This window comes from Hibiscus syriacus, unplaced genomic scaffold (assembly GCF_006381635.1).
Source record: "Hibiscus syriacus cultivar Baekdansim isolate YM2019G1 unplaced genomic scaffold, ASM638163v2 tig00012275_pilon, whole genome shotgun sequence".
Classification (NCBI taxonomy): Eukaryota; Viridiplantae; Streptophyta; class Magnoliopsida; order Malvales; family Malvaceae; genus Hibiscus; species Hibiscus syriacus.
Window position 1 is genome coordinate 9,805 of NW_024062268.1, and position 144,179 is coordinate 153,983.

The 144,179-nt window shown below is 34.2% G+C and overlaps 6 protein-coding genes and 6 pseudogenes across 6 annotated transcripts; 7 read left to right on the forward strand and 5 right to left on the reverse strand.

Annotated features, from left to right (window-relative positions):
• Nucleotides 1–8,985: 8,985 nt before the first annotated feature.
• On the reverse strand, nt 8,986–11,278 carry LOC120205128 (annotated as a pseudogene).
• Nucleotides 11,279–18,014: 6,736 nt separating this feature from the next.
• LOC120205129 (snakin-2-like) lies at nt 18,015–29,206 on the forward strand. The gene is made up of 4 exons (XM_039205052.1): nt 18,015–18,278; nt 28,568–28,660; nt 28,763–28,805; nt 28,920–29,206. The coding sequence occupies exons 1-4, from the start codon at nt 18,015–18,017 to the stop codon at nt 29,099–29,101; spliced, it is 582 nt and encodes a 193-aa protein (XP_039060983.1). The 3' UTR covers nt 29,102–29,206.
• Nucleotides 29,207–39,439: 10,233 nt separating this feature from the next.
• Nucleotides 39,440–40,316, forward strand: LOC120205130 (annotated as a pseudogene).
• Nucleotides 40,317–43,462: 3,146 nt separating this feature from the next.
• LOC120205131 lies at nt 43,463–45,888 on the forward strand. The gene is made up of 4 exons (XM_039205053.1): nt 43,463–43,529; nt 44,812–45,080; nt 45,179–45,236; nt 45,785–45,888. Exons 1-4 carry the CDS (start codon nt 43,463–43,465, stop codon nt 45,886–45,888), a joined length of 498 nt encoding a protein of 165 aa, XP_039060984.1.
• Nucleotides 45,889–46,027: 139 nt separating this feature from the next.
• Nucleotides 46,028–46,732, forward strand: LOC120205132. Its single transcript, XM_039205055.1, has 3 exons — nt 46,028–46,202; nt 46,280–46,577; nt 46,669–46,732. The coding sequence occupies exons 1-3, from the start codon at nt 46,103–46,105 to the stop codon at nt 46,730–46,732; spliced, it is 462 nt and encodes a 153-aa protein (XP_039060986.1). The 5' UTR covers nt 46,028–46,102.
• Nucleotides 46,733–46,773: 41 nt separating this feature from the next.
• Nucleotides 46,774–48,797, forward strand: LOC120205133. Its single transcript, XM_039205056.1, has 6 exons — nt 46,774–46,873; nt 46,965–47,019; nt 47,100–47,190; nt 47,289–47,624; nt 47,699–47,911; nt 48,232–48,797. Exons 1-6 carry the CDS (start codon nt 46,789–46,791, stop codon nt 48,664–48,666), a joined length of 1,215 nt encoding a protein of 404 aa, XP_039060987.1. The 5' UTR covers nt 46,774–46,788; the 3' UTR covers nt 48,667–48,797.
• Nucleotides 48,798–49,048: 251 nt separating this feature from the next.
• LOC120205138 (AP-2 complex subunit sigma) lies at nt 49,049–50,947 on the reverse strand. Its single transcript, XM_039205059.1, has 6 exons — nt 50,813–50,947; nt 50,597–50,695; nt 50,423–50,473; nt 49,988–50,161; nt 49,611–49,670; nt 49,049–49,303 (listed from the first exon to the last, which is right to left on the reverse strand). Exons 1-6 carry the CDS (start codon nt 50,813–50,815, stop codon nt 49,262–49,264), a joined length of 429 nt encoding a protein of 142 aa, XP_039060990.1. The 5' UTR covers nt 50,816–50,947; the 3' UTR covers nt 49,049–49,261.
• Nucleotides 50,948–55,490: 4,543 nt separating this feature from the next.
• LOC120205139 lies at nt 55,491–57,388 on the reverse strand (annotated as a pseudogene).
• Nucleotides 57,389–64,520: 7,132 nt separating this feature from the next.
• On the forward strand, nt 64,521–65,486 carry LOC120205134 (HVA22-like protein i). Its single transcript, XM_039205057.1, has 5 exons — nt 64,521–64,651; nt 64,743–64,841; nt 64,940–64,996; nt 65,076–65,139; nt 65,280–65,486. The coding sequence occupies exons 1-5, from the start codon at nt 64,620–64,622 to the stop codon at nt 65,484–65,486; spliced, it is 459 nt and encodes a 152-aa protein (XP_039060988.1). The 5' UTR covers nt 64,521–64,619.
• A 42,031-nt stretch (nt 65,487–107,517) lies between these two features.
• Nucleotides 107,518–112,553, reverse strand: LOC120205140 (annotated as a pseudogene).
• A 10,712-nt stretch (nt 112,554–123,265) lies between these two features.
• LOC120205135 lies at nt 123,266–123,661 on the reverse strand (annotated as a pseudogene).
• Nucleotides 123,662–128,107: 4,446 nt separating this feature from the next.
• On the forward strand, nt 128,108–136,627 carry LOC120205136 (annotated as a pseudogene).
• Nucleotides 136,628–144,179: the final 7,552 nt, after the last annotated feature.

Sequence of the window (144,179 nt, forward strand, 5' to 3'; positions counted from 1 at the left end):
CGAAATGGTAAGAATCAAAAGATTAGTACGAACAATATATCTAAACATCAAATATGTTTTTAATCATGCGTTTGAAACTTAAGAGCTTTTAGTGCATAATTGTGCTAAGATCAAGAATTGCATGACATTAGCGTTAAAGGAATTAAAAATAGGTGCTTAAAGGCATTTGAAACTTATGGTAATTTAACGTTAATGCATAGTAATACACGAGATTAAATGCATGAGATTAGTGTATATACATAAAACAATTAACTTGATCGCAGTTCATTAAAATGCATGGTTATAAACTATTAATGCATTGATATAAAGTTATTGTATGAAAATAAATGTTCGATTCCTTTGTAGTAGGAGGAAGCATAAAAACATTTATTGTTCAAAGGAGAAATATGTTATCATTAAATATTTTTATTGAACGATATTTATAAAAAAAATTGTGAGAATTGTTGTTTACAGTCTGGCAAGTGAATTACATTCAAGTATGCAGTTATGAAAGAATTGCATGTAAGAATTGCAATTTCTGTTGGAAGTATGTTACATTTCCACAGTGCAATGTGTTAATACGGTATGATATATTCAATTGCAAGGTACATTATAAATATTTTATGATAGAACCGTTTTATTTATAGCTTTTAATGATTTTCATAATGGCCATGAAAACATTGGTTTTAATATTTTTTTATTGAATTGAAGAACAATTTTAATGGTTAGATTAGTGAAAGATTAATAACCATTTATAATGGTTAAAGGCCAAATGGTTATGGAAAAGATTTATTAAAAGCTTATAAATATTTTGGGTTAAAAACATTGGAACGGTCGAATGGCAAAAGTTTTAATTTGCATGTATGATAGTAGATATGTGGAGAAGAGTAACTATTTATTTTCATGTGAGGTAAGATTATTCAGTTCTGAATAGTAAGTTAAAAATAAATGTCAACTCTCTTTTCATACTAATAATTTCTTTTGAGAAATTTATAAAGATAACAGAAAGATAACAAAACGTTACAATTTTGGAGAATCATGAAGATGATGATGTTGGACGAGAAGATTCTTCAAACCGAAATAGTTGTTAAATTCGGGTTTGATTTTCGCAAGCTACTGAAGATAAGGAACCAAAATCTTAAAGATATGGATCTCATTACTATCAGTAAATTATTTTTTTACTGTTAGTAAAATATTTTTGTGACTAACCATATATATTCTTCATTTGAATTCAGAAGATTAAAAACAGATGATGGTTCAGATGAAGTGATTGTCATGATAGATTTTGGGGTCCTAATGCAAAGGCTGAAGTAGCATGCATGGTGAGGGTGAACAAGTCTATTTGGAAATTATGATTCTACCTGCGAGGTTAGATTATTTAGACTTGTTGTCTGTTAATTCATGTTTTTTTTTAAATACATGAATTATATTGCATGAGCCTTTAAGATCGTCTTTAAAACTTAGTGGATACTATGAAATGAGATAAAACCACTAGTAAAGACTAAGGTAGTACTACTAAGGCTAAGGTGGTAGTTTGAGTCCAAAAATATATATGCTTAATAAGATACTATTGTGAGTAAAAGTATCAAGCATAATTCTTTAAAGAGATCTTATTTAAAGAAAGAGGAAATTCACAAATAATATATATTGGAAAGTAGTGTGATGAGTATGAAAGTGCATGTCTAGGATTGGTTCTGTGAAGACTTGGTACTTAAGTGTACCTAGTGCACCACATCTCTTTCATAGAAACCTACCTGGTGTATTGTTCATTACCATGCTCACTATTCCAATTTATAAAATACTATGACAAGATAAAAACTCTTAAAACTTAGTTCATAAGTTAAAAGAGTATAGATTAATTTGGTTGAGTGGAATACCAAATTTAGTCATAGTAAATAAAATATGTGACGATCTCTTTAAGGCTAATATGTTGAATGTCATGAATGAAAATATGATATACACTATTGCTACTAAGAGTGTGTTGTAGCTATTAAATCTCTTTAAGTGGTTTTCCTAAGTAGAGGGAAAAAAGAGATTAACTATTTCAGAATTTGTGCTAAATCTCTTATTTTAAACTTGAGATCATTTTTCCTGATGTTAGGAAAAAAATCGAAATTCATTTTGAATGAGAAAAAGTTATAAAGAATTTCATAATGGTTTATGTATTTTTGATTTGTAACTTCTCAAAACTTTGAGAATATAATTATGTGTAAACAAAACTTAAGTTTGTTAAAATATAGTTTTATGGCTAAAACTCATAACAAACTTTACTCTAGTATGATTGAGTATTTGTTTACACGTTTTACAAGACACTTATGGATATCCTAAAATGTTAGAAATATAGGGGTGTCTTAAAATGTCATAAACTAAAATAGAAAATATTCTATCCACTTATTCTAGTATTTCTGCTAGGTCTTATCAAGAAATTGATTTCGAGCCTAGAGGAAGTAAAAGGCTATTTGGACCAAATTTTATCACTTCCTTTATTTCTGAGATAAATGATTTAGACTCTCTTTCTAATCATATAGCTTAAATATTATATGAGGATCCTAAAAAGGCTATAAGATCTATCGATACTAGTTCTAGAAAAGCGCTATTAATGATGAACTAGAATCGGTAATGTCTAATCATACATGGGAATTAGTTGACTTGCCTAAAGGATTTAAACCAATCTGTAACAAATAAATCTTCCGGAAGAAAATGAGACCAGATGGTTTGATCCAGTGATACAATACAAGGCTAGTTGTCAAAGGGTTCACTCAAAAGTTTGTTTTAGACTACTTTGATTCTTACTCTCCCGTTATAAACATCTCAATGATCCGTGCATTATTTGCACTAGCCTCCATTCATAAGTTGCAAGTACATCAAATGGATGTTAAGACTACATTTCTGAATGGAGATCTAGATGAGAAGACCTATATGGGAACAATGGTACAAGAAATTTCATAAAAATATACTTAGTTTTGGTTTTGTTGTGAATGGTTCGGATGTTTGTATGTATTCGAGGATGTTTGGTACTTATTGCATCATCATAAGTTTTGTATGTTGATGACATGTTGATTTTCAATTCTAACATTGACTCCATTAACAAAACAAATAGTTTCTTGTCCACTAAATTTGAAATAATGGATTTGGGAGAAGTCAATGTAATCTTAGGAGTCAAAATTACCAAAAATTGAAAAGGGATTTTCTTTAGGTCAAGCACACTATCTTGAGAAAGTGTTAAATAAATTTGACAGTTTTGATGTCGTCCCTGTCCGAACCCTTGTGACCCTAGTATATATCTCTTTAAGAATAAAGGAAGTAGCATTTCCCAAATAGAATATGCTAAATTAATCTGAAGCTTATTGTTCTTAATAAACTATACTCGGCCTGATATTACTTATGTTGTGAGTAGACTAAGTAGATATACTCAAAATCTGAGTGGTGAACACTGATTGCTCTTAGACACTTGCTGAAGTATCTTAAGGGTACTTTGGATGAGTTTGTTGGCTATCATGTGGTACTGAAAGGATATTGTGATGCCAATTGGGTTTCTGATAATGATGAGGTAAGCTCTACGAGCGAGTATGTTTTTACTTTAGGTAGAGCAACAATCTCATGGAAATCATCAAAGCATACTTGTATTGCTTGTTCTACTATGAAGTCAGAGTTTATAGCTCTTGACCTAACTAGGCAAGAAGCCGAGTGGCTTAGAAGCTTGTTAGCAGATATTCCGTTGTAGGGAATACCGACTCCTCTGATTTATTTATTGTGTGATTCACAAGCTGCGATATTTGCAGCTAAGAACCAAGCTTACAATGGTAAGAAAATACACATTCGCATAAGACATGAATAAGTTAGACACTTAATAAAGAATGGAGTGCTCTCTTTATAGTATGTGAAGTCAGAAAGGAACCTAGCAGATTCACTTATTAAAGGGTTAAGTAGAAAGATGGTCCTAGATTCGTCGAGGGGGATGGGTCTAAAGCCCATTGGTTGAGGAATTTATGGTGGATACCCAGCATAGTTATCTAAGTTCCATGTGGTCAAACGAAACAATGAAAAGACTCATAGTGCACATTCCTACTGCATGTCCCTATGATGAATAATGTGCATGCCCAGGATGAGCTTAATTGCTCTTAATAAATTCATAGCCTAGGCTTTGGGTGGTCTTAGTGAGAAAGACTTGACGAATTTACCGATTTTGGCTGAATATCTATTCTTAATAAGTTCATAACCTAGAGTTGAGTGGTTAGTTCTAATCGCAAAGAACTAGATGAATTTACCATTTGAGATGATGAGTTTTATTAAACTCTTAATGAATTCAAACCCAAGAGTTTGGGAGTTCCAAGTGAGGACATATTGAATGAGAGTTCCTAGTGAGAAGTACATATTGAATTCACCGAATTATGAGGTTGAATATTTATTCTTAATGACTTTTTATCCCAGAGTTTGGGTGGTTCATTAATAATGAACTTGAAGAAAATCATCATACCCTTTGTGAGGTTGAGCTATTATAAAAGCTCTTAATTATTTCATATCCCTGTTAATAGTGGTTTATGTCGAGATAAACTTGATGAAATAACCTACGTAAGTGAGAAGGATTAGCCACCTTCTATGAAAAATGTTGGGCCGTTTTTCTAGTACACTTATTAGAATCACGAGGAAAGAGGGCTAAACATATATACACTTTTGTATATAATCTTTGTAGAAACATCGAGGAATTTGGTGGATGAAGGGGTTAGTTGTGTGTTATGAGTTTACCCCCATCTTAGAAAGTTCAAGACTAGTTTTACTTATCTAAGAGAAGTATTGCTCATCATCACTATGTACTAGTTCCAGATACGTTCACTAGTGCTTAAGCAACTAATCTCGTTATTGCTCTTCTCGTGTTTTAACTTTATTGCTCTCATCTTTACAAAAGAATTATGTCGTATTAGTGGAGGAATGTTGATAATGCTCAAATTAGGTTATCCCACTAGTATTAGAAATATTCTAAATTAGGTTATCCCATTAGTATTAGAAATATGCTCAAATTAGGTTATCCCACTAGTATTGGAAATGACGATTTTGCCCTCACTATTTAGCCTATAAATAGTGAGCAATTTCATTCATTTGGAGATATCTCAAGCAAACATTTGCTTTGAAACACTCATCTCTTTTGAGTGTTGTTTGAGTTGAGAGAAGAGCAATACCACCAAGTTCACTCCAGTTTTCGGGTGTACGAATTCTTGGAGAGACGTGTTAACCTCAGGGGGGATGTTCGTCCATTGTAGCGATTACACACATCGGGGCAAATTTTCTTATAAGGCAGTGGATTACCACGACACGATTATCATTCTGATTGATTATTTTATTTAATATTTTTCAGTCAGTGCTAACGCCTCGTTTTGCAGCAGTCTATTTTACCAATACTCATTACTTCTAAGATTTGGCGTGTTGTTTCTCGTCTCTTTGGTGCTCACTCTGCTTCGAAGGCGTATGCTCTTCGATATTCTCTTCATTCTCAGAAGAAACGTGGGCTGACTATTAACGAATATTTGGCCAAGGTAAAGATGATTTGTGATTCTCTCTTTGTTGCTGATACGATTGTCTCCGAGCAGGAATAAATTAGTGTGATACTTGTTGGGTTTCCTATTGAGTTTGAATTTGTGATTGCTATTGCTTCTAACGAAGTTTTATCTCTTGCAAGTTTGACAGATATGCTTCTTGACTGTGAGACACGTCACAAGGAGTTTTTTTATGAATGATATGCTCATTCAGGCCAATATGGCTACTCATGATGATTCTTCAAAAGATTCGAGTGGCTCATCTGTTTCTCTGGATTTTTCAAATGAGGCTCGTGGGTCTCGTGGTGGTGGTAGTTATGCTCAAGCTCGTGGTAGGGGTCGATTTAACAATCGTCCTCAGCGCCAACTTTGTGGTAAGTTTGGCCATCTGCTGTAGCGCTGCTACTATTGGTTTGATCACACTTTTCAGGGAGCTTCTTCGGAGGTGAAGTCTACTTCTAGGGGTGATTCTTCCTCGATTGTGGCCTCTGACCACTTATCATCTCCTCAAGCCTTGGTTCATGTTGTTGGACGAAGTTTGTCTGATGCTATTTTTCAACCTGTTAATGGGTTCACTCAGCCCATTTCTTAAAGTGTTTGCCTCTGGCTGTTACCCTCATTTGCATGGTTTTAATCAACATAAGCTAGATTTTCGTACTCACTAGTGTGTTTTTCTTGGCTATAGTGTTTCTCATAAGGGGTACAAGTGTCTTGATGAAAGTGGTCGTATTTTTATTTCTTGGCATGTTGTTTTTTATGAGATAATTTTTCCTAATGCATGCAATTTTCGTGCACTTAACTGTTGCTGAGAGTTTCTACTGAAATTCCACTTAGAATTGTAACTGGTTTTAATGGCTCCAGTACCAATCTTGTTTTGTCTAGTATGGCTAAGTGGCTAACAGGTCTTCCAGCACGCCTGATGAAGGTCTTTCTCATTCAGTGGTTGTTGATGAAGTTCCACCTAGTTCAGTGGCTGTGTTTCCTAATCGTTTGCCTGGGATTCCTGAGGATATTTCCTTGGTTATTTTGCGTCAGTGTGTTGCTGATATTAGTGGTTCGCAGGTTCCACATGAGGGTTTATCTGATTCTCTTATTGATTTGCCTCATGAGTTATCTTGTGATAATGCAGGACTTCTAGTACTGATTTTGGCAATCCAAGTGGTGGTGATATTCAGGATTCTATGTTACCAGAATCTTCACATGTTCTTGTTCCAGTTGTTCTTCCCGTTTCTAGTGGTCATCCGATGAGCACTTGTAATAAGAGTGGTATTCAAAAGCCTAAGGTGTTTATTGTTACCACGCCCAAATCTCTTGATGTTTTGACCGAGCCTACTAAATTAAAAAGGTTTTTCAGGTCCCTTAGTGGAAAGAAGCAGTAGATTTAGAGTATGTTGCTCCTATTCGGAATAACACTTGGTCTCTTACTGAACTTCCCCTTAATCATTGTGTTGTAGGTTGTAAGTGGATTTTCAAGTTGAAGAAAAATCCAGATGGCACTGTTGCTCGTTATAAGGCGCGTCTAGTTGCAAAGGGTTATCTATAACAGATAGGTAGTGACTTTCATGAAACCTTTTGTCCCGTTGTTAAACCTGATACTATTCGAACAATTTATCTATTGTTGTGTCAAGAAAATGGGAGCTTCGACAGGTTGATGTTAATAATGCATTTTTGAATGGTGACTTAGCTGAGGAAGTTTACATGTCTTAGCCTCTTGGGTATGAGCAGGGTGACAAAAGGGTAGTTGTTTGTAAACTTAACAAGGCTATCTACGGTCTTAAGAAGGCTCTACGAGCATGGTTTGACTAACTCTGTAGCTATTTGCTTGCTCAAGGGTTTTGTATGTCCAAGTATGATGCATCCTTATTTGTTAGAAATACAGGTAGTCAAGTTCTTTATCTTCTTGTTTATATGGATGACATTTTTATTACTGGTAGTGATTGTGTTGATGTTTAGACTATTATCTTTAATATTAACAAGGTGTTTTATCTTAAAGATCTTGATCATTTGAGTTATTTTCTAGGGGTGCAAGTTTCTTATATTCCTGATGGATTGTTTCTTAGTCAGCAGAAGTACATTGCTAATCTGCAACACAAGTTTGGGTTTTCTACTGATTATCATAGTGTTGTTGGTGCTTTATAGTATGTTACTATTACCAGGCCTGATATTTCTTTTGCTGACAATCGTGTATGTCAGTTTCTTCTATCTCCTCTTTATGATTATCTTCATTCTGTCAAACGAATCTTGAGGTATCTGCAAGGAACGATTGATTTTGGCTTATGATTTACTCATGCCATGTGATTGTCTATTACAGGGTTTGCATATGCATATTGGGGCTCAGATATTGATGATCATAAGTCAACTACTGGGTTTTGTATTTCTTTTGGGGGTAATCTTGTGTCTGGGGTTTCGAAGAAGCAGGTTGTTATGTCTCGCTCTACTACTGAGGCTGAATATAAAAGTGAAGCCTCAACAACTACCGAAGTTATGTGGCTTGAGTCCTTACTTGTAGAACTACATGTTGTTCCTGATGGGGTGCCTATTCTGTGGTGTGATAATTCTAGTGCAGTTGTTGTCTCGCTAATCCTGTGCTGTATTCCAAATTTAAACATGTTGAGATGGATCTTTTCTTTGTTTGTGAACGAGTTGCCTTATGTAGCTTGCTTGTTAATGAAGTGCCTGCCTATGAACAAGTTGCTGATGTTTTGACCAAACCTTTGTTTGCATTGTTTTTTTGTCGTTTACGAGATCGTCTTGGTGTTCTTCGCCTACCTCTTGGATGTTAGGTATGTGGTTTATTCTGTTTCTTTCTCTATTGCTGGTTTTTTTTGTTTGTTTATGTTTAGAATTTCAAAGTTGTTCAAAGCAGGGTGAATGTGAGAGGTTAGCTCTCTACTCAGTGTAGTTAGGTATATTGTGCTGCACCAGTATTTGTTAGAGAATTAGTAAAGGCTTAGCTGAGGTGGATAGGAGTTTGTTAGCCCTCATCTTTGTCCTCAGCTCTCGCTTCCTCTTGTATAAATCCTTGAACCTTTGTTGAGGTGTTTAAGGCTTTCATTAATAAAATACTGAGAATGACGTCTCTCTTTCACTATTGTAACATTATTTGCTGCCATTTATTATATATTTTTTAAAAAATTGAACAACATTCGCTTTTCTAAAGGTATTAATTTTTTAAACGTGATGGGATGTTTTAATTTTTTTCATGCATAATCGACTTACAAATTTAATTTATGTCCTATTTAAAGGCATGTCTTTAAAGTTACTTTTTTCTAAGAGAACGTAAAAAAATTAAAAGGGTGATTTAATGAGTATTCTAACGTATCTAGTTCAAAACAATCGATCACAACTTCGATTTTTCAAAACGCATGTTTTTCAAGATAATATTTTTCGAATCTAAAAAGAGTTTCGACGCACAAACTGAGCTTAAACCCATTTAGTGCTTTTAGATGAGGCGTTGAACCATTGGGCTTGTTTGCACCATACAACCTGTTTTGAGGCAATAATTTATGAGTTGAATTGACAATTCAACTTACACATCAAACAAGTTAGAAAAAAAAAAGAAAAAGAAAAAAGAGAGAAGGGATGAAATGACCGAATGGCAAATATAATGCAGCAGCCAAGATCAGTACACTTCAACGTTCCATTGTTCTCCTTTCTTTAATTCTTTCTTGTATTCAAGCCAGTCGATACCTGAAACAAGTAAAAGTTAGAAGGTGGAATCATATTTTTCTACAATGTTGAAGTAAGTTACCATCTCTGGCAGCCAAAGAAGTCATGATAGCATGGATTCCCTTCTCCATTCCCTTGAGCCCGCACATGTAGATATAGGTGTTGTCTTTTGTTGAGCAATTCCCAAAGCTCTTCAGCATATTGGGCCATTCGGGTTTGAATATACATCTTCTCGCCCTGTTCGTTTGTTTGTTCCCTGCTTATGGCATAATCCACCCTGAAGTTGATAGGTGCCTTCTCCTTCATCTCCTCAAATTCCTGGGTTGAAACTATTATTTTTAAGCCAATGTATTCCAGTACAAAGAGAAAGAATCTGGTAAAAAGTTAAGAGAGCTTGCCTCTGGGTAGAGTAGTGAGCTACTGGTGGGAACACCCAAGAAGAGCCAATCCAATCCATTAAACTGCATTTCATGGCAGTAACAGGTCAAGTACTTTCCATAACTGGCTACTCTTTTTGGGAAGATTTCGATATCCGACCTACCTTGTAGTCGTCGTGCTTTTCAAAGAACATCTTCCATAAGAATGAACGGAAAGGCGCAATTCCAGTTCCAGTTGCAAGCTGCAACAGGGAAACCAGACATAATTGTGTTACTAAATGCACAGATAAATGGTTAACATGTCTTTTTGTATATGATACTCTTGAAAGAGCAGATGATGTAGACATACCATTATGATGGTGACATTTGGATCTTTGGCATAAGCATCTCTTTCCCAACAGGCCCGTGATCTTTACGAAAGCTTCAGGCTTCAAATCACCTGAATGAGACAATTACAACTCATAAATGATGGTGAAAAGAAAACACTTCCCCAATGCTTTCATTAAAAAATGGTAATGTCTACCGCAGTTACTTATAAAGCTCAATCTTTTTCCCCAAGGCTGCACATAGCTTCAATAACAAAGGTATCAACAAGAAATTTGGAAAGGTTACAATTATCTGTCATGTCTTAATTTGAACCAGTAAATGATCTCTTATAGTTAAAGGGGACAAAATTATTCATGTACTAAGAAGCTAATATGCTGCATATTAAACAATCAACAACCTCAGGAAATAAAAACGGTTGATGAAGATCATTAGTCAGATTTCTATCCTAGGTGGTCTTTGTATATTTGTTCAAGATTGATCCAAGTGAGGGTTTTCTCGAAACTTCTACTTATGTGCATATAGGAAACTGGAAAAGAATGAACTTTAAAATTCTTACACAAGAAATTTGAGCAAACTCCTTTCACTCTCTCCTTGTTCGTTGGTATAGATAAGCCTTTTGACACACAAGGACACCTGCATTTACAATCACATCAGGATCTGACTAGATATCAGTCTGAATAAATAAATTAAAACCTTTAAACCCCCAAGAAGTACATAACATTTTATCCTTATCTGAAGAAATAAGATCCTTACGGTTTGAGAATTGCCAAAGTCTCCCAAAGAACTGCTAGCAATAGAGTACAATCGAAGTTTGTGGGGTTTCCCGTTCTTGTCCAGACCGTCAGCAAGGACACCAATGGACTGTCCTTCTCCGTATGGTACTTTCCCTGTGTCATCCAACATCAAATGATAAAAAATGCATGTGTCAAGTCTTCACATGCTTAAAACAAGCTTCTAAATCGTTAAAAGATCACCTTCGGTACTAAAATCCATGTGCCAAGTCTCTCCAGGAGCATCATCTCCGGTGATTTTGGTGTTGAGGAGGCACTTTCCAACGTAGGGTTCCTTTGGCTTGTACTTGTTAACAACGATGCCTTCATCATCTTTCTTGGAAATCTTTTCTGCTTTTGCAGGAGCTTCTGCTGTGACCTGAGCTCTAATGGAAATCACATTTCCACCAACGCTGACATTCCTTGGGTGCAAAACACTCCGGGGAAGAAACTAAGACATATGAGTACCGGAGTAAGTGAGTCAATGCAAAAATGCTTTCGTCTTACAGAAATCATACCTTGTTGAAGTTGAGTCTTTCAGGGACAGCATGGTTGAGTTTTTAAATGAAAGAGAAGATGACTTGAAAGATGGGAGAGCTACAGCTGCATTTACAGTCATTGCCATTGTTTACTAGCACCTGAAGAAAAAAAAGAAGGAACAAGCTGAAAACCACGAAAAGAAGGAACAAGCTGAAAGCCACGAAAACAAGAGTAGAGAAGAGAGATAAAAAAGACAAATCTGGGAGAGGGTTGCAGGCATGATTTTTAGAATCGGACCGATCAGGGAACCGATCGTGTTACCGGTTCACTGGTTTAACCGGTTGAACCGGTTAAAAGAACCAGACGACGTCATAATTAATTAATTATTTAAAAAATTAAATAAAAATATAAAAAAACATTTAATAAAAAATAATTTTTTATATCACAAGTCATATTCAAAGCAAGTTATAACATATATAAGTTAAAAACCATAAAATCAAGTGAAACAAAATGATTCAAATTAACTACAACATAATATTTAAGGTAAAACATATTAAATAATAAATATAATTATATAACTATAATCAAAAAATAAATTTGGGGCTAAAAAAATCATAACAAACGATGTCGTTTGGTTTAATTTTTTTTTAAATCCCACATGGTTAAAAAACATGGAAGAGCATCACAAAAGTCTAAAAAGTAAAAATATGAAAACAAAACAATCCCACATGACTAAGAAAAATAGAATAGCATCTTAACTGACTTCTATAAATAATAGAAGTAATTTGACATTCAAAATCATGGAGTCTTTTCGTGAGCACAGAGCGAACTATTCTTTCACTTCAATCGAGCTCAAATTTCAGGCTTCAATCGAGCTTCTAATTTTTTTTTGAGTTCGAGCCTTTTTGAGTTCAAGTTTCAATATTATATTTTAAGTTCGAGTTGACCTTGATAATTTTTAGCTTGTGAGTTTTTGAGTCTAGTTGAGTTTACTTTTAAAGTTTTCGAGTTCGAGTAGAGCTCAATAATACTCAAGTTCGAGTCGAGCTCAGCAATACTCGAGTTCGAGTCGAGCTCAACAATACTCGAGTTCGACTCATCTTGTTTAACAAACGACGTCGTTTGATTTAATTTTTTTGGATAAAAAAACATAACTGGTTTTCAACCGGTTTACGGTCCGGTCCGGTTCGAACGGTTCACAGCCGATTCAGCGGTTTCTTCTGGTTCACTAGTAGCGGTTTAACCGGTGTAAAATGAACCGGACTAGACAGCGATTCCCGATTAAATCGACCGATCCGATCCGATTTTTAAAACACTGGTTGCAGGTTGGTTGGATGAGAGAGGTTCGGTGGCAGTTTAGTGTGTCTATGGTTGGACAGGAAAGGATTGTCGTTTAGATTCTTGGAGACGGATTTGTGGTCAAAGAGGCCTTAATCGTTAATAGGAAACTCCAAAATATTTTACTTATTGATTCCAAATGCGAACCACTCAATTTTATGAAGCCCATTAGCTTTTAGGTTAGATATTTATGATGCCCATTTTGAATTATATAGACTTACCCTTAACCACTATTTAGTTTAAGTCACCTATGATTCACTTGTTTAATTTTTTTTTGCCTTCTCAGTTTCAGGTTTGTCATAATTAATCCGAATATATCGATATCTCACAACTAATTTTAGTAGGCGAGTCTTCTAACGAGAATTTTCTGTATGCACAAAATCTCGAATATAAAACTTACTTAAATTATATTAAAATTACTTATCACTTACTTGAACTTATCCGTTGAAATATTCCATTCCAGTTTTTTACAATCGACTCAACCGATTCCACGTTGACTTGGGATTTTGACGTTTGTTGATGCTTGACTTGATAGTGCATTCCCCCTTTTATGATATGAATTATATGTTCATAAATTATTTGGAACAGGGGCAGACGGATCCATTGAGGATTGAGAGAGAGGAAATTATCTATCTTAAAATTTAAATTTTATTCGATTAGTTATCTATTTTTATTGATGGTGTCTAAAAATTTATTTCTACCCACCTTGAAACTCGAAATTTCTTCGGTTAATTACATATTCTTACTGGTGTCCACCCTGAAATTTTATTTGTATCTACTGATAAGTGTTTAATATTGAATATATTTATTTTTATTTACTCCTTATTTTTCGATTGAATATTATTGATTTATCTTTATTTATCTTTATTTTGGACAGAAGCTTTATTATATTAGTTCAAAAAACCGTAAATTTTTATGATCCAGTCAGCATATTTTAGAAGATGAGCAAATTATCTTGAATATTTAATTGAAATTTAACTAGCATAAAGTTATTCATAAGATGAAGCATAATTCAACAATAAGTATAAGACTTAAATATTTATTTTTATCTTTTGTGATAAAACTTTTAGTTTTAGGATTTTTAGTTTGATTATTTTATTATTACTGGATTTTTTTGGTTGATTATTTTATTATTATTATTTTATTTAGAAATTAGTTATTTTATTAGAACTCTTGGTAGGATTTTTAATTTTATTAGGAATTAGTCATTTTATTTACTTAGAACTTTCGAGTTATAAATACCATTTAGGTTCAACATTTGAACTCATATTGAAATTTATATTTCCTTAACTATTTATTGAAGTTATACTTTTCTTTCATCTTTTTACTTTTGTAAACTCCAATTCATGCTTGGCCAAACTCCAATTAGTCGAAAGCTAAGCTACAACTCAATATGTTTTGTGAGAATTGAAAAGTGTTTCATACCTTCATGTATATTTCTTGATTTTATGCAAACTAGGATTGACAATCGATATTTCCTTTAAATATCTCAACACTTTCAATTCAAAGATTGCACATTGACTTGAATGTTGTTTTGATTTACTGTTGGGGAGAAGAATCAGCTTGTAGCAAATTAAACTTCCTAAGAACAAACTTCGTGGCGATCCGCTAAGGGAAATCAAGATCAAGTTCAACTCTCATTGAGACACCAAAAATCTAAGCACGTGATTTTCCAACACTTAAAGTAGCGTTTGTGTTAACATCGATAGTCGTTGTTAATCTAAACAATAATTAAATTCCAATGATTGACTTTGGAAATTAGTTCACATGAGAGAAGAGCGAGTTACAAGGGTTAAGCCTTGTAGATTGTAATCAACAAGAATCCTAAAGCAAGATATATTTCAGTGATCAAAACAAATTGAGGTGAAGCAAAGCTGGAGGTTATCTCTCATCATATTTATTTTTAATCATCTAATTTTCTTATTTTTATTTATTCCAATTTATTCAATTTGTTTTACTAAACCACCTTTATTTTACTTATGCAGTTTTCTTGGATCAAGATCAATTCAAACCAGTTTGAATTCAAGGGTAAATTATATAAATTGTCCCTAACTATAAGACATTATTTTGTTGTATCCCTTGACTAGTAAAAATTATAAAATGATATTATAATTATATGACGCTGCTTTGTTAAGTCCCTCGACCATTAAAAGTTACAAAATGATCATTCGATTATTTATATGTTAAAAACTCGTCATTTTCGAGAGAAAAAAATTAATAGTCATCTGAGTTGAAAGTTAACATGTTGAATGTGATATGATAGTCGTTTGAGATTTTGATATCAAATTTTAATATATCTCAATCAGCAAGTTAACGTCTAACTTAAATTGTCGTCATTTTTCTAACGAAAATTAGAACATATGAATAGTCGAGTGACAATTTTTAACTTTTGATAGTTTGAGGACTTAACAAAATAATGTCTTGTAGTTAAATAACCATTTTATAATTTTAATAGTTGAATGACTCAATAAAATAACATTCCATAAACGATGGACTACTTTATCCTTAATTTAATTTAGAGTGAGCTTATTAGGTTAGAACTAAGCAATAACCGTACCATAATCATCCAACTCAGGGACACGGCGGGTAAAAACTAAAAACAAATGAACAGAAGAAACCCCGAAATATGTGCTTAATTGAAAACAAAATAGGAAAATGTGGCGTCACGGTTAACTCACTCAGTCTCTCGCGGTCTCGCCCTTCATTGCCTCGATGGACGGTTAGTTGATGTTTCTCTCTGGTTGTCAATTGTCTTTCTCATGACAGAACAGACAATCCTTCAAACTGCTCTATTAATTATCATTTGCATTTTCCTACTCTGACATCATCCCCTCAAGAAAAATCCCCTTCATTTCCTTCTCCTTTCTCCTCTCCAAACAAGATTTTAAGAGAACCCTTGAACCTCTTTGTTTTCTCATTTCTTTCTTCGACGAAAAAACAATGAGGGAAATCCTTCATGTTCACGGATTATCTGCATCAGAGTTTGTGTACCATGGTGATAACTATAAAAAGATTATTAAAGAATTAGCTGACTCATGGAAGAAAGTGCTCTGGATGGATATTGTGGCTGCAAGAGACATGCTTATTCCGGATTATGTGGAGTGGTGAAGATTGAGAAAAAATGAAAACATCCCGGTGCCAGACTGTGAAGACACCCGGACCATAGAGGAACATCTCAGGCATGTCCCTTCCGAACTTGAGATAACCAAGACAGAGTTTGAAGCTGTGAATAATGAGTTGAAGCAGAGGGTAAAAGAACTTGAAGCTGAACGCTATCAGTGGAAGCTAAATGCTGACACTCAGAGAGATCGAGCAAACAAACTAAATAAAGAACAGAAGAAAATCTGTTTTGAGCTCGAAGACTTGAGAAATGGGTATCAAGATAAAGTCAAAGATAACTCAAATTTGAAAAGAACTTCTGAATACTGGAAAAACGAAGCTCATGGCCTGAAAAGGAAGTTTGAGGGGTCTGATGAGTAGCTGAAGACTGCTCAAAGGTGGTTAGTAGATAATCAACATCATAACCAATGCTTGAGAATCCAGGTGGCTGATCTGGATAAACAACATGAGAAATATGGCAAAAAAATAGCTGAGTTAGAAGCCATTATGGATGGGTTCAAGAAGCAAGCAAGCGAGCTTCAGATGGTGCCATTTGATAGAGGTTTACAATGGTGTTTTCGTTGGGAGCAAGCTCAGGAAAGGGTGAAGGACAGAGACGCAGTCATCCATGATTTCCTAGATCAAGTACAGCAGATAGCCCGTCATCTACATAGCCTAGCAAGGGAAGCTGGAATGGTTCGACAAGGCATTCAACCAGTGACAAATGAATGAAGAATATTTGTCAACATATTAGAAGATGTTCGGGGTCTGGATGATTTAGTCCGGATGTACCTTTAAGATTGTCTTTATGTTTCTTAAAAGATAAAACATTTTTTATTTAAATGAGGATTATTTATAATAACGAACACTTTTCTAGATCAATACCTCTAAATTATATACACATCATGCATTACATTCTTTGCATTTTATATGTTTTTCATGTTTTTACATTCGTATTAACTAACAGAACATGTCTCAGAAAGAGAAAGAGCAAACACCAAGTTTACCTCCACGAGCTCAAGACACACATCATCCGCACAGTACTCGGACAAAGAAGAAACAAATGGAAGCCAGAATTGAGAAAATCGAGGAGAACATGGCGAAATTACATAAAGAACTTGAAGATAAGATAGCCCAAAATAGTATGAGTACCCTGGATTCCATCACAAAAAGTCAGGAATCTTTGGTAGACCAAATCGTGACTAAGTTGTCAGATTTACACCAGGCCAGTGTACCAGGGGCAGGTTCATCCGAAAGGGCAACTATACCATTGACCCCACAAGTGGTTGTCTCATCCGGGATCTTACCTGGATTGCAAGGTGATTCATCTGCCACCAAAGGGAAAGTTGTATCGGTTGCAAATATACAAACTTTTATAATTAACCCTGACAATCATCCAGACGACTGCCCTATCCCGGATTTTGACGAAGAGGATAAGGCAAAGAAAATGGAAGATAAGATTAGAATGTTGGAAGACCAGATGAAAATGGTCAAACAGGACCACGACTATTACGGGGTGGATGAAATGGAGCTGAGCTTGGTTTCTGATTTGGTGTTTCCACCAAAATTCAAAGTCCCGGAGTTCGAGAAGTTCAACAGGAACAGCTGCCATTCATCCCATATCATCATGTTCTGTTGGAAGATGACAGGATATGGGGGAAATAACCAACTCCTGATCTATTGCTTCTAGGAGAGTTTTTCCTATTCAGCTATCCGGTGGTACAACCAGCTTAGCCGAACTCATATCAAGACGTGGAAAGACTTATCCAAGTCTTTCTTAGAGCAGTATAAGCACATTAATGATATGAGACCAGACGAGTTATGCTGCAGAGCCTGGAGAAGAAGCATAATGAGAGTTTTCGACAGTACGCACAGAGATAGAGGGATTTGTCTGTCCAAGTTCATCCACCCTTGGATGAAAAGGAAACTAGAAAGTTGTTTGTACAGACCCTAAAGGCACCTTACTTCGGGCACCTGGTGGTAATCACGTCGGGAAGTTTCTCAGATTTAGTCATGGCCAGTGAAATGATCGAACTGGCCATCAAACAAGGAAATATTGAGGAGAAGACTCCAGTAAGAAGCCTCCCATGAAGAAAAAAGAGCGAGAGATCAACAATATCAACACCTACAATGCTAACAAATGTGTCACGATCTCAAGTTCAAAAACCACTACAGTTGTACTATCCGGTACTTCTAATCAAACTTAGAGAGAACCAAGGAAGGAAAGGGAAAAGGAAAGGGAGAAGTTTGATCCCATTCCCATGACGTATAAAGAGTTATACCAATAACTCTTCGATACTCATGCAGTGTCGTCTTACCCTATGGATCAAATAAAGCCTCCTTACCCGAGATGGTTCGACAAGAACGCCCTCTGCGAATATCATAGCGGTGTGTAGGGGTACTCAATTGAAAATTGTCTCGCATTCAAGAGGATTGTATAACGAATGTGGAACAAAAACTGGATCTATTTCAACTCCGGAACACCAAACATGACCCATAATCCCTTACCTAATCATCCGGAAACTGAAATAAATGCAATCACCACAGAGAATGGCAGGAGAATCAAGACCAGTATTTCGAAAGTTAAAGATCTTTTGGCTTGGGTTTGGAGCCAAATGGTAAAGGTGAGGCTTCTTGCACCCCAGTCACGTGCAACAAGGATTGAAGGTGGTAATCACTGCCGTTACCACAACAAAGAAGGACATAAGGTGCAAGATTGCCCAGAATTCAAGTCATTAGTCTAGCTCATGATGGACAAGAAAGATCTGGAATTTTACGAAGAAGTTTAGGATTCCCCAGAAGCAGATGTTTGTGCTACCGGAGAATCATCAGACAAAAGAATCGGTAGGGGTAGTCCTTTGATAATTACCCCTAAAGTAAAGACAACAACAACACAAGCCAAGGTGATTATCACAGCACCTCGGCCTTTTCAGTACAAGGACAATCAAAAAGTGCCTTGAAAGTACGAATGTCATGTGAGTACTTCCAAAGAATGTGATAGCAAAGTGGGGCAGAAACCACTTAAGCCCTTCAAGGAGGATGTACTAGCTATCAACGAACCCATAAAAGAGGAGGAAACTAAAGAGTTCCTTAAATTCTTGAAGCATAGCGAGTAAAATATTGTAGAACAGCTCCACAACTTACCAACACGTACTTCAATGTTGGCACTTTTGTTAAATTCTGAGGCACATCGGGAGGCACTGTTGAAAGTCCTAAATCAAACATTCATTCCGCAGAATATACCAGTCAACAAGATGGATCGACTGGTGAACAATATTCAAGCTGATAATCTCATCTCATTCTCGAATGATGAGATTCCATCCGGAGGAAGAGGCCGAACAAAGGCATTACATATCACCACATATTGCAAGGGGCATGCCCTATCAAGTGTCTTAATTGACAACGGTTCAGCCATGAATGTAATGCCTTTAGTCATATTAAAGAGGTTGCCAATAGATACCTCACATATGAGAGCTTGCCAGAATGTGGTCTGAGCATTTGATGGGACCAAAAGAGAGGTTATTGGCAAGATCTAGGTGTCGTTAACAATCGGACCAGCCATCTACAATGTCGAGTTTCTAGTGATGGATATTATGCCTTCTTATACCTGTCTTTTGGGAAAACCTTGGATTTATCAAGCCGGTGCAGTACTGTCCACACTGTATCAAAAAGTTAAATTTGTTATTAGCAGGGCCTTAGTAATCATCAATGCTAAGGAAGATATCGTGGCAAGCGTAACCACGAAAGCCCCATACATCGAAGTAGACGAGGAAGCGGTAAAATGTTTATTCCGTTTCTTGGAGTTTGTGAATGCCATATTCGTGGTAGAAGGAAGAAGGATTCCTAAACCCCAGCTTTCCAAGTATACCAAGATGGAGATCATGCAAACTTTGGGAAGAGGCGCCAGAATCGGAAAAGGGTTTGGGAAGCATCTGCAAGGAATGATTAATCTAGTTCTTCCTATTTCGAAACTAGATCAGTTTGGGCTCGGTTTTCAGCCCAGTTATCATGAAAAGATGAAGGAGGTCTAGAAGAACCGGGAGAGAAGAATAGCCAGGTTGACTAGAAGTGAACTTCAATGGGAACCCATGACATTCCCGCCTCTTTGCCACACATTCAAATCAGGTGGTTATGTGTTTGAGACCACCTCATCTGACTTAGAAGCGACTCTTAAAGATCTGAGCATCAATGCCGTGACCACAGAAGATGTTGACAATGCAGATAGATCCAGAATTTACCTTCTGCCACCTGGGTTTGTGCCTAGCAATTGGTCGGTGGAAGAACTATATGTGGTTTACAAGAGTCTTTCAGAGTAATATTCGAACTATCCCTATTTGCCTATACTCAGGGCAATAGGTGATCTTTTGTAAGGGTGAATGAACGTTATTGTTTAATTTCAATAGAAGATATATTTTCCCTTTCCATGGCAAACAAGTTTTCTTTATTCTTATTTTGTTTTTTTGAATTCATTTTCTACCTTCTTCATTTCAGTAATTCATTTCTATTTTCTTTCAAATTTAATTCTTGACTATTCTGTGTGGGATGTTTTCCTCTTACGCATACACATTCTTTGTTTCCTTCAGGTCCCCAGATACCGATAATGTAGGCACTGATGATCCTAACTCAGAAGCGGATTATTAATCGACCATTTATCTCGGGGAATTTGATGAATGCGACAATGAAGAGGAGTGCAACCTGCCTGCCGAATTGTTGAGAATGGTAAAAAGAGAAGATAAACAAATACTGCCACACGAGGAGGCGATCAAAATTCTGAATCTGGGTACTGAAGAAGATCAAAATGAGGTTAAAATTGGCACAACTCTTTCGACTGAAGCAAGACAAAACCTGATAGTCTTACTTCAGGAGTACAAAGATGTGTTCACTTGGTCGTATCAAGACATGCCGGGATTAGACACATATATGGTAGTTCACAAACTGCCTATCAAGTCAGAATGCAAACCTGTGCAGCAAAAACTAAGGAGAATGCGACCAGTAATGCTCCTTAAGATCAAGGAAGAGGTCAAGAAGGAATTTGATGCCGATTTTCTTCAAGTGGCCAAATATCCGGAGTGGGTGGCCAACATAGTGTCTGTACCGAAGAAAGATGGGAAAGTATGTATGTGTGTCGATTACCGGGACCTTAATAAGGCAAGTCCCAAAGATAACTTTCCTCTGCCACACATATACACTCTGGTGGACAATACAGCCGGGAACGCCTTTTTTCTATTTATGGACGGGTTTTCAGGGTACAATCAGATCAAGATGCATCCTGAGAACATGGAGAAGACTACGTTCATTACAATGTGGGGAACTTTTTGCTATAAAGTGATGCCCTTCGGATTGAAAAAAGCTGGGGTAACTTATCAAAGAGCTATGATAACCATGTTCCACGATATGATGCACAAAGAGATCGAGGTTTATGTCGACGACATGATTTTCAAGGCACAAACTGAGAATGAACATGTCGAGAATCTGAGAAAGCTCTTCCAGAGATTGAGAAAGTTCCAGCTAAAACTGAACCCTAGCAAATGCACCTTTGGGGTAATATCCGGGAAGTTATTAGGCTTTGTGGTAAGTAGGAAATGCATCAAGTTGATCCTGATAAAGTCAAGGCTATCTAGAACCTGCCTCCTCCATGAACACAAAAGAGCTCCGAGGATTCCTGGGCAGATTGAACTACATAGCACGGTTCATATCTCAGTTACCAATAAATGTGACCCTATCTTTCGTCTTCTCCGAAATAATAGCCCTGGAGCATGAAAACTTCCAGATTGCATTCCAAAAAGTAAAGAAGTATTTGTTTCGTACTCCTATCCTGATTTCCCTTATCCCAGTTAAACCTCTGTTCTCGTATCTATCCATATTCGAGAACTCAATAGGGTGTATCCTAGGTCAACATGACAAATCTGGAAGAAAGGAAAGAGCCATTTATTATCTGAGCAAAAAGTTCACCGATTGCGAGGTCAAATATCCTCCTATCGAGAAGGTTTGTTGTGCTCTAGTCTGGGCTACAAAAAGACTCTGACAATACATGTTGTATCACACTACTTGGCTGATTTCCAAGTTAGATCCACTAAAGTACATGATGGGTATGCCTGCTCTATTTGGAAGGTTAGCCCGATGACAGATGTTATTGTCTGAATTTGACATTGAGTATATGAGCCAGAAAACAGTAAAAGGAAAGGTCATATCGGATTTCTTGGCAAACAGAACCGATGAGAACTATGAGCCGCTGGACTTTGATTTCCAGACGAAGACTTGATGGCTATATCCTTAGAAAAAACAGATGCTTCAGTAGATAGTTCCTGGAGAATACATTCTGATGGTGCATCAAATGCATTAGGACACAGTATTGGGACAATCCTGATCTCTCCAGAAGGGAGTCATTAGCCATTTACCAGCAGACTGAACTTCGATTGCACCAATAACATGGCAGAGTATGAAGTATGTGTCTTGGGAATTCGAGTGGCACTGGGGCAAAATATAAAGGCCTTAAGGGTATACGGAGACTCATCCTTAGTAATTTATCAGCTCCGTGGAGAATGGAAAACCAAGGATATAAAGCTGGCAGAGTACCGGAAACTAGTATTGGATCTGCTTGAAGAGTTCGATGAGGTCACCTTCCACTATGTACCAAGAGAAGAAAATCAAATGGTTGATGCTTTAGCTACCTTGGTAGCTGCATTCAAGGCTGGCGGAGAGTCTGAAATGATGCCAATTAACATACAGTCGTATAAATACCCTGCTCATTGTTACCAAATCGAGGAAGTGAAAGACACTAAGCCTTGGTACTACGACATTCTACAATACATCAAGCATCGAAATTATCCAAAAGAAGCCATCGAAACTGATAAAAGAACCATTAGAAAGATGACAGCTGGATATGTCCTTGATGGAGAGGTCTTGTACAAGAAAAGTCATGATCGAATCCTGTTAAGGTGCGTAGATGCAGAAGAGGCTAAGATGATAGTAGAAGAAGTACATGACAGAGTATGTGGAACACATGCAAATGAACATATGATGTCGAGACAAATAATGAGATGCGGATATTTCTGGTCTACACTGGAAAGTGATTGCATCAACTATGCAAGAAGATATCATAAATACCAAATTTACAAAGCTAAATAAATGTTCCACTTCATGTCATGACATCACCATGGCCTTTCTCTATGTGGGGTATGGACGTTATCGGGCAAATACATCTGAAGGCTTCAAATGGTCACCGTTTCATCCTTGTAGCCATCGATTATTTCACCAAGTGGGTAGAGGTTACTTCCTATGCTAGTGTCACTCAGTCCACTGTTTGCAAGTTTTTGAAGAAAGAGATCATATGTCGGTATGGTTTACCTGAAAGAATCATCACCGATAATGCTACAAACTTGAACAACAAAATGATGAAGGCTGCTTGTGAGCAATTCAACATAAAGCATCACAATTCTACTTCCTATAGACCAAAGATGAATGGAGCAGTAGAAGAAACAAACAAAAACATTAAAAATATAGTGGATAAAACGACTGAAACCTACAAAGACTGGCATGAAAAGTTGCCTTTCGCTTTGTTCGCTTACCGAACCTCGATACGAACCTCGACTGGGTAACTCTATTTTCACTAGCTTATGGAATGGAAGCAGTACTACCCATTGAAGTATAAATTTCATCACTTCGGGTCCTGATAGAAGTCAAACTGGATGACACAGAATGGGTGCAATCCAGATATGATCAGCTTAATCTGATAGAGGAAAAGAGACTGAAAGCCATTCACCATGGTCAAATCTATCATAAACGAATAATTCGAGCACATGACAAGAAGGTGCGCCCTAGAATATTCCGTGAAGGAGATCTGGTGCTAAAGAGGGCCAGTCCAGAAAGATTCTCGAGGAAAATGGACGCCAAATTGGGGAGGACCTTATATCATAAAAAATGCCTTTTCCGGAGGAGTCCTTGTCTTGGCTGAAATAGACGGACCTGAACTGCCACATCCCATCAATTCAGATGCAGTCAAGAAATACTTCTCTTAGGATGAAAACCTGAGAGGGCGTCCTAAGTCGAAAAAAAACAAAAGAAAAGGAAAAACGTTTAGGGTGAAAACCCGAAAGGACGCCCTAAATTGAAAAAAAGAATAAAAAGAAAGAGAAAAGAAAAATAAGGTGGGTTCAAGATGAAAACCCGTAGAGGGCGTCTTGCAATCCAAAGGATGGGTCCAAGTTGAAAACCCGAAAGGGCTATTTGGATATTGACTGAAGAAATCCAGACAATGGAAATATCCCGGCACCAGAATCTTCTACAGAGTTAACGAGTCAGAAAGGTTGCGTTCTTCATAACGTTGTCGTATTTTCAAAGATCCCTTGGCAAAGGCTGTGTTCAAGGTCACCTAACGACTTTTCAGCTTAGAAGTACTCATATTATTGAGATCTAAGACTTTCATACTTCATCATGTATGTTTGTCGTGTATTTATTCTTCTTTCCCTTATGAATAAAGATGATATTTTCTCTAAATCAATTCCTTTTGAGAATCTTGGATTGAACTTAAACCTAATGATTTGTTTACTCCTGCAAAAGATAATCGCATATTACTGTACAAAGATTCGTTGAAACGTACAGGTACCCGGAAGCAGATCAAGGCTCATGCACATACTTGAGATGGTCGAGAAACATTTCCCAAATCAAAGAACAAAGAATATCATTTTTACACATTTGAAGAATTCAAGATCATGGATTAGAACTTTAAGATTCCAAAATCAAGATTCTAGACATGCAATTGGAGATTGAGATTTCTCTCCAGAGCCCAAAATAACATATGTTGCATGTGCATTTTAGGCATACCTAAGAGCATTGCATCCATCACATGTCTGCATCATTTTTCAGGTTTTAGCTAGATCCAATTTCAACTTTGCAGTGAAGGAGATTGGACTCGAAACGACACAATTTACTCGAGAGTAGATTTCAACTTCACGACAAATGATATCTAACTCGAAGCCAAACTTCACAATAAAGGGGTAATCCACGGTTTCAACTTCACGGCGAAGGGAATCGTGTCCACCCGCAACATACAATACTTGGATTTCAACTTCACGACGAATGATATTCAAGTCCAAGCTCAACTTCACGACGAAGGGGCCATCCGCGATTTCAACTCCACGACGGAGGATATCATGCCATTTGAGGCTCAACTTCACGGCGAAGGGGCTTCCCAGTTTCAGAACCAATTTCAACTTCACGACGGAGGATATTGGAGTCGAAACAATACAACTTACTTGGATTTCAACTTCACAACAAAGGGGCCACCCGCGATTTCAACTTTACGGCGAAGGGAATCATGCACAAAGCAGCATCTATCTCTAGATTGGATTTCAACTTCATGACGAAGGATATCCAACTCAAAGAATGATTGTCTGTCAATAAAATTTCCAGTTTTAGGGTCAATTTCAACTTCACAGTGAATGATATTGGCCTCTGGACAACACAACTTACATTGGATTTCAACTTCACGGCGAAGGATATTCAAGTTTCAAGGCTCAACTTCACAACGAAAGAGCCATATACGATTCCAACTTCACAACGACGGATATCGTACCGCAACAGATTGACTCAAACTCACGACGAGGGAATCATTTCATGATTTCATTCAAAGTCTTAACATCGGATTCAACTCTACAACAGAGGACATTCGATATAGACGAAATTCGTGTCTTTTAATATTTGCTCTATTTTTATTACACGAAAATAAGAAAAGAGGGGCAGCTGTAGACATGTCATTTCTGTCACATATTTTACACATATATTATATTGATTATATATTTATATATTCATTATTTATTTGTTGTACAGGTCCAAGACTAATAAATCAGGGACAAGGCCCAACAACCAAAACCCAAATGGCCCTGGACTCGTTCCAAGATCAGGGTTTCCAGGAAACCCTAGTGCGCCGCTTCAAGACTCCAACAGTCCGTGCCCGCGTTTCACAGCAACAAGTCCCCACATCCGATTTTCACGACGCCAATCACCAACAACCATGCAACAACCATTAGACTTTAGGAATCGATTAGAAGACTAAAAACAATATTTTATTTTCCTATAAATGTAACATTTACATACGAAGATGGGGGGAGGAGAAAGGCAGGGGAAACAATTGTAAGGGGAGGAAGTCTCTCGGTTTTTTTTCCAGCATAAGTAAAAGCAATATTTTCAAGGTTATTTGATTTTTTTACACTCGAATATAGTTTTCTTTTCATGTATTTATTTTCTATTTAAGTTCTGTATTTATTTTATTTTTATTTTTATTTTTATTTTTATTTTTATAAATAAAAATATGATTTTTATTTTTTCTTCAAAAAACACTAAAAATGCTCATGTATATCGAACATAAATAATCACCATGTTTTATAATATCCAACGATTTCAGTTACAGCAAATAATAAAAAATATAAAGGGGTAGATCGAAATATTACCTGTGTCGAGGGAGCATCGTCGGAGTTGGGGTATCGTCGTCGTTGGGTTTAGAGAAGCGATGAAGGTGGATTTGTTGGAAAGCAGTCTGTTGTGGAGAGAGGATGACTGTTGAACGAAGAAAAAGGGAAAATGTTAGGGCTCCATGTGCATAATAAGAATAAAAATGTGAAAGGGATTTTTTTAAAGGGTTCACGTGTTCTGAAAGTCAATAAGAAATGGAATTGCTTATATTTTAATTTTGGGTAACTCATACGTTAACTCATCATTATTTCATAGCTTTTTCCTTTCTAGTCACTGATTTTAGTTTAATCTTATTTAAATCCCTTTCTTTCCATGTGTTACATTTAAGTCATTAGATTTAGGGTCAAATCACCCTTATGTCCCCCTAGTCTAGCCATGTTTTAATATTATGATCATTATGTGTATTTGTTTTATTTTAAACTCTATATTTTACTTAGTTTTAATTTAGTCATTAAATTGTTATGTTTTTTTATTTGAATTTAGTTACTGTCTTTCTAGTTTCCATTAATACTATTTTAATCCTTTAATTTTCTATTTGTTCTATTTTTGTACTTTACTCTTTTTTCCTTTTTCTATTTAATCCCTTAAGTTTCTGTTTTTCTTTTGCAGCTCGTTCCTAAAATTAATTCGATTCTTAAATTTTAATTATTTCCAATTTAATTTTTAATTTAAATTTTCTTTTATACCTTTTAGTTACTATTTTTTATTTCGATTTTAATACTAACTCTTTGTGTTTGTTTGTTTTATTTTCTTACTTTATTTATGATTTTTTTCGGATACGTTTAATCAATCAAATGTAAGTAATTTGAATCGAATTTCTAAATTTCAATTTCAATTTTTGCAATTAATAAAATCGATAAATTAAATGGTACCGAAAGGGCAGTTTAAGAGTGCTACTCATTCCTTGACTGTAATCGACTCTCGAACCCGACATATTTCTGGTAAAACGCAGATCAAGCAAGATGGTATCCGATCAACTAAATTTTTCACAAAAAATAAATGATCGGTGGCGACTCCTAATATTTAATTTCAAGTCGAAGCTAAATTCCGGGCCCACTCGAAAGACGGCTGCGACATGTACAAGAAGAGCTTCGTTAAATGCTTACTTTCGCCGCTGACCTACAAATACCTCAAGGCCTTTTGCGCTCATTTGGGTTGTTTATTTTGTGACTGTGCAGTGTTAGCCCAAACCATTTATCAGTCAACTTGGGTCCAAATTTATTTTTCAAAAGTAAAAACCTGAGAAAATGTGATTGCTTACATCATAAGTCTTAATGTTTTTTTTGTCTCTTTTAAAAATTAATATAAATGGAAGCATAAGAACAAGTGAAAAGAAAACTTAGATCCAAGCCTCTCTCACTAATAGAACAATTCCATCACTGCATAGCCTTAAAACCCCTTCATTTTTGTTCAAGACTAGAGTGAATTCAAACATTCAGAAAGCTGCTGATATGATGGATGATAAAGTATGAGCCCCTTTGGCAATAGATTTCCGAGGGGTAGGGCTGTTGTCGGAAACAGGCTTTGAGAAACAGCTGTCTGGTTGATTGGATTAGGTTGAGTTCTCGGAGTGACGTTTGAGAACCATCTGCATAAAGTGACAAAATTCCCATCCTTTTCCCACTCAACAATTGCCCATTAGGCATATTAACGTAGTTTTTAAAATATTTGAATCAAGTTCAAATTATAAATTTTTACGTGAAAAAATATGTTTTAACACTAATTTTCAAATAAATATATAAAGAGTGCCCAATGATATAGTAGTTTTCATGGAAGTCATCTTTGCATCCACCGGCCTATAGCATAGTATTAGCTGTCGAGGAGCACAGTGGTTGAATTATTCCTATATTTAAGTTGCAAAACAAGTTGGTTTGACATTCCGAGGCCTCTAATAATTCTGCATGTCATTCCTCCCAAGTTTGGATATTAGGTGGCAATCATAATTGTATAACTAACAAGGACACTAGTAGAAAAGAGAAAGCACTTCATGAAGCTTGGTTTAACCAAACCATGTCCATTAATATATAGGAATTAACAAGGACGTTTTATATCTATACTTCACTGGGCGTTGAAAAATGCTACCAACTAGAACAATAATGGTTTATGGAATGCATTCACCTATACTATACATTAATTACAGGTTTTGTTAATGTGACTTGAATAACGTATGCTTCTATTACGTGACAGTAATTTTTCTCATACTCGGCCAAGCAAACCGACTTGTATTATCAAAAGAATCCATGTTTAAGGTATATTTATTAACCCCACAGAGAAGGATAGTATGAAAAGCCACTAAGTAGATAATCGAAGCACCACTAATCAGAACGGATTATGTTAGAGGATGAATTTATAAAATCGTGGGGGATTGTTTCGGACTTTAGCATGCACACCTAACCTTTTTCAGTTACTAAGTACTAACCGGTACTTCTTTTCAATCTCCAACATTTTTGCTATAAATACAGAACGCTAAGGACGAGACGTTCATACTTGAAACGTAAACAATTCTCTGTTTCCTTCTAAGAAATAGGTTTTAGTCCTGGCTGTTATTTCTAGGGCTTTGATTGCCTCACTTCTCGTCTCTCTTCTCCTGTTTCAACTGGTTGAAGCTGACCATCAGTTGGTAAAGCTTTCTTTGTCCCTGCTTCCTTTCTTCTAAAATAATCTACGCAATGAACACTCTGTTATTGCCTTGTTCGTCGTAAATGATTCTTTTGAAATACAGGTGAATGATGCTAGCAAGGGAACCTCGCCCCCGAAGAAAATTGGTAAATTTTTGAACACGTTAAATATGATATCGAGATACGAAGCTACTTGTAGCTGAGACCCTTTTTGATATATATATATATATATATATATATATTTGTTTTGTGTTTTTTCAAACTGTGGGGGAGCTTGTGCAGCCAGGTGCCTGTTATCATCGAGGCCACATCTATTCAAGAGGGCATGCGGGACATGTTGCGCACGTTGCAACTGTGTTCCTCCAGGAACAGCCGGAAACCAAGAAATCTGCTCCTGCTATGCTAGCTTGACCACACACGGTCGCAAACGCAAGTGCCCTTGAGTTTAATATCAACGTGACAGAATCAATCTCTCCTTAATTTGATGATAATTAATGAGTTGGTGAAGAAAGAAACTAACGCATGCATGGTTTGAGAATTAATAAAAGAAATGTATGATTGATGATTGCTTGTCTCTAGTTTTTTTTTGTCATTCTAATTTCTAAGGTTTTGTCTTAATTAATCCGGACCAACCCGAGTCGTACACGTAGCTGTGATGGGTGAGTTTCCTTAGGAATTTTCTACATACACCAGGACTCAAACTCGATACCTACTTAAGTGATATCAAGTTGCTTACCACTTGAACCAATCTCGTTGGTGCTTGTTTCTAGTTTGAATAAATATATGTGTGTAAATATACAAAGTGAAAGAATAAATAAATTTTTATAATTATCTCACTACAACAAATTTATCAATTTATGACAAAATTTATATGACGTTACGTATATCGTCACAAATATACTATAATGTGACGTTTTTTTATTTTCGTCATATTTATTGATTAATGATATATCTTTTATGACAATTTTAAAAAAGGTCATTGATTTTTGTCACTATATGTTTGGCGCCAAAATCTTCCCACCAAATTTTTTTGTGGGAAGCCTTTTAATGACATTTAGATAAAATAATGACGTTGTGTTGAGTTAATCGATCGACGGAATCGGCCAAGAGGGGGGTGAATTGGCAATTAAAAATTTCTTGGAAGCTTTTGCAGAAAATTGAAAGTAATTGCACAGCGATTTACAGTGGTTCGACTTTCTCAAACAAAGTCTACGTCCACTACCTTAGCTATCCACACTAAGGATTTTCCAACAAATTCACTAATTTGTTCTTTCTTTTGAGGCCAAAGAGATAACCTTACAAATCCCTCAAGAGTATACCCCAACTCTTGAGAACACTCTTTTTCCCAAAGAGAAGATTACAAATTTGCAAACTTACAAGAAAACCTCACAAGGTAAGATGTTTGCACAATTCTAGAACAAAGAAAAGAACACTCAAAGATAAATACAATTGAGTACAAAAGTGTTCTTGAAAGCAAATGAATATTGGATGAAAAATAGGCTTGAAATGCTCAAACTTGAGGTTTGATGCTTTCTCTTTGATTCTCTCTTGATTCTAGTTGCTTGATGTTTATTGTTGTTGATCAATGGCTTCAGAACTTGTTTAAATACCCCTTGAATCAATTCTGAACGTTGGTGATAATTAGTGGAGTCAATAGAGCCGTTTAAGTGTGAAAACAATTAATTTTTCTAGGTGGAGCGTCTCATGCATCGATGCATGATCAAGGATGCATAGGTGCATTCGTGTAAAATTCAAATATTTTGACCGTTGGAACACTTGATGCATCGGTGCACCAAGTGTGCATCGATGCATGAAATGCATTCGATGTTTGAAAAATAGCCTGGTGCATCGATGCATGCTTGTGCATCGATGCATCAAATGCATTCGATGTTTTGAAAATATTCAGAATGCATCGATGCATGGAGAGTGCATCGGTGCATGGAATGCATTCGATGTTCAATTAATTCATCGATGCATCGATGCATGGACCGATGCATCGGTGCATGCCTTTGAATAATTGATTTAAGGCTTGTTTTTGGTTCAAAATACTTTGTGAAAATTGTTTCAAAAATAGTTTAAGTACAAATCACAATTTTACACATTTAGTAAGGATTAAAATTGATCTTGAAAAACTTGGAGTAATAATTTGATATTCGGTTAATTGAATCGAATATAAATTTGTAAAATCATTTGTAAAATCTTAAAATTCATTTAACTTAATTTGTTATATCGAAATATCAAAAATGTTTTCAACAATCTCCCCCTTTTTGATATAACAAAACATTTAAGTAATTTTAAGATTTGTTTAAGAAATTATTTTTGAAATTGATTTTGAAAAACTTACTCCCCCTTACTATAGCACATCAAAAACTTACTCCCCCTTACTATAGCACATCTTAAATTTTCTCCCCCTTTTTGTTAAATCAAAAAGACTCTATAAAAACGTTTTAAACAAGAATTTTGAAAAACATTAGCCAATTGATTTATTAATAATAGGCTTCTAAGATCACAATCAAAAGAGAGATTAGCCATTAGTTTTCATAAACAATATTCATAATAAAATGTGAAATGGCATAATTTGGTCATAAATTTCTAATGATGCAAAATTAATAAACAGAAAGCGTTAAAATGTCAAACCAAATATATATAATTCAAGCATCCTCAAACAAACATCCAACAACTAATCAAGTTCAAAGTATCAATCAAACCACAAAAATCAAATCCAAGTTTTAAGAACAAGAAAGCATGGAAAGTAAGTCTACTCCATCGGAGGATCGGGAGGAGGATGTTGAGGAACGGGAGGACGGTTTTGGTGAGACCGACTATAGGATGTCCTAGGGCGTTTAGGATTAGTCATGGTAAGGAAAATCGGAAAAGGAATATCACCTGCAATTTTAAAACACATGTATGCACAACAATTAATCCCAAAACTCAAATGAGTCCTCAATAATTCAAGGTTCTCTAACAAAGTCCTAATGGGCAAAGTTTTGAAAACTATTTAAAATTAATATCATAATACGCATAGTTTTCATGAAAACAACACAATTGAATCAGTAATTTTCGTTTTTTTTTTTAAATTCGAAATTTCAAAAACAATTTTGAAAAATTATGCGTTTTTGATGAAATTCATTGTAGAAACTAGTTTAGAATTATCATATAACCAATGCCCGATAATTATTTTAAACTAGAACTAATCTAAACTAGTCCTAAGTTCAAAAATTAATAAAATAGAGTTTTTGTAAAAAATACCTTGAAAAATTCGGATTGAGGAGAATGTGGAGATGTTTTGTGCGATTTAATGATTGTAGCAGGTTTGTAGGATATAAAACTTGAAGAATCCGATGTTTTCCCGAAGATTTTGAGCAAAATAGAGATTTAGGATGAGAGGGTGACGAACAGCCGTGTGTTTAGTGTTTTAGGTTTTGAGAAAAATGAAGAAGATGAAGCATTTTAACCTAAAACCCGACGGATGCATCGGTGCATGGCCTCATGCATCAATACACATTCAAAGGGATGCATCGATGCATTGTTAAATGCATCGGTGCATAAAGCACAAAAATGTCAAAAATCCGTTTTAAACACTTAAAATGCTAAATAATTTAGCTCTAATGGTAATGGTAACTCATATATCAAAAATTAATTATGTTCAATCTTCAAACTTTATTTGAACATAAAATTAATTTTCATTAAGAATCATAAACTCCCCCTAACTAATAGCAAGAATGCAATCAAAAATTATTATTATAAGCATTTTTCAGTATTTATTAAAAGTGCTAAATTATTTTAAACACTAAGTGAAGATAGGTCAGTTAAACCTAATTCTCTTCTAAGTGTCCAAAACCTTTCCTTGTCTAAGGGTTTTGTAAAGATATCCTCTAATTGATGCAAAGTATCAACATATTCTAGAACTACATCTTCCTTAGTGACATGGTCTCTAATGAAGTGATGTCTTATTTCAATGTGCTTAGTTCTAGAGTGTTGGATGGGATTTTTAGTGAGACAAATAGCACTAGTATTGTCACACTTGATAGGAATTGTACCTACTTCAATTCCATAATCAAAAAGTTGTTGTTTCATCCATAAAACTTGTGCACAACAACTACCGGCTGAAATGTATTATGCTTCAGTGGTAGATAATGCAACACAATTTTGTTTCTTTGAAAACCAAGAAATCAGCATATTTCCAAGGAATTGGCAAGTACCGGAGGTGCTTTTCCTATCTAATTTGCATCCTCCATAATCCGCATCAGAGAAGGCATGAAAGCTAAAACTAGAGTCTCTAGGGTACCAAAGACCTATACTAGGAGAGTCCTTAAGGTATCTAAAGATCCTCTTAACGGCTAGTAAATGTGATTCTTTAGGATATGATTGAAACCTAGCACACAAGCAAACACTAAACATAATATCCGGTCTACTTGCGGTTAGATAAAGCAATGAGCCAATCATGGATCTATATAATTTAACATCCACACATTTACCTCCTTCATCTAAGTCAAGCTTTGTAGAAGAGCTCATTGGAGTGGCATAAGGCTTCCCATTTTCCAATCCAAATTTCTTGAGCATATCTTTGACGTACTTAGCTTGATTAATGAAGATGCCATCTTTTCTTTGCTTGATTTGGAGTCCCAAGAAAAATGAGAGCTCCCCCATCATGCTCATCTCAAACTCACTTTGCATTAGCTTAGAAAATTCTTGGCAAAGAACATCATTAGTAGAACCAAATATTATATCATCAACATAAATTTGAACTACTAATAAATCTTTACCTTTATGCTTTAAAAACAATGTAGTGTCAACCTTTCCTTTTGAAAAACCTTTTTCAATTAAAAAATTTGACAATATTTCATACCAAGGTCTAGGAGCTTGTTTTAAACCATAAAGAGCTTTTGTCAATTTAAGAACATGATCTGGAAATTTTGAATCTTCAAAACCTGGAGGTTGTTCCACATACACTTCTTCTTTTATAAAACCATTTAAAAATGCACTTTTAACATCCATTTGATATAATTTAAATTCATGAAAACATGCAAATACTAATAACATTCTAATTGCTTCCATCCTAGCTACGGGAGCGTATGTTTCATCATAGTCTATGCCCTCTTCTTGAGTATACCCTTGAGCAACAAGCCTAGCCTTGTTTCTCACTATATTACCACTTTCATCAAGCTTATTTCTAAAAACCCATCTAGTACCTACAGTAGATTTATTACTAGGCCTTTCAACTAATGTCCATACTTTACTTCTCTCAAATTGATTTAATTCTTCTTGCATAGCCATAATCCAATGTTCATCTTTTAATGCTTCTTTGATGTTCTTAGGCTCTATGCATGAAATAAATGTAACATAGTTACAAACATTTCTAAGAGAAGATCGAGTAGTTACCCCTTTGGATTGATCACCTATAATTTCACCATCCTTGACATAGTTGTACTCTCTTGGAAAAGATACTTCACTTTCTTCACTGGTTGGATTCTCGAGGGGATCATGAGTTTCCTCATCTTTTGTTTCTTCATTTGATGATGATTCTCCAACGTCATGTCTAACGTCATTTGCTTGTACAATACCTACATCATCATTAACAGAAGAATCCTTCCTCGGAAGGGGATTATCATCGAAAACAACATGTATAGACTCTTCTACAACTAAAGTTCTTTTATTAAATACACGATAAGCTTTATAATTTAAGGAATAACCCATAAAAATTCCTTCATCACTTTTAGCATCAAATTTGCCAAGGTTTTCTTTACCGTTGTTTAAAACAAAACATTTACATCCAAAAGGATGAAAATAGCTAATGTTAGGCTTTTTATTTTTGAGAATTTCATATGGAGTTTTCTTTAAAATTGGCCTAATCATTACTCGATTTACAACATAACAAGCGGTATTTGTGGCTTCCGCCCAAAAATATTTTGGCAAATTATTTTCACAAAGCATGGTTCTAGCCATTTCTTCTAAAGTTTGATTTTTCCTCTCAACAACTCCATTTTGTTGAGGGGTTCTAGGTGCTGAAAAATTATGACTAATACCATTAGAATTACAAAACTCAATAAATCCAAGATTTTCAAATTCAGTTCCATGATCACTCCTAACACTAGTTATAGAGTAACCTTTTTCATTTTGGATTATTTTTGAAAATGTGATGAAATGTTCTAATGCTTCATCTTTAGTACTTAAGAATAGAACCCAAGTATATCTAGAATAGTCATCTACCAAGACAAATGCATATTGTTTTCCACCCAAGCTAGTAGTTCTAGTTGGCCCAAAAAGATCTAAATGGATCAATTGTAATACTCTACTAGTTGATACATCATTAATAGATTTAAAAGAAACTCGTTTTTGTTTTCCTTTAGCACAAGCATCACAGATTTTATTATTATCAAATTTAAGCTTAGGCAACCCTCTTACTAAGTCTCCTTGAATTAACCGTTGCAAAACAATCATACTAGCATGTCCTAGTCTCCTATGCCATAACCAACTATCATGCTCATCCTTAGCAACTAGGCATAAATTAGTCATATCAAAAGAATCTAAATGCACCATGTAAATGTTCCCTATTCTATGACCAACAAGCATAATCCGATTAGATGCAATGTCAATGATTTTACAACCATTAATTTCAAATAAGACATTGAATCCTTTATCGCATAATTGACTAATACTCAATAGATTATGCTTTAATCCATTTACATATAAAACATTCTTAATTTGTATGGAAGAGGTATTACCTATTGTACCAATACCTTCAATGTGACCTTTTGAATTGTCTCCAAAAGTCACTTCTCCTCCATTTTTGGCGTTAAGCTCAATGAACCGGCTTTTGTCTCCGGTCATATGTCTTGAGCATCCACTATCAAGGTACCATGAATTTGAATTTGTTTCCCGTGCCTTGTAGCAATGCTCTTTTCCCTACAAACATAGATTAACTTTTGATTTTTGGTACCCAAATTCTTTTGGGTCCATATTCATTAGTTTCCAAAATCCTAGTCCCCTTAGGTATCCATATGTGTAGGATATTTTTATCTTTAGTAGTAATGAGTTCTTTAGGAACCCACATACTTCTAACGATTTTTCCATTAGAGGTTCTTTGGGGACCTCTATGATTGTAGTTTCTAAAACTTTTTCTAACAAAGTTGGATTTTGAATTTCCACCTTTTTCAAAATGTTTTGTTCCAACTTTATCAAAAGAAGTTTTAAGATCATCAATTTTCTTTTGATGATCATCATTGATCTTTGAAAGTAAATTTTGCAAATCTAAATTTTTCTTTTCAAACTCTTCTAGTTTGATTTGCAAGTCTTTGATTTTACTTTCAAGATCGTTGTTGGTTTTGGATATGAGTTTGTTTTCATTTTTCAATTTTGAAACATCATTTTTATATTTTAAAAATAATTTCTCATAATCCGAAGCCAACCCATTGTATTCCTCAAATAACTCATCATAAGATAAATCATCAAAATCGGATGAGTTAGAGGTTACCTTAGAATCTTCCCCGAATGCCATCAAGCACAAGTTTGCTACTTCTTGTTCCTCTTCATCGGAACTTTCTTCATCGCTCCATGTAGCCACATGAGCCTTGTGCTTAATCTTTAATTGACCATTTTTCTTCAATTGTGGGCAATCATATTTGACATGCCCCGGCTTTTCGCATTCATAGCAAATGATTGGGTCATTCTCTTTTGGTTCATTTTTGAGGCCTTCGTTTCGTTTGAATTTTCTTCCTCGGTAAGGTCTCATCATTTTTCTGAACCGTTTGGCAAATAATGCCATTTCCTCGTCATCATCATCATTATTAGAATCACTCTCATCTTTTGTGGATTTGAGAGCAACTCCAATGTTTTTCTTCTTCTCCTTCTCCTTTGGTGTCTCTTCAACTTTATCAAGGTCCACCTCATCTTCAAGCATCATCTCATGAGTGAGGAGTGAACCGATAAGTTCTTCAAGAGTTAAGGACGATAGGTCCTTAGACTCGATGATTGCCGTCTTCTTTGATTGCCATGATTTTGGGAGGGAGTATACTAACTTCCTCACAAGCTTTTCATTTGAGATTATCTCTCCATACGATTTAAGACCATTGACAATCGTTGAAAATCTATCCGTCATAGCTTTGATGTCTTCATTTGGTTTCATCCTGAAATTTTCATAGCTATGCGTTAGAATACTAATTTTTGATTTCTTTACCTCATCTGTACCTTCATGTGTGACTTGAAGCTTGTCCCATATTTCTTTGGTGGTTGTACACGATGAAACTCTTCCGTATTCATCTGGTCCAAGAGCAAAAAAAATAATATGGATGGCTTTGGAGTTGAGTTGGAACATTCTTGTGTCTCCTTCACTCCACAACCTTGGATGAGTGAGAGGCTTGATGTATCCTTCTTCTACGGCATTCCATGCTCCCATGTCACTTGCTTGAATAAAGTACATCATTCTATTCTTCCAATAGGCATAATTAGCCCCATTGAAGAAAGGAGGCTTGTTGACGGGTATCGAATCGAGACCGGAGTCGTAATTTGAAGTGGAGGCCATTGATGACCTTGTAATCGATGTAACTCTTCCCGAATCGACTCAAGAGGCGATTAAACCTTTAAATGAGTGAGGCTCTGATACCAATTGTTGAGTTAATCGATCGACGGAATCGGCCAAGAAGGGGGTGAATTGGCAATTAAAATTTCGTGGAAGCTTTTGCAGAAAATTGAAAGTAATTGCACAGCGATTTACAGTGGTTCGACTTTCTCAAACAAAGTCTACGTCCACTACCTTAGCTATCCACACTAAGGATTTTCCAACAAATTCACTAATTTGTTCTTTCTTTTGAGGCCAAAGAGATAACCTTACAAAATCCCTCAAGAGTATACCCCAACTCTTGAGAACACTCTTTTTCCCAAAGAGAAGATTACAAATTTGCAAACTTACAAGAAAACCTCACAAGGTAAGATGTTTGCACAATTCTAGAACAAAGAAAAGAACACTCAAAGATAAATACAATTGAGTACAAAAGTGTTCTTGAAAGCAAATGAATATTGGATGAAAAATAGGCTTGAAATGCTCAAACTTGAGGTTTGATGCTTTCTCTTTGATTCTCTCTTGATTCTAGTTGCTTGATGTTTCTTGTTGTTGATCAATGGCTTCAGAACTTGTTTAAATACCCCTTGAATCAATTCTGAACGTTGGTGATAATTAGTGGAGTCAATAGAGCCGTTTAAGTGTGAAAACAATTAATTTTTCTAGGTGGAGCGTCTCATGCATCGATGCATGATCAAGGATGCATCGGTGCATTCGTGTAAAATTCAAATATTTTGACCGTTGGAACACTTGATGCATCGGTGCACCAAGTGTGCATCGATGCATGAAATGCATTCGATGTTTGAAAAATAGCCTGATGCATGCTTGTGCATCGATGCATCAAATGCATTCGATGTTTTGAAAATATTCAGAGTGCATCGATGCATGGAGAGTGCATCGGTGCATGGAATGCATTCGATGTTCAATTAATTCATCGATGCATCGATGCATGGACTGATGCATCGGTACATGCCTTTGAATAATTGATTTAAGGCTTGTTTTTGGTTCAAAATACTTTGTGAAAATTGTTTCAAAAATAGTTTAAGTACAAATCACAATTTTACACATTTAGTAAGGATTAAAATTGATCTTGAAAAACTTGGAGTAATAATTTGATATTCGGTTAATTGAATCAAATATAAATTTGTAAAATCATTTGTAAAATCTTAAAATTCATTTAACTTAATTTGTTATATCGAAATATCAAAAATGTTTTCAACACGTTGTAAAATCGTCTCCAATGAAAAACATGTATTAGTGACGATTTATTATAATGACGATTCAATTTGAATTAGTGGCGCTGCACATTTTTCATTAATAAGTTTTATTTGTGACAATTTAATTTGTCATGTTTTATAAGACACTAAAAGTGACATTTTATTATTGTCACAAAAAATTGTTTTAGCACGACGAAATCAATTATTTGTCACTTGTTTTTATCTCTTATTTTTATATGACGTTTTAAAAGACGTCATGAAAATATGTCACTTAATGTTAAAAAATAAGATAATCTAACATCCTTATTAAATAATACAATGTATAGAGTTTTTTTGTGTTTTTTTTTATTTTATTTACATTATTCTATATTAGATTATCTCATATTCAAAGATTTTTTACAGTAAAACATAAAATAATAAATCGTAAAAAAGAAATGACCATGATATTTTTATATATTATTATACTTCTATGTTTTCCATGATGTTACATCAAAGTGTTTAGAAAAAAATAGATATTTATATTTGATCACAGAAATACCCATAAAATTTTAGTATATTTAGATACATATAACATCAATAATTTTAAAATAAAAAATATTACTCTTTTATATAAAAAAGCTAATATTATAAAACATGTATGTGTTTTGAATTTTTTTAGGATTATTATTGTTCCTCCAAGCACATTTTTAATTGAATCAAACTTTGCATTGGAGTAATTATTTATTATGAAATTGTTAAAAATAGTATTTACTTCAATTATTTTATAATTTTAAAATTTCTAAAGAGAAATCTTTTTACTATTTTAATAAGTAATCTTTAAATAATATCAAAACCATAAATAAAAAATATATTTTAATAATAAAAGATTTTAAATGTAAAAGAAAGGAAAACATAATAAAAAGGCACTAATGACTAAAATAAAATTCCGCGAAAACTAAGGGGCTAGATTCACAAATTTAAAAAAAGAAAAAGCCTTGAAATGAGGACCAAAATGAGATAATTTAAACATGGACATGACCCTTACAATGATTCACCCAAATCAAGAAAAATTGGCTAATTCTATCCCTAAACGACAACATGTGAAGTATTTTAATAAAATTTAATTAGGTTTAATATAAACCTACACTTCATTTTTAATAACCCTCTGCCGCCGTTCACTCTCTACACAACCCACTTCCCCATTTTCTTTCTTTTAAGTCTCCCTTCTTGGAGCTGCTTTTCACTAGCAAGTGCTTGCAGTTCCGTGGGAGTTAAATCCTCAAGCTTGACAGTGCGGTTGGGTTTTAACTCAAATGAAATTAGTAATTTCCCTAGAGCTTTTGTTTCTTCTCCTAAAAGAATGAGAATTAAGAAGTTCTCTGTAGCTTGCTCTTCTTCTACTACTGATCCATTGTTGGTTAAAGCTGCAAGAGGAGATCCTGTAAGTAGGCCTCTTGCATGGATGATGCGCCAGGCAGGAAGGTATATGACTGTTTACAGAAAGCTTGCAGAGAAACATCCGTCCTTCAGAGAGAGGTCTGAGACAACTGATCTCATTGTGGAAATTTCTTTGCATCCTTGGGAAGCTTTCCGTCCTGATGGAGTTATAATCTTACTCCACTACCTGCATTCGGTGTCCCGTTTAACATTGAAGAAGTAAGGGGTCCTGTCATTCATTCACCGATGCACTCTGAGGATTGCTTGAAGGCATTGCATCCTATTGACTTAGAGAAACTACATTTTGTTGGGGAGTCCCTTATGATTTTGCGCCAGTAGGTTGGAGATCATGCAACAGTGCTGGGTTTTGTCGGAGCACCTTGGACAATTGCAACATATATAGTAGAGGGAGGTACAACCCGCACTTACACAAACATAAAGAGTATGTGCCACACAACACCAAATTAATATTTAATATTTAATAATTATAAAAATAATAACAATAAAAATCCCAGACAAAACGGGTGTTTACACTATATTCTATATTGAGATAATTTTGCTTTATAGTTTTATTATTTTTATAATTATTTTTTGTTTTGATTCATATTGCAGTAGTCAAAGGTTTCTCCAACTTTAATTTGCAGGTAATTATTTGTTTTCTTTTAAATTTATTTTCTTCGCTGTTAAATATGGTTTTTTCGATATTGTTGAATTCATATGGTTTAGGGTTAGTTTTATTATTCGATTTTTATTTTTTGTTAAACGCTGATGTTTTTTACAAAATAATTGTTAGTTTTTTTCTTTTAAATATTGCTAAATGATGCTGCTTTTTACAAAATAATTGTTAATTTTTCCTTCAATTTTGCTAAACGTTGCTGCTTTTATTATTCGATATTGTGCAATCTGATTGGAAAACTCATTCAAAAACCTGTGCATGTCTTGTTTCCTTTTCACATTGATAATTCTTCATTTAATAAATAAATGTTTATGATGTAAAATTTCACCTTCACAAGGTATGCTCAAACTCTGCTATGTATTTATGCTTCCTTTAGGTGCATGTGTTTGTGAAATTTGAATTTATATCATTCTTTTTGTTTATGTTAATTTATTTACATTTCCATTTAAACTGATTAAAAATATTGTTATTAGCATCATTTCAGTGTAAGTTTGCAAAATTTTGTAATTTAGCATAATTATTAATGTAGTTGAATTGCAAATGAATCATTCTCTCAGTGTAACCGAACTGTTGCATTTATGAATTAAGTTGTAGAATGCTCTGCCAGTGGAGAGCAAATGTGCTTTAATAATTGATGATTTTGGTTGTGGTTTAATGCGTCTTTGTATTTCCCTCTAATATCTAAGAGCAATCGATTGCAAAAGCTGGTGAAAGTATTTATAATAGTTTTTCTATATGTTTTAGGATGACACCAGGCAAAGTATCTCGTAAAAGGATTGGAACATAAGAAAATGAAACTCAAAAAGTCTCTGGTAAACTAAATCGAACCCAAGAATATGAACCTCAACAAGTTACTGATGCTCCAAATCAAACACATGAAGAAATTGATCCAGATACAACAATTGAAAATTCAAGTGCCATCACTTCAATTTTCAGGTAAACAATATATTTAATCAAATAAAAATTATTATATAATATTAATTGTAGTAACTAATATTGATTATCTTAATTTGTAGCTTCAAATGATACCACAAACTCAACATCAACAGAACCACAATCGACTCAAGGTTTGGATTGAGATTGTTACAACGAAATATTCTACAAGTCATATTATTATCATATTATTTTATTTTTTGTAAACATTTAAACAATTTTATATTTATAGAAATGAAATTATTATGTATTTAGTGAAATATTTGTTTAAATCTTATTAGTTTGCAATAAGTGAACCATTTTATTTTTTATTTAGATTTGTATAAATAATTTTATTTTAATATATATTGTCATTAAAAACGTCATAGAATATAAATTATTTGTGTTTTTCTACAATATTTCTTTCGTCACATATAAGTTGATTTTAATGCATTATTTGTGAAAATATAAATTATCAATAACAAATTCTTATTTAATTTAGTGATGTAACCAACTGTCATAGAATATAAATTATAAAGTGACGTTATGCATAAACATCATTCATAATATTATTAGGTAACATTTATATTATGTCGCTAAAAATGTGACAATATCTCTTTCGTCACATATAGGTTGATTTTAATGTATTATTTGTGATGATATAAATCATTAATAACGAAATTTTACATAATTTAGTGACATAATTAGTTGTCATTGAATATTAATTATATAGTGACGTTATATATAAATGTCATCCATGCTACTATTAGGTGACGATATACTACGTTACTAACAATGTGACAATTTTATTTTCGTCACGTATAAAATGAAATTATTGTGTTATTGGTGACAATATGATTTATTAATGACGAAAATGTATATCATTTGGTGACAAAAGTAATTGTCACTGAATGCAAATTAAACTGTGACGTTATCCATTAGCGTCACTATATATTTAACAATACATGATGATAACACATACATCGTCACTTTTGACATTTCGTGACACACCTAGGGTGACGATCATCGTGACATTGACTTTTACGTCACAAAATATATCTAGTGACATAAATTGAAGTTTTAGTGACAATAATCTAGATGCCACTAATAAGAAATTTTATTGTAGTGTCTTTGCTTTGTTTTATGCTACTCTTATTTAAATCTAAACCCCTATGTCTCATACAAAAAACGTTCGTTGTTAATTTTTAAAATGTCAAATTTTATAAACTTTGACCATTATTATTTTAAATATTTAAATTTTATAAAATATATATTTGAAAATTATTTGATTGAAGATTTTTAAAATATATTTTTACATATTTTATAAATAATAAATTTTAAATAATAATTAATCAAAATTTAAAAAAATTAAAAAAAATGTTAATAATAAACATCTTTTATGAGACAGAGTGCGTATGAATGAATATGAGCATTATCAATTGGGCTGAGTCACATTTTTTAAAACATTATCCACCCCTCTGATAGGCTTGTACAAATTTCATCATTAAATTTTACTTTTTTTCTTATTTTACTCATTGAATTTTGAAAGTTTTTAATTTTATCACTAAACTTAATACATTGATTTTTTTTTTGTTCACTGAATTTTATTCTTTCTCATATTTTAGTCACTCTACCATTAAATAATTAACGGCGCTAAAATGACATAATTTTAAAAAAATAAAATTTTCTCTAAAACAACGTCGTTTTACATCTATATAAAAGATTCAATGTAAATTAAAAAAATTTAAAATACAATTAATAAAATAAGAAAAAATAAAATTCGTTACTAAATTTATAATCGACCCTTACTTTAATAAATTAGACACTACTTAATCACTAAAAACAGAGGATGCCACGTGGATTCTTTTTGGAGAACTGCGATTACGAGCCGTCGGATAAAGTGTGTTAACTCGAGTTTCAGTTACCTCAAAATTTTATTAAAAGCACTGAACACTTTTGAAAACGGTTTTATAATAGTGGAGCACAATTAAGGAAGCCAAGGAATCGAAGGGCCGAAAATCGGCCGATGTTGACACTGAAAACTAACAGCCGTACACTTGGGAATCAAGTTGCACTGTTTGCTGAGGGAAAAGGTATAGATCCGACGGCTATATGGAAAGGAGAGGTCGAAATCAAAATGGAATGACGTGAGATGGGACTTGGATTTTGTGTGTGTGTGAGAGAGAGAGAGTGTGCAGTGGGAAATTCTGAAGTGAATGAACAAGGAAGGTTGCTGTTAGCTGCATTCGTTCAATTGCTGCTATTTCTTGATTTGCTTTTACCTGAGATTTACTTTTCTTCGTTTCTGATTGCTCGGTTTAACCTTCAATGGTGTTTTTATTTTTTTATAGAGAAAAAAGGAAGTGAAAGAAAAGATTAAAGGAAAAGTGAAAAAGCGTGATGGAATCCTTTTCTTTTATTGTTTGGTTGAGAAGTAGAGTGATGCAATAATGATTTCTCCTCTGCATTTGAATTTACAGTTTTAAAAAGTTTCTCTCTACGGATTTGCTTTTCTTGTGAGTTTTTTTTTAATCTTTTATACATACAGTTTCAATGCCATTTTGATCTCCTACTATTACTCATTCAGACTCTCAGTGCTTATCTTTTCTTGGCTAAGAGGAAATGGAGATCCTCTTAAGCACTTTGCTAAACTCACAAAACAAAGAGAAAAAAGAAAAGAGAAATGGAGAGATATCAGGCAAGGCAATCAAATTTGATTTATTTTCTCTTTCCTTTGAAAAAACAAAACCCGAACGCCACTTTTTCGGTTTTCTTTCCGGCTTACTTTTCGCTCATAACTACTAAAACCCACAAAAATCAAATAAAGTTCTTCCATCTTATGTCCTTCATTTTTCCTTCTTTCATATTGAATTCTACACGGAGTTGCATTAAAAGGAGGCTTTCTCTTACCTTGTTTATTTTGTTTTCGTTTTTTGTTCACGTAATTGAAGAAGTTCTGATATTGGAGGAGAAGAAAGATCTGGTCTGAAGCTTTTTATGAGTTTATTTGGATTTTGAATCGTTTATTTTGAAACCGTGAATGCCGTTTTCTGGAGAAGGAGCCGCCACGGGATATAGCTAGATGTTCGTAATGTTATCATGAATGTGGTATCAACAGAAATGGACAAGAGTCGAGGCGTGAGGCGTGTTGAGTGACTCGGTGCTCGCAACAACAGATTAATACCAACAAGAAGCAACAACAATCTCGACCCAACACTTTGTTTGGTAAATTTACTCCAAAACCCCTCCCTTCTCTTGTCCTTTTCATAACATTCCTTAATTATTTTTTTCCTTTTTATTATCGTTATCATTATTTTTCGGATAAGAAGAGCTAAGTAAATGATAAATGGCGTGTTTTGTCCATTGATTTTTAAGGTGTTGCTGGCGTTGCTGATTCCGGGAATTTCGTTTCTTTAGAGAAAGAGAAGAAAGAGAAAATTAGAAGATTGAGTAGCATTAGTGGTAATAGAGAAAGTCCCAGTTCAGGTCCCAATAGCAGCCCACACTGTGAAACTGAAATGGGTAGCTCTTGTTGCTGTGATTTGTCTTCTGATAATAGAGAAAATCAGTGCCCTTCACATTCACAACTCTCTTCTTCTCCCGTCACTAATTCTGCCACCAATATGTTTAAGATACCAAAGAAGGTAAGCCTTCTGTTTTTGTCCATCACTCTCAGCAAAAATGAATTTTTTTTTGGTCTTTGAATTTGAAAGCTTTAAATTTTATTTATTTTTCTCTGCAGTTCTTTCATGACTGCAATCTCATTAATCATTCCTCTGTTCCACGGAAGCTACGGTCAGGTGTGTAACTCGTGAATGAATAACAGGAAGGTTGTTTGTTGTAATGAATATAATTTATTCTGAAAAAGGAAAGGATTTTCTTTTTTGTATTTTATAAAATTATATCTTTCTTTCTTTTGCTTTTGCTTTTGCTTTTTTCAGGTTTAATGAACTTCTTGTTGTCGTTTTAAATTAAGTTTGCATTTGATGGGGAGTTGCTGGGAAGTTTCTCCATTTTTGTTTTTGCTTTTGGATTAGAAGTTTGGAACTGAAGCGAAACCAAGGCCTTTTGCCTTTTCTTTTCTTTCTACGGTCGCAAGATTCCTTTTGCTGTCTTGTTTCTTAATTCTTTAATATTATTGATGCTGTCACTTTTATGGTGTGTATTGCTTCTTGTCAAATAATTATACTATGTTGAGTTTTTGCGTCTGTGTACATACTGAAATTTACTTTTCCAAAGGTGGTACCGGCCAGCTTTTAATGAATTTGGAACTTTAATCCTTGTAGAGGAATAAAATAAGGCGTTTGATGGTATTAATGTTTCCGGATATTTGGAATTTTATTCACAGCCATGAAGAAGCGCAGTTGCGAATCGATCGTCCCTCCTTTACCAGATTCTAAGAAAACAAACCATAAACTTGGCGGAGATGAAGTGCATAGAAAGAATTCTTAAGAAACCAAAATTGAATTCGGTTGGTCAATTGTCACTCATTCCCCAGTTGTCAAGTGTAGTTATGGTTCTTTTTTAGTTAAGCATTTGTAGCTTATGCTGTTGAAATTGCTTTCTGTAGAAAGGAGAGGCAGGCTGGTCCAGGAAGGCTACAGTTTCTGGACCAATCACAAAAGATGAGGAAGAGGTTGTGAAGACCCTGTATGCTTTGGCGGGAATGTTCCCTGACGATGACTCAATGGATAAGGACAAAATGAATGGTGAACCGATAGAAGTAAAGGCTTCAGCTCCTCCAGAAACCGTCACAGCAATTGAAGGTTTTCACCTGCTTGCTATGTATTCGCAAGACTTCTTGTTTGATATTATCTGTAGCATAAGTTATATGATTCTGCAGTTAAAAAAGAAGATACAAACAAAGTTCGCCATCCACAAGCGGCCGAGACTGTTCCTCCATTCACTGTAGAGGATTCAACCAACGATGCTGCTAAACTCAAGTCTTTGAATGAAACTACCTCTCAAGATCAGCCTAACTTGCCAGGAAGCAGAAAGCCCCATTTTGAACAAGATAGTGCTGGTTCTAAAATGAGGCAGATTGGTTCCATCTCTTTCTTGGCTAGGAGTGAACCTGAAGTTGATAATTCATCTTGCATTCCTGGCGACTCTCATGTTCTCTCTGAATTAATCTTAACTGGGTAAGTGCTGAGGAGTTCTCTTTTACATGCATCTTCTTGCATTTCTAGTGTGCTCTTTTTTGTTCACTTTTAATTGATTACGCATACGCAGGTTGAAGCGGCAATTGGTGACGGATCTTTTTGAGAGAAAGGCAGAAATGGCATTTGGGGTATAAGCTTGACACCAACGTTAGAATCAAATACTGCTTTCATTGGTCAATCTTGAACTCATATGGTTGCTTTGGATCATTTGTCGGTTACTGCTTCAGAAAGCCAAATGGCAGAGCAAAATATTATCAAGGAGCCCAGAAAAAATGGTAAATACCAGCTTGGGAGCTTCCATTGCTGTATATAGCTTGTTTCTTTGCTGTTTGGATACTAATATCTGACATAATGTTGGTCCTATAGGTCTTGCATTGTGGCAAAGCTCAGCCATTGGCCCTATTACCCCTGGATCTTCAAAGTAATTCTCTTTTATCATCATAAATATCTGTTTTCATTACCATCTTTTTGGCATCCTTCATAGTTTTTACTATATATCAGATCATTTGCTAATAAATTTCCTGCTTGGTTGGATGCTGCAATCTATGGCCCCAGGACATGTTCATTAGAAAGTGGTTCTTTGACTGAAAAGGTATGCATGTTTAAATGCCTGTTATATCTGTTTTCATGAATGCCTCTTTGCACATCAAGCATCTAAATCAAGTGTATGGTAAATGATGAGATTTATAGGCTTCAAAAGTTGCCATGGATAGGAAGTCAACGAAGAGGTGTGTTACTCATATCTACATCAGCCGTCTCATTCGAAATTTACAGATGCACAACAAAGACATCACTCTTCAATTGAAACCCCATAGAGGAGTACAGCAAACAGCTCTCTTGTATCCAAATGATCGCGGTAACTTGAGAAATGCTGTAAATGGCAATATACCTAGTAGCTATTCTGGAAACTCTGCTCCCGGTAGAAATGATTATGAAACTAGAAATGGTATTCTACAGCCGAAGATTTTCTATCAGGAACACCCACAGGTTGCTTCAGCATCTGGGAGGAACACTTCAAATAAGCAGGTATGGTCACCTATTGGGATTGCTTGTGGTTATTTCTTTCTCACTATCCTGATCACGTACTGTTTACTGCACAGACTTTTGAATTCTTGTCTTTGTCGACTGGGGGCATTAGTATGGAAGTTAATAATAACTCTATTAAAGTTGGAAATGCAATTGAATCACTGTCACAATTCCAAGGAAAAGTTCCTTACCTTCATTCATTTCAACAACACCAGTCACTTGTGCCTTTCTCAGTACCCGCAACTTGTTACACAGACCCCCTTTCAACGGCTACAGCTACACAGCAGGTTTATTTCTTTATTTTGCTCCCCCCCCCCACCCCTTCCTTTTCCTTCATATCTTGCAAAAATTGGTTAATGCTAATAATTGAAATTATTGTCTGTGAGATCACTAGTACCAATAATTGTATCCAATAAGTGAGGCCGTCCATAAATGTGTTGCATTTTTAGGTTCCAGTACCAGTGGGGGACCATCAATATGATTTCTTAACAAGCACCCAGTTGAATCTTCTTGTGGTTGTTTAGGGATATTATGGTTATATTCTGTGCTAGTCTGGTTATTTTTTGTCATGAAAGTTTTATGTTAATTTTGTGGTACTTTACTGCAGGTCCAACCGCAGCTACCTCAATATCCCAGTAACCCTTTTTGCGTCCCTCCTTACATGTGTCATTCAGGAGTTACAAAACAACAGCAACATCAGCGACTTTGGGCAGCTCACCTAGCAACTCAGTACAAGCCTGGTGGAACCTCCACGGTCTTGACCCAATTTCCGAGCAGGCAAAATGGAAAGAACGAGTCCTGTACTTCGATTCCTTATGCTCATAATGCCATTCCTCCCTTTTCAAGTCTAGATATTCCGAGTCCCAAGTCTAATATAGTCCCACAACATCAACTGCTGAAAATGGCCATTTCTTCATCTTTGCCCCCAACTAGAGCGAGAAGGTCAGACCACCATCTTCCATCCATATACGACGAAAGGAATGGTAGATTACGCACTGGTGGAACGCTGTCTTTGCAGTTACTCTGCGATGAGCGCCTCTGAAGTTTGAATTAGGTCCCTTCCACTTACGATGCACAGTAAGCATTGTTTTATTCTTTCAACTGCAGATCATAGACGGTGCTCATGGTTGCAACGATGAAAGAGTGAGAGGCTTATCTAATTGTCCTACAAATTTGGGCTTGAAATATAATGACACTAATATTTAGCAAGAAATTTTAATGCCATTCTGTTATCACCTTGTTTTCTCTTTTATTGTTGCAACCCAAATGCATCTTTCGTCCAAATTTTCCTCCTACACAAACATGAATTATTTTGCTTAATTCTTCGATTTTGTAGGGTTTGTCAAATCTATTCATCGTCACTCTGCTGCTGCTTTCGATTAAAACGCTAAAATAACATGCAAATCAATTCCCTCTAAACATAATTTACCCAATGGAAAACAAATAAAAATTTATCCAATTTAAACAAAGTAACATTACAGAGACTACATTTGGAAAAGGGGAAAGGGTTTAAGGGGATTCCTTGTGTTTCAGTTTTCTAATGATACAATAAAGATTTGGCTGTGCAAAACAGGTAAAAAGAAATTGAGAAATACTTGACACAAATTGCACCATCTGTCTTTCATGCGGAGTCATATTTAATCTAGTTTCTCCAGTTCCCCCATTCTCTCTATTATAGCCTGCAATGTGCAGCAAGAACAACCTCAGTGCTGGTTTCCAAGCCATCAAATATTTGTATTGCCACTTTATAACAAGAATGATTACATTTTCAAAGAGTTCGATTATAACGACCATTGTGGTAATGACATGCAAAAAGCAATAGTATGAGCTAATATTTTACACCAAAAGAAGAAACATAACAACAGTGTCATTGCTAAAACTAACAATTCCAAGGGTAAAAAAAGATAAGAGAAGAAAAGCTGCAATGTCAATAAAAACCATCAACATGAAATAATAACTAAAAGGTCTCTAGGGGGGGGAGCAAACCTTTTTACTTGTTTCTTGAAGCTCTCCAGCAAGAATGAATTCATCGAGTATCAGATAAACCTTCATGAATTTCAAAGGAAAAAGGATAAGTGAAGTAAGAGGAATATGACAATCAACCTGAATACATGTGTTTAAACCAATGAGTGGAAATAAAGCAGTTCACAAGTTAGATAAAGATTGCAAAAAGTAATTTGAAATAGCAGATAAGCAAGTGGTGAGACTTGAGATCACAAACTCACGATTTCAATAAGAAATAAAGCAAAATGAAACGGGACAAAACAAAACTTTTTGGTTATTGGAACTCGTAGTTTCATGGGAATTAGATTGAAAACTTGAATCCAGCAAGTAATGTTCAAGCAAAAGTTGATAAAACATACCTTGTGAAAATTAAAAACTAAGTCAAGCTCGCATACATTGCTGAAAAAATGGTCCAATATCTCCACAAATAAATGAATAGACTCCAAATATGCCAACTCATTATCTGTTATGTCAACACACAATGAGAAAAACAATCCAGCATAACGCCTGTAGATTACCTTGTGCGTACGGAACTGCAAAAGAAAAAATGCATACAATCAATCAAACATTCAGCAATTGCTTGCTTAAAATCTAAGTCTTACCCTACTTTTGTATTTCTTCAATTTTCTAGTTAAGTTCTTATGGGATCTTCTCTAAAACCATCATTTAAAAGGCAACTTTCCCTTTCCTCACCAAAAAATTCCAATAGTAAAATATGAAGTAATAGGAATTCACCAAAAACGTAAGTAAATGAACAAACGGATTTTAAAAAAAGAATACGCGATTTTACCAACCTCCACGAAATTAGTAAATTTGGGGTCTCTGTTAACCACCAATCGATGAACCTGTGAACCAATAATCAAAATATTCAAAAACTGTAGCTAAGAAATTCGCCCAAATTCCAAAACCTTAGGGAGTGAAAATAAGGGGTTTCCAAATTATCAATAAAGAAATGAAAATTGCAATACCTCGTATTCGACTTTGTGCTTCTCGGAATCCTCGAGGGGAACATAGTATTTGGCCAGACGAGTCTTGCCTTGCCTATTTTGCAACAAAATAAATCGGATCTGCCAAGGCCAAAACAATATGAGGCTTAGATCAAAAGAGTTTCCAGCTCTTTTCTATCCGGTAAAAAAAATTGACGAATTGGGGAAGGAACAAAAAAAAACAGATAAAGTACATACCATTGTTTGAGCCAAGGAATTCTGAGGAGTTGAGGGGCAAAGATTGAAAATCTAGAGCTCCAAAATGGTACAAAAAGATGTTCTATTTTCAAGTTTTTTTTCTCGTTTCTCGGTTGGTGGATCGGGAAAGCTTTGAAAGTTAGCTGCTGAGATATGCTACTGTGTGGTCACACAGACGTAGATTAGAATTCTCCCTTTTTATTACAGCGTTTGATATGTTTTACTAAGGCCTAAGTTTGACAACAAAATAACCGGGTTTATTATTGGAAAGTGTCACGTGCATGAGTCTTAATATACTATTAATGAAAGGCGTTATTAATTTTATTATTATTTTTTTAATAAAATTGATAAAAAATTATTTGAAATATTTTTATTTTTATCAATTTTGTTATTATTGAGCGCTTTATCAATTTTATTAACATATTCGATAAAGCGCTATCGATTTTATTATTTTTTCTAAAGGTTTTGATATTATTGGGAAGTTTTACCATTTAAGGTTCGACACTTCACCGCTTCGCCTAGTAGCACGTGCAACAGCTTTAATATACAGTTAAAGAAATATGTTATCGGTTTTGTTATTATTTTTTTAACAAAACCGGTAAAATATTACCTAAAACATTATTGTTTCTACCTAAAACATTGATGTTTTTTAACATTTCTTATAAAATACCTAATAATAACAAAACCGGTAGAAAAATAATAAAATCGGTACCATTTTATCGTATATGTTAACAAAACCGGTAAAGCATCTAATAATAACAAAACCGGTAAAAATAATAATTTTCTAGTAATTTTTTACCCATTTTGTTAAAAAAATAATAACGAAATCGATAGCGTCTTTTCTTAATCGTATATTAAGACTGACGCACGTGAAACTTTCCACACTACTATAGCCTATGTCCTTTTGGATAAACAAGGATGAACCTAAAGTGGTTGCTACTAAAAAAAATTAAATTTTTATACATTTTAGATATTCTTTATATTTTTTGTTGATTTTTTTATTTCTTTTAAAATTTATAAGTTCGTAATCCTTTTAAGGTTTATCTCATCTAACATAAAATTTTACGTTCGTCCATGTGAATAAGAGATAAGGTATAATTAGAAACACTTAAAATCACACTCTTTAGCACGAACTAACTTGTCTCCGTGGTAAATGAATTATTGTTGTTATTTGAAGATTCAGGTTCAAGCACCATAGATGTCAGGGGTGTAAACTTTCAATGTCGAAAAATTGAGAATGATCCTTGAACATATATTGTCTTGAAAATCACACTCTTTAATTTATTATTTATTTATTTTCTTACAACGTCGACTTAAAATTTATTATTGTTATCGTAAGATAGGATTTTATAATATAAATTTTATTATTTCATGCATTGGTATTAAAAAATATTATTTTACAATATATCAAATGATATATTATAAATCCTAAATACAACATAAAACTTCGTTTGTAAAATTTATTTTCACTATCAATACAAAAAAATCCTATATACTATATCTATTCATTATAATTTTTTAACCATAAAAACTTTATTTTATCAGTAATTCTATTGTCGAATACTTACTCAAATTTTATAAAATATTTTTAGAATTTAAGATTTTTCTTCTTTCTAATGATTAATACTATTTATAATTTAACCTTATATAATTGTACAAATACAATTTGTAAAACTAAACATGACTTAAAAATTTAAGATACAATTACGTTGTACTGATCATGTATGATCATGACATATAAATGTAAAGTCGGACGAAAATGCATGTCGACAATTATGATCATGTATGATGATGAAATTATTCAATTACTTAAATGAGATTGACTGATGTTGTTATTTTATTTGGTATTAGGTTAAATCATCTCGCATATCTGTTCAACCTATCACTACTTATATTTATTCATTTCCAATGTACATTTATTTTCTTAATATTATATTGGAAAGTCAGTTGAATATAGTTCCAAATCGTAGGGTGGGTTATCTGTTTAGGTTTTATATCATTTGCAGAAGCAATTCCAAAACTATTAAATAGACCGTTCGGTAGAGCAAGAGAAGTGGTTGTTCCATTTGTCCCATGCCAGAGTTTTGCTCAGATCAAATCATATTAGTTTCTAATATTTGGTCCACCAAATATATATATAAATATACATATTAATTGAAAATCCAATGGAGTCGTCGATATTAGCAAAAAATATATATCGAAATTAAATCAGATTTTAACTGTTAGGGAAGTTCCCATGACAAGAGCAAGGATGAACAGAATAATAGAATATATATGAAATTCTGCAAGATTTTTCAGTAATCTCAACATAGATTACATTAATTATGATTTTGGAAACCGTATTATTTCAACAAAATAATAATAATAATAAAATATAGAATCCAAACACAAAATAAGAAGAAAGCAATGAATGGGCTTTTCCGCTCCGATGGAGATGTGAAAAAAAAAAAGAATGGTTGATATAGGAGAGGAGAAAAATTATTTCTTCAAGTAGGGTAAATGTTACAATGAACATCGGAAGATGACCAGAGCACATAGCGTCTTCTGACTCTTCACCTTCGTTGTTGCCTTAAACATGAATGTGCAGCACAGAAGGAGACAGAGGAAGGTTGTAGCAGTGAAGGAGAAGAGAGGGAGAGAAGGAGAAGAGAGGGAGGAAGAACAGGAGACTAACCATGGTGGGTCGGCCCCAACCATCTTCCCAAAGTTTGCCAGCTATTCCCGGCGTCTTCCGGTGACACTGTTCAAAATATGCTATTTGGGAAAATAATTTTTCTCCTCCCTATATCACCCATTTTTATTTTCCAAAACCCCATTGGAGCAATTTTTTCCCAATGAATGTGCATATCCAATTATGAATATCCACTCCACTCGGCTTTCTTGCCCATATAGAGTTGTGAGAAAAATGATTTTCCTATATAAGGCACCCCACCATATTATTTCTTGAACTAGGGTCATTGCTACAGTGTCAATGAAAAGACGCTAACATTACCATGTGACTTTTTTTCCAATAGAAGACGCATGGATTACTATGTGTATTTAGATTTGTAGAGCTAAAAAAATGGTGAAGACGACGTGCAGTCTTGGGATCTTCTAAAGACACGTGGAACACCTAACGTCTTCCCCTGGTTACTGTAGTATTCATCATTTATTGGAAAATAATACCCGAATTGAATTATTTTGGGAAATCTTTTTCCCAAACCCATTATCTCAACCATTTTGCCCCACTTCACTGTGTTTCGTCGTAAATTGTCGCATAAAATAATGAAGACTGGTAGGGCTATGACTTCAAAAAAATTGAAAAAATATAATTTATATTTTTAAAATTTTAAAATATTTAATTTTGTCACAACAAAAATTTAGAAATTCATTAATTTTTAATTTTTAAAAATATTCTTAATTAAATCACTTACATAAATTTTAAAAAAATCTCATTAAGACTCTTAAAATTTCAAAAATTTTAGTTATACCCTAATTTTTTTTTAAAATGTAAACTGAACCATTGAGAATTTTTTTAAAGTTTTAATTTAAATATATAATTTGTTTAAAATTTTAAGTTGGACCCAAACTCTAACCCAAATTATTGTAAAAACCCTTTCACCCCTCAGTTGTATTTCCAATGGTCAACGTCCACCAAGATCCCGCACTTTCCTTTTGCAATTAGTTATTACAAGATAAACTCACGTGGGTAGGTCTTAATAATTCTGCTCCTACTCCCTTCCAACTCATCTGCCTTTCAACGTAATTCCCATCTTCAAGTACAAACACATTTGGAATTCCCATTCTTTGAATTTGGGATCAGTAGATTATAACGTGAATGGATTTATCAAATCAATTTAATTCGACAACTAAACATTCATATATATAAACGATTAACCTATCAGCCATTACCCAAAGCAAAGCAAAGCAAAACAGGAACCCCAATCCTTAATGCAGAAACGACTCAACCAAGTTGGTGGAATGGCAAATAAAAAATATATTTATTATTTATATTTATAACTAAAAATCTTATCATGATTTAAAATCAGACTATAATATATCAATATTATTGATGAAATTATTGCTAAAAACAAACACGTTAATAATGATTACTAAAAAATATTGCAAGAAATAAATAAATTTATTAGACTATGATAAACTTTAAATAACAACGAAGATGTACTCATACACGTACATAAATTTTATTTTGTATTATTTAATATGAACATTTAAAGAGTTTAATATATAACTAATGTAAGATTTTTTTATATTACTATAAATTATGTTTAAAAATATAAGAAAAAAATGTTTTCGAATATTATTTAAATTTAATTCGTGTGGTTGTATATACTCTTTAATTACATTGTTGGGTAAAATATGGTATGGACATTAGTTAGAAATTATTCATGGTACCACTAACCCACTAATAAACAAGTTGTAGGAGACCGTGAAAGGAAAGGTGTGAATTGAAGATGACAATTCGAACTTCTCTCCCTTTTGAAAGAAGTAAATGAAGAAAATATCCGTTGTTAATTTCTGTATATTTTTTGTCACACATAATATCTGTATGTCTGCCTTCCTGTCTTCATCATAAAACGAGCAATCAATGATTTCAGCGTCTTTAATTTAGAAATATTTAGACAACGATATTAAAGTTTTAGTTTTCAGCCATGCATGCTGTCCAGCTAGTCTAGCGAACATTAACATCCAATTTATTCTCAAAAGAAAAGAACATAGGTGTTGATCTCATGTGCCACGACGTAAGATCTTAAACATATGTACAGGGTTAAGGTGGATCGTTTTGAGTTCGATAATTCTGAGAAAATGATGTTGATACGTGAGAGCTGACTTCAATTGAGTGAAGATTCTAGCGCTTTGTAAATGACTACGAAACAAGGAAGGATAGCCCGTGGATTGAAGACAACCAACTCTTCCAGGTCGGAGTAGACGCCGGCGTACGCTGCTATAGAATCGTACGAGCCAGTCGGAGCCGATACGCTGCTGTTATTTTCCTCCTCCAGCGGCGGCGCATCATCCGCCATTCTCTTCACCCTACCCGCGATTACACGGCAAACCAGCATGGCCCTACGTCCTTCCGTACATTAAAGTGAGTCGTGAGCCCTCCCGCTGCTAGCCGTAGTGCAGACTCCTTAGAAGTCAGCGGCTCCTCCTCCTTTGTTTTGGAACCCTTGTTTGATTATGGTGCAGACTCCGCAGCCCGGGACCGAACCGCATAAGCTGGAGGAGCCACGCGCTCCGAGGGAGCACGACAATGTGATGCAGTGGAATCGGAGGAGTTCGTTGCCGTCGGCTGCACACCTGGGATTCTTCCTGGTGCTGTTAGCAGCACGTGTTTTCACTGCATCGCGGCAATCCTCGAACCGCTGGATGGTGCGTTGGGTGTTGTGGACTTTCCTTATCCGTTCGATCTTACAGATCGATTATCCTTCTTCAGCCAGCTCGACTTGAAGATAATTTCCACAATGTTCCGGCCCGAATCGTCTGGACCCAACTCCGAAACTACACCAAAAAGACTCAAATCAGAGTAAAAAAATTATCTTATTTGCATTAATGGAAATATTAATTCGACTGGTCGCCGTCGGTGGGGTCATGATTCTCACAGAGCGTGCAAATTTAGCGTTACAGGTCGTATAACATTGCACTAATGAGAAGTCACCACGTGCACGATATTTATCAAAACTTGACAGCTGTGACTTTTAACATCAATCGGAAAATGGGTGGGGGCGAGATTTTAGTGCAATTAATAAGTGTTAAAGCAGATGTAAATTAAGCAGCATAAAAGGAGTGTTTTTTCAAAATTTGCAAAATGAAGTTTGACTTATAAGTGGTAGTTAATAATCTAGACATCTTGTGATTGTACTTGTTGTTTGCTTGGATAATTCAGGAAAACGAGAGTGAACTGAGATCAGTACTGTACCTGCATGGCGAACAGCTTGATGAAGTTCCAAGCTTTCAATCTTTGGGAAGACCTCTCCGCACAGTGAGCAGGCACAAATAGTTGTTCTTGAGGATGGATGCCTGATAATTTCATATTTTCTCATGTAAAGGAATCAAATTTTAAATTTTGGAAAAAGAGAATAAAAACAAAAGTTATACTATATATATATACCTGCTGGGGTCAACGATCATATGGCACTCATAACACCCAGACAGCTTCCTGAATTGGATGCCTCTTGACGAAGATGACGTGTAAGCTGTGTTGCTATTATTGGATCTCGTTTACGAGTTATTAGCAGTTTTGCGTCTCAGTAACCCACTTTCTTGACCCACTGTGCTACTCTCAGGCGAGTTATCAGCTCTGTGAACAACCCTCCTCGAGTTGCCATGAACAACGTCCTTGAAGCTGCGGATGGAGTTGCAATAGGAACTCAGCTTTGAGTACCCATGGTGACGAGGCGGATTATTCTTGGAGGGATCATGAACTTTCGACCCTTCGATCTGTTTGCAACTGAGCAAATTCTTGATTTGGTCCCATGAAGACGGTTGCTTTTGCACCTGGTTTTTTCTACGCTCGGACGGTTGTTTCACTTTCATTGGTTCCGCCGCCGTCTCCGGTAAGAAAGAGAGGAGAACCATTAAAATAAAGAGAAAATAACTTCAGTGATCGAAAATATCTTATAATATATGATTTTAACCAATTTTTTTTTAGATTTGTTAAAATTACCAATAAAATCGTAACGCGAACTTTAATTCGTAGCGCGATCTTCAATTTCTCAACTCAGTTTCTAAAATCACAATACGATTCTCAAAAATCGCATTGCGTTCATCATTACGATAATACTATTCACCATTACGAAAGATGAATTACGTTGGGTCAGCGATTGGAATCTTCCTAACAAGAAGAGTACTTCGTTGTTCTCCAATAGCTGGGGCCATTGCCTTTCCTTTATTCCAGTGTAAGTAAGTCAATTTTCCCTGAAAAAGATTTTTCCAAACTGCATCTTGTAATTCCCGGTCACTGATTTGACCTCCCTTATAGCTCTGTTCCATGTCAAGACTTCTGTTATGGTAATATAAAGAATGCTAGAAAGCAGAGACCTATCCTAAATTCTTCATTTCTGAAACTAGTAAAGTTTATGCAGTAGAACAAATCGGAAGCATAATCAAACCACAGAGCTGTCTAAACTTTTAAAAGTTCTATTATCAACAGAAGAAGTTGTCAAACCACAAAAAAATTCATTCTTAAACAAAATTAAGCTTAAATAAATTTATACACCATTAAAGAGAATTCAAACAAAAAAATCTCAAGTTTGAAGCTTTTTTGCATCATTCTTGACAGAAAACAACAGTACTATCGTAAATTCGTAATGGTGAACAGTGCTATCGCAACGGTGAACAGTGCTATCGTAATGCGATTTTTGAGAAACGCATTGCGATTTTGAAAACTGAGTTTATAAATTAAAAATCGCGTTGCGAATTAGAATTCGCGTTGCGATTTTGTTGGTCATTTTGGCAAATCTAAAAAAAGTTGATTAAAATCGTATATTATAAGATATTTTCGGTCACTGAAGTTATTTTCTCTAAAATAAAAACAAAGCAATAGGAGACAACGATAATAAAAAGGAAAAGTAGTAGTAGAGACTAGCTCTCTCTTTCATAAACGTGAAGAGCTTTTGAAAGGAACTTGGAGGAGAGAGTTCTTTTTTAATGGAGAGGGATCCGAGACGGGCAATAAGGACCAAGGCGGCACAGTGAGGAGGGTGGTGGGAGTGGGGTCGCTGTTTATTTATTACATTTATGTTTCGTCACTTTATGATTTAACTCTCTCCCTACTTTCGTACTAGTGCATACCTCTTGGACAACTTACTATAAATCCCGACCTGAATGCAGAACTAGTTTCATCAAACGGCAAGCCACTGCTCGATGATCGACCCATTTTCATTGTACACTACGAAATTTTATCATTAAATCAAGAATTTGTACTTTTAGTTATTCTTTGTACTTGAGTGATGTTGAGAAGGGAGATGAATAATGAGGTTATTTAGTGTGGGATAATAATGTAGAAATAGGGTCCAGAGATACTAAAAATTTGCAAAAGAAAAGTGCAGGAACTAAAGAGAGCATCATACAAGACGCACACACAAAGAATTGTAAACTCTCTGTTGCAATTTGCATCTCCCCAATGTCCTTATTACACCAGGAACCTTATTACACCGTAGCTCTGCGTGTGTCTTATAGTATAATGTTTTTGGTGTAATAAGGTTCATGGTGAGGAATTAAACAGTACACCATTTCGTTTCTGATACCTCGTAATGAGTGATGACTAAGTTTAGTATGTTGTTGGGTTGTCAACCGACCCTTTTTTAGATTTTAGTAACTTTGGACGAATATAAAAATTAGGTATCTAATAATAAATATAGAAAAAAATAAATCATAAAAACAATCAAAATTAAATAAACTTGCTTGTAAATTGATTTTTACTATGTTTAATAAATTATCTAATAAATACATCAAAAATAAAAAAAACATTAAATTTTTTTATTAAAATCAAGTGCTCACACAAAAGAAGTATGATACTCTTTTAAGAGGGTACATATTAGATTTTGTAATAATGGATAACAAAAAAAATAAACGTTAAGTATGATTTTAAAGAAAATAATAATTAAATAATCAAAATATAAATAAAATAATAAGCGGACGATTAAATAAATAATTTAGTATTTGTTAATTAGATGTGAATTTATTATTTTCAGCCTTGGGCAGGAGGGAGGGGACCCTCTTGCCCAGGATCAGGGACCGGCCTGGCTGTAGGGCTTTTACACATTAATTTTTGAGGTTTTTTTCAAGGTTGAAAGGTTGGGTATTCATTTTTCCTTTGTGAATTAGATGAAGTCCGGAGCAGTATCCAAAGAAACCATTGTTTTCCTCCACACAGAAAACGGCGTGAGCATCTAAACAAAGCTACATTTCTATCGGGAATTATTATGGAACCTCTGATTAAAAGCAAACAAACACAAACCAGCTAACAAATCTCACATGAAAGTTATTTCTAAATAAACAATGATTCCATGCAAGTACAGCTGAAACATTATTTCATTAGTAAAAAAAGTAAGTTCAATGGTTCATCCTTTTCTATTTAATCCCTAATTTACTACCATTCAAACCTATATATTTCCCTTTCTTTTTCAATGCTAAAGTACATAATAACATTTAAGTTTTGGTTCTATGTATATTTCTGTTACCTTGTGACCATAAATTTCTTGCCAAATATGAGAATAGAACAGAATCTTAAATAATTTTTTATTAGTCTGGTGTAAATACTAGTTAATATCTGTTCAAAGACTATCAACTATTTGACATTGAACGTTTATACTCCGGCATACATAATGCTCGAACTCGAGACCTCAAGAAATAACAACAATTCGTTAATCACTAAGGTTGTTTGGTTTGTGCATAGTCCTAATAATTGTATTGCGTAGCAATGAGAAACTTACATGTATGTTCTACACCGTTGTGTCTTGAAAATTAATCAAGTCCGAAAATTTTGATAGAAGAAAGAAACTTCCGATAGAAAATAACATGTGCAAGGTAAAGTGTATTATTTTTTTTAATGGCTGAGATGCAGAAGCTATAATAATGCTAGAAGCAGAGGGTGAGAAATCTATCACAAAAACCCCATGTGCAACATGGGCGCTTTTACTTGGCTTATATTAGTTGGCCGACAATGTTAACCTCTCACATTAGGAAGAGAAAGTTTACAAGAATGTTTTATGGCGACATCCTCCCACCACTGTTCATGCATGGAGTGTAAGAAGCTGATCTCGTATGTTACTTCCGTTTGGAAGTTGGATTAGCTCGAAATATGCTTGGTATTTAACCCAATCCAAAACGATGTCACGAAATCGAAAACACGACTGATAATATCATAATATGGACCCTGCCTCGTGGTCCTTTTCAGACCTCCTTTTGTTATGTTTTGGGCTTTTCCCAAGGATTCAGATCCAAGATAAAACACAACATCCTACTTTGCTCTGTAATGCAGGTCATCAACTTGATTTTTGTCTCTTATTACTGCTTTAAATCTTGAAAGAAACCAAGACCAGACTTTACTTGCAATATTTTTTGTTGCAAGGAGTAACTGTGGAACCAGTCGTTCACTAGAAAATTAACTTTGACCAAACTATTATGTCTAAATGCAGCCTCTTACAACATCCATGCATGCACAATCTGCAAGTAAAGATTGTGTATTAGTAACTCAGAATCGTTGCTTATTTTCAAGCTTGAAACCAATTCGACTCTTTTTTTTTCAGTCCCTTAATTTCTGAAAATACCAATATGTTGTTTCTGAATTGTTTTCCCTTTATTTCTAACAATACCAATGTTATTGTGGTAAATGTTAGAAATGTGAACTATTTAATCAATGTGGCATTCTTTTTATAGCTAATTTGCATTTCCCATTATTTGATTTGAAGCGAAGCGAAGCAGTCCTGACATTCTATTAAGCTCATGCATTTTGCAATGTCGTGGTTAGAATTGTAACTACTAATGGGCTTGAACTGATTGATTTAATGTGAGCAAGCGACGCACAATATGTTAGACACAAAAAACAGCTATAAAAGTGATTTGATTTCCTAAAATTTTCTTATTAGCTTGAATAAAACTCTCCTACTATTGTTCAGTGATTAGGGTTGCTCTTATGGTAAACCTCTATTAATTAAGAGGTAATTTACTGATGAGTAAAACAAGTAGAATCTACCGTGAATAAATGTAGGTTAAAGATTATGAGTGTAAATGAATCGAGTTTGAACGAATAAATTTATGTTTATGTTCGTTTGTTTATTTTTGAAAATGTTCATGTTTGGTTTGTATTCTTTTATTTATTTTTTAATGTGTTCTTGTTCGTCTATTTAGTGTTCACGAACATATTTATCTAACGTTTGCGAACATATACGTTTAGTGTTTCACAACCAACACTCAATTTTTATCTTTTTATTTGCAAGCCAAAGAAAATGGTGAAATTTCGTCATTACTCCTTATGTTTCTTAGGATTCATAGTTTGAATTTAGCTCATATCTTCACCAATATTTAAAATTTAAAAATCAAAAGGAAAAGGAGAATCGAGTAAATGAACCGATAAGCGAACTTATAAACAAACAAATAAACAAGTTTATTCATGAACATAAACGAACTGAACACACATCTATTCGTATTCACTCATTTATTAAATAAATATAAAATTTTGTTTATACTCATTTCTTTAGTTTAATGATTGAAATCTATATAAACATTTTGTACTTCAAATACTACGTTGATTTATACCCCCTAAGGTTGACAACTAAGAGTTACCTTAACCATTTAAAAAAAAAGATAAATTACAAATTTCATAATTGAATTTTAATCTCTCCTATTTTGCTCATTGAATTTTAAGAGTTTTCAATTTTCTCATTAAATTTAATACATTAGGTTTTTTGGTCACTTTACCGTTTTAAAAAAATTTCACTAAAACAACGTCGTTTTGTATATGTATAACAACCCATTTGTAGCTTCGTTAGTGAGAAAACAACTACTCCCCAAATATTTAAAGTACAATGAGTGAAATAAGAGGTAAAATAAAATTTAGTTATCAAATTTGTAATTTACTCCCCAAATATAAAAGAGTTACCCTACTCTAGGTATATCCAGGAGTCTAAATAAGGGCAGAGACCCTTCCTTCGAATCTGAATTTCTCGTTAGTAGTATAGACTGATAGATGACATGTTCAGTTGCAGGGTTGCCATTGTGCAGAGGCACGTATATACATGCAATTTTACAAAATGTGGAACATTGGCTGACAACTGCATGTTGTTGGTGATGACCACGTAATTGTGGAAACTGGAAATGAAAGAAGCCATTTATTTCTACCGCAATTTGAGGCCAAGTAGCGGGCTCACCCATCTCGTTTGACACACATTGGTCAAATAATATTGGACCCACCATCTGATTTGCTAATTGTACCCTAAAGTGTTCTCATAAAAATAATTACAAGCAAATAAAACTTTGATTGTTATCGTGCCATAAATATCACTTACGATTTTTTTGTTTATTTCATAATGATTAAACGTTGAATGATTCAAAAATTATGTATGAATTAGCTATGAATGTGACATACTGTTTGATAATGGCTCTGAATCATTCATAATGTACTTCTGTACTAAATTATTCAGCACTATTTTATTGAATCAGCCAGTACTGAAATCATTTAGAGGTGCGAAATAAACGCACTAAATGCTGAATGATTTAACTTTCAGCGCTGAATAATTCATTAAGAGGCAAACAAACAACCCCTTAATCAACTTATGATTCTTCCTCTTTTATTTGTTTTCTACTTCTCCTTGTTAATCCTTATCCTCTTCAAAATATTACTATATTACGTCCTTTGGAAATTAGAAGCTTCATCTCTTGTTCCAAAAGGGTATAATAGGTAACTTTGTTTTAACGGTTAAACCCATCCGAACGTAAAGGGTATTTGATAAACAAGATTACAATCCTATCCCTCATTCTCTCTCTTACTCTTTTTCTTTTCTTCACTCTTTCATCGCTACCACCGACTTCGCAACGGTTAGCCGTCGTTTATTGGCGGCGCCGATTTTAATGTTGGCCGGCAAACTTCTCCAGAACTACTCATATATTATTTTCTTGAAATCCTCTAGTGTATCGCTTAAGTGCTCTGGTTTAACTATCATTTACGGGTCTAATCGTGTTGCCTTCTTGTTTACACCGTCTTGTTATAAATACGGATAAAAGGTACCAATCGCTCTGCCGATTCCGACATCTTTTTTATGATAGACTCGGCTATCACCGCAAGTGAGATTTCATCTGCCATTACATTGTTGAATGTTGATAACTGTATTAAGATTTTTTTTCTGGATTTCCTGTATATATGATTTTCATCGAATTTTCTGTTTGTTTATTTTTTATTTTTTAACTCGACGATGTTTGTGTTTCACTCGATGATTTCTGCGATTTCACTTCTTCTCGGTGGAATACGTGGCATAAATTTTAAACACATATAATTTCGTACGGCATTTTTTTTGCATCTAATTAGTGTTTAATACTTACTATGTTACTTGTTATGACTTGCGTATAAGGTAAGTTTAGAGTTTGATTAGCTGAATCATTCTGGTTTCTGAACTTGTAACATTACATCACTCGTACTCCTCTGTTTGTTTGCTAAGAAAAGATGATGATAAATTGACATCCAAGTAGGACAAATTTTTGGACCCTTTGTCAAATATTTGGACCAGCTTAGATTTATGGGGCTAATAAATTCTGACGTTTCAATTTGATTGGCCTTGTTTGATTGTGATTTATAGCGTGTTTCGATAGCGGGACCTGAAGTAATTCCTCTTCTTTGGTATTTCATCAAGGAAGAAAATAAAGAGAAAAATGGAAACCTAAGTAACAATTCACTCCTGGTTTTCTTTTGAAAGAGATTTGGAGATGGTACAAACTAATTTTATTTTACTTTCGAAAGAAGAGAAACTTAGGTAATAGTATCACTCTAGGTTTTCTTTTGAAGACAATTGGAGTCTGGAGATGCTACATATTATGACTAATTTTCTTTTCTTTTGAACTTAAAAGTTGCATTTCCCATCTGATATCATCACTTTCATAAAATACCGTGTATGGTAAGGATTTGAATTGTTAATTTTTCGAGGAATCTGGGTATGATAGGGGCTGAAAGACAGATAAATTGTCTCTGGGGCTGATATTTTGCTTTGAGAGTAGCATACATATGGCTGTTCTTGTTTTCTTGGATTTATAATGTTGATTTTGATGCCGACTTTTAACTCCTGGGAGTATTCTCTTTTCCAGGAAATAAACAAAAATGATTGGATCCTTGCTTACCAGAGGACTCGTGTATGTTGTACCTTACATCTGGCTCTCTTTCACATTTTAGTATTAATTTATTCCCTTCCTTGAAATTAATCTTTTAGTTTTAATTTGGCAGGATGGTTTTTGGCTATGCATATCCAACGTACGAATGTTATAAAACTGTTGAAATGAATAAGCCTAACATTGGGCAACTGCTGTTTTGGTGCCAGTACTGGTAGATCTTCATTTGGTATTCTTTTCATTTAAGATTGTATTAATTTTATAATATTATAACTTTTTTTTTATTCCCACACTTTTCTTTTCTGGTTTCAGGATATTGGTGGCTGTTTTGACAGTTGGTGAGAGAATTGTTGATGCTTTTGTTTCATGGTATAGAACCTTAAACAATATGTTTTTTACGTCTGCTTTTCTGCTTCTCACTATGCTTTCCCCCCCCCCCTTTTTGAAGGGTTCCAATGTACAATGAGGCTAAGTTGGCATTCTTTATATACTTGTGGTACCCTAAAACAAGGGTAGGTATATTAGTTTTAAAGAAACGAGTAAATTTTACTTGACCATCTACAAGTTGACCAACATCTAGCACATCTTCAACTCAACACCAAAAGGAAATAGCTGAAGAGATGGGTCCTTAGAGGTGGCTAAACCCCTTCAGCATCCTCAACTAGCCAAAAAAGTAGATACTGCATCTGAAAGTACTAGCCAGCCGGCAGAAACTGAAGCAGAAGCAATGCAAATTGAAACGGTGCCTCCTCCTCCACAGAATGAAGGCACAAACCCTCCCCCGAAAGAGACTCTCATGAGACAAAGCATTCGACTCACACGTGGTAGATTGAGGAAAAACCGTTCTGCACCTCGTTAAAGTGATGGTATTACTTCCATTTCTTTTTAGTTTACTGAACTAGCCATTTAAATTGGTAGGCATATAACGAATCATTGTTGTTGAAGTTGATGTAAATTTCTTGTCTTCTAGTTTCTGTTTCATTTGTTACTTTATTCCCCCCCACACAACTGCATATCCTGGGTTATTGGGGCCAATTAATTGAAGCCAAAAATTTGGTGTTAGAGATGTTTCTCCAGTAGGATGGGTGCCAAATGTTATTGAAGTTAAATTCTATCTTCTCATCTATATTCTCCATATTCTCTGAGTAACGTTGTTTTGATGCCTTTTTTGTCTTATCCTTTTAAATTTTTCAGTCATTTGTTGTTTGGGAGTTGGTGAAAGAGATTTGAAAAAGGGCTACGATAAGGGACGGAGAATACCTCTGGCATGAATACTTTGCTGGCTGCATCGGTCTCCTTTAAACCACGCAGCTTTATCTTTTATGTAGCTTTAAGTTAGAAAATTAAAAGAATTAAAGTTACACCAATGCTGATTAAGATGGACTTTATGGCCACATTGTCTCTAATTAATACCTAAAAAAATTAAATTAGGTTGCATAAAAATGTAATGAATCCCTGGCTGGGACTGTGTTAGGTGAAAGCATCAGCATGTGTCGGTGGCTGTGAACAAGAATTAACCGAGAAGGATCCTGATTTAATTGCTGCATTTTAAAAGAAATGGTGTTTTTTAACTGCTGCACGTTTAGTGATTTGATTTATATTTTTATATTTGATTTTTTTGATTTTTTGATTTTATTTTTCTAAAAACTCAAATAATTCTTTTAGATTCGCCCTGAACTCAACCAAAAAAATTAATTTAGTTTATCTGCCACATAATCAATCATCTTGGACCGTGACGTCAATACTGTTGATCGTCATATCAACACTGTAAACTACTATGTCAGCATCGTAATGGTCAATGACGAAAATCGTTAGTCAAATGATCACATTAATTTTTTTTCTTCTGAATTTAAAGGCCACATTAACAACACAAAAAAACGAGGGCACATTTATTTGTTTTGAAAAAGTTCCTCACATATCATTATTCTTTTAACAAATATAATTAAATAAATATAGATATAATGAAATTCATAAAATGCACTCGAGACACTCTTGTTGGTTTTGCTATTTTGGTGGCTGGAATTTGAAGTCCCATTCGTGTATTGGAGGCGAAAATCCCTTGAGATCAATTGATTTGACACTCGAAATATATTTCAAAGAATTTGGCGATAGTTCGGATGACGATTTTAGATAGGCTTTCCACGAGCAATCGCCTTATCTCTTTTAGTTGAAATATTGATAACATTTGTGTTTCGTGTACGAATGAACTGGAGACTCGTGACTACCTCTTACTCGAATGTACTTATTGTTAGAAGTCAAACATGATTTTTGACTTAATATGTTGGCAAGATTAAGGTGGCAAAGATTAGAAGTTTCTTGATTAATGAAACAAGCGAGAGATGATGATTGATAATGGGGTTGTGTTTATAAACTAGTCGCAACTAATGTTTGTATTATATTTGTATTTTGGTTCGTATTAATAATAGTGCGAGTTATAAAAATTATCAAGTGCTCATTCACGCTTCCAACAAGTGGTATCAGAGCTTGGTTCGAGTTTACGTAACGGTAAAGATGATCAACATGATTCAACCACAAATCTCGAGATTGACAAAGGTGAACTATAGTAATTGGAGCATTCAAATGAAATTGTTATTTGGTTCCCAAGATTTTGGGATATCGTTGAAAAAGGTTACGCCGAGTCCGAAAATACAGTAATAGAAACAACCCTATCAAATGAAGAGAAAATGATACTGAAGGAATCTCAAAAAAAGATAAAAGAACGTTATTCTTTATTTTTCAATGAGTGGACGAATTTACCTTTGAAATTTTTTTTGATGCAAAGACCGCAAAACAAGCGTGAGAGATTTTTTACAAAAATCTCTTCAAGGTGTAGAAAAGCCGAAAAAGGTACGATTACAATATCTAAGAGCTGAGTTTGAAATGTTAAAAATGAAAAATACGGAAAATATCAATGACTATGTTAGCCGTGTAAAAACGGTAGTAAACGAAATGAAGAGGAATGAAGAATCACTCGATGAAGTCAAAGTGATGGAAAAAATTTTGCGGTCATTGACGCAAAATTGTGACTACATAGTCGTGGCAATCGAAGAATCAAAAGATTTATCTCTGTAACACACTTAACTCATACCCAACCCGGATACGAATCCGAGGTGTCACATTGACTTTTCAAATCATAGATACTTAACAAATAAGGACAATTTAAGAAAATAAATTTACATTCATACTTACATCAAAGTTTCAATAATTTATAATAGTACAAAAGTAGGAGTTTTCCAAAACATAGATCAGAGCATTTCAAATTAAACATGTATTACATGCCAACAATTTACAAAATTAATAAAAACCTACATTTAATTTGTCTTGATCTGATCTTCACGGGGTATGTTATCCTCAATGAATCACTCTTTAGCTTTCTTCAAACCTACGCATGAGAAAATCACACGCTAAGTCGATGACTTAGTGAGGCAAATACTAAGAGCACTAAAATCTATAATTGAAATCTTTATTTGTTTTTTATCGAAACATTTCATAAGGAATTCCAATTTTATTTTCCATGTCCAAAAAGGTATACTTATGTATATTATTCATTTTGTATAGTTTTGTTCCAAATGTCCAACGTATACTACTGAGAACTCTAGGTATTTGAGTACATTGAGATTGTGCATTAATGCTCTCACCACATCTCGTAATTTGCACCGAAGTGCCACATAATTATTCTGAAGGACCACATAGGTTTGCACCGAAGTGCCACATAAGTTTGCACCGAAGTGCCACATAAGTTTGCACTGAAGTGCCACATAATTGACCCGAAGGACCACATAATTGTCCCGAAGGACCACATAATTGTCCCGAAGGACCACATAAAACCCTCGACTCTTGACATGCCAACTATACATCTAATCCTCATACATATACCTTGGGTTTCAATCACATAATTATTTATCATTCATTATTTAAAGTATCTGTTAATCACATATGCACTTTCATATTGGGTGTTTTCAGATACACATTCTCAAAGATCACATTTCCACAATCATGTACACATAATCATAAAACATAGCTTACATAATATAATTTAATTAAAACAGTGTAAAATATAACATAAAAGAAATTGAAAGGTTTTCGATCAAAAATACTGAGGTTGGCTTATCGCAATCCTTCACCAAATCTAATGCGAAACTGATAAGTTGCACTCACCTTTGCCTACTGAAGTCCTAATGAAGTCCCTAATACTTTCGGATTAAAGCTTATAATATCGAGTTGACCGGAAGTTGATTATGTTCAACAACTACACAAAACAACCGAAAATCAATATCGTACTTCCAATCACTTATCTTCAATCATAACAACTTAAGTTGAAATAAACACTTAATTACTCATTTCATGCTTAGTAGTATCGGTACTACCACTACAGTACCGATACTTCCCTCTTGTGGCATGGATACCCCCCTACGGTACCGATACCATACTGACGTTCTAGAAATTTATCTTGAAAATGGTATCGATACTATACCCTTGGTATCGATACGATACTCCCAACTCATTATCGATACCCTCTTCAACTAGTACCGATATCACCCTTAGAATTCCACTGATTTAGCCTTGAAGTACCGATATTATTCTTTCGGTACCGATACTCCATGCCCAGAATTTCCTTTTCATTTCGAAAATTAACCAAAATCTTTCTAAACCTCTAACTTTTATCCCTCAATAAGCCTTTACACTCACCCTTATACATCCAAACCAACTTGTCTTCATTTACTACTCTTAAACATACAAAATCTCACAAAAACTCTTACCTCTAAAAATCATATCATGATTTCAACCAAGTCTTTAATCATTCTTATAACTCCTAACTCTTTAGTTTGATCATTGACAAGTCAAATTCATCACTAAAACTCTAAAAATTACACCTTATCAAAAATTCATTTCAAAACTCATTCTACAAATCCATGTCTAAATCACTCCTCTTATTGTTTTAATCCTATTCAAGCTTTCCTTAAACTTATATAACACCCAAGCATTCAATACCAACCCAAAAATTGAAGAAACCATCAGATTTACAAAAACTTACCTTTGCTAATGGAGTCCATGACAAGAAGAAGAAGTGAGCAAGAAAGGGTTCCAAATTTCTCCACTTTCCACGTGCTTATCCCTTAATAAATGAGATAATTATCCTTTAACATAAAAAGAACATAATGCTCTTTTCACTCATCTAAAATTGCTATCAATACCTACATAAAAAATCCCACCATAAATCCTTGAATTTTTCAACTATTCAAATTCAATCACTGAGTTAACAATTCTTACATTCTGGTCACTGATCCGATGATTTGGATATTACAAATCTCCCCCTTAAGAAAATTCGTCCTCGAATTTTCATTGCACAAAGAGGTGGGGATATTGATTCCTCGTATCTTCTTTATACTCCCACCTAGCTTCTTCTACTTTATGGTTTCTCCAAAGAACCTTAACTAGTGGAATCATTTTATTCCGTAACTGCTTGATTTCAAACGCTAAGATCTGAACTGGTTCTTCGTCATATGTTAAGTCAGATTGAACTTCTATCTCATCTGGAGTTATGGTGTGTGCAGGATCTGATCGATACCGCTGAAGCATATATACATGAAAAACATTGTGGATCTTTTCCATCTCTGGTGGCAACGCTAACTGATATGCCATTGGTCCAACTCTCTTCAGAACTTCATAAGGTCCAATGAACCTAGAACTCAGTTTTCCTTTACGCACAAAGCGAAGTAATTTTGTAACACCCCAACCCGTACCCGACCCGGATACGAGTCCGAGATGTCACATTGACTTTTTGAAACAATATTCTTATAAAATAATAAAACATTTGAACTCATATTAAGAAAATACAATAATATACTATTAAATTATTCTTCATTATAAAAATTTAAGACAAAAGTGTATTTATGAACAGTGCTACAGTGTACCGATGCATTGCTATAGTGCACCGATGCACAAAAATATCGAATCGAAATTGTGTCTCAATGCACTGCTACAGTACTTTCGTAAAACGTACATAAAACTCATAAAAATTTAACTGTTCTTTACTATAAATTTATATTTACATAAATACATTTAAAACATTACAAAACTCGATCAGAGCATAAATACTTAATTTACCGACTTTGTTTACATGCCAACTTATTTATCCCATAATAATACATACTATGTAATTTACTTTTGATCTGATCTTTGAGCAGATATATGTTGTTACTTTGAACTTAGCTTTGATCCTCCTGCTTCTCAGTACCTACGTGTAAATCACTTACACGCTAAATCATAGACTTAGTGAGACATAAACACAATAATGATGCATTTCTCATAAATTTAAACATGCAATCTATGAATTCAATCATATTACATATGATTCAGTATACATAATAACAACATAATAACATATGATAATGCAAACACTTTTGATACCTTTTGTAAGCCCATTAATATGCTTATCGATACTTATATTACTATCACTAAATAAACATATACTGAACATTTATATACATATCATGGAACACATATATTATTTCACAACATAGCACACATAATATCATATCAATTGATTTATTTACTCTATTTAAAAACCATGTATTAGCCCATATATACTTTTGAGAACTTAAGGTATGTGAGTACATTGAGGTTGTGCACAATTATGCTATCACCACAGCTTGTATAAATATCCCGAAGGACCAGTCCATAGATTCCAAATAACCTAGGTAAACAGTCCATATGTCCCGAAGAACATAGGTAAATAGTCCATATGTCCCGAAGAACATAAGTAAACCCTCGACCCTTGGCATGCTAACTATACCCCTAGCTCTCATATCACATAACATGGGCATTATCATTTATAATAATTCACATCACTTATTCATATCATTTCTCTTATAAACACATATCTCTTCTTTTCTGTCACGTATCACATGTACGCATAATCATTGATCTTATATCATATGATGTTCTCGTATATTCTCATATCTCATTGCCACATATTCATTTCATTCTCTATGTCCTTATCACATAGCTTATTTCATCTCTCATGTTTTCATGTAAGCATGTATGTTATATCTTATTTACATATGTTCATATATACATCACACATACATGTAATCATGCACATACTTACATATATTTCGTGTATCAATGCCAGATAACTTATGTCATATATTTTCCTTTATTAATGTAATTAAGTATCACATATACTCATTTCCATTTACACATGTATTCATTCACACATAAGCATCATATCAATCAAAACTCAAATGAAATTTAAGGAATCACTTCTTACCATTGTAACTCTGTCATTGGCTCATCGCAAGCCAATGCTTATTCAATAATATAAGTACAAATTAAATTGCACTCGCCTTAGCCTTACTTGCTTTGAATAAATCCTAATCTTCGATTGTTCCAGAATTCGTTTAGGCTCTATATCTACATAAATATAATTTTCAAGACGATTATCAGAAGCCTAAATCTTATAACTTGGTATTAATAACTTAGACTAATTTAATAAACCATACTTCAACTTTTTTTTAGGAGTGTACCGATGTACTATAGGTGCATCAGTACCTAAAATTAATTCGAAATTTCCATGCATCGATGCACCACTTAATGCATCAATACACCTTCAAAATTGATCTTAGTGCATCGGTACCCACTTATAGTGTATCGATGCACATGTGTAGAATAAACTGGTTTCACCCGAAAATCATCTACACTTCACCCAAATTTTCATGTATACAACTCATATTATGCTAATAAACTCATCTATAACAACTTTAACTAATTTCTATAATTCCAACATGAAAGGGAGCATACCTTCCACCCCCAAGCTAGTCAGGCAGAGTCATCTCGTGACTACTTTCATTCACTCGTATGCGCGTGGCTGCCATTTATTAAAGAGAGTTCCAGGCAATGCCACGGCAAAGAGGAGTGTCCCTCTACATCTATGCCGAAGTATTTATTCACGATTAAACAAAATTCAGAGATAAGGGAGTTCTTAAATAGTGATTTATCATTTAAGCATAATACCATATTTTAATGCCAAGGCTAACTAGAGTTCTTTCATAAAAACTTCCTAAGTTCTTTAAGTATAGAAAATATACAAATCGTGTAAGAATAATTCACAAAGCATCAATCCCTAGAGTCAGTTCTATCATTCTCAATAGTCATTTACATTCAATTTCTAGCCTAAAAAGTTCATCTTCATCAGGTATCATCAAAATATTTCATCTAACTGTCCTACCATTTACTGGTGCCATGGCATAACATTATGTTAATATTATCATGCACATGTTCTACAAAGAACACTACCTCCCCCAAACTTGAGAGAAGCATTGTCCTCAATACTGAATAAAAACTAAGTTAAAACTAGACTACATGCTATGCGATGTGATGGAATGCCATGCAAGGTACCTGGTCTTCCTAAGATGGTGGTGGAGTCGCGCTGGCAGTGCTAGTAGTATTGTGTCTGGTGCACTTCCTCAGTTATGTGAGGCTTTTGTCAGGATCAAAATTGGGTTTAGTAGGTGGTGTGTTAGGTTCTTCAGTGTTCTTAGATGTTGAGGTCTCCATACGCCCAACAAATGACTTCAGACGTCATCTAGTCCATGCTGACTGGGTTAGCATCCTCTGACTTGGGTGTACTGTCTTGCTGAGTGACATTTGCAAATGTCGTGGCATCCTAAAATGATGGCAAGATCTTATCCAGGATGACCAGAAGATTATAAGCCCAATGTGGGAGCATCTCCTTGTGAACAGGTGCCACGACTGCGTCTTGTTAGAGCCTCGATTGCATCTATCTTTGCCGTGACATATTGATTTACAGCAGCCTGTGAAGTTCCCTTGTGAGATTTCATCATATTCATCTTTCAGAACACCCTTCATCCTAAAAAGAACTAATATTAAAAATAAAGATAAAAAAATAAAACAAATAAAAATAAACAAACAAACACTCACGACAAAACAAAACTTCTAAAACATAAATTAAAAAAGGTTCAAGGGATACAAACTCCAAAAAATCATGAATTATTATGCCATTTTTGTCGCGTTTGATTGGAGCACCAGTATAAACCAAAATGCTCCACATATATAACAGCGCCACCTTCAGTGTAAGTCGATAGAACCCAATTTGTAGGACCTTTACAGTAGTTCTCTCTTTTCTCTCCCCTTTGCCGTGGCATCTTTTAATTGCTTGGGCAGCAAAGTCGTTCAAGAAGTAGGGGTCATCATCCTGCATCAATCTGTTCTTGCCATGGCTATTCAAGTAGGGAAGCAAAACACCACTAACGAGAAAATTGACAATGTCAGTATACCACGACAATGTCGTGATAAATAATAATTTCTCATCAGGGAATTGTTTCTCCATTTTATTCCTTAGTGCTTTAACAATTTCTAGCCTAGAAAAATGGGCAACTAATTGAGGTTGAGTAAATTCAATGAAATCCACATGTTCAGATTTTGTACCTGGCCTAGCTATGAGTAAGCTAGATTGACCCGCCTCTTTTGAAATATCCTTAAGCTCATCTTTGTCTTCTTCATCGAGCTTCAAATACTCACAAGTGCCTACAAAATTGTCGTGGCATAATTCTGTAGCTTCCCTTTGGTCATCAACTTCTGCTAGTGAGGGTTTTTCTTTTGTCGTGGCATTATTTTGTTTGCCATCATCAGGTTTACTCATTGAACATCTAGCTTTGTTCTCCAGTGAATGTAAGTCCTCTTGCAATTGAGACTCTTCATGCACAATCTCATAGCTAGGTTCTTCGAGTGTTCCCCCCCCCCAAACTTAGCATCTTTGTAGATCTGGGTGCCACTCCCTAAGGTGAATGTGTTAAATTTCTCACTGTCTGTAGCCTTAGTGACTTCAGTATCACTAGGCAATCTGTCTGGTTGGTATTCTTGTAATGCCGTGGCAATATGACCCACTTGCATTTCCAAAGCTCTCAAAGACAAACTATGACTTTGCAACCATGCCCCTTGACTTTGTAATAATTCTTCTTGACTCTTAATAGATGCATCGTGATCTTGTAATAGAGCCTTTGTAGTTGCCATAAAGTCTTGCATAGTGGCCTCTAGAGAACTTGTATTAAGTGAAGATGTTGTCCCTTGATTATGCCATGGCATATTCGTTTGAAAGGCTAGGGGCTCATCTATATACTGCTGCTGAGCGAGATGACTGACATTACAAGCTCCTTGATTTTCCCATGAGAAATTGGGATGCTAATTCCATCCATTGAAGCTTCCCACATAGTTGATGGACTTTTGATTGTTCGGGCATTCACATTCATGGTGATTGCCTTGGCATAACAGACATGCCAAGCTATCAACCTTCACTTCTTTCACCTCCTTAGAATTTTGCAAATTCTTCAACATATTGGTGATGGTAGAGAGTTGGGCCGACACTGAATCTTCAGCTTCCAACTTGAATATCCCATATGCCTTCCTTATAGTTTCAAACCTTGAAGAGGGAAATTGGTAATCATGGTTAGCAATTCGATCAAGAATGCCAAAAGCCTCTTCAGGTGATTTGTCAAGCAAAGTGCCATTTGTCCAGGCAATTAGCATCATCCTCGTGGGTGCATTGGCTCCATTGTAGAACATCACGACTTGAGTCCAGTCGTGGAATCCATGGTTGGTACATTTGTGAAGCAATTCTTTGTAGTGGTCCCAACACTCATGCATTCCTAAGATGGTTGTTCATATTCGGTGGATTATGCCGTAGCCAAATTTTTTTGCATAATTCAGCCCAAGACCTTATAGAGCCGGAAGGTAATTCATTGAGCCATGCTCTGGCATCATATTTCAAAGAATATGGAAATAACTTCAATTTCAGCACATCTTCATGTACACCTTCTTGTCGAAAGGAGTCACAGACCTCCAAAAATTCTCGAACATGTTGCTTGCATCCTCATGAGGAGCACCACCAAACTTTCCAATCAAGTCCAACATGTCGAACATAACCGGTTTGAGCTCGAATTGGGTTGCCTGAATCTTGGGAGCTATAATAGCAGGTTTTAGGTCATCCAAGGTGGGAGCTAAGTAATCTCTATTAGTTTGTGGTCGAGCAACATTCCTAGCATTTGGAATTGTCATGGCATTTAGAACTGTAGGATCCTTCACTTGATTTTGAACAACATGAGCCTCAGGTTCTATATGAAATAATGGTTCTTTGGGTCTTTTACGTGTCATGCGACAACGTAACACCTGAAAAAGGTAAACACAAAAACAAGTAACTATGTACAAAGAAAATAAATAAAACGATGCAACAACTAATCTCAACATCATCAATTGCCAATCCCCGGTAACGGCGCCAAAAACTTGTTCGCGTATTGTGAGTACTATAAAATATACGCAAATAATGTGCAAGTATACACAATCGCTCAAGTAATAAAGTGATGAGTGAGTATCGTCTCCACAGGGATTGGAAGGATATTGAGTAAAGTTTATGCATTATTCTATCTAATTATAGTTAGTCTTGATATATACAAATGTCACGGCAATGGATATGTGTATGCTGGTGAATGTGGATTATGGTGTGATGGTGTAGCAAATGGAAATGCAGTGGCAAGAATAGATATTCAATGTTGGAAATGATGAAATGTCAAGGTAATGAAAAATGGTAAAAATAATAAAGAAAAGATAAATAAAATGAAAAGAATATAATCCTCACGTGATAAGCTTTCAATGGAATGAATGGTAGGGATTGATCTAAGAATGCTAAACTTATATCTCAGGCAAATTTAAGCTATCTGGTCTTTACTTAATCGACAGGGCTTTCCTAAAATGTTCTCACATGAACCTAACAGAATAGGATGCCAAGGCATCTGCTCTCACTCAACGATGTTGGACAGCCTACCCTATTGATAAAGACACCCTTTTTAGTCGTTGAAATCCTATCCTAGTCTCTTCCGAGATCTAAGGGATTAGGTTATAATATTCCTAGGCCGGTTTAAAGCCCCTTGAAAATACTATAATCCATTTCTTATGAGGATCTTATCTTGCGTTTCTTCCGAATACTTACAAGTATTTTTAGCTTAGGATTCTTCCGAACACCTAACCTTCATCTAAGAAATGGACATTTTCATGCCTCTTACAAGCCTAGATGGTGAAGCATTCATAAGCAAAGCAAATAAAGAACCAAAATATACTTAAATATACCATTATAATAAAGTTAAAACATCCATTAAACCAACCACCACCAAGTAAGTTAGTTCATGGTGGGGTTCGAAATATCCATAGAAAAATCCACAAAATATTCGTTCCAACAACCCACAAATAAAATAAATAAAATAACAGCAAAGGGAAGTGAGAAAGAGCCTTCGACGCGCGCCACCGGAGGTCTCCTCGGCCACCACAAACCACTTTAGATCGCTAGCTCCTCTCGGTGCCTAGCTCGCCACTCCTTGAAGCTTTATCAATTGAGGAAAACCCAAGGAAGAAGAAAGGAAAAGGGAAAATAAAAATCTGATTTTTCTGCTACAATATGCGTCTCCTTTCTTCCACCCAATCTCTCTCTTGTGAGGTGTAATATATAAAAAATATCTAGGGGTAATGATGAGGTTGTTAGGATATTGTTGGGTACAAAATACCCCTCATACCCCTAGAATCACATGTTGTGCATGAACCTTATCCTCCAAGTGTCAGTGGTCCCCTAGCAGGCTGTTACAACCATCATTTCACATGCAGAGCCATCTGTCTACGTACAACTGTATATTTTTGTCGTTTTCTACGCCAGAAATGCCGAGGCATTTCAATCTGCTTCAGCAACGTGTGATGCCACGACATTACTTCCCAGCTCGCCTATTTTGCTTGTTATTTCCTGCACATACTAAAAACCACACATTCCTCTTCATATAGCATCTTAATAAAATAAAATAACACAACCACAAAAAATGCAATTATATGCAGCTACATATATCTAAAATGACCTATATGTACCCTTAAACAAACAATAACTTAAGTTGAAAATGCCTTAAAAATAGTCTTTTTACGGAGTTATCACAACACTTTACAATCTCCCATATTTCATCCAAATTCTTAAGGCTAAAAATCATACCAAATTTTCCATGTTATCCAAACTTATTTCTAACACTTATAACTTATTATTCTCATAGATGACAAGTCAAATTTAACCTCCAAATTCATTTAAACACGCTTATTCAAAATTTCACTTTGAAACCCATTCTCTTTAATCTTTCATAACTTCTTCATCTTTTGATGATAATACAACTTAAGCTTTCATTTAGCTTAAGTATCATCTAAAGATCACAACACACTCTTAAATTTTAAGAATTAACCAAAATAAATCAAACTTACCTTGACTTGTGGCTTCACGTTGGAGAAGAAGAAGATGAAGAAAGAAGAGAGAAGAGTAATCTGGAAACTTGATTTCCCAAATTATGATTCACATGGGTTTATAAAATACCTACTATAATTATTTAATTTTTTCCTTGTTCAATAACCCATTGGCCCTTTGATTATCTCTTCATTTTCTAAACTATCCTATATAAAATATTTCAATTAATTCCTTCACTTTTCAATTTATCTAATTTTGTCATTAAATTTTAAAAATTTTACACTTTAATCACTAACCCGGTATTAAGGATGTTACAAATTTCTTCCAAGGTGATACTTTTAGGAATACCTTATCACCTACATGAAATTCAATTTCTTTTCTTTTTAAATCAGTGTATGACTTTTGTCTGTCTGATGCCATTTTCAGATTGTGCTGAATCACCTGAACCTTTTCTTACACTTCTTTAATCAAGTCTGGGCCATGTACTTCATGATCCCTTAATTCATACCAATTAAGTGTCGTCATGCACTTCCTTCCATATAATGCTTCATATGGTGCATCTTGATGCTTGATTGATAGTTGTTATTATAGGCAAATTCTACAAGAGGCAAATACTTTTCCCATGATCCAGCAAAATCGATCACACACGCTCTCAAGATATCTTCTAAAATTTGAATCGTTCGTTCTGATTGACCATCAGTTTGAGGATGAAAAGCAGTGCTAAAATTTAATCGGGTACCCAAAGCTCCTTGAAAAGACTTCCAAATTCTCGAAGTAAATCTGAGATCTCTATCAGAAACTATTGAGATTGGAACACCATGAAGTCGCATTATCTTCTTGATATACAATTCAACAAGTTTTTCCATTGAGAAATTTGTTTGCACAGGAATGAAATGTGCAGTCTTTGTAAGGAGATCCACAATTACCCAAATTGAATCCTTTTTGCTTGGCGACAAAGGCAAACCTGTTACAAAATCCATTGTGATTATTTCCCATTTTCATTGAGGAATTGAGATCAGTTGCAACAATCCCGAGGGCACTTGATGTTCATCTTTTACTTGTTGAAAATTAAGATGCCTTGATACAAACTTTGTAATGTCTCTTTTCATGCCTGACCACCAAAAACACTCTTTCAAATCTTGATACATCTTGTTTCCTCCTGGGTGCATAGTTAAGGGACTGCAATGTGCTTAATACAAGATCTCTCTTTTTAGCTCGTTATTATTGGGAACATAAACTCGATTTTTGAAGTTTAAACATTCATTCGACTTTACATCAAAATCCTTTAGTTCACCTTTTTCAAATTGTCCAAACCAAGCTAAACATTTTTCATCCTTCTTTTGCAACTCTTTAATCCTCTCTAACAGTAATGGTTTCAACATTAATTCAGCCATCAATGCACCATTTTCCTTTAACACGATTTGGGCATCTAATCTACGCAAATCGACAAAAGTCTTCTGACAAAGAGCGTCAGCTACTACATTGGCTTTTCTGGGATAATAATATATAATTGCATCATAATCCTTAAGTAACTTGATCCATCTTCTTTGCCTCAAATTTAACTCCTTTTGTGTCAGTAAATACTTTAAACTTTTGTGGTCGGTGAAAATGTAGCAATGCTCACCATATAATAGTGTAGCCAAATTTTTAATACAAAGACCACCGCTGCTAACTCAAGTTCATGCGTCAGATACTTCTTTTCATGAGGCTTAAGTTATCTTGAAGCATAAGAGAATACCTTTCCATCTTGCATTAAAACACATCCAAAACCATTACGGGAAGCGTCGCTAAAAATCATGAAATCCTTGCTCGATTCTGGTTGCACCAACACCAGAGCTTCTGTCAAAACTTTCTTCAATGTTTCAAAACTCTTTTGAAAATCAAGATTCCACTCAAAATGCACATCTTTTCTTAAAAATTTGGTTAAAGTCAGAGATATCATCGAAAAGTTTTTAACAAACCTTCGATAATAACCTGCGAGACCCAAGAAACTTCGAACTTCCAACACATTCTTCGGGATTTCTCACTCTAACACAACTTTAACTTTCTGAGGATCTACCCGAATTCCCTCAACAGAAACCACGTGTCTAAGGAATGCTACTTCAGCTAGCAAAAACTCACACTTAGAAAACTTTACATAAAGTTTCTTATATTGCAATGTTTTAAGAACCACACGAAGATGTACATCATGCTCCTCCCTTAACTTTGAATACAATAAAATGTCATCAATAAAACAACCACGAACTGATCAAGGTACGGTTGAAAAACTCTATTCATCAGGTCCATAAACACTGCAGGTGCGTTAGTTAACCTAAATGGCATTACTATAAATTCGTAATGACCATATCGATTCCTAAACGCCAATTTTGGAACATCTTTTTCTTGTATCTTCAACTGATGATACCCTGAGCGTAAATCGATTTTAGAAAACACTGCAGCTCCATTGAGTTGATCAAATAAATCATCGATCCTTGGAAGAGGATACTTGTTATTTATGGTCACCTTGTTAAGTTACTGATAATCAATTCAAAGGCTCATCGAACCATCTTTCTTCTTTACAAATAAAACTGAAGCACCCCAAGGTGACACACTAGGTCTGATAAATCCTTTATCTAAAAGTTCCTGCAACTGAATTATTAACTCTTTTAATTACTTTGGGGTCATCCTGTAAGGAGCCATTGAAATCGGTGCTGATCCTGACATTACTTCAATCTGAAACTCAACCTCCCTATCTGGAGGTAAACCAGGTAATTCTTCTAGAAATACCTCTGGAAACTCTCTGACTGTCGGAATATCTTCATGCTTTCTTTTTTTGGCTCTAGTATCGATTACATTAGTAATATACGCTTGACATCCTTATAGTATTAACTTCCAAGCTGACATCATAAATATCACATTATCTAAGGAATTGATTTTTTCGCTGACCACACTAACCTCCAATCCATCAAGATTTATTAACATAACTCGCTTAAGTCGACAATCCACATTGGCATAATAATGATAAAGCCAATTCATTCCTAATATAACCTCAAACTCATCAAAGGGTAATTCCATTAGATTAGCAGGGAATTCAATTCCCTGAATCCATATGGGACACCCTCGATAGATTTGTTTCACTTGAATACTTTGCCTTAATGGATTTGTCACAATCACCTCACTATGAATATGTTTTAACAAAATCCTCACGTCTTTAACCAATTTACTACTAATATATGATTAATTTGATCCTGATCAATAAAAAATAAAACAGATTTACCAGCTATCTAAAAAGTACCTGTAATGATTTCAGGATCATCTCAATCTTCACTGATCTTTAGATTGTACACTCGAGTAGTGGAACGCACTTCAGGCTGAGCAGTTGATTCTGACTAATTCCTTCCTCTAACTCTACCTCTACTTCTTATAGGTGCAACAATAGATCTTTCTATTTGGGTCGATTCTCCCAACATCAATGAACAATCTCGAATAAAATTTCATGCCACTCCACATTTAAAACAAGCTCCGGAGACTCTTCGGCATACTCCACTATGGTTTTTCCCACAATGCTAACATTGCTTTGGCTTATCCACTCTGAACTCCAGTGACTGAGTTTGTCTGGATCTACCCAGATTTGATCCTCTACCCGAGGATACTGCAGATTCTGCTCTAGTCTGGGGTCGATAACTTGAACCTCTACTCTTCTTTGATTGGGAAGCACTGGACAACGCACCAGATTTATTATTCCAATGTGTCCTTTTCTCCACAAACCTCTCGTTTTGAGCTCGCTCCAGTGCTTTAGCTCTGTTCACTACCTCTTGGAATGAAGAGAGGTTGAGTGCCAATAATAATTCTTTCAATCGAGGCCTTAAACCCTCCACAAACCAATCACTGGAATCATTCTCTGTAGGAACCAACTCTGCCGTAAATCGACTCAACTTGTTGAATTCATACTCAAACTCATATACGGTTCGATTCACTTACTTTAAACTCTTGAATTCTTGCTTCATCTACCGAATGAACTGATCCCCGATGTCACACCCTATAAATTGCATTATTATATAAAAAAAATAAAAATCCTATAGCACTATAAATAAATAATTAGCACTATAAATAAAATATTAGCACTAAGAATAAAATAAAATGAAGCGGGAGACAATGGCATGTCAACTATGCTATGTTTTGTTTTTTATTGGAAACAATAAAAGGTGGAGTTATTTTATATTTTGGGTTATTATTAACTGTTATAGCAGAACCATTCCTTGTGTTTTAGACTCAGTTTTCCCCTCTAAAAGAATAGCTTCCGCCCCTCCTCCTCCTCCTTGTTCCGGCCGGCGGTGAGCAGCACTGCCACCTCCATTAGGTGCGCCTGACCTCCGAGAAGCGATTTCGACCAATCTAGCTCTGAAATTGGTCATAGTTAGGCCGAATAGAGAAGATAAATAGACACCCAAAACCCCGATCGTCGTTTTAATTTTGTCGATTCCGACCATTTCAACGACCGTCTTGTTTCGTCCGTTCGTCGTAGGTAAAGTCAGATCGTTTAATCTGAATAATATTTCAGTGTTTAGATTAAAAACATATTATAGTTATTGTTGGTTTAGATTGTTGATAAATAGTTTGAAAAGAGTGACTAATATGTAATTAATTTCGATTATAGTGGTATTTTTGTAAATATTGTTAAAAAAATATTAGTTTCATAAATATTATTAAAAAAATGTTAGTTTCGTAAATAATGTTAAGAAGGTGTTAGTTTCGTAAATATTTCGAAAAAATGATATTTTGGTAATTATTTTGAAAAAAATGATATTTTGGTAATTATTTCAAAAAAAGTGATATTTTGGTAATTATTTTGAAAAAAATGATATTTTGGTAATTATTTTGAAAAAGTGATAATTTGGTAATTATTTCGAAAACGTGATATTTTGGTAATTATTTTGAAAAGTGATATTTTGGTAATTATTTTGAAAATAGTGATATTTTCGTAATTATTTAAAAAAAATGTATTATTTTCATAATAGTTGACTGTGGACCGTTGAGACCATAACTTTGACAGGCTTTAAACGGCCATTAAACGACCTTTGATTTTGTTCGAGTATACCTATTTTGACATTTTTCGACGTCCCGAATCTGTTTCCGAAGTTCGTTTCTCCAAATTCGAACCCAAAGGCCTCCAAATTGTCAGTCAAACCTGTTGACTTTGACTTTGACCAAGAATTCGAATTTTGAAAAAGTTATATTTTATGTTTTTTGATATACTGATTCCGATTCCGTAATCCGTTAGGTCAAATTCAAACTTGAAAGCCTCCGAATTAGCCCATAAGCCTGGAAAATTCATATTTATCTAATTGTTTTAATTTAGTGAATTGAACAGAATGGTGAATGACTTATTATAGTTATGTTAAAGGTACTCGGGGATCTCCAGACTGTTTCAATACTCGACCCGGTTCCTTCCGATCCGTTCGTCCACGAGAAACCGTGAATACTCGTATACTTTTAAAACCCTGTTAGTTATTCTATTTAGAATATTGTTCCAAATATAACTCTGTTCTGATATGGATTAGGTTCCCGTTCAGTTGAAGAGCCTAGTGAAGCTGGTACTCGATAGACCTTTCGGACTGACCCTATTATCGAGGTGTGTTCCTTATGTGCAGAATAAATGTTTTAAATATCTGTTTGAAATCTCATGTGCACATGATTGTTTTCTCTGATTTGAAATACAATGTTTGATCTGATTTGTCTACTGAATGATTTATCTGATTCTGGATTTACTAAAATGAAAAGCATGATTGGCCGATTTCTGATTTTTGAACACTGGATTACAGAACTGATAATCTTTCTGAACTCTGAATTACTGTTACTACTGGTTACCGTCTGAAAAATGTTTTCTACGTGGTACTCTAGGTTATGGTATGAAGACTCTAGCAGGTTCAATCGTTGTTGGTAATTCCTCGGATAGGTTCAGCACCGATTTGTAATTCCTTATGGACCTAAGTCGAGCCTTGGGTAGGCTCTACGGCCCTGAGATTTTCTTGGGTAAGCCTTTGTGGCCCCGGGAATTGTCTTGGGTAGGCTTGCAGGCCCCAAGGTACTCCCTTAGGTTGTGCATTTCTGGGGATCTGCACATGGCGTTCGGTTGGAGGACGATGCGGAGTTTTTAAATTAAAAACTCCTATGATGTTTTAATGATTGTGATATGCACTGGTTTTGAAAAATCATAACTGTATGTTTTTATTTCTGCACTGTTGGAATACACTGAGCCTCTAGCTCACTTTTCAAATTGTTTTACCCCTTTCAGATACATTCGGATAGACACTCTGTATCAGGCACTTGGAGGATTGGTACATTTAGTTATGAGTGTTATTGTAATATTCAGTTTCCCGAACTATTTTTAATTATAGTGACATGTACCTTATTTCTGAAGTATTTATCATTTTATGACGTTTTCTGCTGTTGTTACTGATATTTAATTTTTGATGCTCCGGATTTATTTTATGTAATATTTTACCTGGTATCTTCCATGTTTTATATTTATGAATTTAGTTTTTATCGTTAATTATAATATACTTTTATATTAAGATCATTTGTAACATGATTTTAAATTATCGAATAATGTTTTTAGAAAAATGTCTTTCAGAATCATTAATGTAATCTGCTAGACTTAGCCAAAACGAATAGGCCGGGTCTAGGAGGTTACATTTAGTGGTATCAGAGCTTTTGGTTTTTAAACCTCGGACTGTGAATGAGTCCAAACTGAAAATATGATTTTGAAATATTTTGCAAAACAAGTCAGTAAGGTCATGTCACAAAATTTTTACGATTTTAATTATGTTCGAGACTCCTAGTGCCTATCTAATACTAGGTTTTATCTTCTGTAGTAAACTAGAGATCCACCAAGATGAGTACTAGACTTGGTCGTCGAACTAGCCGTGGTCGCAGCAGAGTGGCTAGATTTACAGAGCCGGTAGATGAGATACGTGTAGGTCCCCAACCTCCGAGAGATGATCATGCTCCTACGACCCCGACGAATTTGCCTTCTGCCTCTGGTATTGACATGACTGCTCCGATAAGAGGAGCTACTGGTACTGAGCCCGAGTCTACCAGAGTTGTATTAGATGAGAATTTTGGTAGACAATTTCTTCAGATGATTCAGGGACCTGTCAGAATTGATGGCGTTGTACCCGAGGTTCCTATCTCTCAGACCCTTATTACAAATGGAGTCAGGACGTTTAGTGGCCTTACTGGTAGATATCCGACTGAGGCTGAGGATTGGCTTAGTGATACTGAGCGACGCATGGATCAGTTAGGTTTAAATCTGGATCGACGTTATTTAGGAGCAATTTCTATGTTGGATGGGAATGCTCACACCTGGTGGGAGTCAGTGGTTACTAGTGTTCAGACCGATCATTTGACTTGGGATTTCTTTAGAGAGCGCTTTAGGAGCCGTTTCTTGGGAGAGCGTTATTTAACTCAGAGACGACAACAGTTTAAGGACCTGGTTCAGGGAGATATGACCGTTTCTGAGTACGAGATTGAGTTCTTGAAATTACTGAAGTATGGATTCAGTTTGGTACCTACCGAGAGAGATAGATGCCGAAAGTTTGCTCAGGGACTTCGATTCGAGTTACGTCGTCAGGTAGTTACTGATCAGGACGAGGTATTTGATGTTGTAGTTGGGAGAGCAAAAGACACGGAGGAAGTCGAGGCTTCTGCACCTGACAATGATAGAGTAGCTCTAGAACGATCTAGGAAGCCTTCTGGTCAGACTGCACCTTTTGCACGCCCTGATAAAAGATCTCGTACTATTCCTCATCAGATGAGTCAGTCTGATTTGAGACCTGAATCTTCTCCACATACTGTAGCTAGTCGAGAGGATTCTGTATATTCCACTCCAAAATTGAGTTGTGAGTTCTGTGGAAATCAACACGGATGAGAGTGTCGTAAGAAGATGGGTACTTGTTTTCGTTGTGGATCTAGCAAGCACTTCTTGAGAAATTGTCCATATCCAGCTCCTGTCGATCAGACACCTGTTCAGACTCCTATACGTTCTCAGACCTCTGTTCAGATTCCAGATATGAGTCATAGTCAGGGTAGGACTTCCGGATCTGTTTCTAGGGTTGACAATAGAGCCCGATCGCAGAGTAGAGGACCAGATGCTTCTGAGGCTCGACAGCATGCTCTTGTTTACGCTACCCGAAGTTCCGGTGATCGAATTGAGTTTAATACTTCTGTAGGTATATTTATTATTAATTTTGATTCATGCCATACATTTCTAACAACACTCTTTCTATACCTGAGTTTCGTAACATAAGACCCTAAGACGAAATTAGCTTTTTCCCCTAAATGATCTATCAGAGACCTAATCTCAATTTACTTTCTAATTCTGATGAATTTCGAGGATGAAATTTCTTTTAGAGGGGAAGAATTGTCACACCCCATAAATTGCATTATTATATAAAAAAAAAAATATCCTATAGCACTATAAATAAATAATTAGCAGTATAAATAAAATATTAGCACTAAGAATAAAATAAAATGAAGTGGGAGACAATGGCATGTCCACTATGCTATGTTTTGTTTTATTATTGGAAACAATAAAAGGTGGAGTTATTTTATATTTTGGGTGATTATTAACTGTTATAGCAGAACCATTCCTTGTGTTTTAGACTCAGTTTTCCCCTCTAAAAGAACAGCTTCCGCCCCTCCTCCTCCTCCTTGTTCCGACCGGCGGTGAACAGCACTGCCACCTCCATCAGGTGCGCCTGACCTCCGAGAAGCGATTTCGACCAATCTCGCTCCGAAATCGGTCATAGTTAGGCCGAATAGAGAAGATAAATAGACACCCAAAACCCTGATCGTCGTTTTAATTTTGTCGATTCCGAACGACCGTCTTGTTTCGTCCGTTCGTCGTAGGTAAAGTCAGATCATTTAATCTGAATAATATTTCAGTGTTTAGATTAAAAACATATTATAGTTGTTGTTGGTTTAGATTGTTGATAAATAGTTTTAAAAGAGTGACTAATATGTAATTAATTTCGGTTATAGTGGTATTTTTGTAAATATTGTTAAAAAAATGTTAGTTTCGTAAATTATTAAAAAATATTAGTTTCGTAAATACTGTTAAGAAGGTGTTAGTTTCGTAAATATTTCGAAAAAATTATATTTTGGTAATTATTTCGAAAAAAGTGATATTTTTTAATTATTTCGAAAAAAATGATATTTTGGTAATTATTTTGAAAAAGTGATAACTTGGTAATTATTTCGAAAAAAGTGATATTTTGGTAATTATTTTGAAAAAGTGATATTTTGGTAATTATTTTGAAAAAAGTGATATTTTCATAATTATTTAAAAAAAATGTGTTATTTTCGTAATAGTTGACTGCGGACTGTTGAGACCATAACTTTGATCGGCTTTAAACGGTCATTAAACGACCTTTGATTTTGTTCGAGTATACCTATTCTGACATTTTTCGACGTCCTGAATCTGTTTTCGAAGTCCGTTTCTCCAAATTCGAACCTGAAGGCCTCCAAATCGTCAGTCAAACCTGTTGACTTTGACTTTGACCAAGAATTCAAATTTTCAAAAAGTTGTATTTTATGTTTTTCGATATACTGATTCCGATTCCGTAATCCGTTAGGTCAAATTCAAACTTGAAAGCCTCAGAATTAGCCCATAAGCCTGGAAAATTCATATTTATCTAAGTGTTTTAATTTAGTGAATTGATCAGAATGGTGAATGACTTATTATAGTTATGTTAAAGGTACTCGGGGATCTCCAGACTGTTTCAATACTCGACCCGGTTCCTTCCGATCCGCTCGTCCACGAGAAGCCGTGAATACTCGTATACTTTTAAAACCCTGTTAGTTATTCTATTTAGAATATTGTTCCAAATATAACTTTGTTCTGATATGGATTAGATTCCCGTTCAGTTGAAGAGCCTAGTGAATCTGGTACTCGATAGACCTTTCGGATTGACCCTATTATCGAGGTGTGTTCCTTATGTGCAGAATAAATGTTTTAAATATCTGTTTGAAATCTCATGTGCACATGATTGCCCGATTTCTGATTTATGAACACTATATTACTGAACTGATAATCTTTCAGAACTCTGAATTACTGTTACTATTGGTTACTGTCTAAAAAATGTTTTCTACGGGTACTCTGGGTTCTGGTATGAACACTTTGGCAGGTTCAATCGCTGTTGGTAATTCCTCGGATTGGTTCAGCACCGATTGGTAATTCCTTATGGACCTAAGTCGAGCCTTGGGTAGGCTCTGCGGCCCTGAGATTTTCTTGGGTAAGCCTTTGTGGCCCCAGGAATTGTCTTGGGTAGGCTCGCAGGCCCCAAGGTACTCCCTTAGGTTGTGCATTTCTGGGGATCTGCACATGGCGTTCGGTTGGAGGACAATGCAGAGTTTTTAAATTAAAAACTCCTATGATGTTTTAATGATTGTGATCTGCACTGGTTTTGAAAAATCATAATTGTATGTTTTATTTCTGCACTGTTGGAACACACTGAGCCTCTAGCTCACTTTTCAAATTGTTTTACCCCTTTCAGATACATTCGGATAGACACTCTGTATCAGGCACTTGGAGGATTGATACATTTAGTTCAGAGTGTTATTGTAATATTCAGTTTCTCGAACTGTTTTTAATTATAGTGACATGTACCTTATTTCTGAAGTATTTATCGTTTTATGACGTTTTCTGCTGTTGTTACTGATATTTGATTTTTGATGCTCCGGATTTATTTTATGTAATATTTTACCTGGTATCTTCCATGTTTTATATTTAAGAATTTCGTTTTTATCGTTAATTATAATATACTTTTATATAAAGATCATTTGTAACATGATTTTAAATTATCGAATAATGTTTTTGGAAAAATGTCTTTCAGAATCATTAATGTAATCTGCTAGACTTAGCCGAAACGAATAGGTCGGGTCTAGGGGGTTACACCCGATGTATTTGTTCTTAAACTCTTCTAAGAAAAATGACCATGTCACATGGTCCCTTGCAGCTCTCATAGTCACATTAGACCACCAAATCCTAACTTGACCTCGCAATAACGAAACTACACCATCCAGTTTCTCCATTTCAAAACAATAGAGATTCTCTAACATTATCTTAAGGTCATTAACCCACATATCGGCAGCAACTGGACCTTCCTCAGCTTCTCCTCTAAATTCAGGCGCTCCTAGGCTTCTCATCTCCTTAGGGACATTCATCTTAGGGGCTGAGGGAGCAGACGGTTGGAAACACGTCAAAATCGCATCCAACGTCTGGAAAAAGGTCCCCTGATCTTGTACAGACACTCTCTGATGTACTTGATCCTCACCCTCCTGCTCGGGGCAGGTGAATTACTACTTTCCTCCATCCTATCTCCCGTTTCACTTCGGGAGCCCTCAAAATTTGACATCTAATAAGATTTATTCACTAATAGATTAGCAAGGAATAACATACTAATCACCTTATCATATCAGAAAGACTTAATTAAAAGTTGGTATATACTCTTTTTAAATTAAAAACAACTTTATTTTGAACTTAAACCACTTAAACCATAGCTCTGATACCATTAAATATAACACCCCTAACTCGTACCCGACCCGGATACGAATCCGATATGTCACATTGACTTTTCAAATCATATATACTTAACAAATAAGGACAATTTAAAATTTTATACTCATAAATAAAAAGTGGAACCCTTACTTTAAAATAAGAAAATAAATTTACATTCATACTTACATCAAAGTTTCAATAATTTATAATAGTACAAAAGTAGGAGTTTCCCAAAACATAGATCAGAGCATTTCAAATTAAACATGTATTACATGCCAACAGTTTACAAAATTAACAAAAATCTACATTTAATTTGTCTTGATCTGACTTCACGGGGTATGTTATCCTCAATGAATCACTCTTTAGCTTTCTTCAAACCTACACGTAAGAAAATCACACGCTAAGTCGATGACTTAGTGAGGCAAATACTAAGAGTACTAAACTCTATAATTGAAATCTTTATTTGTTTTTATCGAAACATTTCATAAGGAATTCCAATTTTATTTTCCATATCCAAAAAGGTATACTTATGTATAGTATTCATTTTGTATAGCTTTGTTCCAAATGGCCATAGTATACTACTAAGAACTCTAGGTATTTGAGTACATTGAAGTTGTGCACTAATGTTGTCACCACAGCTTGTAATTTGCACCAAAGTACCACATAATTATCCCGAATGACCACATAGGTTTGCACCGAAGTGCCACATAATTGTCCCGAAGGACCACATAATTATCCCGAAAAACAACATAGAACCCTCGACTCTTGGCATGCCAACTATACCTCTAATCCTCATACATATACCTTGGGCTTTTAATCACATAATTATTTATCATTCATTATTCAAAGTATTTATTAGTCACATATGCACTTTCACATTAGGCCTTTTCGGATACACATTCTCAAAGATCACATTTTCACAATCATGTACACATAATCATAAAACATAGCTTACATAATATAATTTAATTAAAACATTGTAAAATATAACATAAAATAAATTGAAAGGTTTTCGATCGAAAGCACTGAGATTGGCTTATAGTAAGCCTTCCTCAATTCTAATACGCAATTCTAATACGAAATCGAAAAGTTGCACTCACATTTGCCTCACTGAAGTTTTTAATACTTTCAGATTGAAGCTTATAATATCGAGCTGACCGGAAGTTAATTATGTTCAACAACTACACAAAACAACCGAAAATCAATATCGTACTTCGAATCACTTATCTCCAATAATAATAACTTAAGTTGAAATAAACACTTAATTCCTCATTTCATGCTTAGTGGTATCAGTACTATTACTACAGTACTGATACCAACCTATACTTCCCTCCTGTGGTATCGATACCTCCGTATGGTACCGATACCATACTGACGTTCTGGAAATTTATCTTGAAAATGGTATTGATACTCCCAACTCAGTACCGATACCCTCTTCAACCAGTACAGATACCACCCTTAGAATTTCACTTATTTAGTCTTGAAGTATCGATACTGTTATTCCGGTACCGATACTCCATGCCCAGAATTTCCATTTCATTTCAAAAATTAACCAAAATATTCCTAAACATCTAACTTTTATCCCTCAATAAGCCTTTACACTCACCCTTATACATCCAAACCAACTTATCTTCATTTACTACTCTTAAACATACAAAAGCTCACAAAAACTCTTACCTCTAAAAATCATACCATGATTTCAACCAAGTTTTTAATCATTTTTATAACTCCTAACTCTTTAGTTCAATCATTGACAAGTCAAATTCATCACTAAAACTCTAAAAATTATACCTTATCAAAAATTCATTTCAAAACCCATTCTACAAATCCACGTCTAAATCACTCCTCTTGTTGTTTTAATCCTATTCAAGTTTTCCTTAAACTTATATAACATCCAAGCTTTCAATACCAACCCAAAAATTAAAGAAACCATCATATTTACAAAAACTAACATTTGTTAATGGAGTCCACGACAAGAAGAAGAAGAAGAGAGCAAGAAAAGGATCCAGATTTCTTCATTTTCCACGTGTATATTTACGCCGTTCCATCCCGTCCTCTTTATCAGTATATTTATAAGTCATTCCTTACATTTTCGAATACAAGCCCTTCACTGCAATCCATTGAATCTGTTGATGAATTACTATCAGTTATTATGATCAGATTCGCCTCACATCCAGCCTTGTTATGCTGCTGTTTAATAGGTACACCAACTAAATAGTAAATTATACAGAAACAGGAACTTGTTCGGGGAAGTTGGGAATACAAGGAGATTATACAGGTAAACATACACGATGTCTGTCTTAAACAAAGCACGTGTGCTCTCAAAACATTAATTACACAACTAACTTCAGGTATTCGAGTACGATCAATGTACTAATACATAGTAAATGCCATGGCTACCAAGTAAAAACATTACTAATAATGTAATAATAATGACAATAGCTACATGCACTTATGGTTAAAATGGAGGGGAAGATTTCCAAAAGGGTACAGGACTGTGCAAGACGTACGTTGCCGTAACAAAGCATCAACCACGTGGGAAGAAACTGAGACCACCTGTGGCTCTTTCTGGACCTTAGAACATGGGGAAATTAGAGAGAGTTTGTGGTGCCATGGATGTTAAGGAGGGGTAGATATGGAAGAGCAAGTGATTCTCATTTAATTTGAAATTTATGATCTGATTATGACTGCAAATCTGCTAGCCTAGCTCAAGGACCACCACTACCAAAGTCCATAAATATTCATATACCAAGACAACTTCCACAAAAATAAACTCTTTCGGATGATGCAATTGGAAGAATGATAACATCAGATTCACATGTGCTCAAATTATATCAAACAACCACACGTGCTACAGAGATTTTAGTATTTGGAATGAGCTGGGATTACGTTAGGAGCAGGCAATGTCTTCTCTCTTGATTTTCCCTTGTCTTTCAACACTACACACCGTTTTCTTTTGATTATTATTGTAAAGGCGTTTTGTAGAAAACGTGTAGATAAAAAAATATTCTTCAGTTTTGGTATACCAATTTGCTATCGCACATCGGCAATTAAGGTTGAGATTTCCTGACATTCATTGAAACTCCAGGCTAGTCCTTAAATAATAAATAACAGTAAATATTAACGGATCCAATTTTTTTTTTTAAAGAACTAAGTATATATATATTAATAACATAAAATGAGTGTAAACAAACAAAATTTTACGACAAATAAGATAAAATAATTCTTCGGAGAAATTCATATTGATCGGCCTTTGAGAATAGGGAAGGTTGAAGCCCGAGAGAGAGAAAGAGAGAGAGAGAGATGGACCATGATGTCCTTTGGGAGGGCAACAGGAAACAAGTTGCGGTAATCCCAATGAGGTTGGCTCGAGGGATGTCCTGTTGGCCCACACAAACCCCAAAAACACCCATGGTCTGTCCATTGTCCCCACAAGGCCACAACCTCACATGACTTTGTTTCTCCATCCTTTTCAAACTCAATTACCTAACCATACAAACATATGTGTGTGTATATATATCCCCCTTCCCTTTCAACCCTTATTCAATCCTTCATCACAACTCTCTAAACTCATCTCTCTTTCTCCAGTATTTCTCCCAAATCTAAACCCCATAAGTTTTTACGGTAGTTATTCAAAAAAGATGGCTATCAGAAATCAAACAAGTTGCCTCAAACAGCAGTTATCAAGCAAATCCTGAAAAGGTGCTCCAGCTTAGGAAAGAAACAAAGCTACGACGATGAGGAAGGACGACTCCCTTTGGATGTCCCGAAAGGCCATTTCGTGGTCTATGTAGGCGAAAACAGAAGCAGATACATTGTTCCCATCTCTTTCTTGAACCGACCCGAGTTTCAAAGCTTGCTTAATCAAGCTGAAGAAGAATTTGGGTTTGAGCACGAGAGGGGACTCACCATTCCTTGTGAAGAAGATGTTTTCCTGTCTCTGACATCCATGCTCGGTTGAAAAAGGAATTATATATATATATATATATATATATATGAAAATGCTTTGGGGGAATAATACGATTAAGATGAAGCTGCTTCATTGCTTCTCTGATTAGAATTTTCTCATTTTCTTCTCTCTTTTTTTCCTTTTTACTAAGTAGTTTAAACTCTAACACGAAACCCCATACATATTATTTAATCTATGCGGGTTATAGACTTGTATATCCACTGCCGATGTACCCTGTGACTCTGTGAGGAAAGGGAACTAATACCAAGGATATTTGTCGTTACCCATTGTCTCGCCTATCTTGTTTTCCTTGTATTGTTTTTTATTTTCTTCGCATCACGCACGCTCTCTCTATTATCTGTTTTCAGGGTTAGGCACAAGGCCGCCAGTTTTCAGGGTTTTGTCTCCTGGTTCTTGGGTTTATTGTTTATTTATGTTTCTGATTAACTCAACAGTTAAGCCGTTAACGACTGTTAAAAAGAACTACATCCAACAGCAGACAGACAGATGTCATTGGAATGTTTTGGCAGAGATTATGAAACCAAAACCAAAGGATTAAGAAAGAAAATTAAAAAGTTAAAAAAAAAGGTAACAACTTGCTTTGCTCTGTAACCACACAAGTTTGTTGGAGAATTTATGATAAATTGGAAACTTTTAGCCATATTTTGAATGGGTAAAGATGGTTATTCAAATGATGAATTTATTGATTCATATTTTATTGTATGAGATCTTTACAACAACGATATCTTATATGTTTAGAACGGTTGAATGATGAATGATAAAATAATACTCAAAGTATTGTACCTGTTAATTGTGTTAGGAAAATGAAAATACATACCCCACGTTGGTAGGATAACAAGCATGGGGAAGGTTTATATACATCAATTTACTTTTTTTACTTTTAAATGACTTGAGTTGAAATTGTGTCTTGCATATACATTAGAGGCTGAATATTTTGTTCACTATAATTTTTTTTATATTCTGAATTAAAATGATATATTATGATTTCATTATATTTGAATATTAATATGGTATGTCTTGTAGTTCATGAGTATATATTTGATTAAATACGATTCAAAATTTTTAATGGCTTACTTCCGGATTTATTCAGATACTCATTAAGGAATTTAATGTTCATATTATATTATTTTCAATTATTCTCCTATGTGACACCTTATAAATACTGTATAAACCTACTACGTTAAACACAACTAAAAAATCATTTTTTTCTCCTCTAGATTTCGGTGATAGGCGCAGACAAGGTTCATAATCTTTACAGTTGTGCTATTGTAAGGTGATCATCTCGTTGTTGTATCCTAAGAGATAAATGACCAACGATCTCGAGCACCAAAGATTGACCGAAAAAATATTTTAAGTAAACTGTGTAGCTACAGGTTCCAACTTACTTCTAATCCATTAATTTTTCAGAAATCAGTTTTCAAATTCTAAAATATTCTCTTCAATTATTAATAAAATATTTATTTATTTATTTTTCGTCTCGAATCGCTATATCTGTAACAAAATTTAAGTTATCTAGCTTCGATTGATTCCCGTTTCTGGTTTTCCAACTTGCAATCCTTATTGTTTATTGATGAAGAAACCAAAACCAAAAGGATTAAGAAATCTTGTATATATATATATATATATATATGGACTGCTATCTCTTACGGTAAAAAAAAAATCTGAGTGACTTTGCTAGTGTTTTATTTAGAGATTAAAGTTTAAATTTTGAGATTCAGAAATTAAAATCTCTACATAAGACATACAAAAGTATGGTGTATTTATTTTTATGTACATATAAAATAATAATTTTATACATTATATACATTGGAGTGAAGTGATGACGCATAAATTTTATATATAAAATACGAAAAATCCCAATATTTTTAATTTTTTTATTTTATTTGTTGCATTGGACTACCTTTTAAAAATAACTCTACTACTGTACCAACACTACGATCCTTTGATGCCATTTTCAGGCTGTTTCCGCCTCTTGACTGCTTACAGAAGTGAACGTAATTCAGTTATTTTTTATAGATTGGAATTAGTTTTTTTTTAATAAATCGTTTTGATAATACATTGTTTGAGTATACTAAATTAACATGAGAGGATACGTTTTAAAAATACTGATCCAACTTTTAGAAAGTATATGTATTTTAATCACTTGAAACGAAAAACTTTTATATGGACCAAAATACAATCGTCTTAAAATTTGAGTATTTATTGATGGTATAGTTTACTCTTATATATACTTCTGCAGTGTGATTGGTTGATGTCAATAGTAGACTAGGCTTCATCTATGTAGTTGGTTTAAACGTTTGTTTTTGTCTACTTTTATGGCACGATTTTTTCTATCGTTATAATAGTTTGATCTTTCATATTACACTCATCACGACGCATTTCCTAATCATGGAAGGTTGATGGTCTTTTATAATTAGATCTCTTTTTCCAACAATTTATTGATATATTCAGAACCATTCACGGAATAATCTCTCAGATTAATTCTCTCAGTCATTACGTCTACATCAATATTGTATCTAGTTTTAAATAGAAACAAGATTAATGATAATTGTTGTTAGATTTGTTTTGGAAGATAAAGCATATATTATAAGGAAGATTTTGATTTTATTTTCTTCCCGTTCTTTTGATTTCTTTGTTGGATTGTGTTATCTTTATTGCATCTTACTTTTTTTATTTAATTTAAATTTTTTTATTTTAAGAAATAATACGATCAAAAATTTTATAAAATAAATACGAAAATATAAAAAAATTATAAATTTGAGAATAAAAGATAATATATTTTTTCTCAAAAATCCCTCAAGTGGCCTATCTTTTTTTTATATATTTTGGACTGATTGGCAAGTACATCAGCCTTGATATTGGTTATCTTCATCTGTATTCTTATTTTTTTTAAGTATCAAATCTTTGTTTTTCCTTTATTTTTTTAGTGTTGAATAATTTTGTTTTTATAATAAATTTTTCTCTATTTATATAATACGTTTTCCTTTGTCTTTTAGCATATCTTTTGCCTTTGCCTGTTGTTATTATTTATCTTCGTTCTCAAAGGTGGATTTAATATTGTCACGGTGAATCAAGATGACACTAATTTATTATTATGTTAATCTTTCCTACTTTTGACTCTCGAATAGAATTTGATACGCAATTTACGTTTGTGGATAGTTTTCTCACATCTCTCGACGTTAGTTTACGATTTTCCGATAACCTTTCAATAGTTTGATTCATTTTGTGGATTGTATTTTAATAAATATTTTTTATGTTAACATGATATGTTTTACAGAATCACGTGACTTTTTTATAATAAAAAAGTCAAACACCTTTAATTTTAAAAATGAAATTGAAAATTATTAAAAATATATATAAACAATTTAAGTTCAAAATAATATTTATCACTTCAAATAAAAAAATATTTAAAAGTAAAAGAAAGGGTTTCAAAATTGAATCATAATCACGTAAATCAAGATTTAAAATAAAGTCTGCACGGGTGGCTGATATTATTCTCGTGGATCCATCGACCCCTGTCGCCGCCGCCATATTGTTTTGATGTTAAATGCTCCACTCAATTTGTAATTATTTCCCTGTTTTCTGTTGTCTTTCTAAAAAAATATTTTAAATCTGTAGCAAGTCAGAGCTTTAGGACGGTGGCAGCACTGTATTCTGCAGGTGTAGGGTTGACATGCAATTGATTCAACTGATTTTTGAAGCTTTTTCATCCATCCATATACCATGGAAAAAGCAACTAATGTCTCCCATTTCTACCAACAAGGATGGTTCAAAAACTTCCTACCAACAAAATATCTGGCAAGGAAATGAAACATGTCTTAATCTGTGTCCGAGTCCTCCCATTGGTGGATTTATGATTGTTTTGACCAGACAATGAAAAGGCTTGGGCTCAATAGTCAATTCTATTTGGTCAACCTCCACAATAATGAACTTCTCTCAAAAGAAAAAAAAAACATTAGAAACTTGAAGTTTTGTTGCCCATGAAGACTTATTGTTCTTGGATTCCCTCAAATCTATTCGGGTTGCTGCACTTGTCTCTTCTAATGGGATTGGAGTGTTCTAACTTTTAATTAGCAGCTCAAAGATTGAAAACAAGCAGACATGTATATAATGGCAAAACTCAAGTTATAATGCTTTCAAAATAAATAATTCACGAGATAATGCACTCCTCATATTATTTGTTGAAATAGGGTGAAATCCACAGTGTTGCCCGTAGGTCGCCATGCCTTCCGGGCGACCTACTACGTCGCCATGGCTTCCCGACGAGCTGCACAGAGATAATGGACGTTTTAACGTCTGCATGTGCCATGCACGTCCCCAACACATAGGTCGTCATGCATTCCCAGCGACCTTGTAGGTCGCCATGCACGCCCGACGACCAACGTTGTGATTCCAGCTGTTACTCTGCTTTGGTGCTTTGCATGGGCCATGCATGTGGCATGGGATAGGTAGCCATGCATGCCTATGGTATGCTCTCGCTGCGCCTCTGCTCCCATGCAGCATGAATTCAGCTACATTATTACAGCACTTATTGCATCCCTTATTGCTGCATTATTGCAGTCCTTCAACTCACGTGAATGACAATTTGAGGGTGAATAATTGAAGCAGACGAGGTGGGTGGTTGTATTATATATTGGATGGGGTTAATGAGTGAAACATAAAAGAAAGAAAGGGAGAAGAGAGCAAGGGAACAGAGGAGGAAGAAGAAAGGGATAGCACAACATCGAGGTAAGTTTTTTAATTATTTAAATTAGTTTATTATTTTAAATTATTAGTTTGTTAGTTTATGGTTTAAGGTAAAACAAAATTTTAGTTAATTAGTTAGTCAGTTTAAGGTAAAACAAAATTTTAGTTAATTAGTTAGTCAGTTTAAGGTAAAACAAAATTTTAGTTAATTAGTTTGTTAGTTTAAGTTTTATTATTGTTAGTTTAAGTTATATCATATAAATTTAAAATTATTTAATTAGTTTGTTTGATGGTTATATATTAAAAAAATAATTAATTAGTGTGTTAGTTAGTCTAATATTTAATTAGTTTGTAGTTAGTTAAATAGTTAAGTTATATATTTTGGTTGTTGAATTTATATTATATAAAAAAATTAGTTAATTAGTTTATTAGTAGTTTAAGTTTTATTATAATAAAAAAATAGTTTATTAGTTTAAGTTATATAAAAGAATAATTATTTAAATTAGTTTATTGTTATAAATTATTAGTTAATTAGTTTATTATTATAAATTAGGGTAAAACAAAAAATTAGATAATGAGTTTGTTAGTTTAAATTATATTATTGTTAGTTTAAGTTATATCATATAGAAATAAAAAATTATTTAATTAGTATGTTTGATAGTTACATATTAATAAAAATAATTAGTTAGTTTGTTAGTCGTTAGTTATATATAAAAAATATGTAATTAGTTTGTGTTAGTTAAATAGTTAAGTTATATTTGTTTGTTGAATTTATATTATATAAAAAATTTAGTTAATTAGTTTTTTAGTAGTAAATTATAATTAAAAATTGTTTATTAGTTAAAGTTATATTAAAGAATAGTTTATTAGTTGTTTAAGGGAAAATTTACGTTTAACTTATATTTTAAAAAGTTTAGTTTGTTAGTTTATTAGTTTAATATATTATAAGTTATTATATTAAATTTTTTTGTTGTGTTGTAAATTAGTTAGTTAGTTAGTTAGTTTATATTAGATTATATTAAATAATTTTTTAAATATTGTTGTTTAATTTTTTTTACAGATTCATTCCAATGGCTGACCAAATTCCACTGATGAGACTTGACAATGAACATATTTCAAGTCATTTAAGAATAATGGTGAATAAAATATTTGTTTAATGAATTATAATTAATAAATATTTGAATATTATTTTATGATTGTGATAAATTTTTTGAAATATTTAATTGCAGGAGGACGAGCAGCGAGTCCTTCGTCTTCGGCTACATAAAGTGCCCAAGCCACGCCCATTGATAGAAGAAAACTTGCAAGAGGATGGATTTTGGAATGTAACATTTGTGTGAGATTACTCAGGTTTGATCAGTGCGTTGATTGAACGTTGGAGACCAGAAACGCACACGTTTCATTTGCCATGTGGCGAATGTATGATAACTTTGGAGGATCTGGCAATGCAACTCGGGGTCCAAACAAATGGGATGTCGGTGGTAATGTCACATGAGTTTAATAATGTGGCACAACTTTGCAACTTGTTTCTTGGGAAAGCTCCCGTACCACCAGAGTGTAGAGGGTGGCGTGTGAGGTTGTCATGGTTGAAGAATGAATTTCAGCTTCAACCAAATAGTACGGAGCATGAAATTATATATACAACACAAGCATATATATTACAGTTGATTGGGGGAATTTTGATGCCTGATAAATCTGGTAGTTATGTTCACACTCAGTATCTTCTTTTTTTAAGAAATTTTGAGCATATTAGGCAATATAGCTGGGGATCGGTGATATTGACGTTCTTGTATCGTGAGATGTGCAAGGCGTTATTAGTCGTGAATGATAATAATACAGCAGAAATCCGTGGATGTTTGTTGCTGCTACAATCATGGGCTTGGCATAGACTTTCGTTTTTGACACAGATTAGTCGGACTGCGGTTGACTTTTCACTTGTCGGAAGGTAATATGGATCCTCTATTTTAATATAAAATATTAATTATAAAATATTTATTTTGATTAAAATTATTGAACAAAATGGCCATATTTTTGTTTTGATTGATATATAAATGGAGGCATAAAATTGAAGGCACGGGGTTGGTGCACAACAACATTAAAGAGTTCAGGCTGAAGATCAACATTAAGGCCAAAAAGGAGGTATGTATAATCTGTTATTTTTAATTATTATTTAAATTAACTATATTATTTGATTTAAATAAATTTTATTATTTTTGTAATTTTACAGTTTAATTGGAGACCATACATGAATGAAGAAATACTTGCGTTGATACCGCACGATATTTTAGATTGGTTTCAATATTGATGTGTTGTTACACCATTGATCAATTTTGCTTTTGTTGAGATCCAATTTGGGGATAGAGTGTTGAGGCAATTCCACTTCCACCAACCTATTTCGCGGAGTCCATGGGATCATGACCTCCTCCAAAACTTAGATGGTCGTCATCAGGTGAATTGGGTTGAGACGCATGACGATCTGTACATATTTGATGGTCATCGTAAAGAAAATGTTAATTGGGTTGAGAAGCATGCAACCTACATTAATGCTTGGAACAATAGGGCTTCATTCATGCCAACTCTTGACGACATTCAAGACGACGACTTTAATTTTGAGACTTCGGCTTACCTTGCTTATTTTTGGGATAATGAAAAGTCGTTCCTGACAACAATGGTAGAGAAGTGATAATTTTTTAGGTTTAAGAAAAGTCGTTCTTGACGGCACCACAACCGTTCGGCAATGCGGGATCGTTGCATCACGCAGTTGATGATTCTACTGTCCCGGCATACATACCTGAGTTTGTGCAGCCTGAGGCACCCGTCTACTCTCCCATGTTTTCGTCGACGTACGACTTTGAACACATGGCAGTTCAAATGCCCCCAATGAATTAGGAGGATGGGTACCATACTCCTGAGCAACCGCAACGGCCACAACGTATCAGACGTCTGCCCCGACATTATCATTCAACAACACCCCGGCATCGACAACAATTGTAAACTCGTTTGCTATTTGTTACAAATTATATATTGAAATTAGACTAGTTTTTTAACATTAACAATGATTTTTAGTATTAAATCATTATTATAATTTCATTACTAGTAATCATTAGTAAATCATTAGTATCAAATAATTAAATATTAATAATAAATCATTATTAATAATAATTAGTAAATCATTAGTATCAAATAATTAAATATTTAAAAATCATTAATAAATTCGACTATGTATAAATTTAAATTCGAGTAGTCCACACTAATACACTCATTTGTTATTATTCCATAATTATAAGTGATAATTATTAAATCATTATTATAAAATCATTACTAAATCATTATTAAATCATTACTATTCAATTATTATTATAATGATTATTATTAAATCATTATTATCGTTATTATTAAATCATTATTATAATGATTATTACTAAATTATTATTATAATGATTATTATAAAATCATTATTAAATCATCAAATATTAAAGTCATTATTAAATCATTATTATAATGATTATTACTAAATCATTATTAAATCATAATATTAAAATCATTACTAAATCATCAAATCATTAAATATTAAAATCATTACTAAATCATCAAATCATTAAATATTAAAATCATTATTAAATCATTTTTATGGTTAATTGAAGCACACATCCATTCAAATATGTTCAAGTCCTCGAATTATAAATGGCATATCAATTAGGTCCCTCTATTTAAAAACTCCGCTCGAATAATTTATCGACAAAAATTACATAAATTCAACTTCAATGTGAAGATATAATAATTTATCACCCTATTAGTATTAAATTATTAATATAATTTCATTATTACTAATAATTATTAAATCATTACTATCAAATCATTAAATATTAACAATAATTTAATTATTACTAATCATTACTATCAAATCATTAAATATTAATAATAATTTAATTATTACTAATCATTACTACCAAATCATTAAATATTAATAATAATTTCATTATTACTAATCATTACTACCAAATCATTAAATATTAATAATAATTTCATTATTACTAATCATTACTACAAAATCATTAAATATTAATAATAATAATTTCATTATTACTAATCATTACTAAATAATTATTATAATTTTAAATATAAATTCATTATTAAATCATGATTAGCAAATCATTACTAAATCAAATCATATCATTATTATAAATCAAACAATTATTCCATTGATGAGTATTAGTTATGTAACGAAAATGGTGTTAATTGAACCACACGTCCATTCAAATATATTCAAGTCCTCGAATTATAAATTATTACAAAATTAAATCCGGATAAATATATAGAAATACATATATGATTACTAATGATGAGGCCTATATCTTGGTAAATTAGGACAATTGTTTTTTGAATGGCCTTCACCCCTACATAATACGCATCTCTTTGCTTGACCTCTCTCTCTAGCATGGAAATCCATACTAGTATGAATACGAGTGGACTCAAGTCGACCCTTTGGACTTTTGCGAAGCATTGGATTTGGTAGCCATTCATCATGATCTTTTTTGGGCCAATATGATTAATTCGGGATCTGTCTGAACGCATAGCTGTAGACATTTAATATCCTACGTAGGTGAAAGCATTCATCAACATAAGTGTATGCGCTTACACCAGCATACATACATGCAGCGACTGCATGAGCACATGTATATTTCCATGCTTGAAAATGACCACAATCATACAATTTATGTCGTAAATCAACTCTAAATGTTTGGTCTTCTCCTCCGACGTTACGGTGTATGCACGACACGACAAAAGTATAACCAACTCTATCGAAATTATGAACAACCATTGATGTTGCCAATCGCTCATTTGCTTCCATTGATTCCACCACTGTAGGAGCCTAAGTTTTACCTCTATTTATGAGACTCTCAATTTCCATGCCTTTATCATACCAAACTTTAGCCAATCTAAAGTATGTCTATTTCACCACACTCGCTATTGGGAGATGGCGTGTACCTTTTAGTACTAAATTAATGGCCTCAGCAAGGTTTGTGGTCATATGTCTATATCTCTGACCTTCATCGTATGCTTGCGACCATTTTTCCCGCGGTATTTTTGAAGCCCACTTCCAAACATGCTGATCATCGTAAAATACCTTTAAATTCTCCAATCTCTTGTCAAAATTTGGTCGACGTAGTTCGTATCATGCTTCATAATATATTATGTTAAACCGCAATTAAAAAAACCACGTAAAAAATGCACAAATATTGAAAATAAAACTTACTCATGCTGACTATCTCGCTATGAATGTGTGCGTTATGAAATTGGTCGATACTATTCTTGCCAATATGACGGATACAAAATGTCGGATATGCATATGAAGGTATCCAACGACTTCCTGGTCGTTCAATTGTCGCCAAAATACCCGTTCCTCTATCGGATATCAAGCAAACTCTATCTTCACGAACGACATATTGATGTAGATTGGTCAGAAAGAAATCTCAAGCCTTTGTTGTCTCTCCCTCAACAATGGCGAATGCAATTGGGAAGATATTATGCTCACCATCTTGAGCAACTGCGATTAAAAGTACATGCCTATATTGACCATACAGCCACGTACCATCCACTTGGATCATACGTTTGCAAAATGAAAATCCTTCAATACATGCCTTGAATACCCAAAATAGTCTATGAAATATTTTCTTCCCTGCCAGAAGTTGACATTCTTCGTCATATGCGGCCATAGTTTAAGACTTCACTATGGTTCATGGGATAAATCGCTTCATTGCTTGTAGCAAATGTGGTAGCTCATTGTACGATGTATCCCAATCTCTATACGTCAGCTTCATTGCCTTCATCTTCGCATTCCACACCTTGCCATATTTTACTTGATATCCAAATTGGCTTCGAATAGATGCAGCTAACACTGAACAAGATATCCTTGGATCCTTTTCAATCATCACCTTCACGTATTCGCATATTACATCGGAGTCCAATAGTCGGTGGTCTTGTTCGATGGAGTTTCGCAAACATGTGTGATGACCATTGTACCTCGTGATGACCCAAACATCGTGCCTTTGATTTTTCGACACTCTGATCTTCCACTTGCACTCTGGGCCATATTTTACACACTTTGCGTATAGGGTTTTCTGGTTGGACTCTGCAACATGGACATCAACATGGCATTTGATGCAATACTCTTTAATCGCTAGGGTAGCTTCATTTTTTCCTCTGAATTGCACCCCAAATGAAAATTCACCAGAATTATCGAATGAATCAGTCATTTGGTACGGAGGTAAATGTGGCATGTCTAGGAATTCAGGTGCCCTCATCGCATCATAGTCTATCTCGTACATGTGAGGAGTAGCTTCATACGGTGCCAGAACTTCATCAATTGTACCTCCACTGAAAATATTTTCATCGTCGCCCAAAACGGATTCTTCGATTTCTTCATCTTCGCTTGAATCATCATGAATTTCTCCCCATCGATTTTCAGCATCAATATCAACAACCAATTCTGGTATGTTTGTCGTCTCATACTCTGCTGCTGCAGATGTCCCTCCGACTTCATCTACACTTTCCAATAGTGCCATAAAACTGTTCGAGAACCTGTATGTTGGCTCCTCAAACTGACTATATAAAGCCATTTGAGATGGATTTTGAGTCACACCTCTTGATGACCCAGGAACATCACATATGTTACGCACATCAACAAATAACTCAATAATTGTTATATTGGTTGACTCATGTAATCCAACCATGGTTCCAATATCATCATCTTCTTCAAGTGGAACTGTAGCATATCTGACTGGGTTGAGGCATATCATAAACCTATACCTCAAATCATCAACTGTAGCTCGAATTATTCTTTTTATCTTATGCTTCATTTCCATAAATGTGATGTCTTTTTTGAACATCATATTTATTGGTTTTTCAGATTGAAAAACTACTCCGACCTCATTTTTCATAATCTGTCCATTATAATGGACAATCGTGAAAAAGTTGTTGCTCATTTTCTCTACAAATAAAAAAATCAATAAATTTAGATTAAAAAATTATATAAGATAATTTCATAAATTATTAAATCATTAAATAATTAAATATAATATAATATACTATTATATTAACGATCAAATAAAATTTGTTATTTAACTTGATTGTTTGATTACTAATATTACTAATAATGATTTAATAATTATTATTAATCTAATGATTTGATATTTAATGATTTAATAATAATATGATTTAGTCATGATTACTAATAATTATTTATTATAAATATTTAATGATTTATATTTGATACTAATCATTTAGTAATGATTACTAATAATAATAATATTAGTTTGATAATATTTTTTTATTTTTTTAAAAATATTAAACACATTTGTTAGGCAAAACTGTCGAGATAATGTTCTCGAAAGAATTATTTCACGAGATAATGCATTGGCCGGATTATTTCATTCAATTAATTTTTACTCCTTACTAATTTACACATATAATATAAATTAAACAAAATATTTTTTTAAACACTAAATATTTTTAAACACAATATTTTTTTTAAACGGAAATTATCTCGCATAAATTATCTAATATAAACTTACTAACTAACTAATTTACACATACACAACAACTAAAAATGGACAACAAAAAATAATAAATTACCCGCGTATTTGTGTCTTCTTCATTTCCTTTATTGTTTCTTTCTTCGAATCAATCTGTACGTGGGCAAATGTTGTGGAATAATGCCCTGTGTAAACAAAATATTTCTTTAAACAACAATAAATTAAACAAATTAATTTTATATAATCTAATATATTATAATATAACTTAAACTAATAAACTATTTCTTTATTATAATATAACTTAGTTAAAATAACAAACTAACAAACTAATTAAACACTAATTAATTTTTTTATAATATAACTTCAACAAACAACCTAATATACGTTTAAAGATACTAACAAATTAATTAATTTTTTTTATATTTAATAACTTAAACTAAGAAACTAATTAACTAATTTTTTATATAATATAATATATAACTTAAACTAACAAACTAATATAATATAACTTAAACTAACAAACTAATAATTTATACTAACAAACTAATTAACTAAATTTTAGTTTTACCCTAAACCCTAAGCTAACAAACTAATAATTTCATATAATAAACTAAATTAAACAATAAAAAATTACCTCAAAAAAAGAATGTTTAAACCTTTATCTTCTTTTCTTCTTCTTCCTTTTCTTTCTCTCGGTAAAGTTTCTATATGTGATGTTTCTGCTTCTGCTTCTGCTTTTACCCTAAACCCCCATATCCTCTATATAAAGAAAATGAGCGTTGGAGGGCGTCATTAAATTTGAGCATTGGAGAGCGTAATTAAATTTGACCGTTGAAGCAAATAATATTGAGCATTGAATCGTGTAATTATTGAGCGTTGAAAGGCTGCAATTCAACAGCAATATTTGTTGCATTTAGCAGCTAAATTAACACTGCAATAATGCAGCTATGGATGCAGGAATCTCCCAGCTATGGATGCAACGCATGCATGAGGGAACAGAGGGTTAAAGCTTAGCTGTAATCTCCCAGCTATGGATGCAGGAATCTCCCAGCTATGGATGCAACGAATGCACGAGGGAGCAGGGTTAAGTTTGGTCGTCAGCTTGGTCGTCGGGCGTGCATGGTGACCTACCATGTCGCCGAGACTGCTTGGCGACCTACACAAAGAAAATTCGACGTGCATGGGCCATGCACTGCTCCCTGGATAGCTCGCACTCACTCCTTGGTGCTCCATGGATAGCTCGCACTCACTCCTTGGTCGCCCGGAGTGCACGGCGACCTCCTTAGTCGCCCGGACCTACGGCTTCACTGTAGAATTCACATTATCTCAGTAAATAATATGTCCAAAGCATTATATCGTAAAATAAAATTTTAGAGAACATTATCTCGTGGATTTTGCCTGTATATAATACATGTATAGGAGCCACAGTGCAAGTTGCCTATGTCCATTGGCTTCAGTTTTCGCTGTCAATAACAGAGCAGAGAAAAACAGCTTTGGGTCTGCTTGAATCAGTTTGCATTCTCAGTCTTTTTTTTTTGGTTTTGGGCTAATTGATAAGCAAAGCTGGAGTCTTGAAGTGTGAGCCCAAGAGGACCGAAAGGAACGGAAATCTGTGTCATCCATAGATGATCCGACCCTTTCGGCTTTGCAATAAAAACTTACTAAACCTGCATTATTAATTATCCGTCAACGCCTTTTTCGACAAAGGCTTCATAAATTTTGCTGGAAGATAAGATAATAATGGGAAAATGATCAGTCTCTCTGTTGATGAAAACATAATTTAGAGAAAGAAAAATGATATCCTTCACTTCAGTTCTTTTGTTGCTTGAAATGATCAAACGAAAGAGTATCTTAATAAACACCTCAGAGCTATATATATATATATATATATGACACACATTTCAATGGACAAAATTACATACAGAAACTGAAGCGAGTTAAAAGAACAATAATAATAACAGATATGAATCCCATATACGCCTATTACAACATTACTTTGACGAGAACCTAAGAAACGATTTCAATTCTTCCAACTATTTATTAAGCGACCTCCTCGATCAACAAGTTTTATGCCAATAATTCACAGGCTTAATGATCATTCTTCCCTTTGGAGGAAAAGAATCTGCTAAAGCCTCGTGAATGTTTCTCCGGAGTTGGAGTAGAAGACAAAGATGAAGAGCTTGACCTTGTAGGTCTGGGTTTTGAATTCATGGGTGATCTCAAAGGGTTTTCTTGGGTGACGGATGGGCTGCATGGTATGCTGAATGACTCCCCGGGGGATTCTGCAATAGTTCTGGTTCCAATGCCAGAAGCAGCACCACCACTGTCTATCTTTGTCTGATATAAATCCTGCAAGTTGATGCCACTGGTAGTGGGATCCTCGTTGTCGAAACTTTCACCATTTCGGCTCTTCTCATTGTAGGGAGATCCGATTACATCAGTCTGAGGACGGAAAGCTTTCAATTGTTTGCCGAGAAGGAATATGGTTCTTTGACATTCCGCTAGTTTCTCAGCTAATTCTTTCTCCTGTGAAGAAATTTACAACTTAAAGAGGAAGAATGACTTGTACTAAAGCAGCAAATTAACTGATGGAAAAACACAATATTAAGAAGAACACAAATATAGCCTCACCTGCTTGCTCTTGAGGTCATTTGCTGCTGCTGAAGAACATACAGAACAGTTCTCATTCCTAGAAGCGATGGGAAACAGTTATGCTCGACATAATTTTACGTAAATAAACTGTCCCATAGACTCACAATCTCACACAACTCTACATTGTACCAAAAAGAATTCAACGTTTACCTTTGCAATTGCTCTTCTAGCTCCTTACACCTGGCAAAAGCATCATGATGACATCTCTTTTCATCTAGAAGCTCGTTTTCCAGAGCTTCTATTTTTACCAAGAGAAGGTTCACCTCAGTCTCTAACTCATTTGCACGTCTTTCTAGAGATCTATAAGATTCTGTCATGCACTTGAGCTGTGTCTCAGCCAAGCTGTTTGACCTTTCAGCATAAACCAATTGAGATTTAGCTTCGGCTAGAAGCAGCTTGGTTTCGTGTAATTGTGAAATTGTCATCTCCAGATTTTCAGTGCATAGAGAAAGATCCATTGTCATTTTTTCTTTCTCCAACTTCAATTCCTTTAACTCTCCCGAAGAGAATTCGTTCGATTGTTTTGGTTGATATTCTGAGACAATGTTTCCATCTTCAGGAGCCTCCTGATTGGATGGATTTGAAATGCGGGCACTGTTATTTCGGTAGCTTGCACCTAATGGATCGTTTGGAGTTACCTTATTCTCTGGTAAAGCAACCTTATCTATGCAATCAGGACTACTAATTTCCACTTCATTACCCTCGTAGCCAAGCACATTGAATCTTAGTTCATTGGCTTCGGCTAAAACAGCAGAAAGATCAAAAACGAAATCATCCAAACACACTTTGCTGCAAAAGACTTTATCGTAGGTAACCAAGAACTCATCAATTTTGTAGTTTAATCCCTTGCGATCAGAAGATATGTCAACTGCCCTCGCTTCTTTTCCCAAGAACCGAACAAAATCATGAATATGAGAAAGTGCAGTAGCTAATTCTTGACGCACTGTTTCAAAAGTCGCCTTATCACCTGGGGACGTGTGATTTTTTTCCTCTTTATTTAAGCTGTCATCTCCGGGATAGGCCTGCCCATTGCATGTGCCGTCAGATACACCATTGACAGAGTGCTGGCTCAGGGTTTCACTTGCATCCTGCACAGCACGTTTGATGTCCTCTAGAATTTTTCGCATATCAGCATCTCCAGACGTTGATTGAAGCACCATTAAGAGCCTTGCTCGAAGCTTTGTGACAGACAATTTGTCTGCATCTAATATATGATTGGTTGGTGGTGATAGATCGTGCTGCTTTTCATAGTGAAGTTCATTGCTAGAAATCTCTCTTGATGCATCACCATTAAAAGTTTCAGATATCTTGTCATTGGTACACCCTGAAATAATGATTGCACCGTTTGCAGTTGGATCATTTGAAGAACTAGCCAACTTCTCCATCTCAAGAAAATCGTCCATAAGGTCCACGTGCATCGTGTTCTCAGTTTTGTTCAACTTTTCAGTGATGTTTTCTTTCTTAAATTGAGAGACTCCAGGTATCAAAGCTATAGCCGATGACTCGGAACAGCTTATGTCATCATCATTTCCATCTGCAGACAAAGAAGTCATACTTGGTGGATTGCTAGCGATTTGGCTCGAGTAAACTTCTGTAGGAATCTGAGCAATTGCTTTTGAGGGACTTTGTCGGTTGCTGATGGCAAGCTGTGCTTCTAAAGTGTGGAGCTTGCTAGACGTCTTCGCGCACAGATTCCTCGAAGCCAGCAGTTCACTGTTACGTATTGCCAAAGCTTCTTTCAGCATCTTTGTTTCTTCCTCCATTGCCAATATACGTTCCGTAAAACACTCATGCTCCATATGGGATTTCTGTGCACTGTCAAAGGAAAAATCTGCCACTGTGGACAGCTGTAGAGTAGAAGGCCGGAGAGGAGACCTCTTGAATCGAGTATTTCCAAAATCCCGTCCAGAACTCTCAACCTCTAGCTTCATTTGGGCAAGTGCAGCAGGGCCTGGCAACTTTTTCCGCACAAGACCACGCAGTCTTTGGCACTCTGCTTCTAGTTTTGCTATCTTTTTGACACCCTCCATATGCTGCTTGTTTGCAGCTTCTGCAGACCTCATGCTCATATTCTTTTCTTCATTACGAATTTCTAGCTCTTTGGAAAGTACATGAATCTCATACTTGAGCGAATTTATTTCTCTTTCGCACGAGTCAATGTTACCCTTCAAACGCTCAATCTCAGCCTCAGCTCGTGATTTTTCTTCACTAATCTTGATCAGCATGCTAGAACGTTCTTGCAAAGACCTTGAAATTGCATCAATGTCAGCTTCGAACTTGAGGAGCTCTTGGTCTAAATTAGCTATCTTAGCTTCAAGCTCAAGCTTGATCTTTTCGCACTGCTTATTTTTGCTAAGTACCACATCTTGCAATTCTTGTTCGTGTTCTTCCTTCAGATTCCGGATTTGCCACATGCACTCTTTAAGAGCATCATCCAAATGTGATGCCTTATCTTCAGCAGTGAGCTTCGAAAGGGTAACAGATTCAAGATGATTTTTCAATTCCAATGCCTCTGCTTCAGCCTTTTCCCAACCTACAGCAAAATCAGCACAACAGGTTGGGAGAAAACTCCGGATTAATCGGAGGTACCGTAGTCTTACATTAGAGTATTAGACTCGGAACGTTTGAGCGTATACTAACCAGAGACAGCTTCTTCTGCAACTTTAGTGTGCTGTTTCACCAGGTCTTCCTTGGCAGTAATCTCTGAATTGGCTGCTGAAAGCTTTTCATTCAAGTCATTTATCTCATTCTCCAACGCCTGAACTTGTTCCTCGTATGTTTTTCACTTGATTTTCCAGGCCAGTAAGGCACGAAAACGATTCTACGGAAATTTGAACATACTTCGGTTTTTCTAAGGAATCCTATTAAACCAAAAAAACCCACAAAATTGCTCAACGGTTAGACCATAAGCAGATCCAAATCTGTGTTCCAACCGACATAATGTACTATGTATTTAAACCCTGAAAATTCTCCAAACATCTATGTATTGTCGTGTTTTAGTTAGATTGGAAAAAATGTACGTACCTGATCGCCATGAGATGCAAGCTGGAGATAAAGTGGCAGCTTTATCAGATGTTTTTTTCTTCCAAGGCCAACGGCGGTCCATTGCTGCTGAGGGAAGACGACCATATAATTAGTTAACTCCAAGTTAAGCGGTTATAGTGAAAAAGTAGAGACATCGCAGCCTTTCTCCGACCTAAAAACCAATGGTTTCCAGTCCGAAATGGAAACAGTTCTCAAATCAAATTCAATTTCCTTAAAGGCACATTCAAAGACCATAAATAGAAACAATGTCTGGTGACAGCTAATTGCTTCACATATTCAGTCTGGATAACACACAAGAGTTCGAACAAACCAAATGTCTTCACTGTTAGCATTTCATTTATTTTTTTCCGGTTTAGAATTTTTACTTTGATGAAATAAAAGTAAATAAAGACAAATGTTAGAAATCAAAAGCCCCTTCTCTTTCATCCAACATTTTCTCAGCCACCAAACAGAACATATCGTCGGGGGGGAAATCTTACAACTTGAAAATTCTCAAAGGAGGAGTTTGCAGCGATTTGGAACTTACAAAAAAGAAAAGGCGATAGAATAAACGAATGGAGTCGTATACAATACCTTATGTATAAATTTAAGGCCAATGCTTTGGACAGAGAGCGTGAAACAAGATCGTCAGTGTTTCAAGTGTTGCAATTGAATCAGATGAGAATGTTCAAGCCAGCCAACTCCACCAATGGCTATATTTCAAATGCGAAATAAAACGTTTCATAACAGTTAAACGAGATAGATTCCGATCGAAAACATAAAAGAAAAGGAATTTACTTAATGTGTTTAGATTTAAATGACTGAAGCTGAGGAAAAGAGTGAGAAAAGTCTGGAACTGGAGTACTGGACTGAGAAATGAACTTAACAAATTAAAACTGAATAGAAACAGAATATAGAAAGCTTGAAATGGAAGAAATCAGAAAACAGGAAACTTCACCGACAGAAAAGACGAAAGAACAATCTCAAAGGAAACATTTTACTCTGCATAAAACCGACAACTGTCTTCCAATAACAAAAAAAAAACACAAATTTACTGCAGAAGTTAAAACAAAAAACAGAGCCCAATTTCCTTTCACTCAGTTCTCCACGCTCTTACCACCAACATTCATAGTTAAACAAAAGAAATCAACCAAGCGAATAAAAAAATAAGAGAACAGAACTGTTAACTCCCTTCATTGCATAAACTCGAGCTACCTTGAGAAATTCAGCTTTCTACGGGGTGGTTGAATATTAACGTTACGAGAAAGAAAGAAATGGCGGCAAATGGCAATGGCGATGAAAGAAAAGGAGGGACCGGTGCTGTGGTGGTGGAGTTGGGTAAGGTGGAAAATATTCTGGATTTAGGTGTCGCTTTTTGCAAAAATTCCAAAAATCAATCAACTTTTTCCTTCTTTTTCAAGAACATGGAGAATATTTGGATATTTTTAAAATCAAAACAAATGATTGTACACTTTGGTGAGATGAAACCGGTTTTCATTTGTGTTTTTAGATTATGGTTGTAGTCTTATAGATAATTTTGGGACCAGAAGTGAAGTCGTTTGGACGATATTACCCATACAGAAAGTAAAGAATGACACGAGAGCTTGTACTCTTTCAGTAGAAGCAGCGGCTTAGCTGTAAACGATGTCCGGAAAGTAATGCCTTTTGTGGTTGTGTTTTGTATGCTTTCACTCTCTCTGGACCACCGTCGCTACAGCTCATGAGGTTACATAAAGACTTGTCTGCTACCGTGCTCCGTCGCACCGTCTGTTGCCATGTTTCGCCATATCTCCCACCACTAACATTTTTGAACATGCAAAAATAATGTGTATATATATATATATTTAAACATTTATAATATACCGAGTATAAAATACTTTTAAAAAGATTATCACAAAAAAGTGTATAATATCTTATAAATATAAAAATAACGAGAGATTCTCATGATACAATAAAACCTATATAAATTAATAATGTAAAGATCAAATAATTTTATTAATTTAAAGAGGTATTAATTAATCGATAAATTAATAATCTATTGGATTATTTGGGTGAAATGATAGATATTCGGAGATCCAAAGTTTAAAATAAATTGTAACTAGTGTTATTAAAATCCTATTGAGAATGAAACTTAAGACGATACAATGTTTATGCAATCAATTACGAGGAAATAATCACTCATAGTGGCAATAACTTTTTATAATTTTTTGTTGCACTATAAGAACACAACACCGAAACTTTTAGATGCAATAATAAAAGTTAGAGATAAAATACAACTATATTTAAATTTTAAGGAGAAACAAACAATAATATAATAAAATTTTACCAAATTGTCCTATTTATATTTATAATTTTATATAATTATTAATTTATAATATTGGAGAGACCATAAATTTATATAAGGGTCTTTCAAAAAAAATATCTTATTAATTTAACGAAATTATTAATTTAGACTTAGAATCCAAATTGAAACCGAAAAAAAATTATTTTAGACAAAAAAAAAAAACTAATTTATCGAATATTAATTGTTATAGGTTTAGGTGAATTATTGTTAGTTGTGGAGATTCTGATTTTGTACCCTCTACTCTTCTGAAATAAGGGTAGGGGTACACTATAAACGGGTTAACTATGCCTAAAATATTTAGACCAAAGAAAAAAGCCTCCCTAATCTTAACAGCTAACAATCACTTACATGTACAAACTGTGATGTGTAATAATCAATTTTCAGAAAAATAATTAAATTAAAAATCTCAGAATTGAAATTTCTTTTTTAAAAATAAACTCAAGATTTTAAATAAGAAATTACAAGGATTATTACCTCAGCCCAAAATATATATTTAAAAATATTAAAAAAGAAAAAATTACTCACTTATTTAATTATTATATATTAAATTAAATTTTAAAATTTTGAAGTTACATGTGATATAATGGCAATGGTAAGTACATATAATATATGTTTGAATATTATCATTATAATTTTTTATAGAACTAGTTAGTTTTATTAAAATAATAAAAAAATACTTAAATTATAATGAATGTGTATAATAACTACTATAAATTAAAAACATAATAAATACATTTTTTATAATCATTAACACACAAAAATTAATCACTTAAGATCCTACAATGACATACAAGAAAAATGTTAAAAAAACATAGCCAAATTTCAAACAAATAAGCAACTCATAATACTTTAATTTGATTAATCTAAAATTAGGATGAGTCTAGAGTGCACGTCGTGTATCAAAATACATCACTAATGTGACACATTGATATATACCACTAATTAAATTGTCCTTATTAAATAAATATTAAAAAATATAATGACATATCCACAATTAAACCTTTATTATTATTATTTAATTTTAATAAGAATATAATTTATTTATTTTTTATTAAAATTTTTAATTATTTTAGGATTTTTTATTTGTTTAGAATTGGAACACTTAATTTATATACGTTTGCATATTCATCCCAATAACAACCATCAAACTAACTGTCGGCGATCCTATTCATTGTCGAAAAATCGTGTTACTTACCTATGGTTATGTAATGTCATCCCCACTTAGTTTATTCAGCTGCTTAAGGAATTATTGATATTTTTTTATGTAATTGGAGCTCCTGTTTTGATCAATGTCACATGCTTATAGATTCATGCGACACAATCTTTAGATCCTCTCATTGGAACTAGTTTCAGAAGTGATTTTGTGCATTTACCACCAATGATGGTAGAACCCAACGGTTTAGGCAATTGAAGTCATTGTTTACATAAGAATAATTAACAGAGGCTACAAATATTTTTTTAGACTATACTCTTTTGGGTGAAAGTGAATTTGAGGTTGTTTATACAGGTTGCTTACAAGATGGAAGAGGGATTGTTGTAAAGCAACTAAAATTGGTGGGAACTGGGTGAACGAGAATTTAAAGCTGAGATTCAAGAACATGATCTTTCGGCAATGAATATGGTCGTTGATGGTTAATTATGATGATTTGTTGTTGGGATGAATATGCAAATTTATATAAATTAAGTGTTCCAATCATAAACAAATATTTGTTTTTAAATAATAATAATTTAAATAAAAAAATATAATTTAATTATATTCATATTAAAATTTAAACTAAATAATAATAAAGGATTAATTATGGATAGATCACTATATTTTTTTTCATATTTATATAATAAGGACAATTTAATTATTGATGTGCATCAATGTGTCAAATTAGTGGTGTATTTCAGTGTACAATGTATATTCTATAATTTTTTGGTAAAATTATTTTTTTAGTTGAATTGATTTTTATTTATCGTAATTGAATTTATATTAAAAACCCATATACATAATATTTTGCATGTGATAAAAACTTGAAAATAAACTTATATTTCTCAAGATTAAAACTTGTTATTAAATTAATGTATCGTAATGTTAAAACTCAATTATCAAAACAATTAATAACAAAATGTAAAAACATAAGTTTGGAATGAAAAAATCGTGTTTGTCGTCAATATAAATTTGGAATGAAGATTAAGATTGGGAATGAATGATAAGGTAAATGCATAATTGCCATTAAACCCTAATGGGAAAAAGGTAGGCAGACGATGAGAGTAGTGGACGTGCATGATTCAAGGACCAAAACTGACAAACATACAAGAGTCTTGGACCTGGTTGCCCCTGCAATAAAACCCTTGACTTTTTAACATCAAAACCGTATCTAAAAATTGACATGACGTGGTCCTTTTCTTTTAATCAAAAGCAAAGCGAAGTCACATGCAAGTTTTTTCTTTTAATTGTTTTTTTTATTCTTCCAGTTGAGGATTTAGCTTTGATTAATTTAGACTCACCCGTATAGTATATTTGATTTTAGTGAGTGAATTTTTAATATGAATTTTCTAAAATACTCAAATTTAAAATTTTTCTTAAATGATATCAAGTTGTTTACCGCTTAAATTAACCCTATTGATTTTTTCTTTTAATTTATTATAATTGTTTCAAAGCTCTATTCATGAGAAAATTACATACCAACTTTTTATTCCAATTCGAAATTGAATTAACAATAACTTTAAATAAAAGTAATGCTGATTTTTTCTTTAATGGCAAATGGTAATATGTCAGTCTCATTATTGACTTTGTTCATCCTTTTTTCTCAAGTCTCATTATTGGAACAACAAGCAAGGGGTTACGTTGCATTTTAAAACACAAGAGATATTTAATATGTTTTATATGATAATAACACTTTCAACGAATGAATTCCTCATGATGATGTTCATACATATTTAGTTTGATTGGACCGCTATGGTAAAATTCAGTGACGGCTCTATATGTATTTAAGGGACATGTGTTCATTTTAAAATATGAATTTTATTTAGTTAGTTATTTCTTTTATTAATGATGTTTATTTTAAAATTTTAATTGTATTCATTCTATTAAAAAATTATGGTATTAATGTATGTATGTCTACACTAAAAAATATTTTTGTATCCACCTATGGTCAAAATATTTTTATAAATTTTAATTATTTTAAATAATTAAAATTTATTTAAAATAATTAAAATTTATAAAAATATACTTAAAACTATTTGATTTAAAATTTTTAAAATATATATTTAAAAATTTTATCAAAAATAAATTTTAAATAATAAAAAAAGATTATCATTAAATATCCTCGCTATTATTAAGCCAAGTAGCTAACAATGTAGGTAGGAGAAAAGAAATAAAGGGAAGCAGAGAATATTAGGCAAGAAAGCAATAGGAGTAATAGATTTTGAGCACCTAAGCCTAAAGAGTATGGGTTATAATGTTGGGTCGTTTTCTACCATCGAGTTTTATCCCTTCTTTTGTTTACTTCTTATACATTAGAAAGCGAAAGTTAAAATTTTAAATATTTGAAATATTTTGTGGATTAAATTAATGTTATCAATTAATTTCATATTAATTCAGTTTAAAAATAATTGAAATGTCATCCATTGTAATATTATTAGATTTGTACGTATATGTCTTAAATACTAGTATTATCTAATAAAGGCTTAATACAAAAATAATACTCAAAATTATGTATTCAAAAACGATTTAGTACCTAAAGAATTTTTTTTACTAAAAATATATGTCTAACATTTTGTCCGTTACTATTTTAGGTGCTCGAACGTTAAACGCCGTTAAAAATCTCCATTAAGTGACACATGTCACATTTTTGATAATTTTGAGAATTTTTATTTAGAATAAAAAATATATTTAAAAAAACTTTAAATTTTTTCAAATCTTAAAAAAATCCAAAACTTTTAAAACTTTAATTTCAATCTCGTTGCCACCGCCGATTGTCACCAACATCGTTAATCGGTCAAATACCCAACGACGTGTGACCAACCAACCATCCTCGACCAAAATCCCATACTTTCGCAACTGATTGAACACCAAAAAATTGTGTAAATGAAAGATTTCATTTTAGGGTTTTGAATGATTTATGTTTAGGAATTTATAGATTTAGGAGAATTTGGTGTTTGATCGGTTGCGAAAGTATGGGGTTTTCGTTGTGAGTGGTCAGTTGATAACACGTCGTTGTTCGGTTGATTGACGGCATTGGTGTTGGCCGGGGTGGCAAATGGACAGAGTCGTCTCGAACATTTTTGGGGCCCTAAGCGAAAATCAATAATAGGCCATGATTGAAGGAAAATATATTCCATTACTTTAAACAATTAATTTAATATCATAAAAAATTATTAAACTTTTTATAACATTAATTTCATTGTTTTGTTAAGAAAAACACCTTAAATATGACTAAGAGAATAAAAAATCGAATGTGGGTATAAATTATGATATAAAGTTTTATTCTGAATAATAAATTAAGAAAAATAAAGAATAACATATTATGTTATTGTTAGATTGAAATTTGAGAAGACTAAGAATTAAAGAATATTTGGTCAATTGAAAAATAAGATTTGTAAAAAAAAGAGACAAATATGATTAAATTTAGTTCAAAATTAAATGAATTAACGATAAAGATGGAGAAAGGGATGAGAAATTGATGAAATTGTAAAAAAATTAGATGCCTTAATTATAAAGGAAGAAATCGATATTGAAAAAAATATGGGCATCAATTATAAAGGTATAATTGAGATCGAAAAAATTCAAGGCTCTCAATTAGAAAGTGAGATTAAAAAAACTTAAGGACCTCAATTATAAAGTTAAAAAAAGTGAGAATAAAAAATTAGGGGCATCAATTATGAAGGTAAAAATTGAGATTGGAAAAACTTAGGGGCCTCAGTTGAAAAGGTAGAAATTGAGATCGAAAAAAATTAAAAGCCTCAATTATAAAGTTAAAAGTGAAATTACAAAATTAGGACATCAGTTATAAAGGTGAAAAAGAAATTGAAAAAAATAGAGACTTCAATTATAAAGATAAAAAGTGAGATTGAATAATATTAGGACCTCAATTATAAAGGTAAAAAATAAGATTTAAAAAATTAAAACCTAATTATAAAGATGAAAAAAATGAGAGTTCCAATTACAAAAATGAATAAATAGGCCTGAGCAATCTCTCAGGGTGCTCAGCCTAATAAACAGGTCTACGAATGAGTTAAAATTAAGGTTTTAAAAGTTTTGATTTTTTTAGATTTAAAAAATAATATATATAATTTTTTAATTTAAATAAAAATTCTCAAAATTATCAGAATTTGACATGTGTCACTTAATGTAGCTTTTAACGTCTGATCACCTAAAATGATAATGGAGAAAACATTAAATATCTAATTTTAACAAAAAAAATTATTTAAACACTAAAATATTTTTCAATACATAATCTAAACACTTATTTTTATATTAAGCCTTTAATAAAATACCACTTAAATAATATGTGAGGGGAAAGGGATTTTTGTTTTCGTTGAAGGAAATTGGCAAAAGTTGAGGGATAAAATGGTAACCCAATAGAAGTTTGTCTTAAAATTAGGTCCATCAAGTGGGGGCTGGGGCTGCCGTCCGCCACAGATCCTTATTAGTGGAGCGGAGCCGAAAGTCAAGAATAGATCAGAGAAGAAAGAGCAGTCGCAGCGGCATCCGAGGGGACGAGCTCAAAGAACATAATAATAAAAAAAGACTTAAGAATGACACGTGGTCCCCATTGCCCACACGTTTCTCCACTGTCATAATTTTTTATCACGTGGGAATCACGAGCAAATAAGGGGAAAAAAAGAACAAGAGGTTTTTCTACACGTGTCTTTGGAAAGGAACCGCGTGTTTATATAAGTCGGATGCACAGGCCTTTAATTCAGAGTAGTAGGATCGGCACAGAGGCTTTATTTTAATTTTGATCAGTAATATATGAGTATTTATTTTGGTTTTTATACGTAAAAACTAAAAACAACACAATGGTAATTTCCCATAAAAAATTTAAATTCTTTATATTTAATTTTTTTTATTTTCTATTAGTTATTTAATTTTATATCTCTTACAATTTTATAAATCTCATTCTCTAAATTTTTAATATAACTTTTTAAATTCATATATTTTAATATAAATTTTACTGCCATTCCGATACGGTATAACGTTAAGGAATGCCGTGGATGTCCTCGCAAATAAATAATGTAAGTATTAAGCAAAGTCAGGATGTTTTTACATTATTCAGGTTTTAACTCTTAATCAAATAATAAGCTAACCACTGAATTATCAATCAAGCAACTTAATACCTCAAAATATATAATATTATCTGAAAAAAGCTTTTTATAAGTCGAGAACGAAAGAAGGGCACAACCATAAACGTCATGTCTGGAAAACAATCCAGCATAATTTGACAAAATTATATATATGGCATGCAACGAAAATTAGGAATGAAGTCATAATTAAATATTAGTAAAGATTAAAATATTGATTTTTTTAAAATATAATAATTAATTAGATATTTAAAATTAAAATTCAGAATAAAATGTCTAATTTGTCTAATATTTAAACTTACAATGACATTCACTAACTCCAGTGACCTAGTTGGTAAAAGAATTGTTATTTCTTGAGGTCATGGGTTCAAGCACCAACAATGTCAGGGGTATGAATGTTCAATATTAAATTAATTAGGAATTATCTTTGAATAGATATTATCCTATACTTATCCCAGATTAATCCAAAAAAAACTTACAATGAACTAAATTGTTATTAGGCCAAAAAATTTGAGAAAATGAGATTATCATTCTTTAACTTGATCTCTATTTGGTTAAATATTTAATAAATTATTATATATATTTTTAATTTAAATACTTATTTTTACATCAATTAAAATATTATTAGAATAAAATCTATTAAATATATAAATCTTTTATAGAGGCGGGCCCTTTTAGGGTCAATAGAGCTCCATCTCAAATTAAAGCGTAAATTACAAATTTGATAATTAAATTTTATTCTCTTTCTTATTTCATTTATTGTACTTTAAATCTTTTTAATTTATTCATAAAACTTAATACATTATATTTTTTTGGTCACCCGTTTTCTGATTAACGCCGTTATAAATAGGTTGTTATATAAATGCAAAACGAAGTTGTTTTGGTATTTTTTAACAAAAGAAACGGTATCGTTTTAACGCCGTTAACTATTTAATGGTGGAGTGATAAAAAAATCCAATATATTAAGTTTATGAGGAAATTGAAATTTTTAAAAATTTAATGAGTATAAAAGAAGAGAAAATAAAATTTAGTGATAAATTTATAATTTACCTCTGACGAAAACTACTGTCGTGATACATAATTACTGGGAATTTTAAAAACCCTTTTGTATTTATGTGAACGGAATAGGATGAAAAACTATAACTTTAGCAGCGGACCCACCCACATCTTCCCACACTATATATTTTGACAGCTTTACAGCACCTCCACTCTCTCTCCTTTTTGTAAAAGGTTAATTGATTTATCTTTGGATTCTGTATTTCTCAAGTTATCACCTGGACTTTCTCTCTTTTGGCTTCTCATCATCTCAAATTAACTATACAGGCGGTGATGATCATTATCGTCATCTTGCGGATGCTTCCTTTGAATTGTTATTAATATTTGTCTGCTTTCGGTGTAGGTTATTCGCCATGATTAAATTGCTATTTACGGGAAAGACTTCATGAATGCAAGCTTGAAGTTCTCATAGTCTTCACTTCGTTTTCATATATATATATATATATATATATATATATATATTATATTACAGTGTTGCAATAATTTATACTATTCCGGTAACATTTTAAACAAAAATTAAAACTTTTTTGCACTATAATTTCCTGAAAATGATGTCTGTTTGAGTACAAACAAAACAATCGAGGATCAAGTTAAAGGTATAGAATTGGATTTTCAGTAATTTGTTTTTACTTGGTAGTGACAAAAGAAACTGGAAGACAAAGAAGTTGTCCTTGAGTTTTCTGCAACATAGAATCTGCAGCCAGTTAAGTATTGAGAAGACGTGAGTTTTTCCTAGTCACGTATTCACTTTTACTGTGTCGTTCAAGTATTATTAGCCATTCAATGGTGGGCTGTTGTCATTTTCTTTTGGACTAAAAATAGTAAAACGAATCAAATTGGATTGTTATGATGGTCATTGTGTTTGTGATATCTTATCTAAATCGGATACGAGTGATTAATTAAAAAAAATAAGAAAGCATAATATCAATGGAGGTGGGTCACCCATATTATTGTTGATCAAAGCCAATTATATCACCATCGGTTTTTCCTAATAACAATAATAATGCTTTTAACATCTTTGCTTTAGGTGCAAAAGTTTTGAAGTGATAAGCTGATATTGGCATGGAAAGATTATTGTGATGATGGGAAATCATCATTACAGAAACTATTATTAATATACTTTTTTCTAGAATTTACTTAAGTAATGGTACTAATTAATAACCTCCGAACAAGCAAAGATCAGTAGCGAATTAAAGGCAAAAGGAATCTGATTTCATTGCACATAATATTAAAAAAATCCATCTAGACTTGGGAGATTTGGTTGCTGAACATGATGTATTCTTCTATATTTTGAGTAAAATGTTTGCTTAGGTCGTTGGCTACAATACATTGGCATGTATGAATGAGTTTATAATTATAATATTAACAACCACTAGAGATTTTTGGTGCTTTTTTAAGCCTAAAGTCACTTTAAATAGTGAGAGAATGGTCTGATTGCAAGATCAGTAGTGAGTAAGAAGCAGCCAGAAAGTGAGATTCAAATAGTTGTTATTAAAGCTTCCTTGAGTTCAACAACCGGTTGTTGTGATGAATATTGTTTTGATGTTTAGGGTTGGTTTTGGTTTTCTTTCTTTTCATGGTAGCCAATCTCCCCATTTAACAAATGAGTTGGTCCACTTTGATAACCTTCGTGTTCCACCTGGTCTACTTTTGCCCGTCGGGTTCAGCCACCTAAAATTGCAAGGTACATGATTTGGTCCAGTTTTGTTATGCCCATGGCCAGAGCCTAAACTGACATCTAATAATGGGCTTAGTCCTTGCCAAGGAGGGAGCTTCCTTATGCCCAGACCCCTGTTAAAATTTATATATTCGAATAATTTTGATTTAATAGAATTTTGATTCAAGTAAAAATAAATATTTAAATTTAAAATAAAAATAAAAATCTATTAAATATTTAATCAAATAGGGGTCGAACTAAGGAATGATAAGCTTATGTTCTCAAGTATTTGGCCTAATTACAATTTAAATCATTGTAAGTTTAAATATTAGAAAAATTAGAAGTTGTCTTTTGAGTTTTTTTTTTTAATTTAGGGTGAATACAAGATGATATTTGTACAAAGACTTTTAACTATTTGACAATGAACACTCATACCCCTATATAAGTGCTTTAACTCGAGACCTAAAGGATAATAATAATCCCTTAATTACTAAGGTTGCTTGGTTCATGTTGAATTTCGAGTTTAAATACCTAATAAATTTTTATATTTTTCTTAAATAGTCTAATATTTCAGCTCTTACCAATATTTAATTTTGACTCCGTTCCTAATACTTCCCGCGTAGTTCCCTTTTTAAGTCCCCGGTCTTCACGAACTTACCAGGGTGACGTGACTCCAAGCGAGATATAAACCGGATCACTTCTTCGAAAACGGACCCGTCGCAGGGAATCACCAATGGGCCTTGGTTAATAAAACCATACTCTTCCTCGGCTTGGACAAGGATAATATTAAAGAATGGATGGTTTAGGTAGGTGGCGCGCACCACGAATCTTCTGCAAACTCGTCCCAATGCAAACTGCAACTCGTCCCAATGCAAACTGCAACGTGTCCAGCCGGAACATCGGGCGGGATGCGGCCACCAGACATGCGAGACTTGCTCCTCCACGGCAGCAGCATTTGTCCGTCTCAGAATGTGGCGGATTTTACTGCACCCCGCCGACATTTTCCCGGGAAAATTAACTGAGAACAAAAAATTATAAGTCTCTGCCTGTTTGAGATTGGCTTTGTTTTGAGATTGCAGAAAAAAAGGCTTCTGTAAAAGGGAGGAAGGAGGATTTTATAGAATAATGAGTGAGAAAATGACCTTCAGGCGTGTGATAATTATAAGGTTGTGTTTGCTGTTGTTATATCTTGTGGATGGTTGCTGACTATATAAAGATTGCATTAATATTTGTAGCATGATAAAAAAAGGCATCCCCCAAACCACATATTGATAAAACAAATAAGAAGCCTGGCTTTCAAATTCACTACAGTCTACACACATCCTCATTGACAATATTAACAACAAATGAGCTGAGCAAACATAAAGCTATAGTAACAACTACTCTATTAGATATGCATATATCGCATGATATACCAACTATGTTTTCCTTGTTTTCTTGGCCGTTTAATATATTTTTTCCATTTGTTTCTATTTAGACAACAATATATTTAAAAATTTAGGGAATATATATTAGTTTTCTGGGACTGCGTAGATCTGGACTTGCCTGTCATTGGGATCGATCCAAGTGTATAAAATTATGGGTTTATTGTTAGGGATAATGGTGGCTAAACCAGACCAAGCTTGTCGAAGCGTTGTGGAGGGTGAAATGCCTATTTTTTTTTTTGAAAGGCTTAATGAGAAAATAAGTGCTTAAGCCATATCTTTATTAATTTTAGGTGTTTAAAGTATTTTTTTTCGCTTAAAATAGGTATCTAATGTTTATAGCGTTACTCTTTTAAGATCTAACGATTGTCAATGATGATGGCCGTTAATAATTAGTGATGCCTAACAACAGTGATGAGGGACTATTGATGAGGGAGGACTTTAGTCAGATTCAATGATTAAATTAATAGTGTATCTAAAGTTTATGAGACAATTTGTCATCTTATTTAAAATTTAACCGTCAATTTGGTATTTTATCTAAAATTTAGAAATTAAAGTAAAAATTAATCTCTTACTTCCTCAGCACAAGTACTTTTGTTTTCTCCCTTGCATTGCTTATTCAACATATTTGTATGCCGAAGAATGGAATTTACAGGAATGGCTTCAAAAATTCAATCAAATATCTATTTTGATTTCCATAGAAAGAGTATCCTTTTTGATTTTGTTCATCACCATTGAAGCCAAAGACAGCTTGTTCGACAGTGAAATGGCAGTCCAGTGACATTTCCTGCATTCTTGTCAGCAGGCACTGTAATTCATTGATGGAAAATTTCCTATCTATCATAGTGATAAAATCGGGAGCGTCAACTTGAAATCAGTGTTCTACACATGGATAATGACCAAGTCCCACTTTTTTCCACATGCAAAAGCTGAGAATAAGAGAAAGATAACCCTGTAGATTTCGTTTAAGTCCAAACATGCCCTTCCCCAGGGCAGTTTTTCAAACATTTGACTTGGTAATATTGATATTAGCAGAGGGCTAAGAGGAGTATAGGAGGCTGAAGAGGCAGAAGATGAGGATGGCGTTGAGATTATGATTATGTATTTGGGAGACTAACGATGATTTGGACAAAGGTGAAGAAATGGGAGGATAACGATCAAGAGAAGAGCAGTAAGAGTTAAATTCCAATTTTCAATTACATATTTTATATCATATTTTGTCAAATTGTATTCAAAGTAGTAGTTTGTTCTCATCAAGGGCGTACGTATCTAGGCCTAGGCACCATGTCCAAAAAAGGTAAATTATTTATTCAGTCACTCACTTATTATTTAGATTATGTTTTGCTCATCCAACTATTATTTATTTTCAATTATACCTAACGTTAAATTTTAGTTATATTTTTTCACTCATCTTTAAAAAATTAATAGTGATTTTGACGTATCATCATAAGATAATGTCATGTCAGGATTGAAAAATAATTAAAAATGGCATGTTAGCATCATTGTTAAATTGTTAGCGGGAGGTGACCAAAATATAACGTTAGGTATGGTTTTAAAAAAATAGTTGAGTGACCAAAACATAAATTAAGTAATAGGTGAGTGACTAAAATAGGTAGTTTACCTTAAATAAAAATATGTATGAATTACGTTAAAAAATTACTTTGCTCCCATTAGTATATTTTTTCTAGATTTAATTCCTATATATATGGGAGAAGATCCTATTTTTTTCTTGATACATTAGAAAAAGACTACAATATGCAGTCTACCATCTAAAAAAACAATCTCTTTACTATCCGCTTGAAGAAATGGGATAAGCCCCTCTGGTGGTTCATCCAGCTCGTGCATCCCCTCAGATCTTTCTAACGCCAGCTTTGCAAGCCAGTCAGCATACCGATAAATTATAACCGTAATGTAATATTTGCTTGGGGTATGTATTGATGTTTCTGAAACTTGCTTCATTCTTGTGTTTCCATAATCCCCAAATTATTGATGAGAATAGGGTTCCCCAGCAGATTTTATCCTTATCAGTTTTCCTCGATTTGCAATTCCTTTTTAGCCACTCTTTGATGTCCCTGTTGTTAAACTGGTCATCGAATTGGTAGGCTTTAATTTCATCCCATACGCTTCTTGCTTTTGAGCAATTCTTCAGGATATGCTCTATAGTTTCAATAACTCCCTGGCAGTATTTGCAGTTCATGTCTTGTGCCATATTTTTCTTAACTCTGTTCTCATTCGTGTTTAACCTGATTAGGCGACTCAACCAGATGAATAACCTTACACGTTCTGCGATTTCTACTTTTCAAATCCACTCTAGATCTTGGTTCTGTTGTGTTGGTTGTTCCTTATTTAGGATCTCTTCAAAAGTTGTTCTTACCGAAATTTTTTCATTTATTGTATGACCCCAACTTGATTTGTCTTGTCCACTCTCCTCATTCAGTAAAGGTAGTGGAATGCACCTGATCAAATTTATTGTATCCTCAAATACAACCTTTTGAAGCTCTTGAGTATTCTAATTTCTTTCCTCAATGATATATTTTGCTACTTTTTCATCTCTGTTATCAATTCTTTCGGGATAATCCTGAACAAGAGGTGTCTTACCAACCCACCAATCGTGATGATGAGTTAGCTTGATGCCTGACCTCCATTAAGTTCACATCCTTTAGTTATTTTTCCTTGAAGATGTTGCACCAAACAGAATCTTGGTTATTCCATATTCTCCATCTGCTCTTAGTCATCAGCGCGAGATTCATATCTTTCGTTCTATGTATTCCAACTTCCAAGTCCCTTTGTCTATTTAGATTTGCATACTACCTCCCAATTAATCAAATGATTGCGAGCATAATCAATTCCTCCTCCCCAAAGAAAGTTAAGATTTAGATTGTCCAACTTATTGTTTATCGTCTTCGGTAACATGGTTGTCTGCATTAAGTGCATAGCAGCACCGGTATTGTCGCCGTCACGTATTGTATCAAGGTTTTACATCCAGCCATCAAGAGAACCTTTCCCTTCCACCCGGCCATTCGTTTTATTACTTTCTCGATCAGTGGTGCATACGTATTTATTGTTACCCTTTTATGAATAATAGGCACACCCAAATACACTCCAAGGTTGTCCGTACGCGAGATTCCACTAAGTTGTCTTAGGTAGTTTGTTGTTCCGACATTCAAGTTCGTTGAGGTGAACATCTTGGATTTTTGAAGATTTATTTTCAGACCCGACGCTTGGCTGAAGCATCTTAAGCATTCCCTAACTCCACTCACTTGTTACCCTGAATCTTAAAAAAAAAAAAAAAACAGGAACAAATCGTCTGCAAAAATATAAATGACTAATATTAGTACTTCCTTTAGATAATTTTATAACCGTTAAATGAGTGAAAATAAATTATTGAGATTAATAGTAGGAAAAGATAAGATATTCATAGGAAAAAAATGAGTTAATCTCATCCTTCTATTTTCAGTTATTCAACCGTCGTAAATCTGTATACAACAAAAAAAAGTTTTACATTATGTAATTGAGTTATATATATATATATATATATATATTGTTATTATATTTTTAAATTAAAAATATAAATGAATTATGTTAGATGGTTTTTTTATTATATTTATATTGGTTCAACCCATATTTTTTTTTGGATTCGCTACTCGTTCTTATGGTTAAGTGTTTAAATTTGTCCCTTTTTTTGGGTTTGAAGTTCAAAATGCTTCAAAAAAATTGAATTAAAATAACTATTCGATCAAACGCTAATGGCTAATTTTAATACTATGCCAATGTATATATTGGTGGCAACTTTTGTTTTGTTTTTATATCAATCATTCAACTTTAAAAGTTACATTTTGATCAATAAAAATTATCATTTTATCATAAAATGACCATTCAAACATTAACTTTCATTCGAATCCCAAATTTTCTATTAAAAATGCATCAACTCTTAGTATATTATTAGTGTGCTACGTTGATAAAAATATTAATTTTAAAATTGACTCTTAAATTTTAACTTTTTTTTTACAATATTTTAACTTAAATGTTTGTGGATCCACAGTCTCGATTGGTACGAGGTTTGGAATGATGTTTGAAACAGAAGAATCCGGGAAACTTAGGTAAATTTCCACTAGTTTCAAATGCTACTGAAATTTGGGTTATAAAGATCATTGAGGGCTTGAGGCTGTCAAGGCACAGGCACTACTGATGAAGGATATGCTTCGATTGTCAAATCTTTCCTACCCTTTCCCACAAAGGGAAACAGAGATGCTATAGGCGTGTTTCATATTGTTTCTTGACGGTGTATGATGATATAATTGTTGTAAATTGAAGTGTAGTATATATTCAATACATATCAGATTATCGATATATCTATAAACATTTTTCGATTTTCTGCAGATATATGGGTACAGTAGTTGGCATTAGTGACTTGGATCCTCTGAGATGGCCTGGCTCAAAGTGGCGAAACCTTCAGGTTCTTTCATTGAACTGGACAGTGTTTGTTGCAACAAGATACTTGTTTGCTTATTCGTTTTCAATTATAGAGTTTTGTGAACTTCTCAGTTTCATAATTTGAACTTGTATCCTATCTTTAAACGGGTTGAGTGGGATGAACCTGGATGTAACAATAAACAGAATAGGATCAGCGCATGGGAAGTTGAAACTCCTCGAAGCCTCTTTATTTTTCCTTCTATAATTTCAGGTCTCAAACGACCGTTACATCCTGGAATTTCAGGTAAGCTTATGTTTGTTATGCAGAGTAGTGTGGGAACATTTTTAGATACTTATGTAGCGTTCATCAGATCTGAATGCGGAAACTTGATCAAAAGGCACTTCCTTCAGTTTTCTAAAAATGGACATGGGAATCTTCCACATTTGCTCTCAAACTCGTGTTCCGAACTGCTGATGGAGATAATGCTGAACCCCCAGCTTGTTTACCATCCTGGGACTTTTGCATCCACTTCACAGCAAATCTCCGCAGCAAAGGTATTTCCATTAGACGAGGTGAAGAATGAGCAGTCTACAGGCAACCAAAAACCTCAGCTTACGCAATCAGAAAATATGTTGATAGAAAACCCCAATCCTTCCCAGTTAGCACTTGACCAACCTGATCCCACAAATTTGCCAAAAAATAATGCTAATGGGAACCCACATCCTGTAAACAAGTTTGAAGGCCAAACACAAGCTAGGAGAAATAACCAGAAAGTAAAGTTGGAACCTGAACATTCAACTGATCAGGTAAGTCGGTTGACTGCAACATCAGAATGCAATGAGGAGAAACTTTCTTTCCGTAACCAGAACCAGGCTCCATCCCAATTGCAGTACAATCTATGTACAATTCAGTCACGGTTGGACTCACCGGTCCTCCAAGCTTATCATATGCAGGTAGCACAACATGATATTAGTAGTTTAAGTTGCTTTCTTCCTTTCTTAGACACTGATGAATGGGTGTCACTCCTTTCCTCTGAACATTCTCTTTCCGGCATCTATAGATCACCTGCTCCTATACCACTGGTTGGGTTACAGGACTTCATCTGCCTTTTCTGATTCAACTAATCCTTCTTTAACTACTGGGAGTCGGGATGCATTGGATTATCAGCTGTATGATTGTAGGCTTTCATCCCAAGCAGACCAATTATGTTCCTTCACTCAGCAAGACCCACGCACTAGTGAGACGAGAAATTTGTCCGATGACAGCAATAATAGAAGTGGGATATACAGCTGCCTTAATATTGATGTTAGTAATGGTGGTAGTACGGTGATTGATCTTTCTATTTCTAACATCGTGGATGAGTTGTGTTTGTTGAAGGATGCTGAGTTTCAAAATCCTTCAGATAGTCTGGTTGGAAACTTCATTTGTAATCAGGATGTTCAGTCTCAGATTTCATCTACATGCCTTGCAGCTTGGGTCTTCAATCAACAAGACTTAACAGACAACTCAGTCGTCACATCTTCAAGCAATGCTGATTTTGATGAGAACGGTCTTCTACAGAATATTTCATGGCAGCAAATCACACCGCGTCTGAGAACATATACAAAGGTATGGCATGAATTTGATTTTTGGATATGACAATCTTGAGGTATCCGCTGGAGTTATGGGCAGATAGCATGGCTCCATGCTTCCATTTTGAGCTTTCAAGGAACATTGAAATTTCTTTACGTGATCATATTATTTTTGTAACTACTATTGGCTCTGGCTGACAGGTTCAGAAGGCAGGATCCATTGATGTCACAAGTTTTAAGAACTATGATGAACTAATCTCTTCTATTGAATGCATGTTTGGACTTAAGGGACTTCCTGGGGATCCAAAAGGATCAGGGTGGAAACTGGTATATGTTGGAAGCGTAGATGGACACTTGGTAATTTATAACACTCAAACTTTTTATTTATACGAAACAAAATACGTTACAATGACGCTCTCAATATTACAATACTATAACACTAGCTTCGGCTAGTTTACAAGCTTTGCTAAGCTTTCTTTTAAATTCTCTCTAATTTTTCTCGTTACTCACACTTTTCCTCACTTCTCGCTTGTATTTTTCATATGGCTTCCATACATATATATAGTTGTAATAAACCGACATATTATGCTCTGGATGCTTCTCAATTTTTCTCTGCCGCCTTATTCTTGCTTGTCATGATTTGCTTTCATTTCAATTCTCAAATATATGGCTTGCCGACACTATGATTTATCATTTGCCAAGTTGCCTATTTTTATTATTTTATTTGCTGCCACATTTAAGATTTCTAAACTCTTCTTACCGACATGTGCTAGTGCACTGCCATATTGCCACGTTGAGTTTGAATTTCCAACACTCCCCCTCAAATTCGACTTTCCATTCCGAGCTTTTCTTTGAGTCGGTTGAATACATCTGCTCTCAATGGCTTTGTGAAAATGTCTGCTAGTTGATATTCAGTTCTGCAGTAAATTAGCTCCACATTTTTGTTCTTCACCTGCTCTCGTATAAAGTGATACTTTGTATCAATATGCTTGCTTCGGCTATGAGAGACTGGATTCTTGGCAAGAGAAATTGTAGACTTGTTGTCGACATAGATTGTAATTGGTTCTTCTTGTGTCAAATTTAGCTCGTGCAAAATATTCTTTAATCATAGCTTTCTTAAAATCATTGAACATACCTGGATTATTTCCTGTGAAAATCATGTCGTCTACATATAAGCACACGATCATGATATCACCGTCTTTATTTTTCTTTGTGTATAAAACATGCTCGTATGGACTCTTCATGAACCCATTTCTCTGGAAATATTCATCAATCCTCGTGTTCCATGCTCTCGGGGCTTGCTTCATACCATATAGAGCTTTCTTCAATCGATAAACTTTATCTTCATGTCCCTTTTTAATGTATCCAGGTGGTTGCTCAATATAAACTTCTTCTTCTAGGTAGCCATTTAGAAACGCTGACTTCACATCCATCTGGTAAATTTTCCATCCTTTTTGTGCTGCAACTGCTGTGAGAAGTCTGATGGTCTCGATCCTTGCTACTGGAGCAAATACTTCATCATGGTCTATTCCTTGTCTTTGCTTGTAGCCTTTGACAACTAGCCTCGCTTTGTGCTTCTCGACCTTTCCTTTTTTATTGGTCTTTGTCTTGTAAACCCATTTTACTCCAATTGGGTTATGGCTTTCTAGTTGTCTTGTTAGCTCCCATGTATCATTTCTTTCTATTGATGCAATTTCTTCATCCATTGCATTGCTCCATTTGTCATCTTCAACCGCTTCTTCGTATGTTATTAGATCACTGTTCACAAGTAAGCAGAAAAGTGAAACATTATTTAGTTCATAATCGTTGTACCTTTCTGGCATTCTTCTCTCTCTTGTGGATCTTCGAAGTTCTGTGGGAGGTGCTTCAGGATCTTCTATTATGTTGCTGGCATCGCTTCTGCTGTTTGACGACGATGGTACATTTTGTTGAGGACCTTGATCATCAGCTTGTTCATCTTGATTGATAAGATCATCATCTTTAAAAAACAATCCTTCAACTTTCTTTTCCTCTTTGCTCCATCTCCAATAGTCTGCTTCATCGAACTCGACATCTATTGAAATTATTATTTTTTTTGTAAGAGGATTATATAATCTGTAAGCTTTGCTCCTTTCATCGTAGCCAATGAAAATACATTTTTCTCCTCTGTCATCAAGCTTCTTTCTGGTCTGTTCAGGAATGTGGGCATATGCGATGCATCCAAAAATCTTGAGGTGTCCAACTCCTGGTTTCTGACCACTTCATGCTTCGTTTGGCGTCATATACTTCACACTTTTTGTTGGACATCTGTTCAATAGGTAAACTGCACATCGAACTGATTCAGCCCAGAAATTTCTCGGTAGTTGCTTGTCTTTTATCATGCTTCTAGCCATATCAAGAATTGTGCGATTCTTCTTTTCCGCAACTCCATTTTGTTGTGGTGTGTATCTGGCTGTCAGCTGATGGATGAAGAATCGCTCGCTTGCCATCAAAAACAAAGGAGAATTGATAGCCCAAGCTGATATGACTCGAAATCGTCTCTTTACAATTGATATCGAGTCGGGAGAAGTCAAGTGCATGAAGACCGCGATCAAAGATGATTCATGGCTATGGCATCTGAGATATGGACATCTTGGATTTTCTGGTTTGAAGTTGTTATAAAAAACAAGCATGGTGAAAGGACTACCAGAGATCAACCCTCCAAATCAATTATGTGAGGCTTGCATCAAAGGAAAGCAACATAAACAATAAGTGAGGAATACATGAAAAATATTTGGTATTTTGATAATTGTGCCAGCTTGTTGGAAGCGTAGATGGGCACTCGGTAATTTATAACACTCAAACTTTTTATTTATACGAAACAAAATACGTTACAATGACACCCTCAATATTACAATACTATAACACTAGCTTCGGCTAGTTTACAAGCTTTGCTAAGCTTTCTTTTAAATTCTCTCTAATTTTTCTCGTTACTCACACTTTTCCTCACTTCTCGCTTGTATTTTTCATATGGCTTCCATACATATATATAGTTGTAATAAACCGACATATTATACTCTGGATGCTTCTCAATTTTTCTCAGCTGCCTTATTCTTGCTTGTCTTGATTTGCTTTCATTTTAATTCTCAAATATATGACTTGCCGACACTATGATTTATCATTTGCCAAGTTGCCTACTTTTTGTTGTTTTATTTGCTGCCACATTTAAGATTTCTAAACTCTTCTTACCGACATGTGCTAGTGCACTGCCACATTGCCACGTTGAGTTTGAATTTCCAACAGTATACGTGGATTATGAGAACGATGTTCTACTTGTCGGGGATGACCCCTGGGATAAGAGCATTACTTATGGTTTTGTCAACGCAAGTACAGTGTGAAGATCACAACCTGTAATGGCTACGATTTTGTGTGCAGAGAATTTGTGAGTGGCGTTCGATGCATTAGGATCATAACCCCTACAGAAGTAAAGCGGATGAGCGAGGAAGGAATTAAGCTTTTCAACAGTGCTTCCGTGCAGGGTATCAGTGCCGCCAGTTCCGAAGGTTGCAATGCCAAGAATGAAGACAAAAGTACTTCGTTGTTTACTTGGAGTTGAAAACTGGCTCGAGTATGGGACTAGAACCAAACATAGATTTATTGGTGATCTATACGATTCCCATTTGTAAGCCTGTAGCGTCAGCTTCCGTTCGGATGCTCTTTTTAGCTTTTGCTTTGCAAAGATGGAAACGAGTGTGTCATAACCATTTTTTTTGTAAAACAATTAAATATTATTTTTAAAACGATTATGACTTTTATTTTGAAAAATTGAGTATTTTGGATTAACTTGGATTAAATTGAATAGAGTCGCCATCGACCTTCGAGTTAGGTAGGTCGAATACCTAAAACCGTCTTTCAAAACAATTTTAAGGAAAATCATTTTTAAAGACAAAAGGGGTCTACGTTTACCAGAAAATCGATTTGATGGGTCCGGGAGTCGGTTACGTGTGGGAAGGATTAGCACCCCCACAGCGCCCAAAATTGGTACTGTATCGCTTACATATCGTCGTGATGATGGAAATTATAAATCGAATATAAAGTTAAATTACGATCCATTTATTGAAATTTAATTAATTTGCTTCGAGTTAAATAAAGAAAATCCTTTAACTCAATCAGAAATCTTGAAATTTGCAATCCTCCGTCGGGAAAGCTATTTCAACCATTTCGCATTCGTAAAAGAATATTCTACCATTGATTATGTTAAAAATACAAATCGAATATAACTAAAAACAATGTTTACATACGAATAAATTGATTAACTAAAAACGTGAATTGAATACAAAATAAAATTTTGAAATTTACATTCACATAAAATAAAGTAAATTGTCACTTAAAATAACACACATTGCATCGTTTGAACAAATTAATTAGCAAAATATACTCAACTTATTTTAAGTTACTATGTCGTTAAAATGCCGTATCGGATCGCACCACTTCGACCAAGTGATACTTTCCACGCTCATTCTACGCATACGTGTTCTTAAAAGTATTTGGACAATATTTAAATACAGAAAAATGGAAATAAATAGAAATAGAAATATGTGAAATAAATATTTACAACAAATAAAATTAAACATATTTAATTACATATGGTACAAATAAATACATAACATGAAAAATGTACATACATAAGGGATTAAAATAAATAAAAAAAATTAATATTACAAACCAAACTATAATGACAAAAAAAGTACTTTGAATTACAAAAAACCCAAAATAACAACATATAAACTCAAAGGACCAAAAATAGTACAAACATGAATTTCAAAGGACTATAATGAAATAAATAGAAATATGAAGGGATTAATCGGTAAATAAAAAATAGAGCCAAAATCAAAATATTAAACATTTACAAGCACTAGAAATGAAAATAAACCATAAACAACATCTAGGACTAAACTGCAATAACCAAAAACATGAAGGCCGAATCATAATTAAACCAAAAGTAAAATAATGACTAAAATAATAGATTTATAACTATCATAGCCAAATTTGAATATCAGAGAAAGTACACAACACCTAATATCAGTGACTAAAATATAATATTTATAAATGTCAGAGATAAATTCGAAACTCAACCAAAATACCTAACATATAAAATCAGGGGCTAAAATGAAACTATTACAAACCTTGGGACCAAAGTCAAATACCCACAAAAATGACATAACATACATTAGTAGGACTAAAATATAAACAAGGAAACATAGATGCCCAAAACAAAAGAAAATAAAATAGACATTAAAACAAATATATTAAAGAACAGAAAATGACTAAAATACAAGCAATTAGAACTTGAAGCCAAAAATTCAAAAATTCAAAGTTATATTCAGTGATTAAAATAAAATAATTACACAATACGAGATCAGATTCAAATATTCACGAAAGTAGTAATAAAAAGTAAGGACTAAAATGAATACTACACAAATCATCAGTCAAAACTCTAAATACTTAAATATATAGGATTAAAGACATATGGGACTAAAATAAATGAAATAAAAACATGCAAGGGAAAATAACAATTAGCCCTAAATACAATAAATATTAAACAGTGATCAAAATGAAGCATGCGGAAAATAATATGACCAAATTCGAACATCACAGAAAATATTATAATTCATGAACTCAGTGGCTAAATCATAAATATCGAAAGATAAATGCCCAAAGTAAAATATCATAATTTTTATTAATGATCAAAATAACAGATTACATACGAGGAGGGACCTAAACTGTAGTTACCCCATAAGATGAAAACACGCTGAAGGTCCCTTGCTGAAACGGCGCCGTTTGGTTGAATATTATAAGCCCAAAATCGGGCTTTCTCTGCTTCCCCTCTCTCATTTGGTTTTAATTAATAAAACAGAGGGAGAGAGAGAGTTTCAGAACTCTCTCAACTCCCACATAAAAGAAAAGAAGTAACGCCGTCGCCGGTGGCGCTCACGGCGGCGACGACGGCGGCGCACGGCGGCCGGAGATGCCCAACAACCCTCAAAAGAAACATCTCAACCCCTACTACTCAAAACCCCACTCCACTTTGCTTAAACACTACCCCCGTCTCCTAAATCTACGATTTACCTCTCGAAACAACAAGACACGGTGACCTTTGAACTCCTTGCATGCCTTCGCCGAACCTCCCTCCTCGGTAAGCTTTTCTCTTCTCCCTTTTTCTCTCTGTTTTCTTTATATTTTCTTTTTGGTTCTGAAAAAAACTCCCCCTATCTCATTTTTCTTTTCTTTGAACCCCCCTCCATCGTCCCCTTCTGTCATTGCATGTCTGTTTTTTATGGTCCTTCGCTGAGAATCATCATCTCTATTTGATAGGAATGATGTTCCTAGGCTCGGGTTAGTACCAAAAGCCGAATATTTAGGGATTTAGGACAGCCGAATATTTAGGAATTTAGGACTATTTTAATGGGTTTTCAGATTTGGTATATTTTTTTTGACTGATTTGGGCACTGTGGATGACGTTCAGTTACTGTTTGGAAGCTGGATGACAACGGCGGTGGCTTGGGATCGTCGGCGGCAGCTCACTCGGCTCGGGAGTGACTGGTGAAGACCACACAAGGCTGGGGAAGCTAAATAGCCAGAGGCGGCTGGCTGGCTGGCTGATGAGTTAGGGTTAAAACCCTAATGTGTTTAGGGTTTTCCCCAAACGGGCCACATCGGGTTAGGTCACAGTCCAGTGGGTAGAGTCCAGGTCTAATGATTGGATTAGTATATTGGGCTTTGGTGTTGGGCTCCGGAATCTTTGTACTGGGCCTGGAAACAGAATGTAATATGTAAATAAAATAATAATAATAACGCTAATAATAATAATTAAAATAACGATAATAATAATATACAAAAAAGACCCGGACAAAAACGGGTGTCTACAGCTGCCCCTCTTTGCACATTCTTGTGTTAACAAGAATAGGGCAAAGACGACAATACAACACGTTTTTGTCTGGTTCTCTTTCTTTTTCCTATAAATTGGATAACGTTGGTTGTTGGGGACGCCACTGCTCATACGTGATGAAGAGTTCGGGTCGTCTAAGGGTGACATGGTTCCTACGTGATGAGGAAATCTGGTCGAGGGTTGACACTGCTCATACGTGATGAAGAGTTCTTGGCCATCTTAAGGTGATAACACAGTTCCTACGTGATGAGGACGGCTGGTTATCTATGGTTGACACGGCTCCTACGTGGTGAAGAGATCTGGTCTGGGTAATGACACGGCTCATACGTGATGAAGAGTTCTGGCCATCTAAAGGTGATAACACGGTTCCTACGTGATGAGGACGGCTGGTTATCTATTATTGACACGGCTCCTACGTGATGAGGAGATCTGGTCTGGGGATGACACGGTTCCTACATGATGAGGACGGCTGGCCATCTTTAGGAGTTATGGTTTCAAGAGAAACCAAATTAAAGATTTGTTTCAAAAGAAACAAACCCAAAGATGATATGTTTCAAAAGCAACTGTCTCAAAAGAGACAAAATTTTGTTTCAAAGGAAATGACTCAAAGATTGTTTAAAGGAAAACTGTCTTAAATGAGACAAAATTCGTTTAAAGGGAAATGATCTCAAAGATGTTTGTTTTGTTTCAAAGGAAACAGACTCAAAGATGGTGAATTTTGTTCCCAAAGAAACAAACTCAAAGATTTTTCTCAACAGAAATTGTCTCAAGGGATAAAACATTTTTTTCAGAGAAACAAACTCAAAGATGATCTTGTTTTAAGAGAAAATGTCTCAAGAGTGAATATTCGTTTCAAGGGAAACGACTCAAAGATGGTTTTATTTCAAGAGAAACAAACTCAAAGATTTTATATTTATAGAGAAACTGCCTCAAGGGAAACAAAATTTGTTTTAATAGAAACGATCTAAAATGTGGGTGGTTTCAAAAGAAGTTGTCTCGAGAGACAAAATTTTGTTTCCAAAGAAACAGACTCAAAGATTTTTTTTTCTCAAAAGAAATTGTCTTTAAGAGATAAAATTTTGTTTCAAAAGAAACAGACTCAAAGATGGATTACATCTTAAGTGAGACCAAATTTGTTTCAAATGAAACAATCTCAAAAGTTAGTTTTTCATTAGAAACTGTCTCAAGAGAGACAACATTTGTTTTTAAAGAAATAGACTCGAAGATGATTTTGTTAAGAGAAACAAACTCAAAGATTTTCAAAATGAACATATTCAAAGATTTACTTCAAGAGAAACTGTCTCAAGAGATACAAAATTCATTTTAAGAGAAACAGATTCAAAGATTTTTTTTTTTCAAAAGAAATTATCTTAAGAGAGACAACATTTTGTTTCCAAAGAAACAAACTCAAAGATTTTTTTTTCAAAAGAAACAATCTCAAAGATTTTTTTCACAAAATTGTCTCAAGAGAGACAAAGCTTTGTTTCAGACTCAAAGATTTTTCACGAAATTGTCTCAAGAGAGACAAAACTTTGTTTCAAAATAAATAGACTCAAAGTTTTTTCAAAAAAAACAACTCAAAGATTTTTTCAAGAGGAACAAACTCAAAGATTTTTTTCAAGAGAAACAAACTCAAAGATTTTTTTCAAGAGAAACTAACTCAAAGATTTTTTTCAAGAGAAACAAACTCAAAGATTTTTTTCAAGAGAAACTGTCTCAAGAGACAAAAAAAATCGTTTTAAAAGATTCAAATATTGTCGATTTTGTTTATATGGAAATAATCTCAAAGGTGTTTTCAAAAGTGTTTATTTTGTTTCAAATGAAACAATTTCAGGATTTGTTAAAAGGGAAACTGTCTCGTGCGAGACAAATCAGCTTTGAAAATCTCAAGTGATATTAATTTTGCTTTAAGTACAACAACCTGGAAATTTGTATTACGAGAGAAAATGATGTCTCAAGCGAGACAAAATTTGCTTTAAGATACAGTCTCAAATGAGACAAAATTTGTTTTTAGAGAAATTGTCTCAAGCGAGACAAAGTTTGTTTTTGAGAAAACGATCTCAAGTGAGATCAACTTTGTTTAATGTGAAACAAATTCGAAATTTTGATCTCAAAGGGAAAAGGTCTCAAGCGAGACGAAATTTGTTTTGAAAGAAACAAGAATATAAGGTGAGATTAATTTTGTTTTTAGTGAATCAAATTCAAAATTTGTATCTCAAAGGAAAAATGTCTCAAGCGAGACGCAATTTGTTTTAAAATTCTCAAAATTTGTGGAAAAATGTCTCAAGCGAGACATAATTTGTTTTAAAGAGAAAGTTGTCTCAAGCGAGACAAAATAAAATTTGTTTTTAAGAAAACTATCTCTAGTGAGACGACACTTTATTTTTTTAAAGAAAATAATCTCAATAGCCCAAAGTTTGTCTATTGATTCCTGCATGTTGAGGAAACGTCTTCAGAAGATCTGATTGTTGACTTAAGGAAGCCAAATATGTGGATTGCATTGTTCTTTCAGGTTGAAAACATCTGGTTATTTCCGAGTTCTTATTTCCTGAAAAGATCAGAATGATACATTTTTGACTAATTATCTTGGATGTTATGATAGATGTCAATATGAAATTTATTTGATTTTTTATTGAATTTGTCCTCAAGTGAGGAGAAAAATGTCTTTAATACACATGATGATAAATGTTTGATACAAATTTTATGTATCATGTATGTATGTGTATATATGTATGTATGTATATATATGTATGTATGTATGTATGTTTTCTCGATCTGGAAGGAGAATGGTTGCGAAAGTATTCTTCACTCTATCGTTGATTCAACTTGTCCGTATTTCCACCAATGTGTACTCTTACAAACCTTGACCTGAGACCATTTGTTTATTCCATCAAATTTTGTCCAAAAATTAGCTTTCTCTTGCCCCAGCTTCGATTCTGAGCTTCGGTGAGATATTTGTTGAATTCTAAGATATGCCTCCAGAGAGATTATCTTGTTTGAAAATTTTTTTCTTCTTTTATTTTCAAAAGTATAAAAATATCAATTAAAATAGTTTTGAAAAATGTTTAATCAAAAGTTTTGAAAATATTGCTCCTTTCAAGGTTTCACAATTGACAAATCATAAAACAAGAGTTCATTGGATATCAAAGAATTAATTAGTCTTTTAATCCTTCAATAAATTATAGCTATTTGACAAGTGTCAAGATCAATGCTATCTTTGAGAAATGGTTAAGTAAGGAAGGATAAAAAGTCTCAAGTGGTTAATTTTGGTCAAAAGTATAGTGTTCTCATTTATTTGATGTTCTCTGATCTGATGGAGTAGCTTCTGTACTCCGTTATTGGAAGTGTGCTCTGACTCCCAACTCTCATGTTCTCATTCATGTTGTGTGATGCCTCATCAAGGGATTTGAGCAATCGTCTCCTATGTAATAATCTTCATATTCGAGCCGCCCTTTCAGGTTTTCAACTCGAATCCTCCTTTGGCTTCAAGACGTTACTCAGAATTTTATGTCTTTAACCCCCCTTTGTTATTTTTCTCTATCATGCATTAAAGATTTTAGAAAATCTTTATAAGTAAAATATTAATCCTGATAGGCGGGATGAAATATGAGGATAGTCTCTTCCGCTTAGAAATCCATATATGATTAGAAGGGACTTTTTAGGCACGTAATGTGGGCCATGGTTCATGGTTATGAAAGAAAGGGATAAATAGGCCCAAACAAGTGTTTGAAGGGTATTTGAACCAAGGATCAATTAACTCTGATGCCTTGAATCTTGTCTTGCTCAATTTGAATATGCTCGTATTAGTCCTTTGTCTTCTCTTGATGTTCTATGATCTTCTGGTGAACTAATTCTGGATCAATCTCATAGTTTGAAACTTGATGTGCCATTTGAGTCGAGAGACTCTTTGTATGCGCTCTTTGTCCACTTTTTCTTCTCTTTTTTTCACTTTGTTTCTTTCTCTTTGTTTTTCTTTTCTCTTCGCTTTAATATGATCTTTGCACTGTGTATTTGGTTCACCTTTTGGTATCTTATCTGGATTAATGGTCTTCACTCATACGAGCAGATTTCCTCTAACTTGCCCCCCAATATGGAGGGTGATCCTTGATTATGATTGAATCAGAAGAAAATATCATTCAGGCTCAAATGGGGATACAATGGATATATTTTCTCCTTTTGTGAAGGGATAAAGAAAGAGAGCCGTTCATCATCTCATACACAGAAGTCCTTGCAGAAGAGGTATCCCCAGGGGATAGATTTTCAGGATTAATGAAAACAGTAATTAATGCATGATAGAATTATTTTGAATGAATTCTATTTTTCTCTTCGCTTCTTGCTCTCAACATGTCTCAATTGCTCATACTCGTCTTCAGAAAATTGATGCGAGATGCCCCACACTGTGTCTTCTTTGTAGGAAGGTTTATGTTCCAGTGAACATCTTGTACTCAATGTCTGTAGGTCTTATTGGTAGAAAAAATTGGTTTGACGTTTAAGATGGTGTTTTTTTTCTCAATAAAATGTATAGGTATGAATTTTTGTGTATCGAAAGGATAAATGCAATGTTTCAAGGTCGCAAAGAATGTTTCAAGGTCTCAAAGATAGGGAGTATTAAAAAATTGGTTCTTTGGTAGTGACCAGGAATTATTTCGGGTAAAAATTGAGAGATTTTATTTTGGGTTTAGACAGAATAAAATAGGTCTAATCTTGCCATATGTCAAAAATCTATAATTCTTGAAGAATTAAAAGAATATGTAATTCATTCGATATTCAAAGAACTAAAGATTAAAATTTGTTCAATTATTTAACCTTAGAATGTATCCTCATTTCAGTCATCAAAGATTAAAAATATTTAAGCAAATATTGAAGAAAGAACAAAAACGAGTTCAAACAAAACAATCTCTATGGATGCAAGTGGTTGATGCAATGATTTCTCTGGCTTAGTATTAGGATACCCCTGAATAAAACATATTATGGATTTTGTGCTTTAGTGTCTTGCAGTTGTCAATGGTATGCCCCGAGCTCCCAACATGATAGCTGCATATGGCGTTAATATCATGGCCTTCAGGATATGGGGTCTCTCTTGGTTTGGATTGAACTGGAGTCACAAGGTTCCTCTCAACTAGCATTGGGAGCAATTCCTCATATGTCATTGGGATTGGATTGATGCGACAGAATATCTTATGAGGTTTGGTCCCCAGATTAGCTAGATAAGATCCTTCAATGTTAATATCATCTCTTTCCTCATTGTCGGAATGACTAGTGCCTCCTATCTGGCCATTCTTGACTGCTCTTTCGATCATTTCTCCACACATGACAATGTCAGAAAAACTCTTAGTGGCCACCCCTATCATGTAGTCGATATATGGAGACTTCAATGTATCGATGAATAGAGTGATGAACTCTCTTTCAGTCATTGGTGGATGCACTTGAGATGCGACATCCCTCCATCATTGAGCATATTGTCGGAAACTCTCATAATTCTTCATCTTCATATTCTGAAGCATTGTTCGATCGGGGGCCATATCAATCATGTGCTTGTATTGGCCCAGAAAAGCACTAGCCAAATCCCTCCAGGAGCGGACTTGAGTATGACTCAGTTGATTATACCCCCTAGAAGCGGGTCCAATCAAACTATCTTGGAAACAGTGGATCAACATCGGATCATTGTTGGTGTATCCAGTCATCCTTTGGATAAACATCATGAGATGTGAATTAAGGCAACTGGTTCCACTATACTTTTCAAACTCAGGCATCTTGAATTTGGGCGGAAGCACCAGGTCAGGAACTAGTACTAGTTCTGTTGCATCCATCCCGTTGTGAGAGTTTTGTCCTCTCGTTCCAGGGAATGTCTCTCTGCACCACTGTTTCAAATTATCTGGGATCTCGTTCTTGGCTCTTCTCGTCGCTAGGTGACTAGGAATCCTGTTGGGCGAGATAATTGGTTGCGAACTAGCCTGTGCTTTCACACATTTAACTGTTTCACGGGTCAATGAAATCTTTTCTTTGCCTTTTTTTTGGTTGAGCTCAGCCATCTTTACTACCATTTGGTCAACTAGGTCTTTTTGGTTTTGCAAGATACGATCCACAGTGGTCTTTTGCATCTGCTCCATTTTAACCTCCCACTCTGCTTGCAACTTTTGCAAACTCTCGTTCAGCTCTTTCTTCAATTCCTCAAATTTTGCATCCATTTTCAATATTGGGTGAATGCAGTTGCACAGTTAGAAGCGCTTCCTCAAAGTTTCCCACAAGGTATGATTAATGCACGTAACAATGCTTAAATGAATGTTGAATAAAATGCAATGATACAAATGCGGATGCAAAAATATTGATCCCAACGATAAATACCGTAGAACAATTCCCACCAGAGATAAAAAATTTCACATTACAAGACAGTCCACTTTACAGACATGTCTTCGCTTAGATGGTGAGCCTGGAATGGATCACTGCTTCATATCGGATCTTCGTCCTCAATAATGATGCCCCTCAAGCGCTCTGTAATCTGACTCCGTTAATGCCTCGGTGGTAGTGAGGTCGGTGTGTCGCTCTTTGATAACTAGCGATGAAATGATTGTAGATAAGACTCCACTGCTAGATTACTCCTTGAATCAGTGGATCATCATCTCAGTACCGAATGATGCACGATCTTCGAGCTCACTGCTTCGTCTCGAATCTTTGAACTTGGAACCGATGCCCCTCAATGCTCTGTAAACTAACTCCATCAATACCTCGTCTATGCTGAAGTTTGTGCTTCACTCCCTGATGGTTAACGATGGAATAATTGTGGATGAGAATCTACTGCTGGATTACTCCGTAGATCAGTGGATTATCATATCAGTCTCGAATGATGCACGATCTTCGAGAAAATCTCATTCTTGTACTCTGGGCTTCTTTTTAGCCCTCGATGCATGTCTGTATTTGCGATCGCTTGATTGAAAACTTTTATCTCTTCTTGTGAAAATTTTCTCTCGAATATCCCCTTATGGATCAACACTTTTACATTATGATGATGCAATGCAATGCAATGCAAATGACAAAATGACACAAACAAAAGAGGAGAAATAAGTTAGTATACACAAACAAAAGAGAAAAATAAGTTAGTACATGTAAAATAATTGATACAGATAAAAATGTTATTCAAAGATGAATATAACACCTACCCGACATGATATCTACCCAAACATGCTTTCAATTAAATAACAATCC

What these genes read in the sequence shown, in the direction of transcription:
- LOC120205129 (XM_039205052.1), top strand. Translation starts at nt 18,015, where the DNA reads ATGTGGAACAAAAACTGGATCTATTTCAACTCCGGAACACCAAACATG. An exon ending in TTGAAGCTGACCATCAGTTG is followed by an intron (nt 28,661 to 28,762) that starts GTAAAGCTTTCT and finishes TTTGAAATACAG; the next exon opens with GTGAATGATGCTAGCAAGGG. An exon ending in CTCGCCCCCGAAGAAAATTG is followed by an intron (nt 28,806 to 28,919) that starts GTAAATTTTTGA and finishes GTGTTTTTTCAA; the next exon opens with ACTGTGGGGGAGCTTGTGCA.
- LOC120205133 (XM_039205056.1), top strand. Translation starts at nt 46,789, where the DNA reads ATGGTTGCTTTGGATCATTTGTCGGTTACTGCTTCAGAAAGCCAAATG. An exon ending in CAAGGAGCCCAGAAAAAATG is followed by an intron (nt 46,874 to 46,964) that starts GTAAATACCAGC and finishes TTGGTCCTATAG; the next exon opens with GTCTTGCATTGTGGCAAAGC. An exon ending in GGAACACTTCAAATAAGCAG is followed by an intron (nt 47,625 to 47,698) that starts GTATGGTCACCT and finishes TTTACTGCACAG; the next exon opens with ACTTTTGAATTCTTGTCTTT.
- LOC120205131 (XM_039205053.1), top strand. Translation starts at nt 43,463, where the DNA reads ATGTTGACACTGAAAACTAACAGCCGTACACTTGGGAATCAAGTTGCA. An exon ending in TGTTTAAGATACCAAAGAAG is followed by an intron (nt 45,081 to 45,178) that starts GTAAGCCTTCTG and finishes TTTTCTCTGCAG; the next exon opens with TTCTTTCATGACTGCAATCT. An exon ending in TCCACGGAAGCTACGGTCAG is followed by an intron (nt 45,237 to 45,784) that starts GTGTGTAACTCG and finishes TTTTATTCACAG; the next exon opens with CCATGAAGAAGCGCAGTTGC.
- LOC120205138 (XM_039205059.1), bottom strand. An exon ending in AGCACAAAGTCGAATACGAG is followed by an intron (nt 50,474 to 50,596) that starts GTATTGCAATTT and finishes ATTGGTTCACAG; the next exon opens with GTTCATCGATTGGTGGTTAA. An exon ending in TTCAAGAAACAAGTAAAAAG is followed by an intron (nt 49,304 to 49,610) that starts GTTTGCTCCCCC and finishes TGCACATTGCAG; the next exon opens with GCTATAATAGAGAGAATGGG.
- LOC120205132 (XM_039205055.1), top strand. Translation starts at nt 46,103, where the DNA reads ATGTTCCCTGACGATGACTCAATGGATAAGGACAAAATGAATGGTGAA. An exon ending in AACCGTCACAGCAATTGAAG is followed by an intron (nt 46,203 to 46,279) that starts GTTTTCACCTGC and finishes ATGATTCTGCAG; the next exon opens with TTAAAAAAGAAGATACAAAC. An exon ending in TCTGAATTAATCTTAACTGG is followed by an intron (nt 46,578 to 46,668) that starts GTAAGTGCTGAG and finishes ACGCATACGCAG; the next exon opens with GTTGAAGCGGCAATTGGTGA.
- LOC120205134 (XM_039205057.1), top strand. Translation starts at nt 64,620, where the DNA reads ATGATTGGATCCTTGCTTACCAGAGGACTCGT. An exon ending in TTGCTTACCAGAGGACTCGT is followed by an intron (nt 64,652 to 64,742) that starts GTATGTTGTACC and finishes TTAATTTGGCAG; the next exon opens with GATGGTTTTTGGCTATGCAT. An exon ending in GTTGATGCTTTTGTTTCATG is followed by an intron (nt 64,997 to 65,075) that starts GTATAGAACCTT and finishes CCCTTTTTGAAG; the next exon opens with GGTTCCAATGTACAATGAGG.